The sequence below is a fragment of the Electrona antarctica genome, assembly GCF_951216825.1.
Source record: "Electrona antarctica genome assembly, chromosome: 18".
NCBI classification, from domain to species: Eukaryota; Metazoa; Chordata; class Actinopteri; order Myctophiformes; family Myctophidae; genus Electrona; species Electrona antarctica.
The window spans coordinates 24,937,506-25,081,684 of NC_136799.1; the positions used below are offsets into that span (position 1 = coordinate 24,937,506).

General features: G+C 42.5%; 9 protein-coding genes across 13 annotated transcripts in view; 4 read left to right on the top strand and 5 right to left on the bottom strand.

Annotated features, from left to right (window-relative positions):
* Positions 1-3,523: 3,523 nt before the first annotated feature.
* On the bottom strand, positions 3,524-15,552 carry map1sb (microtubule-associated protein 1Sb; the record flags this gene model as incomplete). Its single annotated transcript, XM_079527464.1, has 10 exons — positions 3,524-5,335; positions 5,811-6,028; positions 6,527-6,683; positions 7,875-10,420; positions 11,302-11,388; positions 11,612-12,122; positions 12,451-12,588; positions 12,978-13,060; positions 14,610-14,705; positions 15,390-15,552. 10 exons carry the CDS (start codon positions 15,550-15,552, stop codon positions 5,180-5,182), a joined length of 4,155 nt encoding a protein of 1,384 aa, XP_079383590.1. The 3' UTR covers positions 3,524-5,179.
* Positions 15,553-16,344: 792 nt separating this feature from the next.
* Positions 16,345-17,831, bottom strand: LOC306941731 (cocaine- and amphetamine-regulated transcript protein-like; the record flags this gene model as incomplete). Its single annotated transcript, XM_079527366.1, has 3 exons — positions 16,345-16,452; positions 17,508-17,588; positions 17,691-17,831. 3 exons carry the CDS (start codon positions 17,829-17,831, stop codon positions 16,345-16,347), a joined length of 330 nt encoding a protein of 109 aa, XP_079383492.1.
* Positions 17,832-19,627: 1,796 nt separating this feature from the next.
* On the top strand, positions 19,628-25,723 carry yju2 (YJU2 splicing factor homolog). Its single transcript, XM_079528177.1, has 8 exons — positions 19,628-19,783; positions 20,052-20,152; positions 20,693-20,837; positions 21,457-21,591; positions 22,702-22,883; positions 23,435-23,585; positions 23,823-23,988; positions 25,101-25,723. Exons 1-8 carry the CDS (start codon positions 19,760-19,762, stop codon positions 25,208-25,210), a joined length of 1,014 nt encoding a protein of 337 aa, XP_079384303.1. The 5' UTR covers positions 19,628-19,759; the 3' UTR covers positions 25,211-25,723.
* Positions 25,724-26,444: 721 nt separating this feature from the next.
* On the top strand, positions 26,445-35,588 carry shda (Src homology 2 domain containing transforming protein D, a). 3 transcript variants are annotated; one of them, XM_079528100.1, is made up of 8 exons: positions 26,445-26,654; positions 27,650-27,884; positions 28,027-28,128; positions 29,452-29,608; positions 30,018-30,275; positions 31,052-31,232; positions 32,792-32,911; positions 33,783-35,588. In XM_079528100.1, exons 2-8 carry the CDS (start codon positions 27,654-27,656, stop codon positions 33,967-33,969), a joined length of 1,236 nt encoding a protein of 411 aa, XP_079384226.1. In that variant the 5' UTR covers positions 26,445-26,654; positions 27,650-27,653; the 3' UTR covers positions 33,970-35,588. The 3 variants fall into 3 exon arrangements, with proteins under 3 accessions (XP_079384226.1, XP_079384228.1, XP_079384227.1); XM_079528102.1 differs by lacking the exon at positions 26,445-26,654 and adding an exon at positions 27,484-27,535; XM_079528101.1 differs by lacking the exon at positions 26,445-26,654 and having other exon boundaries at positions 27,554-27,884.
* A 10,493-nt stretch (positions 35,589-46,081) lies between these two features.
* LOC306941826 (interleukin-6 receptor subunit beta) lies at positions 46,082-65,084 on the top strand (the record flags this gene model as incomplete). Its single annotated transcript, XM_079527465.1, has 14 exons — positions 46,082-46,132; positions 47,800-47,953; positions 49,894-50,111; positions 50,744-50,904; positions 51,881-52,046; positions 52,664-52,746; positions 54,509-54,743; positions 55,031-55,219; positions 56,777-56,881; positions 58,764-58,910; positions 59,350-59,478; positions 60,168-60,264; positions 64,122-64,203; positions 64,578-65,084. Coding segments are annotated over exons 1-14 (2,319 nt in total), but the record flags the coding sequence as incomplete, so codon positions are not given.
* LOC306942624 (eukaryotic translation initiation factor 3 subunit D-like) lies at positions 61,508-63,109 on the bottom strand (the record flags this gene model as incomplete). Its single annotated transcript, XM_079528632.1, has 1 exon — positions 61,508-63,109. The coding sequence occupies one exon, from the start codon at positions 63,107-63,109 to the stop codon at positions 61,508-61,510; it is 1,602 nt and encodes a 533-aa protein (XP_079384758.1).
* A 2,969-nt stretch (positions 65,085-68,053) lies between the features above and the next one.
* On the top strand, positions 68,054-86,086 carry LOC306942260 (phospholipid phosphatase 2-like). Its single transcript, XM_079528062.1, has 6 exons — positions 68,054-68,413; positions 81,157-81,308; positions 81,701-81,963; positions 82,710-82,767; positions 83,171-83,347; positions 84,629-86,086. The coding sequence occupies exons 1-6, from the start codon at positions 68,353-68,355 to the stop codon at positions 84,770-84,772; spliced, it is 855 nt and encodes a 284-aa protein (XP_079384188.1). The 5' UTR covers positions 68,054-68,352; the 3' UTR covers positions 84,773-86,086.
* A 31,297-nt stretch (positions 86,087-117,383) lies between these two features.
* On the bottom strand, positions 117,384-124,887 carry LOC306942035 (TLE family member 5-like). The gene is made up of 7 exons (XM_079527712.1): positions 124,546-124,887; positions 122,016-122,113; positions 121,614-121,677; positions 120,508-120,552; positions 120,044-120,106; positions 119,068-119,142; positions 117,384-118,809 (listed from the first exon to the last, which is right to left on the bottom strand). Exons 1-7 carry the CDS (start codon positions 124,570-124,572, stop codon positions 118,570-118,572), a joined length of 612 nt encoding a protein of 203 aa, XP_079383838.1. The 5' UTR covers positions 124,573-124,887; the 3' UTR covers positions 117,384-118,569.
* A 5,456-nt stretch (positions 124,888-130,343) lies between these two features.
* gna11b (guanine nucleotide binding protein (G protein), alpha 11b (Gq class)) overlaps positions 130,344-144,179 on the bottom strand; it is a 29,081-nt gene continuing 15,245 nt past the window's right edge. The window contains exons 2-8 of one of the 3 annotated variants that reach the window (XM_079528488.1): positions 143,897-144,081; positions 141,502-141,656; positions 138,805-138,933; positions 137,521-137,649; positions 134,259-134,388; positions 133,534-133,687; positions 130,344-132,478 (exon numbers count right to left, since the gene is read on the bottom strand). In XM_079528488.1, coding sequence (XP_079384614.1) covers positions 132,288-132,478; positions 133,534-133,687; positions 134,259-134,388; positions 137,521-137,649; positions 138,805-138,933; positions 141,502-141,656; positions 143,897-144,081 — 1,073 coding nt within the window. In that variant the 3' untranslated portion in view covers positions 130,344-132,287. The remainder of the gene's footprint in view (positions 132,479-133,533; positions 133,688-134,258; positions 134,389-137,520; positions 137,650-138,804; positions 138,934-141,501; positions 141,657-143,896; positions 144,082-144,179) is intronic. The other 2 variants (XM_079528489.1, XM_079528490.1) reach the window with 2 other exon arrangements.

A 144,179-nucleotide genomic window follows, 5' to 3' on the forward strand; every position in this document is an offset into this window, starting at 1 on the left:
TTATTAGGCCGATAAAAAGTAATTATCATTTGACAGTCACAATTGAATCACATGATGGGCCACTAATTTGTCAATTTTTGATTGATTGATTGAAAAATGTATTAACAGTTTGCAGAATTACAGTACATTTCAAGCACAAACTCAATACAAAGGCTGTTAACTGTGAGTGGACGACCCAATTAAGCATTACACTTGTTTCCAATAGGGTCCACAATGTTCAATTCATCAAAAACATTTAGAGACGTACAAATAGACACTTCTATATAGACAAAGGACAGAACAGGAATTCATCATAAAGGAGGTAAAAAGGGAAAAGAAACATATACAGTGAGGGAAAAAAAGGGGTGGGCGGCGGGGGGGATTCACGTTCAGCTCCGTTCATTTGTTTGTTTTCCTTGGAGGAGCTGCGTTGGGTCCCCAAGTCGGCTCCGTGGCCGTACCTTGAGTTGGCTGTGTGGCCGTGACCAAAATCACATTTCATGCGATGGACCTCTGCCTTTCAACTGATTTAAATGTGGCTACATGGCTACACCTATATCTCTGGAAAGAATCCATCTCTTATTTTAACATACTGTAACAGTCATAGCTCCTGTTCGCAGATGACTCGGCACTGCTGGTCTCGGACAGGAACAAACTGCAGGTTGAAAAGGCCCTCAGCTCTGAACTCGGTAGAATCTGCACCTGAATCCATTCTCTTTGGATCTAATAGTAATCTCAGCAAGGCAAATGGCTTCTTGGTTAGAGTGGGTGACAATGTTATTGTTACACGTAAAGATGAAATTACCTACCTAGGTTCCATCCTGGAGGCTAATCTTTCCGGTGATAAAATGGCCACCAACGTAATCAAAAAGGTCAACAAAAGAACAAGATTCCTTTACAGGATCTCCTCACTGGTCAACAAAAACACCTTGAAGACCTTAACAGGAGCCCTCGTACAAGGTTTCTTTGACTATGCATGCACCTCCTGGTACCACAGCACCTCAAAGGCCCTTAAAACTAGGCTCCAGACATCCCAAAACAAACTGGTCAGGCTCCTACTTGGCCTCACCCCTCTTTTCCCTTTTTGTCTCCACCAGGCCGAAGGCATGGGGAGAGAGTATGTTTTGCACTCCGTCCGTGTGTGTGTGCGTCCGTCCGTCCTTCCTTCCTAACTTCCGTCCGTCTGTTACCAGCTAATCTCCGGCACATTGTTTATATTAGTCGCACAGATTTCATCCAAATCTCATGCAAATCGATATACATGATCTCTGTAGTCATGTGATCAAGACGAGTCTGTTTGATTTCTCAGATTCTACACTGATTGGCTATAGGATTGCTTTCCAAAGTCTTCAAGAGTGGCCCGTTTTGTACAAAATGCTGCACATGTCCTGCTCATCCAGAATTCTATCCTCAGAGATGCTATGAGTGATCTGGCTCTGCATTTCCTCAACAAAATTAAGAAAATTGTTGCAAAAAACAAACAAACATGTTTATATCACTCCTAAACATTTTGCCAAACATCACACACACTCCTATCCTCCTGGTGGAGACCTATGCCCGGAAGGGCACTTTTTACCTCTATGATGAATTCCTGTTCTGTTCTTTGACTATATAGAAGTGTTTATTTGTACGTCTCTAAATGTTTTGATGAATTGAACATGGTGGACCCTCTTGTAAACAAGTGTAATGCTTAATTGGGTCCACTCACAGTTAACAGTCTTTGTATTGAGTTTGTGCTTGAAATGTACTGTAATTCTGCAAACTGTTAATAAATATTTCACACACACACGCAAACCAGTAGCCTATATTGGTGATGGACAATCTTTATTGTTAACATTTACACCACCCCCTGTTACAGGCTACTTACAGAAGACAATATACAAATTGAAAGCTGTTTTCAATCGTCTCAATATACTTTTTTGCACTGTATAGTGAAATCATTATTAAAGGTAGTGTGAGTGATCATTTTTTTGTTACATTTTTCTTGTTTAAAGCATAACGCTCCATGTTATGATAATAATAATAATCATTGTTTGTTTAGTAACAGGAGTCTCCCCATCTCTCCAGCTGTTTATTAAACAGAGAATTTATTTGCAGGTGGGTTGCCAATTTCATCCAATCAGGAGAGTGTAGCCAAAGAAATCAGCTTACATTTTATCCAATTCCAAATTTATGTCCTAATTTCTTTGTGATAACTTCAAATTTTACTTGTTTAACCTTTTGTAGTTCACTCTCCTGATTGGATAGAATTATTATCCCAACCTGAAAATGTATTTACTGTTTATTAAAGACCTTGAGAGATGGGGAGACACGTGGCTGAGCCTGTTACTGAACAAACACTATAGTAATGATTACTATCAGAATATAGTACTAGGCCTATTTAATAAAAATAATCACTTATTGCACCTTTAATTTACCTCTGAAGAGTGTACAAATGGACTAACTAAAATCTAAATAAGTGAAAGTGTACACATGGAACCAAATGGACTGATAGGGGTCCATTTGGTTCCCTTTTGTACACTTTTACTGATTTAGATTTTACTGCGCATCACATGCTTCCTTCTGCCCTCATGAATATCATGAATGAAGCAACATATTTTACATGCATGACACATACTGTACTCGGTTACAATTTACTACTATTCACTACTGGAGGGCACAAAGCAATCCCTGTCCATGATTACTGATGCACCGCAGCTTTTACAGGATTTTTAACAGACACAACTCAGAAGTATTATTTATTTGTATACCTTATTTAATGAGGGTAAAATACTCATTAGGGTGATCGTGATTTGAGGCAACAGCAGCCAGAATCTGAATCAGTTGTATTCTTTGGGTTTATTTAATGCACTCAATACATATTTCGAGGGTTAACAAAAATGTGCTGCTTTCCAAGTAAGGCTTGGAAGTTAGTAATAACTATTCATAATGAACCCATTCTGAGTATTCCTTTCATGCCAACAACCTTTTTATGTGGGTAGGTTTGTTTTGTATATCATATTTTGGAATGAATCTCCTTCTGTCATTTGCACCAACAGCCATGTCCATTTGTCTGTAGTGTCTCGTGCTCTGATGAAGGTGAGGAAACGACCAAAATTCATTTTCAGAACTGAGCATGAGTGGATGAGTCATGAGTCAACTATCCCTTTAAAAGGCAGTAATATTATGGATAGTTACAGACTTCAGTGGTTCTCTCTCTCTCTCTCAAACACACACACACACACACACACACACACACACACACACACTCCTCTGAACAAGGCAGGAGTTTGTGCAGGGTTGCTATACAAATAAATATATTACAAAAACAAACAATCGACACGGCTGGGAAAGTTACCGGTATAGGCTACTTTCGAAAATGTAATCCATTACAGATGTGATTATTGTAATTTATTTAGTATCTCATACACTTGATCTAAACTTAAGTAAAGTTAATTTTATCTGTCTCCAAATTATATAAATTAGAACAGGATGTTAAACAAAGACTTTATTCTTCAATTTAATGTTTTATTTTCTTATAGGTTTTTTTGTACCAATAGTTTTCTATTATTAACAATGAAATACAATAAAATGATATAAAATGATGCCCATGGACCATGTGTATAATATCATATTCTAGTAAGTCAAGTAAGTAGGGTATTCTTGAATCATTTGAAAATTGGCTACTAAATTAAAAGAGCTGTAACAGATCACAGTTATATTCTTGCCAAAATCATATTAATGATTAATAGTAATAGTAATTGAATTAATAGTAATAATGTTTAATGTAAACTGAGGTCGTTCCAAGATATTTGATTGATTAAACATTGCACATTCAGATTCAACATTGCACATTCAGATTCTGATAATCACGTAGACACAAAAAATTGACTGTTACTACTGTATATTCCTTATCCTTAACCACTTAAACCCCAAAGTGTCCCTCAGGCCTAGTCTACACTAGTAACCTTTCTGTTTTCACTCTATGAATAACTTAAATAAAAATAGCAGATCGACAAGCTCTTTTCTGTGATTTTTGAAGTTTTCGCCAGAATATGGATGCTGGGGTTTAAGTGGTTAAGTGTGTCTCTCAGTTTACTTAACAAAGTCCTCACGGTTATTAATCAAACAACTGAAGACCAGAGACCATGGCACAGACCTTTGCTATCACGATTCTGTCACATTGTACAATATTCAATGAAAATCACACATATAGTACACTGTAAACTCCTCAGTGTTTAATTTATCCATTTGTAACTCAGAGACCAAGGGTTCCACCGGTTGGTTCCCAATGGGAACCGGTTCAGTTCTTTTTGGTTCTTAGTCCATGAGCCAGAGCTCCAAAATTGGTGGGAAAAACTAGACCTATATTAAATTGTTTATAGGATCAATACAAGTAAATTAATACATGATAACCCTTCCACAGTAGTAGCTTTTTCATATTTTTTTTAAAAAATCATTGTCTTTGTGTAAGAACTCAATTGGGGAAGTTTCATGGTGATAACAATCTAATATAGGTATGGTTTTGCCCACTCAATTCATAATTAATGTTCCAATTTTGGAGCTCTGGCTCATGGACTAAGAACCAAAAAGAACTGAACCGGTTCCCATTGGGAACCAACCGGTGGAAAAGGGGCCAGAGTGTACAGACGTAACCATTACATTTGTACACTAACGAGTTAAGGATTTTACTGTGTAGTATGTCTGTGTGACGTGTGTAGTACATTAAGTATCCCCGTCCTCATGCGTCCATTGTGTTCTCCTCTCCCGCTTTGCACGGGGTCACGGGTCAACTATTTCATGCAATAATCCTCACTGGGATGTGTATTCATTGTCCTTGTCTGACTATCAGCCCCGACTGGAGGAAAGGAAAAGGATAGAGTGCACATGTTTCAGGTATTCAGCACTGTGTTCTAATGTGCATGCACACCATAAAATCCTTACTGTTTATTTCACGCTGAAAGCCTACAAATGGACCCTTTCACAGTTAAATTAATGCTCAGGATTTTAGTATGCACTCTCTTAAACTTACGCTTTTTTCATCACCCGCACCCACCCTACCATCTCTCTCTCTTGCTCAGCTGCTTGCTCATTCTTTCTTTCTTATTCACGCACGCAGACACACACACGCGCACGCATGCACGTGCGTGCGCACAGCCGCACACACACCCTAGTGTTCTACTTCCACCTGCACCCCTTTCCTCCATCTCGCTATCTTAACTCAGAACTCTATTTTGCAAGCAGGGAAGGTCTCGTCCTGCATGGCCACAGTGCTGTTAGAGCCCAGGACCGTGATGCTGAGCTCCCTCTGCTTGTCCAGGGTCTGCTGGTACCACCCCTGCATCGACGGCGACTCAAACGTAGGGATCACCGTCACCTACAGAGATGAAGTGAAGGATTGATGAGTTTCTTTTGTACTTTACCCATTCAGTGTAAAGTGTATCAGTAGTAATTCCTCACGTTATTAGCCACTTTGAGAAAATATAGGCCTATCTTATATATGCTTATTTTGACCACTAGGGAAAAAAAGTAGGCATCTGGCATTAATGTCGCATAATAACTCTCCACTGTGTTTTATCCCAAATGGGCTGCCGTAGTTTGGGATTTACCATTAAATCCACCACGCATGTGCAGAGCTGTGGTGGGCTCACCTGTTTCACCTGTACCACTCGTTCTTGCATATAATAACATCAGATTAAGGTAAGAAAGCGGCGTGTCCGGAATTCTCTTTTAACACTAAAGGTAAGTAAAATGCCAAGACAGCAGGCACAGTCGAATACATTCATCCGATTCGTAAATCAGAGAATGTACAAATATATTTATTTTGTTATAAGATCATTGTATCTTTCCACCTGAACAGAGTCGGACCATGATGACTTCCCATCCAGAAGTGCATCCAGTGTATGTCTCATAAGCTCTTCTCTCTCTGGGCCCTCTCCGCTGATGATGTAACAGGAGGAGCGAACGTGTCTAAAGAACTCCACATCAACGGTGGAGGATGAAACTCCAGAGGGTATGTAGGCCAGGTCCACATACACACTGCTCTCACCCACCAAACTGGACTTGGAGACTGGCAGCAGAGAAAGAAGAAGACGTTGTTCACAAGACAATGTCTTATCACATTATAACAAAACACTAATATAATGCTGCTATTAACGGCAACCATTTTCATATTATGTTATATACAGTAAAATCCTCAGTTAATTCGAACCTAAGTCCGTTTGGTTTTGTTTATACACTCAGAATTATAGGCTAACGAAAACATATAAGTTAACACTGAGGATTTTACTGTGTGTGTGTATGCTTTCTTTCTTTCTTTCTTTCTTTCTTTCTTTCTTTCTTTCTTTCTAACTTAATTTGAATGTTTATATGGTCCGCTGTGGTGTTACATACTACTGTAAGCTCATATACACTTTGACTAGACTACCGGTAGTCATGATGTCATGAAGATCAAAATGTATTTTATTTCATCTAATCTCTAATCTAATTTCTCACAAACAATAATTTAGAGCATATGTAAGCATACTGTATACATTCTCAGATGCTACATCTGACAAACCTCACTTACTGGGGCTAGGTGGAGGCTTGTTTGATGTTGTCCGGGGACTGGAGGGGGGTGTACGATTGGCAGAGTTGTTATCCCTGCCTCCCTTCATGGTTCCACTTTGCCCCACAGTACGCTTTTTCCCTGCACCTGAGCCTAGTTTCTGGGAAGCCTCAAAAACCTGGTAGAGATACGTTAGATGATGTTGATTTACATGTTATTTAGGCCTAATGCTGTTTCTGGAGATCATGGTGAACCCAAAATGTGGGTCCCAAAACACCTTAGTATTAGTAGGTCAGATCAGTATTAGCAAAGATGGTCTATTTATGAAGATGGGCCAACTTCATTGGAGCCACTAATAGGCGAAATGGTACACAAAGCCTACAAATGGTCTCCTAAATATAGTAGGCGTGGTTTGCTTCTCCCCCACCCCCTCTGCCCTCTCCCAGGCTGACAACAACACTGACAACGTCATGTGGATGAGCATTGAGAGCATTATATGGCAAATGTCAAAATCAGCCCCCATCAACTAAGAGTCTAAGACAATTTTGAAAAATGATATTATTAAGCATTGGAACACACAATATGGGGCCAGAGCCTTTGACTTGTTTTTCTTTTTCACTTGCAAATAAATTATTGGTAGTTGCTGGTTGCTTTTTTTCGATTTATTCTCAATGTGTTTTTAAATAACAGGTGTACAACCTCACAATGTGTCGCTGTGGGCTTGTAGATCAGCTATTTTCATTTGTGCTTGTTTTCATAGACCTGGCCACTTGTTTCTCTTTGCAAAACATGCAACACAGCAAGAGAAAGAGGAACTTATGGAGTGTAAGCACACCTAAGATTCCATGCGCGGACAAAAGAAGCTGTCTGCCGGCGTCTCTTCCGGGTTTTTAGACAGCTGGTGGATGGAAATGAAGCTCCACCCACGCGGCAGATTGCCGTGTCGGCCAGATTCCCGGAAAAGCTTGCACCAGTGGCATTCTGCCGCGTGGGTGGAGCTTCATTTCCATCCACCAGCTGTCAAAAAACCCGGAAGAGACCCCGGCAGACAGCTTATTTTGACCGCGCATGGAAGTTCAGGTGTGCCCAGGCTGAGTCACACAAACGAAAAGACTTATGGGTTACAGTAAAAAGGTGGATAGATCCTATTTATAGAATCCTATTTCTTGATTTAAATGTTATATTGACCAATCAATCTGGTAAGATCAAATGCAAATCTCATTCCATTGATACCAGATTTGAACCAGGGTTCATCCACTGTGTTGCAGTTACAATGATCTCTCCCCATTGGGAGAAGACATAAAACTTACAGATTGTTGCTTTAATCTCTCATTCTCACATTAACCACTGTGTTGTAAGTTTAACTCACCCCTGGTTGTTTTTTCCCTCTCATGCCAGCAGTTTTCACTCCCTTCCCATGAGTCTCATGGTCAGACTGGGGGGCGGGCATGCAGGAGTCAGGGACGGGGGGCAGAGGAGGACCATCCCTGAGGGGAGCTGGAGGTGGGTCTGTGGGAAGAGACTGGTGGGAAGGGTTGTCATGGAGGGAGTTGGTGGGCTCGCTACACGAATCATCCTCGTCTGAATCCAACACAACATCTGCTGTGGTGGAAGGGCAGTCCTCTGTACAGAGGGGGGCAATGGATTCACTTGCTGATGTGTCCCTGTGGTTGTTGTTGTTGTTGCCGGGCTGGTGCTGACCCAACGCTCTGGAGGAGTCACTGGTGCCTGAACCCGAGTCGGGAGGCTTGAAATGTTTGAACTCGCAGGGTGAGACCAGGCACAGGTCCACGTCGTGGCCCGCCACCGATTCAAAATTAAGGGTGCTGGGACCGGGCGGACGCGACATCTCTGAGCCCTGCCCCAGAGATCTCGGGGGCTTCTTCAACGGTAAAGACATACCCACTCGGAAGTCTGACTCCACAAAATGGCTGCCATTGGATTGGGAGAGGTGAGTGCTATCATCCCCTTCTCTCTGGCTCATGGTGGTTGGGCCCTGCTCAAAAGACATGGACAGGGACTCATCCACTTCTGTGGACTGAGGGGAGCTTACCTCAGCTACCATGGAGTGAGTAGTGGTAGTCGTAGTGAGAGAGGCAGAGGGATCCAGGGCCCCTTCTTTAAACGAGCCCAGAGAGAGGAAACTCAAATGCTTCTCTTTTGGATTTGACGCAACATGGCCTTCTGAATTACTTCTGGATTCAGACGGCTGTCCCTCACTCTGCCCGCAGGATGGTTCAGTCCCAGATTGGTCTTGGTTACCAATCTGGGACTGTAGCCTGTTGAAAGTATCCCTGTTGCACCACACATCAGCTGGAGACAGACAGTAGGGCGTGTGGCCTGCACTGTTGGGTCTCGAATCAGAAGAGACTGGCTCTACAGTCTCCTCATCTGGGCTGACAGCGGCCTGGTTCTCTGGAGAGGACCGAGAGGGAGGGCTGTTTCTCAAAGCCCCGTCCAGGAGTGTGTATTCAGTTGGGGTCAAGTCTAGTTGGACAGAATGCTCACTTCTTGGCATCTGGTTCAGAGGAGATGGAAAGCCTACCACTTTGGAGGGCTTGTGGCCTGTTTCAAGCTGGTCTCCAGTTGCACTTCCAGCATCTGTCACTAAGCCTCTATCAAATGTGTCTCTAGTCCCACATCTGTTGCCTTCACATTCATTCTCACCATTCTCTCCTTGCATTATTTTAGGTCCATCTCCCAATATCTCTGGAACTGCAGTTTCTGTCTCCTTGCCCTCAGTGCTTCCACCATTTCCTAATTCTCTGCTTTTGTCCTCTCTTTTGTCTAATTCCTGCTGTGACTCTTCTCTTTCAGTGTCCTCCCTCAGCCTGAGGAAGTCAGACGTCATATCCTCAGGCGTAGACATTTTGGAGCCACAGGGGTTCTCTTTTTCCTTGCGCAGCTGCTCATCAGCCCCTTCTTGATCCAACTTTTCTGATGTGGTTCCCGTGTCGGGTTTCACAGAGTGGTGCATTGGTTTGGTATTCACACTGGCCTTCTTGGCATCTAAATTGGTATCGGTCTTGATCTCCTTTCCTGATGGTTTGCCTGTTTTCTTCCCCCCTATTTTAGAGTCATTTTTAGCTTCCTTTTTGGGCTTGGCTTTGTTTTCATTCTTTGGTTTGGAAGGCAAAATATCCTTTTTTGCTTGTTCTTTTCTCTTGCTTGTCTCATCTCTCTTCCCAGTCCGTTCTTCTTTTTTCCCATCCTTCCCACCTTTCTTCATTGTATTCTTGTCAGACACTGATGCTTTCTGCTTCCCAAATCCCTCTTTCATTTTGGTCTTATCAACATCTCTCTTCCCCTCCTCTCTCAAGCCATTTCCATTCACCACTTTTCCTTTCTCCTTTACCAGATACTCCTTCCCCTCATCTTTATCCTCTTTCTCCTTCCCTGCTCTGGAGGCTGTTTCCTTCCCCAGTAACCTCCCACTATCCTGACTCTCCGTTCTAGCCTGTTTGTGTTCCAGCAGCTTCTCCATGTCCCCTGTGGTTACTGTGGGCTTCTGGAGAAAGGCCAGTCCCCTCAGCTTCTCCAGCCCCTCCAGGAGCTTCTCCTGTGGTGTGACACCGGGGAACAGCATCCGGACAACCTTCTCCTGGGGGCAGGCTGGGTGCCACACCAGCAGGGCAGACACCGACGCCAGAGCAGTGAGAGGTAAGCTTTGGGACGGCGATGTCGAGGAAGTGGTGTTGGGCCAGTTCTGCATGAGTGCTTGATACTCCTTGCTGTTTTGGCTTGGGTTCAGGATGTACAGCTCCAGCTGCCCCACTCCCATCTTCTGGAACAGGGTAAGTGGTTCAATGGTGAGCCCCTTTGGCCGAAACATTGGTTGTGGTGTGATTTCTAACTTCTTTAACAGGTTTAATGTCAGGGTAGCCTGGTCTCTGCTCTTCAGGACATTGTCTGTACCTGGCGAAACATTATTATTTACAATTACACACACACACACACACACACACACACACACACACACACACACACACACACACACACACACACACACACACACACTATTGTTATCATCATTACTGGGCTATTTCCATTCATTAATGTTATTGGGTCAATATTACATTAACTATTACATAATTAAAAATGTACCGTGGCAATGCTGATGAAGCAAAAACCACTCACTTTTCTCCTACCATATGGTTGACTAAAAAGGAGTATATTATGTCAGTTATTATAAAAATACAAATCACACCTGTGTGAAGTGAGGGGCGCTATCATACATAAATATAATGGTAATTGGTGCATTTATATAGCACCTTTATCCAAGGCGCTTTACATAGATTGTGCATTACATTCACCCATTCACACACACACATTCATACACCGATTGCGGCGGAAGCCATGCAAGGTACCAACCAGCACATCAGGAGTAATTTAGGGTTCAGTGTCTTGCCCAAGGACACTTCGACATGTAGACAGGAGGAGCCGGGATTCGAACCGCCGACCCACGGATCATTGGACGACCTGCTCTACCTCTAGCCACCGTCACCCTACATACATCATCTCATCCCGGCCAATAACAATTTGCGTCCTCACTTTTGTCTTCAATGTCTGTGTTTACGCAATGTTTGGGTTTACACAAACACTCAAAGCTGGCCATTCATTATCAATGGCATTCAATGTTTGTGTTAGGACAATGTTTGTATTTACACAAACCCTCAAAGCTGGACATAGGAGTATCCAAAAACACAATTTAGTCATAGCCATCGTCAGCAGTGGTGATGCAATTACTTTTAGCTTAATCACCGGCGATATACTATAGTAGGTTTTGTATTACTCACAATGCTGCTGTTCCACCTGCAGACTGATGGGGGCATTGAAGAACACAACTCCAAGCTCTGGAGAGATCAGCCTTTTGGACAAATCGTCTGTGTGTGTGTGTGTGTGTGAGAGAGAGAGAGAGAGAGAGAGAGAGAGAGAGAGAGAGAGAGAGAGAGAGAGAGAGAGAGAGAGAGAGAGACAGACAGACAACAGGTGAGAAGAGGGAGAAGGAGGACGTGAGGAATTAGAAGAGGAAGAAAGACGAACAGGAAGTCCTTTGTGTGCCATAATTCCATAACTACTCATCACCATTATCATTATCATCTTTACCTTTAACATCTGAGTCTATCTCCAGCTCAGCCACCTTCCTCTCCAGGAAAGCATTGACACCAGGGAGATTCTCCGTCCCGATGTGGGTCAGCAGAATTGCATCGACCCGGTCCAGGTGACGCACCAGCTTCCAGAAACAGGCCTGGTAGTCCGACCCACCATCCAGCAGAACTGTGAACCCATTAACGGCGAAGAAGGCACAGTCTCCGCGACCGGCAGGGAAGACGTAGCAGCAAGGTCGGGAGAGCTTTAGGAAGCCCACGGTGCCTGGTGGTGGGAGAAGGTCAAAGGGAGACACAGAGGACAGGGAGCCAGAGACCAGGGAGGTGAACTCCTCCAAGGCATCCATGGCAGGCAGCATCTCTGGAGGGTTGATGTGAAGGTTCAGGGGCCCCCAGGAGGGCTGGTTGCCCGGGAGGGTCTCCCTCCACTGGCCGATGTTAGGACAGCTCAGAGTCAGATGGAGCTTGGAGGAGGGGATTGAGGAGATGGCGTTCCCTAGATCTTTGAACTAATGGGGGGGGGGGGAAGAGAGATCTTAGTGATTCACTGAAAGTGACCCTTGTTTGGCACAGAATTTGATTTTCCTTTAAACTGGGAAAAGATGTTCATGGTTCTGTTTACAAATTAGCTGATGCTAAACTGATTTACAATCATGAAAATGTAATAAGCCTACATTTACTTTGCAATAATATGGTATAATTTAGCTGACGGTGCAAGCCATTTGTCCCACACCCTGGACAATATAACAAATATGTATCCCTATAATAATCAGAACTTCTATGCAAAGAAAAAATAAAATTAATAGGGAGATTAAAAAAGATAATACACTATCTTACATGCTCTGTGATTATTTGTTTCAGTTGGTGAGATGAGAATAGTCCCCTGTGTAACAATAGGTCTCCGCTCTCCTCCACAATCTGGCCAGCCAAGAGCAACAACTTGTGACCAGACTCACTGGCTAACAGACTGCCCACCTACAAGGTAGAGAAGAAACAAAGTAAGATAGACAATAAGAAAGAAACCAAATGAAAGAGGTGGTCATGATACAGTTGCAAGTTATATTGTGAACATAGCTTTAAAACAGTGAGACCTTTTCAGCTTGGAACATGAATGAGATCTTTTTAGGTCTCATCCCAGGACAAAGGCTCTTTAAATAATGATTATTTTTTGTTTTAATCCCTGCTAGCGACAGCATAATGCTCTGCATGGCAACTTTGGTCAGTCATGCGATTCAAACCACATTGGTCACATGAGGTGTAAAGAGCAGCACAGCCTCTAGGGGCCACTAGTCTTGTTTACTTAGAAATGCACCAGTTATGCAGCACATCTGCCCTACCCATGCAGAACTCCAGGCTTCCCTCACCTCTGACAGGACCTGTTCCTCAGATGGACTGATCAGCACCTGAGTGTCCAACACTTTGTTACTGTGACGCAAACACCTATGCCCTGAGGAGGCAGAGGAGAAACAGTGACAACAGAGGAAGGGATAAAACAGACATCTTAGAGATACAGAGAGATACCATGGCATGGAGGGAAGAATAGACAAAACAAACAAAAACCTGCTGAAACATTAAGCCAGTAAAGGAAAATGGAAAAGAAATGTATAGGGAGGTAAATAGGTGAGTAGACAGACAGAGACAGACAGACAGGCAGACTGCCAGTAAGGCAATGAGATGGCAGAACTAGGGCCATTGATTAACGCTCTGACCAAAAAAGAGGAAGGAAGGGGAACAGCTGACTCACTGTCAGTGTCTGAGGTTTAGATGCCAACTTTACTGGATCTGTGGAAAGAAACTCAATCTGAGGGGAGCTGAGCTGGATTAATGTCCGAAAAGCCTAAAATCTAGTCAAAACCCCAAAACAATCAGAAATTGACAAAAACATCTCTCTCTCTCTCTCTCTCTCTCTCTCTCTCTATCTCTCTCTCTCTCTCTCTCTCTCTCTCTCTCTCTCTCTCTCTCTCTCTCTCTCTATCTGTCTGTCTCTTAGCAACAACATTTAACACTGGTAAAACATGGCTCACATCTATAGACCAGCTTGCATGGTCTCGCCCTCTTTCTGGCTCTGCCTCACACTCCAAAATGAAACCAAACTCTTTAATTTTGTTTCCCACTTGTCCTGGCTGAACTTCACTTAGTGGCTATATAAAGATAACAAACAATACATTACAACGTGATCACTTTCAGTAAGAAGGAATTATTCTGAATACAGATACATACACATGCCCTTATTGCAATGCTCTATCAAAGAAGACATACAGTATATAGTGAGTATAGTGTACCTATTCGCCAATATGCATTGGTCAGCAGCCCGGTTGCTATGTGGTTAGGGCGTTTGGCTACACACGAAAACACACTTTCACAAAGATGACAGAGTGTGGGCTTGCACTGTATGGTCTCTATTGTCCACTGTGCAGACGGTCCACCCATATTAAACAATATACTGAATACTTCCCCCCTTTCCTTCCTTCCTCCTTTCCTTCCTTGTGCACCCTAAAGATTGACCCTGACAGGTTACCATGGAGATGTGACGTTACTTAAGCACTTAAAGGAGTAGTTCACCCAAAAGATTACTTATTTTCTAGCAATTTCACACCCCATGAAGCCTTGAATTCAAGGAGATTGTTTTGTTTTTGTCGCATTCCTATGCCAATAATGATGAGCGGGTCATCTGTCAGGAGGAGACTCCACCAGTCATCAAATTATTGGCTTATATAGGAATGCAACAAAAATAAATCTCCATTAATTCAAGGCTTCATTGGGTGTGTAATTGATTGAATGTAATATTTAACTACTTGCCCTCTAGACTTACTAAACTGGACCTGAGTTGACTCTGCACAGCTTTTTTATTTTATTATTTATGTCAACACCAAATCTAAAAGTTCACACATAGCTGGTAGCTATTTTTGGCTGATGTTCCGCCCACAATATGGATGCTGGGGTTCAAGTGCTCTGTGAGGGTGAGTTTGAGCAAAAACACCAGTCCACACACATACCTGCACCCTTGAACGCGACAATGTGATGAGAGAGGAATTCCTGGAGGTACAGGTTCAAATTGCAAGATATCAGGTCCACATCCCATGACCGTATGCCTACAAACATAGGGGAGGTATATTATCACTCTCCATCTCCGTGTTGTGTACATGCATGGCCAACATATTTAGGTTTACACATGAAACCACATGTATAAGTGCACACGTACACAGTACACACACATACTCTGTGTAAGGACAGCACACACACACACACACACACACACACACACACACACACACACACACACCCTGAGCTATAGGGTAAAAGATGCAGACTCCCATCATTAACATCATTAACAGATAACCTGTAAGCCCTCTCTAACTATATAGGCCACTCTATATGGAAAAATACAATACTTTGATGCAACATTGCCTATATGATATACTGTCATAATCTACCCTGCAACATTGCTTGTTAACGATTGTTAACGCCTATTGCATGGCAAAATAACATGGTTTGCTCTAGGCTATAAATGGATAGAGAAGACAACCCACAGGATAGCGACTGTGATTACTAAATGCCCAAAGGAATGGGTGATGCTGATGATGGAGCACCTCCAGTTGACGCAGCCCTGTCGCTGGGTGAATTAAATCATTACACTGTCGTGAGGTCAGTTTAGCATCCTCCACTGCAATTTATATGGCGAGAATGTGGGGTTAATACGCTGGTCCTAGATCTGTTATTCAAAGGCAGAATTCATGAATAATAAAACGGACCCTCAATTTATAAAATAAAAATACCTCGTTCAATGTCCTTGCTGATATGTCCAGCCTGGCCCGAATGACTGATACGTCCGATGATGATAAGTAAAGAATATTTATGGTCGCAGAGCTCGAGGTTTGCGACCGCGGCACGTCTTGGCTCCTCCTGTAATTCCCTCTCCAGTACCCGACTGGACGCCATATTGCTAACTTGTGCTTGCATGATGTCATTGAAACACGCATTACAGTGCCTTTTATTGTAGAGAAGCGACAGCTACTGTGCAGTGGAATTAAAGGGAACTGTACCGTTATGGCGAAAGGCTTGTGGAACTGTTGAACTATTGATATACAGTTAATATATATAGCTTCCACTGCCTTGCAGTAACATGTTATATTGTCAGCAAAGACGCCTGGTTAATAAGGGTATATAGGACACCTTGACACAGGTCTACATTTCTCAATGGAAGAGTATAAGCTATATAGTCCCCATCAACCACTGCCATATGCCACCTGATACCATACCACAAAATGTTTAACCAATCTGTATGTTCATTGTAGGCCTAGTTCCAGATTGCAGCAGTGATGTCTGCAATGTGGATGCTATAAAATGTTGGAATCAAATATTCATATGGTTCATAAGGCTGTTTTTCCCCTTTGCGCATCATCACACACCCACATGCACGTACACGTGCGTGCATGTGCATAATGCTGCACTAAGCTGTAGGACTACATAATGTAAAAACAAAATCCGCACACATTTAGAAAAAACAATGCGTCATTTATTCATATAGCATATTTCACATTTCACTCTTTTATTATTGTCAAAAAAAGAACAAGGAAAAAGGGAAATCAGCACGAGAAGACAATTAAGCAAATATTGATGCACACATTTATGTCCCGCCTTGCTCTCACAAACATTTGAGAACATAGAAGTTGCAGGCCGTGCCGACAATTAAGCAAATCTTGATGCACACATTTATGTCCCGCCTTGCTCTCACAAACATTTGAGAACATAGAAGTTGCAGGCCGTGCCGCGCGGGCATCCGCACAGTGTGCCAATGCGCGCTCCTTTACGCACGGCGCACTGCTCTCCAGCGTCACACTGAAATGATCAATACAAATTGAATTAGTAACACAGCGCCAGTGGCGGAAAGTAAGTGGCCTACACGTATACAGGCGACTCAGGTACTATACACCTAAGAGTTTTTACTGGAGTATTTAATTTTCATGCAATAGGCCTACTTACGCCACTGCATCTCAGAGGCAAATAATGTACTTTTACTAAAACAGCCTAAAAGTTGCAAATAATTATTATTTGCAAATATTATACTTACTAGTTAATTTGCAGATTTTGGTTATTATTGCAGTAACCAGTTCAGCCCTAGACTATTTGAAAATAGCTTACACGCTCACAATTCGTTGCGATGCGTTGAACTTTTTTAAAGTGTGAAATGGGACATTCTGCAAAATGAGTAGGCTACTATTACTTTTGGTATAGCCTATATTTTGATGCCAATATACTTTTACTCAAGTACATTTTGAACATTGAACTTTAACACTTTGTATAGGGTATTGGTACTTTTTAAGTAAAACAATTTAGTAGTCTATAGCCTACTTTTGCCATCACTACACAGCGCCTCGCATCCACGTAGTCAATAAATATTAATAACATGCTTTGTGCCTTTGTCAATAACGCTGGAACCAAAAACAAAGGGGAATAAGACCGTTTGTACCAAAAGTAAATGACTGCAAAAAGGCAGGAATAGAATGGGCTTACCATAACCGTAAGACACCCAACATTACATCCACGCTATCAGATAGTCTCTGTTGTTGTTTTTTGTTTGTTTAGTTGGTTGTTTGAGTGTTTTTTACGCCTATAAAAGGCATATAGACTACTTAGTTTTTTTTAAGGCTCCCAATATCGTCTTTAGCAATCATGCCTGAAATGTAGGCTACTCTGAAATAAGTGCCTCGGTTTGTATAGTTAACAGATTCTTATTCATGAAACGTGATTTAATAGGCGATTCTGAACGAACATCCTGCATGCTATAAACACAATAGCCTATTCATGAAATATGGGGATGATATTATTTTCAGTATAATATTTCATTTGATTTTCATAAATAGGAAGGAGCATGTTCAGAAAAGTCCTCTCACCGAAGGAAGCCAGCCTAACTTTTTCTCTGATGGCATCTCTTTGCTCCTCAGCTTCTGCAGAACTTCTTGTAAAGCTTCAATCTGCATAGAAAAATACAAAAGAGAAATTTCTAAAATGTATAAAATGCTGTACGATTAAAAATAAAGTTCTGTTTTGAGACTTCTCTCTCCTCTAAAACTTACTAGATCTTTCTCTTCGGGAGATCTTTCTTTCATCGGGAAACCATCCAAGGATCGAGTCTCGAAGGATGAATCTTCTCCATGAACGACCCACAAATACGCACAACAGGTGGCAGCAAGAAGAAGCGCTCTGGCGCTGACCATGGTGCTGAATTCAGAGTTTCGGGAAGCGAGCGAAGAGCAGAAGGTTGGAAGTGTCCGTAACATTTTGGAAGAACTCTTCCACTTTATAGGCGCTGTTGACATCACAGAACTCCTGAAATATTCATGGCAAGTTTGACACGAGTGACTCTCAACACCTTTGATCGAAACGAAACGTGTTGACCCAACCTAATGAAATAAAGATTGCAAGTGGATTTAAGTGTCACGAACAAGAATTATTGTTGACTCAAGCCAGCAAGCATCCCAGTTTAAAGTACGAGCTGAATTTCAAACACGACAAAAGACGAGCCCTCGATATATGTTTCATCAATATAGCTGCGCTGTGCAGACCCACAGGAAGTTCCGAAGATGTGAAATATGTGAAAGCACGTCCAAGTTTAAGGCAGCACTGCACAATTAAGGTTCAAGTTATAGATCTTGTGAATAGAAATGTTCAAATTGTTTTTAAATATAAATTTAAGGCATCAAAAGTGTTGCCCCTGTTTCGTCAATCTGGTCTGCCGACTATTTTATCGATTCTGACATTTTCAGAATCGATAAAATACATCTACGAGAGTTTAAATCTTAAGCTAGTCTGCCGTCGGTGTGTGTGTGCATAACCATGCATATGCAGTGATGGAAGAAGTACTCACAATTGTCACAAGTAAAAGACTGGTATTAAAAGACGTATTAGCATAAAGATAGAGCCTACTGAAAGTACCAAAAGTAAAATGACTCATTATGACCCATTTCACAAGTTTTATAATAATACCCGATTTACAACCTCACAACAACCCGTACAGTAAAGCCATGCGTTGTGAGCTTTAGATCGGCTATTTTCAAATAGCCAAATAATTGGGCTGAAGTGGTTAATGTATGTTTGGCTACTTTCCACTATGTGTGCACATATCTGTCACCTTTGTTCAATAAATCAGACGCCTAGTTAACCCGCACACTGACACCAATCTCTAATCACGAGCCAATTTCCTCCTGTATAAATAACCCCAAATGCCCCCATGGGCAGGGTGTGTGTGTGTGTGTGTGTGTGTGTGTGTGTGTGTGTGTGTGTGTGTGTGTGTGTGTGTGTGTGTGTGTGTGTGTGTGTGTAATTGCAGGTTGTTGAAAACTATATGATCTCATTATAGTGCAGATAGATATGGTGCTGAAAGGTATAGGGCAGGCCTATAGGCCTACACACAGTATAGCATGAATTAGATAGATTAGGAATAGGAACTAGCAGAATGTTAGTTTAGTTTATTTCCATTCTGAATAATATTACAATGCAGTCTTTCACCAAAACCATCACATCATGATACACATGTGATATTTTACATTTTACGTTTTATATGCTTTTTTGTATGTTATGTATGTTTTTTGGCCTACATTTACACACAGCATTGCGGTGTGTAAACGTAGGCCTATATATGTCAAACAGCAAACACGCATGGTGCAGAATCAACTGTCACGTCGCAGCTTTACAGCTGTAACACAGTGTATGTGTAAAATTCAAATAAACAAATTATAGTAACATCTTTATATGGTATGAGGTGTGAGGAAAACAGTGCCTGTCGACCACATTAGTCGTCACATAATAAGTATGACATTGGTCTAATCCACTTTTCCTATTGTAGACTTGGATCTGGATGGATTGCTTTGATTGGATTGCTTTGACTTTAGTGAGTGGCCTGTTCCACCATGTCCATGTGTTCCACAGCCTGCATGGTGATGCGTGGTTAGTTCCTGTAGAGGGCAGTATCGAACTCTAGGTGCTTTAACTTGACGGAAGTTAAAGAAGCGACAACCGGAGGTTCACTCACTGTGAGAGGCTTTGTTTATTCATGTATGCTGGTGGTCTCTATGGTCTCTGCTGCTGATAACTTTGATACGTGTTAATTTCCCTCGATAGGTTTGGTTTTCTACCCTGATCAACAATGTCTGAAAGAAAAGTCTTGAATGTGAGTAACGCATGCGACATGTTAATTAACAATGGTTTAGAACAAGGGTTTATCCGCAGCAGCTTGTTAGCTAAACGTTCTCACCGCGCATAACGTCCCAGAAACAGATTCTGTGGCAAAGGTTCAGTTTTCTCAAAACCAATTAATCGGCATTGCATGACATCACATATCGCTCTTGACGTTGCTAAGCAAAATGTAGGATAGATTTAAAAGTAGCAACATTATGTAATTAGATTTGAGTAATTCATAAGTGTTTTGTCCTCCACAGAAATACTACCCACCAGATTTTGATCCAGCCAAAATCCCAAAGCTGAAACTTCCCAAAGACCGTCAATATGTGGTCAGATTGATGGCTCCGTTCAATATGAGGTATATCTAGTTAATGTTGTCATTTATTTTGTCAAGTATTGTTTGTCTCGTGTTGAGTGGTGCTCTGTTTGTGTTTGTGTGTCAAGGGATTACATTAATTTCGCTCCTACGCCACTATTCCACATACTGTTTGATTGATTGATTGAAGAATTTATTAACAGTTTGCAGAATTACAGTACATTTCAAGCACAAACTCAATACAAAGGCTGTTAACTGTGAGTGGACGACCCAATTAAGCATTACACTTGTTTCCAATAGGGTCCACCATGTTCAAATCATCAAAACATTTAGAGACGTACAAATAGACACTTCTATAGACAGAACAGGAATTCATCATAAATAATAATAATAATAATAATAATAATAATGTGAAATAAAAATTTCAATCAATCAGTCTAATAGAGCACAGTTTTGAAGACCTTGCTACACTAGCATCTCGCTGCTTTTACATAAGTCGTGACAAATACATTCTCTTGTTCTCTAGAAGAGAGTTCTCACATTTTCAACTAACCTTCTTAATGCTTCTCTGACTGGTTGCAGGTGTAAAACATGCGGAGAGTACATCTACAAGGGGAAGAAATTCAATGCCCGTAAGGAGACTGTTCAAAATGAGCTGTACATGGGTCTGCCCATCTTTCGCTTCTACATCAAGTGTACTCGTTGTCTGGCTGAAATTACCTTCAAGGTGAGGGTTTCAATTAACCTTTTTATTTATTTTTTATCAGTCCACAAGTTTATTTTCAGGGTTAGATGAAGTTGTTAAAACATAAGCCAGAATATACTAAGCATTGCATGTTAATTACAGTGCCATTGCTATGTAATGCTACATAATAATGGTACATAACATTTCACAATAGAGACAGTATAATAATAATAATACACTTTATTTATAAAGCGCTTTTCAAAACAGAGTTACAAAGTGCTTTCCAATACAGTATACATTTGTGGAAATAGTTTAGTAGTCTCTTTCCATAAGTGTTTGTTTTGTTGCCTGTAAACTATGTAAGTAGTAAGTAAGTGACTTTAAGTACCCTAGTGCTATACATAATGTTATTATTACTGTATGTAACTGTATTTTAAAAGAAAAGGAAATAGTACGGTGACATTGATATAAAATGGTCCACCAAAAAAAGGCTCTAAGGGTTAAACACTTCAACCCCAGCATTCCTGTTCTGGAGGGAACATTCGCCAAAAATAGCTGAGCTTGTATATTGTCTATTTTTGGCGAAGAGATTTGGTTAAATGGTAAAAAGCGGTATAAGTCAGGTCTGTTTTAATACGAATTGGTTGTCCCCCTTTTATAGACGGATCCAGAAAACACAGACTATGCCATGGAGCATGGTGCCACAAGGAACTTCCAGGCTGAAAAACTGCTTGAGGAAGAGGTGAAGAGAGTTCAGACGGAGAGAGAAGAGGAGGAACTGAACAACCCCATGAAGGTTGGTGTAAAGACAGTTTTGGTCATGTTTGCTGTTATTCCAAAATTGTGTCACACCTGAATATCAATTTATGTCCATAATGCCTTTATGCAGGGCTCAAAGTGTTCCGTCCCCGGGACGGATTTCCATCTTGAGGACTTCATATGGGCCATTTATGAGATCAGTGCGGATCTGCAAAATAAATAAATAAGGGGAGTGGGGGGGTGTATGTAGCCATGGCCACGGTGTGAATGACATGAAGTCATCAAAACGCAGCATATACTTGTTACTAGTCAAGTGATCTCCAAAATACCAAGCATCCATTCCCACTCAAATACTTTTTACATTGATCAGCTGCTCAGAATGCACCACGCGCCTGGATGTAACCTGACACGGCAACACAGAAAGGGTTTGCCTCGGCTATAGGTCTACTTTGTTGGGTGCCGGTGTCGTGCGCAGATCTGCAGCTCACAGCGTTTCACGAATGCTATGCGCTGTGAGCTTGTATATCTGCTATTTACTGCACGCTACACCAGTGTGCAACTAATCGTCTGTTGTGCTCGATTCGGTTTCCCCCTGCCATTCTGACTTAAAAGTAGCATTTCATTTCATGAAATAAAGAAACTTTATACAAGAGAGTGCGGATATTCCCTTTTTTCCATTGATCTTTAAGAATCTGCACCCATCAGCTACAGAGACTATTAACTTGACTCCCTGAGTAGAGCGCGCCTTCACCTAACAACGCTTTACTTGTTCTCACAAAAATATAACACAATGAAGAAGCATAATGAAAGGCGCAAGAAGCATCACTTTTAAGTTTAAAAGCATTGATGCAATTGTAGAGGATTCCAGATTAGCCTGAATGAATGTAAGAGGATCACTCAGCAGGTTGGTATTCAAACATACAGTAATTCATTCAGATTCTTAATTTAAGTAACTCTAAAGACGCATTTTAAAGAAGGAAAAATAATAATCTCCCATGATCATTATGTCATTCAACATGGTTTCCCAACATAAAAGGAAAAATAACCTCAATGGGTTGGAAGAACAGGGTCTTGTTGGGATTCTCCCAATGGTGGCACCCCAAGAAGGAGGATTTGATGCTATTTGTGAATGTGATCCTTTAACCAGGTGTTGGAGAACCGGACTCGGGATTCTAAGATGGAGATGGAGGTTCTGGAGAACCTTCAGGAGCTGAAGGAGTTAAACCAGAGACAGGCTACGGTGGACTTCGAGGGGATGATTGACAAGTACAGAATGATAGAGGAGAGAGAGATTCAACGGCAACAAGAAGAGGATGAGAGAGAGACAAAGTTAGTTGAACATCTGATATACATATTCAGGCCACCAATGGCGTGTAGATTTCCACTTTTGCTAGTAAATTACAGAGTCTATTCAGCCACTTTCCATTCATAGCACGAGATGCATGTTGGCCACACTGGGGGTGTTTTCTTGGACCCCTCCTTTTTCCTCTACACTAAATCTGTTAGCCGGCCTTCCATTTTCGCCAAATGTTAGCTTATTATGACATGCCCAGAATGTAACTACTGTATCACATCTGTACTTGGGAGGTGGTTGACAATGCACCTAAAGTTATTTGAAGCAGAGGGCACTGGATTGGGCGCCAGATGCGCCTCCATATTTATTGCAGTTCAGACATTGTTTCAAATCACGAGAGAGAGACAAATATACAACTTTAACTGTCAAATTAATCTAATATAAGTTGTTCATTAGACTATTTTATAGAATTAAACATGGAATGACCAGCAAGCCATTGGTTTCAATATGATATACTTGCACAGACATGCAATGTACCCCTTTTGAGCCGGCTGATCTAATCATTAAAATCGCGTGTTTCTTACAGAGAGATGTTGGATCGGGCTCTAGTGAAGAGACTGAGGGATTCAGACTCTGATTCAGACCTGGATGAAAAGAGTAATGATGTACAACCAAACAGATCCAGTACGGACAGACCTACAGACTTTCTCACCACTGACAAAACTACAGACGCACAGGTATAGCCCCTGATACTGCATAAAGTCGTGTATGTACTCGCATTCAGTTCTATCTTGGCACATGGGTGTGGTTGTTTACCTCATAGAACAGGTGATGACTGCCAGAATTTGAGTGGCGACAATGTTAATTGCCCTTATGCTGTACCCATGATCTGCTATTTTTTGTATCAATACTATTTGATCTAGGACTGCAGCTATGTAAAAGAATAATGTGTATGTCTTGTTGTTTATATACAGAGCTCTGTGGCCATAGGAGTAAAAAAGTTCAAGGTAGAGAGTTGGGAGAAGAGTGTGGGCACACTAGGAGGTGGAGGAGGCCTTGGATCTCTGGTGGTGAAGAAGAAAGCAGCTGTCAGTAAACCTGGTTCAATGGCGCCCCCTGCTGCCCCCAGTTCAAACACAGGTGACATATAAGGCCATATCGCTGCCTTACCCCTAACCTTTACGACTAGAATTTCAGGCCACTATACGGCCCACACATCGTACCGCCGATCCGACCAAGAGATCTCTGTATCTGTCAGTCCTTGTCCCTTTTATAGCCATATATGGAAATTGTTGATGTCATTAGTATATGCCCATATATTGGTTACACGCTTGTACGGTTAAACAACACATATAATTGGGAACAGTTCCCAATTATATGGGCCGTATGTTTAGTGATCTCAAACATACAGCCCGTGGGCCGGAACCAGCCCACGAACCAGCCCACGAGCCAGCCCACAGCAGTTTATTCTCTCATAGCAAGTGGCTTCTAGGCTACAAGTATAATACCAATAATGAAAGTCAATAATGTAAGTAGCTATTCTTAATGATAAATATAATTTGTGTGATATACTGTGGTGTAGCTGTAGCAGTGACTGGGACAACAGGAAGAAAAACGATGCCAAGTGACAGCTGTGTACGTAAACATGCGGGAGCATACTTGCAGTCCCGACTGGTTGCACTGCTCTGGCCCTCATAAAGTCACATTTCGTCCAATGCGGCCCCCACCCCAAAATTAGTTCGACATCCCTGCACAGTATATGGTTATGGTCATAGTGATATGAGCGTGACAGTCTGCCAGTCCTCCCGAGGCTCCCGTAAGCCAATTATTATAATATAAGATTTTGAAACTCATTGAGAAAAGAAAGAAAAAAAGTTAAAGCTTGCCGAACTACAAGCTCACGATCATATCGCTGTTGATCGGCTATTTTCACTATTTTAAAATGTTTTTCAAAATAGTTAAAATAAATGTCTTAAAAGTTTGCATAAGGGGGTAACGCAAGATGGGTCCCTGGCCCCTGAGTACCTACAGTGTGTTCTTGTCACTTCATAGGTGCTAGTTTAATTTGCTTGGGGCTATTTGGAGATTCATATGATGTATTTACAGAATACATTTCTTAAGCTACTTTCTTAAGCTAATGTTAATATCTAATGGGAATTTACTTTTTTTATTTTCTTTGTCTGTCATTGTTTCAATTCTCTTATGGCCATTAAACCAGATTTATTTTTTGTCTTTGTAATTTTATTTTACAGGTTCTAAAGTGGTGACAGCTGGTGCTACTCAACCAGTCAACGTTCAGAATGGGTCATCTCTCAGCCTCTTGGGTGCATATTCAGACAGTGATAGCAATGACAGTGATTAAGATATAAAGGATGGATTGAGACAATGGGCTATAAAGTTTGTCTTGTCATGATGTAGATTTAAAAAAATATATATATACACATCTCTGATAAATCTGAGCAGCTCTCTCAAATGGCAGAGAGCTGCACACAGAACCTGCAAGGTGGACTGATCCCAATCTATGTTCTGCCAGTGTCTTTGAGCAAGACAGTAAAGTAAACTGCTGTTTACTGTAAACTTTTCATTGTCATTGAGTGTCAATTAAATGTGGTGCATATTGCATAGCGTTAGTCCGACCTCCCAATAATCCGTCATTACTAACCCTAAGCCACGGGTAACTGGCCATGTTTGTCAGACTAACGTGATGTCGGACTAACGCGTGCCCCCCAATTAAATGTCTAATATGTAAATGGTGTGATGTAAACTCCTGGACCTGTAGTTGAAAAATGGCAAATAAGTTTGTAAGAAGAAAAAGAAAATTGGCTTTTGCTTCCTTAACTATTATTCTTCAATTAAAATTGTATTTTTACTCATTCTTTGATCTTTGTCTGCCTTGAACTGTATTCAGACTTTTAGGAAGCCTATTGTTTTTTTTAGGGGCGCTAGCCCCTCCTATATAAAGCTTTTAGTGTAGGTTTTCGTCCTACAAACATTAAATTCCCATTGACAATGAATAGAGAATTTTACGTCAGTGTATGAGCTAATCGGCTTAGTGTGTATTTTTGTCTTACACAAACATTAAATTCCCATTGACAATGAATAGAGAATTTTACATAGTGTCTGAGCTAATCGGCTTAGTGTCTATTTTGTCCTAGACAAACATTAAATTCCCATTGACAATGAATGGAGAATTTTATGCCAAGTGTCTGAGCAAATAGACATGTCAGATTGATGTACAATGATAAGAGCGCCCCTCACTTCACACAGGTGTGATTACATGCAATAAAAAAAGGTGCTTCGCATATCATTGCTTGGTAGGACATTTCTGTACATAAAGGACACTTTTATGTAAGGCCCAACAGCATTTAGGACAACACAATGGGCCCCTATGGGCCCTAATGACTGGTAACTGTTGGTATTAAGTGCTTTGGCTACAAATAATGTCAATGCAGCCTACGTGTTCTCTGTTAAATGGTCTATATAGTCTCAATATTGCATGTGCTATAATATTGCTGGAAAGCCTGGTGACGCGAGGTTATAATATTACAAGTACAATCTTTATTATAAATATTAACAGGCTATTGCTGGCCGACTGTGTCACTCCCCTTTAAATGCCAGTCAACACTGTTGTGTCGGAGAACAGCCTGGGTTAGCATTAGCTAACAGTAGCTTTAGATTACCGACCTGCCTTGAGCAGGCGGCGTTGAATAGGAAAAGTATGTTTCATATTTAGCTCGGATCAAATAAAACGCTGGATGTTGATAACACAAATATAACTGGTACGGGGTACCGACAGGGCAAGGAGGGTGAGCGAAAAATACCTATCAAACTACAACGTTAGCTACCATGTTAGCTACCTAGCCAACCTTAGACGGAACTGTTGGCTAATTACCGACTAATATTATTAATAGCGTACATTGATATTACTATTAACTATTGGTATTAAGTTGCAAGCAAATATGCATAACAAATGATGGGTTGAAACTTGTGCTATATGCTAACATGGATAATAACTTATTAAAGTCACTGATCAAGTCATTGCTAGTAGGCAGTAGTGATACTAGTAGTGATGTTTTTGTTTTTCCGCCAAATGGCATTATGAAAGCTCTTTGCTTTGCTTTAGCTCTGGTCCATAGCCTTAAGGACTTTTAAGTGGCTATGGACCAGAGCTAGCTTTGCCTATTGATTGCATAGGGCTGAATGGAAAGTATAAGTTGATAAGAAGTGGCTGACACTGGATACTTATAATTTGCGTCATTTGTATGGCATGAATGATGTGTATGTTTTTATACTTCCAATTTCCATCTCTTTCCTCCAGAGCTTTGATTGATCGATTGAATAGTTTATTAGACAGAAATGCAAACAAAAAAAGTACTGTTAAACACTTAGTCCAAAAGGGACTAAGCACCAAAAGAAAGTCCTTGCGGTCTTGTTTCCATTCAGCCCTATGCAATCAATTCATAGACATGACATGAGAAATAACAAAGTTCAATATCATTACAGGAAAAAATTCAATATCATCATCATCACAGGAACAAATACAGGGTGGGAGAAAAGGGGGGGGGGGGGGGGGGGGGGGGGTGTGATCACCTGATTAAGGGAGAAGTGATCATTTCCTAACCTGACTCCGCCAGCTGCCGCAATCTGGCGGAGTCAGGTTAATCATTTCCTCCAATCAATCAAAACAGTGAGTTTGTCGGTTTCTGTAGGATTGAGCTGCTTAATTTCCATCCTCTCCGTCTCTGTCATCATCATTAATATCGTCATACAAATCCTGTGCAATCTGTTTTCTTCACATTAGATCCATGGCAAAGTGGTTGAAGGGCTACTTAAACCTTGGCAGCCGCCGCGATCCTCCACAGCCCCCGAGGCCAGATTACACAGAGAGTGAGTTTCTGAAGGCTTACAGAGCTCAGAAGGAATTGGATTTTGAGGACCCCTACCAGACGTCTGACAAACATAAAGGCAGCTACAACTCTTGTAGTGCCACAGTGAGCCTGCCCTCTTTCGGTTCAGTTCTGCCTAATGGTGTGGAGGTATGAATATGTATGTTTTCAAAGCAATGTTCATTCATGTATTCAGTGTTATTCTGCACTGTAGATCCTGAGAGTAGAAGTCTCCAGAGAGGATGATTTGATTTGTGAACGCGTTTCCGCTCACTAATATGTCATGTTCTAGGTGAAAATAGTGTCACCCAAACATAGACTCATCAAAGTGGACTCCCAGGAGTTTGGTCGCTGTCAGGTCCCTCTCAGCCCTGTGACTGTTCAAGAGGAACCTGTAAGTATGATGCTCTTCTGCTTTACTTTCCGCTGCATGTTTCTACTGCACTCCATACTTCATATTTTCTCTTGAACTTTCTTCCAGAACTTTCTTCCACATGCCCATGCCAGCACACACTTAGGGCGGAATCACACTATGAGTATGGTCCCGGGTGCGCACTCGGGACCACTTGGCAGATGTTGTGGTAGTGTGAATGCTGTGTACTGTTCTCGGGAGCGGATCACCCAACCGTTCCCGGGACCGCATGGGGAGGTACTAGTCTGGAGTCCGATTGATGTGTACTTAGATACGGATTGCTGCAATGTGAAAGCCATCCGTACTAAAAGAAGGAGGTGGACTATAATCAATTAATCATATATAATTTATCTATCTTTATGACACATTAGTTTACATGGGTTATACCTTCTGGTAGTCCTACTTGAATGTTGACAAGGAATGATAATCCGCTAGTGTTTGAGTGGCGCGAGCCGATATAAAAAACACATGCACTTCTGCAAGGATAAAAATACCAGGGATTAGTCAGTGACATCACTGTTAACATACCAATGGTACGTACATGATGTCACCGTCATGCATACTAGTCTCTCGAGACAGACTGGAAAAGAGGGCGTTATTCTTCTTTTATTTGCCGATGGGTTTTCAGATTGCTGTCATACAGACAAGAGTTGACGTTTCAAAGACCATCAGCGCACACTGCTTTGGTTGTGTATTGTTATGTTATTATAACTCAAGACAAAGTCAGGAACACAGTCAAACTTTATTATTTGCACTAAACTCTGACAAGTGACTCAGGGGGGATTCAAACGGAGTCCGATTTGATTCAAACTGTTCCCGGATACGGGTACCTGGTCCCCGCTGGCCATGATTCACATTGGCCTGGATTCTTCCGTATCCGAGTACACTTCAATCGGTCCCAAGACTACTTGTGGTCCCGGGAACGGTTGGGTGATCCACTCCCGGGAACGGTACGCAGCATTCACACTAACACATCTGCCAAGCCTCCAAGTGGTCCCGAATGCGCAACTGGAACCATAGTGTGAATCCCCCCTCAAAGCCCCATAGTCCACAGCGCCCCTCTGATGCACATAAGTACCATTTCAGTTGAATGAAGTGGATTTAGGTGTGGTCGAATTGATCATGGCCAGCGGGGACCAGGCAATCGTATCCGGGAACAGTTCGAATCAAACTGACTCTGTGTGAATCCGCCCCTATTGTCCTGGCTCATCAACTTGGCACAATTAAGTCTGTCACATTGCCCTACTTAGTTTGCTTCCTGCCCATCCTGTTTGTCTCTCTCTCTTTCTCTGTCTCTCTCTCTAGGTGGTTCCGTCTGCCCCAGCAGTAGGGGACACAGACTACTCTGACCCATTTGACGCCCGTCCAGATCCAAGGATCAGGCCCGACTGGGAGCACAAATCTGCGCCACCGGACTGCTGCAGCTATATGGAGCCATTTGAGGCCCAGAGGATCATCTCTGGTCAGTTAGCTCATAATTTATGGTTAAACTGTATACTTTGATTAACACACATTAACTATGCTGATATGGGAAGTATTGACACATTTTGAACAAGTCTTAAAGTATTGGAAAAATGCATGCATGTACTGTCCTTTTATAAGACCCAACAAAATGGCTGTATGTGTGTTGGTACGGTCAGAAGCTGTGAGGCTGTCGGACTGGCTCAGCCATGCATGGCTGCTTTGTACTTTGAAATGAAACCATCCTCTGGAAAGATATCTCTGCCTGCTTCTGCTTCAGAACTTTCTTCTCAGTTTTAGCCTAAGTATTTTGAGTCTTTGTGTGGTAGAGAGAACACACTTCTCTCCCTAGTTAATTAACTTCACGTGCATAAAGTAAGTGGTTTTAGCTTTGTATATTTCATGTGCAGAGCTCCAGCATAGCCCAATGAACAACAGGCCAGGGATTGGAGATGGTGGCCAGCTGTATGACAACCCCTATGAGGAGCGGACTCGTCACTACCACCTAGCCTCTCCAGCATCACACCTACAGCCCCAGGGGCTCGAGGTTGGGTTTGGTCAGGGAGAAGGCAGGGAAAGCAGGCTACCGCAGGATGACGAGAGGCCAGCCGATGAATACGACCAACCCTGGGAGTGGAAGAAAGACAATATCTCTAAAGCACTAGCAGGTAAAATACTATGCAAAATATTGGGATTGCTATTGCCATTTGGGCAAATGAGGCATAGACCTTCTCTACACCAGTCGACATGCACTATCCAGCCTGTATCAGGGCTTGTGATATGTGGGTTGGCATCAGAACAAAGTGCTTTCACACAGTGCTTTCCTAATATCTACAAATGTTTATATCTTATATGGTTTGATTTTTTGGGGGAAACAGGCAAACGGTTATGAAGCACAGTCAAGAACAGATTATGTTTGGCATTGGTCCTTTTGAGAAGTGTTTTTCAGTGTAAAATCCATAGTTCATAAGACAAATTCATATTCTCTAAATAAACTATGTGGTCGATCATCCACAAAACGACTGCATGATCCTTTTAAGTGGATGTCAGCTCAGGGTCCACTTAGGGATGTACAATTATCCAAAAATGATTCATTTATATATTTATTTTTTTCAGATTGAGTAATTGATAAAAATAACATGGTTCTGGTCTGTGATGTTTGGAGATATCTTTGTGTGCTGAAAATAACGAGCATGCCTCGTTATACGTTGGTAGACCTGATCCAAGCAGGCTGTGCACACCGTTGTCTTAGTTGGCACCAAAATTGCAGATGAGACACAAATGTCCGCCTGTCCTCAAACACAGAAACATGGCGTGTCCCCAAAGTACCACACTGACAGGGAAAAACACGCCAATCTGTCTTTGGACTCCTCCCACAAACACATTTTTATTTCCTCCATTGGATTTAGTTATGTTCCTAACCCTAATTGTCTTTGTTTGACAGTTCAGTTTGAAGGAGCAGAGAGGGAGCGTGCACGAGCCCAAACAGATCAGACCAGGCATCACAGAACCAGCCCTACATCCACCACAGTCACGGGAGGGTCGGCCACACTCCGTATGATTGGTGATACTCCTCCAGTCCTAGGGGAGAGAGTGGACCCAACTCTGCCACTGGAGAGACAAGTGTAAGTGTTGTAGCGACTACTTCTTCCCATGATCGAACCAAATAAAAGTAGTGCTATGAGGCTGAGCTGTTGGCAGGAACTGTGTGACGCGTTTCAAACAAACAGCAGGAGCTCATCAATTAGGGTAGGAAGTGGAACATCAAAACCAAGCGTGGGGAAAAACAAAACAAAATATAGAATCAACAACAAAATGTATATTTTGACTCCTACAGTAAGTCTTAAAAGCCAGTGTGCACTGTGGTGTGGTGGCACCACCCCCGGGTCTCAACCAGTAAATGCAACTGACTACATGATCCACCGTTCCTGGCTACATTAAGCTCAACTGGCTGAATATCAAACTAAATTGGGCTAAAATAAAGTGATTCTTTTTGGTATTCAGACAGAAATCTGTCTCTGTGACACATCTAGGGGGCCACCATCTCATTCAAAGATTTTCCTAGAAGCTTTGTCATTGTTCAATTTGCCTGTCTACTTCCTGATTGGTTAGTAATTTCGACCGGGTTTTTTTTCCGACCAATGACAAAGCTTCTAGGAACATCTTTGAATGCAGATTGTGGTCCCTAGATGTGTCACAGAGACACTGGCTGTCTGAATACCAAAAAAAATCATCATTAAAATGTTGACATTGCTTTCTACACAAATCAAATATTCTAGAGACTATTTGGATGGCATGGCTTTTTAGATGGTGAGTGTAGCCCATTAAAATAAAGACAGTTAGGTACAGGTACTGTATGCATGTTAGGTAGCAGCTGATATGAGATTAGGAAATAACATTAATACGCCACTGAGATTAGGAAATAACCTTAATACGCCGCCACTGTGATCCAAAGGTACTATTTGGCAATATTGTACACGCATCTTCATTTCCGATGTGATAGGCCTAAATGACGTGTCCTGATGGAGCTGTTGTGATTCATCAGTTATTGCAAGGCAGTTGAGGGAACATAAAAAGATCATTTATTTGGAGATTGAACCAAATTGCTTCTGTAGCAGTGCTCATCGAAAAAAGATCATAATCTAGATTCAGGTGCAATCTCATTTTGTAAAGAATCGTGCAGCGCTAATACAATCTCAGACTTGTATAGCACTCTACCCAAAGACACTTTACATGGGGGGGCAAAACTAGTTGGCTGTCAAATAAATTTTAGTTCCTCTTATGGTTTTGCTACAAGAGAGACTTTAAGAGGTTTAAGTCAAGCTTTGATGTTGTCTGTTTAAAGCCACAGTAGTTGGCTTGAATGTAGTAATGTTCAGCAACTACAGACTAAAGACTAAATATTTTCATGGAAAAAATGAGAATTGCATCTTTGCACCATTTAATATATACTAGTCTTCATCCAAAGTATTGGTTTTAATGTATCTCAGTCATGTTTCACTTGGGTAAGTTCAAACCCAAACCAAAGAGGAACAAGGAATTTTGATTCAACACTGGACTCCATTCCAAGTTATTGTCTATCCTGTCATTGAACCTGCTCGCTCATTGGAAGACGCTCTGAAGAAGACCACCAGTTTAATGGCTGCAGGTTAAAATGGTGTGGGCCTTCATGTGCATTCTGTAGGTGGTACCACGGTGCTCTGAGCCGGGCAGAGGCTGAGAGTCTGCTGACGCTCTGTAAGGAGAGCTCCTACCTGGTGAGGAACAGCCAGACCTGCCGCAATGACTACTCGCTCTCCCTCAGGTACAGTTTCTGTTACGCCACTCTTTGCCGTGTGTGTGTGTGTGTGTGTGTGTGGTGTGTGTGGTGTGTGGTGTGTGTGTGCGTGTGTGTGGTGTGTGTGCGAGCGACAGAGTTATTTAATGAAACTCAAGATTATAACGTCCTGTCTCGCTCTAGCGCTATCACAAACATGTCGCCCTGTGTAGCCTGGCAGCTATTCCTGTGTGTGTGGCGTGCCGTGCACGCAGAGAGAGAGAGAGAGAGAGAGATGCGCCCTGTGTGGGTCTCGCGCTTGTATCACGGCATTCTGCACGTGCATGTCAAATTAATTGGAATAAAAAAACAAATGATGTAGCCGCTGCCTATATGTATCGGGTCTGGATCGCATCTTGGTGAACTCTTGCAGTGTGTGATCCCTGGTCGGCGATCAATCGTTTAGTGTGAAAGCCACAAAGATATAATGACAGCCGATTTAAAAAATAAAAAAGACTCCTGCAGTGTGAAATGCACAACGATCTGATGACTCGCCGACAACTTTAAAACTCCTACAGTGTGTAGGGGGCCATAAATGACAACTAAAAAACATGGTGAAGCAGCTTTTCTGCAAATATATTTAACGTAGAGTGAAAACAGCAAAAGACATCACTAGCATAGAGCCCTGAGGGACTCTGCACAACCATATAGGGTTCAAGTGGTTAAACATTTAGAGACAGGACTTTGTGTTTCAGTCGGTCTTTATTGTGTTAATGTGTTTTATTTAATTATTTACTGAAGCACCGCTCGCTCGCTCTCTCTCTCTCTCTCTCTCTCTCTCTCCTCCCCCCCCCCCCCCCCCCCCCCCCCCTCTCTCTCTCTCTCTCTCTCTCTCTCTCTCTCTCTCTCTCTCTCTCAGGAGCTGTAAAGGCTTCATGCACATGAAGTTCAGTCGGACTGAGGATGGGTGCTACGTCCTTGGGGAGAACAGCCCTCCTTTCTCCACCATCCCTGAGGTCATCCACTACTACACCACCCACAAGCTGCCTATCAGAGGAGCTGAGCACATGTCTCTACTATACCCAGTCATAGTGCAGACGCTCTGACACACAACAGTTACTCCTGGTGCTACTGAATTATGAGTTTCATTCTGAAAAAATGCCAGAATGGCTAGTGCCCCCCCCCCCCCCCCCCCCCCACACACACACACACACACACAATGTACAATACAATAGTTTTTATGACAATTATTCTCAGATTGTAACACCAATTGTTCTAATTGCAACTCCACATTGAAAAACGTTCTTTGTATACAGATGACAACCTACAGCTACAGTCGTTTTTAAGTTCACGTTTATGTTTAAAATTGTGGTTGAATCTAGCTGCTAATTGCTGGCAACTGTGTTGTAAAAGCAATAATATGTTCGAGGCTGTGATATATTGTATTACGTATATCGTGGCTACTGGCATTTAAGGCACTCTGCTTCCCACTGCCAACAACATCCGTAGCTGTGATATAAACATGATACACAGTACCACGACTCGTGTATTATTGGTTTAGTAAGCATTACAAAACCAGAACCATAACGGTGGTCTGGCCAACCCAAACTCCAACTTCCTTGAGACGGGTAATCCAACACACAATTTTGCGCCATTTTCTTTGTCAACATTATTGACATCTAATAATCACTGCGTTTTTTGCATTTTAAGCGTGGATTGATTTGAAAAGTCTAGCCAAAAATAGTGCCTGCTTGCCTGGAGAAAAGCTTATGAACAAATGAAATGTGCGTACAATATGGACAAAGCTGTGAGTATAGACAATAACATGAGTTTAGACCGGTATGGTCCTTTTTTATATATTTCAAATGACGAATGCCTCATTTTGGAATGAAACTCTACATGTCATACTACAAGATGCCAACTATCCCTTTGCTCATTCGCCTTTCCTAATCATACAGCTTAATTTGTCGTGTACCGTACATGAGAACAGAATGTTGTGGTGCCACCCTTTTCCTGTTTACCATATCCCAATTGACTACACTGGCAGCTCAGCAAAGAGTGCTCAACACCTCATGGACTTATGCCTGTGAACTTGTATTGTCACTGAATCCCATGCATCTTATTACCATTGGACCCTGAACATTGGTGATGATCACGATTGGTTGGATCAATATTTTTATGTCTAGTCTTTTTTTCTCTCAAGCAACAGTATGTATAAGAAGGCTTAGCCCTACTTTGAGACTGGTTTGGTTTCTAGAGTCAAATGGAAATATCTATTCTCTAAAGATTGTTCTTGAGTATTTTACTGCCAAGTTAGATTAACTGCACTGCCGCGTCACCTGAGTATTTGTTCTGTTGCGAACCCAGCACTACATTACAACCCAGCATTCTATTTGCCTGTGGGTATCTGAGCCTGTTTAAGAAAGGCCTGTGAATGTGATATGATGCTGTAGCCACTTGTCCTGTAAGGTTTCCCCACTCAATTATTGTTGTGTGTGAACTCCACAGCAGTAACGGGTAATCATAAGACAAAGGCACATGAGTTAGTTAGCTTAGCACGGCAACAGTCTCCCGCAATACTAGTGTAGAGAATAACTACAGTATTATATTAAAAGCTTGTCGCTTTATGATAATGAGTATTACAGAAGCTTTGGTAGATTCTTTACTGTGTTTTATACCGTTTTAATTGTCTGTTGGAAATAAAGTGTTGTATTTGTTTTTAAAATGGGTGTTTCCATGTTTGTGAATAAGAGACGTATCTGTACAAACGTCAAACGCTTTTTCGAACGCTGTGGTTTATGAGATGTATGGTACAATTTATTTGGTTTTATAAGGTTCTCAACCAGTGCCTTTTCCAGATCAGATGAACCTAACAAATTGTCCCATCTGCTTTTAGTAAAACCTTCTCTTGACATTACCTTAAATTATTAGTGTTTTAAAGCTGAAGCTTTAAAGCTGCAATCCAGACCAATATGTATGATAGAGCAGTGGTTCCCAAACTTTTCATCTCAAGACTCAAAAAAGAAATGTTTGCCCGTGACCCAAACTAGTGAAAATAGCAGATCTACAAGCGCACAACACGTCGCTTTGTGCCATGAGCTTATATATCGTATCAGCTATTTTCATTACTTCAATTAAAATAGGTTTTTCTTTATTTTATGTAATTTCTTATTCTTTTAAAAAAAGATAATTTGAAATGTGTGTGTATACTATATATATGTATGTGTGTGTGTATATATATATATTTTGTTATGCAGGAAAAGAAAATGGGTCCGTGAGTCGTGACCCACTGTCCCGACCGACCCACTGTGGAAATGGTGTGATAGAGTATGTTAATGCAAATATCACCAGCATCTGCAGTGGTTGGAGGTGGTCTCCCGACACTTTGAGAAATGAAGACCCTGGTGTTGGGTAGGAGTGGAGACAGGACACTGCTTCACTGCCTAAATCCAGCTTCTAAACGCAGTATATTCCCTGACCAAGCTCTTCCATCTTAGAATATTGTTTACTAGAACATTTGCTGCTGTTTACACCGATGGTCATTTTATATCATTCAGCCAGAGAGTAGAAGGAATATCAAACATGTTTCAGCTTCTGAGATCATTATGAATTGTACTCTGTGTGTTACTTGATACCATAGCAACCGGCAGGTGTCGGGTCAGAGAGCTCGGGCTGCTGCAGCGACAGGTAGGCAACGTTATACAGAATCATTCTTTGGTTTTAAAGTTTGCTAAAACTATTGGCAGCAGCCGTAATGTGTACATTTACATTACTTTCTTTAATGTTTTGCAAACTATTGTAATGCACATCAAACTGAAAGAAGTCCTACGTTTACTGTAGCTGCCAGTGCCAGTAGAGTGTAGTATAGCTACATACTTTGATGATTATGCCTTCCGAATCATGCTGGATGGAATTCTACTGTTGTGCTGTGCATTGTGCAGTAAATTAATTCTGTGGAACTAATAACACAAACTTGTGCTATAACACAGAAAACCCACAGATGGTCTGAGATGACACACTTGACCACAGTCTGAGATCAAAGATAACTATTTTGGACCAAGCTCGTCACACAGACAATTTAAAGTAGGTTATACTGCTATAAGTTGTACGTAATTGATTATTTACCTACGCAAATCATATTGGGTTTTTATCAGTGCTGAACACAAATGGATATTTCAAATTTGTTGTATCCGTATCGTGACATAGGCTATTAATGATTTCACTGTAGTAAGTCTGTAAAATCCTGTATTATTTTAACTCCAATGGTAAAAAATGTACCCAAATGGATATCCATTTCATGTCCACTTTTACACAATACATTGTCTGGGGAAAGCCATGCAATAACGAACCATTAAATGATTCTCTGTCCCCTCAGCTCCAGTATCCATGGCAACTCGGATAGAACAGCTTGCGCAGCCAAAGCCCGACCTGCTCAGATATCCAGATCGGTATGTCTGTCTCTCTCCTCTGTTTATCTGTCACTCGGTGTCTCTCTCTACCTCTCTCTATGTTTTGTCCCCTTTTTTAATCAATAATTAGTTCCCCATGTATAATAACTAATTAGTTCCTGCCTATTCCAGTCGTTCTGTGTACTGGCTGGATGCGCTGGCAAAAGAGAGGACTGACTCCACAACCATATTTGGTAAGTCTGTCTTTGTGCCTACATACACCATACACACACAGACACACACACACACACACTTCTATAATTGATTAATTGTATTGCTTGCAGAATTAACACCCCGATGGTCTCAGCTGTGTAGAGGCATAAAACAACATGGGGATATTGAACAAATCAGGTTAATATTTAATATGCATCCATACATTAATTCTTCTTCCTTTCAGTAGTCCAACTTTCAGAGTCAGCAATGAATTACTTACTCTTATTTATCTTTCTCATCACCACTTCCTCTCCTACCCTGCTCTCTATTTATCTTTTCATCTTTTATGTAATCTTTTTATATTTTGCTTACCGCCATCTGACACATACCATTTTCCACACTTTATCTCTTCTACTCATTTTCATTCTCATCTTGCTCTTCTCCTGGCTCTTATGCTCTCTACGACTTCCGTCTTTCTACCCTTCTCCTTTGCTCTTCAGGGTCTCCCCTATATGGGTGGTGAGTGAGTGGGCCCTGAAGGCACAGCCCTCTGATCGTTTGTGTTCACTGGCTCAGCCTCGCCACCCTGTTGCTGGCTGGCAACCCAACCGACCACTGGCGGCCCCTGTGAGTTAAGCTGATCACGTTACCAGGCCAATGTAGGGTGTATGCATTCTGGTCTGCATAAACCAATGATCCCCTCAAGGCCGTCCTTAATAACAGAATCCGTCCTAAAGACCCTTTACACATGATGATGGTGTGGTTTAAATCCTTAGAAAAAATGTCTCAGTTATGCAAGGATGTGTAAATTCTGTAAGCCTTTATTCATGCAGTCTGTTTGGTTGCAGGTGGGACGAGCCGTACTAAATGCAGTGGCCACTCCACGGATCTGCCAGCTGGCCCAGCCCAAGACAAAACTAAGTCTGGAAGGCACCATCCATGAGTCAAGGACTGTATCAGCATCCCACAGGCTTGCTAAAGCATCCTCACGTATAGAACTCCTTGCTAGTAAGATATTTACTGTCCATAACCAGAATTAAAATTAAGTAGCTCAGGGATTTACCTCCAATCCAACCCTTGATTGTCAAGCAGGGAGGCATTGGGTACGATTTGTTTATAGAGTTTTGTATGATGATGATGATTAAACCCGACCAGTCTCAGGAAGGAAACTTACCACATGGGCACTGAGCTCTTAAGAGTGATAACTATAATGATAATGATCTGATGTGATGTGATGTGATTTGTCAGAGCCTCCAAATGGATATTGATGACCTGTACTGCTGTATGTTGTGCAGAGAAAAGGAAACCAGAAGGGAATGGGTGTTCACACAGGGTGGATTAGTAATAGTGTCTTTGAACATACTAGACCTGTACATGTCCGTCGGCCACCGGCCTACAGTACTTGGGAACGATGCAACTTGGGAACCTAATAATACCTGTTGTCATAGCACCCATTTTGACTATCTGTCTGTGTCCCACATGGCTATACGACTATACGATACCAGGCACTGCACTCCCTGCGGGGGTGTGGAACGCGTGTGTCGAATTTGAAGTCGGAGGGGCAAACGGTTCTCGAGTTACGTGCATTACAACCGTACACACATGCACACAGAGACGTGGCGCATTTACAGTAGGATTTTGTATCAGCTAGAAAGTGTACTTATTGAAACAAACAGCATATCTCTTGCCTCACCACTCTCCTTGCATCAGTCGTGCTGAATGCTGCACAACAGCAGCTACATTTAAGTTTACTTATTCTTCCTATGCATGTGATTTCGACCTGAGTGTGACGCAGAAGAACAAACTGCACACCATGTCATCCTGTAATACCAGATTTATCGGGATCCCAAAGGGATTTATGGCCTGCTGTCTGTGTGGATAATAATACAGTGATGTGGCTGCTGGAGGTGTGCCCAGAAATAGTTTTTCCTATCGTTCTGAAAGTGATCATAATTGAAACCATTAGTGGTGCTCGCTTTCCCTAACTAGTACAGACGCTCACTCACTTTCAGTTTGCCTTCTACATGGTAACTTTGTTTTTCTTTTCTCTCTCTCTTTCCAGCCCCTAAGCACAGCCACCCTAAGTATGTAGGTGAGCGCCCAGCAAGCTGGCCTGTCCTCAGGGCAGTGAGAGAGACGGTGGCAAGTGAAAGAGTCAAGGAGCTGTCCCATCCCAAGGAGAGAAAAGCTCTGTTTGAGGGCTACAACCGTTACATCATTAGCCGGGCTGCCCTATCGGCCAGCCCTTCATCTCGGCTACACCAGCTCTGTTTGCCCCTGCCCCGCAAGTGCAGGACCAGATAAACTCTGGTGTCTACTCTCTATGGAAAGAGTGTGTTTTGGGGCGTCCGGGTGGAGGATCCCACCTCTCATATTTGCCATCGACAATGAAAGGAGAAATTAGGTCAAATGTCCACACCCCTCTGTTAACATTGTATATTTCCATCATCCATGTGTATATTTGTGCATATTTTAACATCTGCGATAATCATGCGTGAGCCAACACCAACTCGGGATTCCTGAATCGCTGTCCTCCACACCATCCTGTCTTAATTTCAGGTCTGCAGTGTTGTTCGCAGTACTACAGTACGTAGGTGGTACGCCGCTTTCCATTCTGGCTTTGCATCCAGGAATTTGTTGTAGCCCTCTGTAATCAAACTGCAGCCCAGCTGCACAAGTTTAGTCAACAACTTATCTACACATCGTACTGTACGTTAATAAAACAATATAAAAGTTATATAGTTTAGTATAAAGTTGTACTGCTCAAACAGGAATATGATGTATGTATAGCCTCTTCCAACCCTTACTTGACAGTGGGCCTCAGCCCTCATACCACTTCTCAAACGGTTCTGTTTACACTTCTATTTTCGGGGCATTAAGGCGCAATATGCAAGGCGAGGTCGCGTGCACGCATACGCCAAGGGTGACGGCAGACTGCTGGGCAAGTGCTAGCGCTTTGGCATGGAGGCTCAGATCAACATATGGAATGTCAGAACAGGTCAGCTCTATATATGGAGATCTAAGGGAGGCAGCCGGGCAGGGTTTGATGAGGGCCCAGGTGAGGCTGGGCCTTAATTTTCAGGCCTGTTGAGAACTCTAGTATTAGTATTAGTACTGCACTAATGACTTTGGGGCGGACCCGTCTAGAGTTTGAATGGACAGGTATCAGTCAAAAGGAGACATCGACAAGAGGAAGGACGGGTGGGGAACGATCAACATATATAGCAGAACAGGTCAGCTCCATATATGGAGATCTAGACTAGTACATGTAAGGGTTTGAGATCAGATGTAGAATTGCTGGCCGGCTCCATGCATGCAGATCTAGGTTATGATCAAGTCTTCTCCATGTATGTCTATCCAGGGTTTGATTGACAATGAAAGGGGAATTCAGGTCAAATGTCCGCTAAATCTGGTCCCCACACGTCTCAAGATTTGCCATTGACAATGAACGGAGAAATCCTACTATAAATGCGCCACGTCTCTGCGTGCGTGTGTGTACGGTTGTAATGCACGTAACTCGAGAAACTTTTCACAGTCAGTTTGCACTCTTCAGGCACAGGCAGACAGACATATACAGAGATCTCCGTATGGGCACAAAAGGGACACAGACAGATAGTTAAAATGGGTGCTATGACAAGTTGACGAGTATTAGGTTCCCAAGTTGCATCGTTCTCAAGTAGGCCGGTGGCCGACGGGCACGTACAGGTCTAGTTAAGCCAAATGTCCGCAATTAAACATCAAAACATACGCCAAGGACATTGAAAGGAAAATGTACATCATATGTAAACGAGCAAATAATCTAACCAATCACAGGCAACAGGCATTCTGATTTGCCAGTATGAGATTATGTGCGATGATAAGAGCACTCCTCACTTCACACGTTGATCACCTAATATCAAACAATGCATGCCCACACAAACGTTCCTGACCTGGTTGATCTTACCCTTCCCAGGGTCTGTTCTAACCTGCCCCATCTGGCGGAGTCAGGTTAGGTCTGTTCACCCGTAGGCACAATATGATCTAACAATGATATGAGTGCATATGAGGCCACAATCAATCAAACTCTCTGAATCTTATACCAAATGTGTGCCAGTTGAACAGTCTACTGTTCCATTATGGTGTATATCACACAACAGATATCCTGTTCCACCATTCTCCTCTCCCTCCCTCCGGGAGGGGTGCTAGTTCCTCCTATATGTCCAGCTTTTAGTGTGTGTGCAAACATTGATAATGAATGGCCAGTTTTGAGTGTTTGTGTAAACACAAACATTGCGTAAACACAAAGATTGAAGAAGGACACAAATACTCATTGGCTGGAATGAGATGTATAATGTATGATAAGAGTGCCCCTCACTTCACACAGGTGGGATTTATTTTAATTAGTTTGAAATAAATGGCCTCAATCAAGCTTGTATCATTGGCTAGTATTATTGCTTTGAGACCCTCTTCATTTGTCTTAATTGTTTTGTTTATTGCTGCTACAGGGCCTGTGAGGCAAGTGAGTAACAACAGATGATGAACATAAAAAAGAAACTAAATCTTTAGCTTAAAAAGGCTGAATCTGACTACATTTGTGGACAGAAGTAATTATTACTGTAATTACTGGTGGCTGAAGATTGGCATGAACAGACATGGCAACTTAATATGTTAAGAAATGATTTATTCTAGGTCTCACATTAAAAGTGGCTCCTACAAAACTAGCTCCATCAACAATGGTTTCAATAACCATGCGAACATGCAAAAGCACAATTAATTCAAGTGAATGCACTGAGGCATGTTGGGAAGTCCTTTTCAGGTACATTGGCACTTAAGCCTTACTGGAGGGGCTTAACCATAGATCGGGCTTAACTGTCCACAGTGTCCCTCAGTCACACCTGACCAAAATCATGATGAGGCAGGACTTGCTGATACTCAAGGTTCCTTTTGCTCAGACAGAGCTAGGCAATTAAGGCAGCATTCTCTGTCCGTGCGTCTATCTGCTTGGAATGAGTTCCACCTCCATCTTTGGGTCAATTCAGGACAATGCTTTGCAATATTTTGCTCAGGATTGTAACTGCTTTAATTTTAGTTTTGAGTATTTTTTTTCTCCTTTTTTTCTGTCTTCTAATTCATGTGTTGATGTTGCTGTGTGTAAACGTCATTCCTGTTGATTATTGTGTTGTGGTATCTCGGCCACATTGAACATGAGGGACTGCACCTCAACTGTACTCCGAGCTGAAATAATAACTAATGATGATACACCTCAGGTCTGATTTTATTATCAGGCACAATCTTTATTTCATCTTTTTAACAGAAATGTCTTCAAATTTGCTTAGATTAAGATAACAGTACAGTTGTTATGTAGTCAACCCCTCCCAACTAAAATGTTATGAGTGAAGTTAAGAGAGGAGGCGGTGTTACCATTTCTCTAATAAATGCATATGTTGAATATGTGACTCCTGTGTTTTGATTTCCTTCTCTCGAGCTGTGTACCACCACCGTCAATCCACCCACAAGGCAATTCTAATATGGCACATTTAAACGAGGCAATTTAAAGTGCTGTACAGTGTGTACATAAAAGACAGGAAACCCACCCAGGATGTCGTCAACCACACGCTGCAGAGGGCCTTCCACCTGATATGGTTGTAGTGGAGCATGTGACATCCGAGCCGCGTAGGACCATTCTCAGTAGTGCAGCAGTTGCACTTGTGGACATGTCCTCATGTTCTGTCTGAAATGTGTTCTGTAGAACTGAGCCCACTGTTGTCATAGCGTCTTTTTAGACCTCAAATTTGCCTGGCCCCACCGAGCCATAGACCAGCTGGAGTACTTCAGCATAAACAGAGGGGCACAGAGATGTTGTACATCATTTCCCCACCTCAGGTGCCTGCCAGCTGCGGTACTGCGAAGGCCTTTGATTAGATTAGACTAGACTTAATTTCCCACATGGAGATTTGTTTAGATCAAAATAAAGTAAAGTAAAAATCTCTTTAGCAGCAATGGGCGATGTGCAGAATAGGGGAAGCATAATGTAGAATCACAATTTATTGAATGTGCAGAAAGTATAATACTGTAGGGTGTACATGTATACATATGTACATTTGTGCGAATAACATTAAAGAACTGCTCTGTAGTATTTGTTTTATTAGTAGGCCTATTGATATTTTTGTCACAGTCCCAGCAGGTTTTCCTGGTTTGTCTTTGTCTTGTCAGTGTCTGTGCTCTGTGCTCTGTGTGGGCGTAGGTTTTGCTCCAGTTTAATACCACTTGGCTCACCTCACCTGTACCCAGTCTCCTGCCTGCCATCAACTCATCACCCAATTTGATTTTCTATCGCCATTTCACCAGATCATTGAACAACCACGGTGGTAGTAGACGCTTCTAGCCAGTATACTCTTTGTAGTGATTGTTCCCTGTGAATGTCAGTTTTCCTAGTGATTTTGTTTTTGCATGTTTGATTTTTGCCTGTACTCATTGTATTCTCATCCACCTCAGATCTCATCTGCCTGCCTGCTCTGCCTTCCCTCCTCATTCCAAGTTTGTGTGAATAAACAACACGCTTGAAACTTTAAGAACTTTGTCTGTGTCTGCACTTTGGTCCGCCAGTTCTTGGTATTGTGACAAATGTATTCTTATCCTTGTTCAGGGCTTTGAGACAGCTGTAGCCCTTGCTGCTGTGGAGATCCAGCAAGCTGAACCAGCTGGAACTCGTGATGTGGTCGAGCTCATCATCAATATGGGACAGCGGGTCTTTGTGTGTAACAGTGTTCAGCTGCCGATAGTCCACACAGAACCACCAACTACTGAAGTTGATTTGGAATTGGAATTCTACTCAAGTCCATACTACAAAAAAGTGGACCTCACACCATATCACTCCAGTTCTTAGATCTTTACATTGGCTCCCTGTCTGTCAAATAATTTATTTCAAAATACTTTGGTTGATTTAATATACGGCCAGACCTCATTAACCCTGTACACCCAAGACACTGCCCCCGCTGCCACCCTTAGATATCCATATATGGAGCTGACCTGTTCTGACATTCCATACGTTGATCTGACCTCACCTCATCAAACCCTGTACACTCAAGACACGCTCAATATATGGCCAGTACAGAATTCATTCCATATGTTGATCTGACCCCCCCATCCCAAAGCACCAGCGCTCGCCCAGCAGTCTGCCGTCATCGTGTGCTCGCCCTAAAGCTTCTCCAGGGCGTATGTTTTAGGACATGCTTAATGGTCATGTCCTGTTATTCACATTCACAAATAAAAAGCAAAGCACTATTTTATTATACCTAAATAACAGCACAGTTAACATAACTGGGAAGTCCTTGACACATTGACACACCCCTTGACACTACATTACCAAGCTGTAGGGGTGTTCCTGCTAATCCAGTTGATAGTGACACCACGGTCAATGACAGACGCACGTGTTGATCAACACATTCTCATCTCACTCCCACTTCCCAACTCCCAACTCCAAGCGGGAACAGAAATAAGAAGACATACTGCTGGTAAGTGCGTCGACACAGCTTAAATATTATTGACGTACCGCCGGTACGGTACCGGTAGTTTTAAAAGCTAAATCTTAATCTGATAAAGGCATACTAACCTGATCATGGTAGGCTATCGCCGATTTACAACCCAGATGTTTATTTTCTTACAGAACGATGTTCTAGAATTCTCACAGAGCCTGGCTGACTACATGTTTATTTTAATTGAGATTATTTAGCTATTACGCTTGAACGTTGTGTTTTAATTGGCGAAAGTAGTCTAACTTTATTGTCCCAATGTGACGAGAGTTGAGCTCAGCATATTGGCTGCCGTGCCGAGTTAGACTACTGTTTTAATTGTGAATTTAGTGATCGATCGGGATGGATGATGGATCAATTCTACCTTACAACATTACAGACGAGTGTTACAGCTTCTACGTGGAAATCCAGAATGGACGATGGATGGGTGACATGGGTCCGTATTTTAGGTATTTCTTTACTAAGTAGCCTACAACTAGCAACACACGAATACAGGATACTGAGGGTATTCAAGTAAAGACCATCAATTGATTGTTATAGTTTGCAACACTGGGTGCAAGCAAGTAGCCACCATGATAGCAGACAGCAAATGGTCCATCATCATTTGTGAGGTTTCTGGGACAGGCCTAATTATACTTATTTTTATTTTATTTTATTTTATGTTTTCTGACATCTGGAACAAACTGCAGGTGTGCTAAAACTCTCAGTTCTTTAAAAAGTCTGTAAACAAACGTGTGGAAACTACACGTTTGTTTACAGACTTTTTGATGTCTATGGATAATTTGATCTATATCTATATTCTATATGTGGATTTACACAATATAAAATAAAGTGTCCAGTTGAACATAGGCCTACTATGTCTTTGTCAACCTGTGGATATTATTTGCAACAATATAATATATTTCGAATAGTCTAATGATGTAACTTATCGTAATGAATTTACCAAGATGTGTTGTTTTGATATTATTTCAAAAATATAATGCAATGTTTTTGTGTGTGTGTGTGTGTGTGTGTGTGTGTGTGTGTGTGTGTGTGTGTGTGTGTGTGTGTGTGTGTGTTTAAATAGGCTAATATAATCTAGGTTGTTCAGTGGTGACCTCTGACCTCTGTCATGTTGTGGGCCTGGTTGTTGCTAATGGGGACTTGTCTTTCCTCAGGTTGGTAACTCAACCTCATCCTTTTCCTTCCATTCAATTTAATTTAGTACAAATACTTAATGTCTGTCTAAGTGCAATATTGAGATAGGGGAAGAGAGAGAGACGTGATTGAGTGTGTGCTGTTTGTTCGAACCTCTGGCACAGAAAATCGGCCCTGGCATTTGTGGTCTTCACCGGCCCAAAGACGGCTCAAAGACGCTACTATGCCTTTTTTATTGAAAAAAATAACTGCACAGCCCTTCTGGCATTTGCCAGAATTGCCAGACTGTCCAATCCAGGCCTGGCAGAAAGTCTCTAACCGGAAGTAAAGGCAGTACATGAGGGCTGTTATGCACATGTTGCTCTGCCTACTAGGATTTACTGTGTGTAGCCTTATACTTCATTTACTTCTTCTTTAGCCCAAACCACATCAGTTGCAACTCCTTGCAACAAAACCGTTTTTAAGGTCAACCCCGCCAATGCAACTTCTTGCAACTGGTGTGTTTTGGGCTTTAGACATGTTTTTTAACTGTATTTGGACGGATGTTCTGCCAACTTATTTTCCAATATAGCTTTTTTTCTGCTAAAGTATTTTTTTGCTTCTTTAAAGAATTATTCCTTATTTCTTCACATCCTAAACCAGGGGTCCTCAACTAGAAATGCTGAAGGTCTACAAATAATCTTTGAATAAGACCATGGTCCAGTCTCATGCGCACGCAAATAAAATTGCGGGTCGCGGGCCATGTGGGCCCCAAGGGGTGGGGCTGCTCCCCTCGCCCCCCACCCCTAGAAACAACTATGCCTGTTTAGTACAGTCAAACCAAGCTATACAAACCGGGTCCCATCCCAACCAACCAATACTGGGGTGGCAGAGTATGAAAATATATTTTTTCACTTTGACAAATATTCATTATTCACCTCCAAAAATGTTGTTCATTCAACTGAATGTGTGAATGTGTAATTGCTAGTGAGCCAGTCAGCGCAACATTGTCATCATGACATGCCGGCCCAATGGGCCCAATATAATACACAGGCACACACACAATCAGTCCGTCCACATTCAGAGCGTTAATTGCATTTCTTGGCATTGAACAGATAATTCAACTCGCGGTTGCGGTGACTTTTTTTCTTCTCTTTATTCTTTTTTTGTAATGTTTTTTTGTGGCTTTCGCCTTTATTTTATATTTTTTATGGAGGGACAGACAGTAGGCTGACAGGAAATGGGGAGAGAGATGGGGGAGTGACATGCAATAAAGGCCGTCGGGATCGGGAGTCGAACCCGCGGCACACTGCCAGACTGGATTACCAGCCAAGGGCCTTTTCTCTTTATTCTATCATTTCTCCAGGGTCCGCAGAGAGGTGTGCCGCGGTCCGGTCGTGGACCGCGGTCCGCCTGTTGAGGACCACTGTCCTAAACTATCCTATCTGCCCAATTTGAAATATTTTAGTCAAATACCACCCGGATTTAAATACTGTAGTATATCAGTGGGAACATAATTGTGTCTTACTTTTTCCTTATTTATTTTGACTATAATTGGCTGCTAATATTACAGTATCTTCCACAAAACACTCACGCATTGTGTAAAATATCAAATTGTGAAAGCTACCAGCTATATTGTGGAAAGCTGAGGTACAAAGGTTTCCATGGTCTCTTAACTCCAAACTGTCTCCCTGTCTGAACCCTCCAGCCCTCACAACCCTCACCAGCCCACACCACACCTCTGCCCCACGCTTGTTAAACTGTACATTCATGGAGGGAGCCAACATCACCTGTCGCTGGGAGCCTGGAGACCCCCGACCCTCATCTGCAATAAACTACACCCTATACATACAGAAGATGAGGTGAGACCAAACTCCTCTTCGTTTTAAATGTTATATAATATATTAATATTATATACAATTCTACAATCTCAATCTGTAATTTCCTTGATTTGGTAAATGAGTATTAAACACTTAGGTATAATGTTGGTAGCTCACCTTAGAGTTAAGGATCCTGCTCGTGTCTGGATAACAATAAAATTGTCAGTGTTCATTTGGGTGTACAAATGAAACCGAATGAAGCTGATGGATTCTTACAGGTCCATTTGGTCAGAGTGCAGGTCAACTTTTCCTCCAGGAATTCCAGTATAGCACAGGCGTGTGCTTCGGTGAACTGAAGTATTAACATCAACAACAGCATATTGGTTGTTGTCAGTCTGTAGGTGATGAAAAATGAAATGCATTATACCAGCACAACGCCTTTTGTAATAAGGGTCACCGACAAAGTAATCTATAGCTAAATCCCAGCAAGTCCCACATATACACAACAGCAGACCATTATTTAAGCTCAAACACAAACCTCCACAGTGTACTTGAACGACCAAAGATTCAGACAGTAGGCAGATGGTTTACTGTTGCCACACACAGGATCTAGGCCTGTGCCTGACTAACATTAAAGGCATAGACCACCCAATAATCTAGATTTGTCAAATAGTCTAATGATCAAACAACATCATCTCATTCAACATCCCAAATTGTAGATCCTTTACCAAATGATGGTGCCAGAACGAATGGATAAGAAGATAGGACTCAGTCTGTAGGCTTGAAAGTTAAGAAAGAGTTAATCCTATGTCTTCTATTATACTATTATTACAGGCCTATATACTATACAAACCACCCATATGTTCTGGTAATGTTACTCATATACCAATCTGGGAACCAATTGGCAAAACAACTACTCATATACTGGCAAGCCTACTGTCTGTGCCTGGAAGTTACTATTGCTATTTAGGCATTTAGCATCACACTCTCTTATCCAGAGCATCTTAAAAAGTGCAAGGTCGGAGGATGTGCCGTGAACCCTCGTAAACCAAACACGATGATCTGAATTGATGTTACACAGCAGTATATTCTAGTCTGCTCACCAGAGCTCACACCAGGATCAAGCCAAAGCTTGCCAAACTGTTAATTCAGCCTCTTATGTATTTTGCTAATCATCTACATATTTTATTTATGTTTGCTTGTTGATTGCCTACTTGTTTGTTTGTTTGTTTGCTTGCTTGTTTGTTTGTTTGTTTGTTTGTTTGTTTGTTTGTTTGTTTATGGGGGGGATGCTCGCATGCATGCGGGATGCGTGTGCCCGTGCACGTGCGTGTGTATGTTTTCACCTTATCATTCATTTGTCATTTCCATTAGTCTTTTATTTGTTGAAATCGGCTGGTATATTCCTCTTTAGTGGTTTTGGAACATAATGTTGGTTTTATATTGTGTAATGAATAAGTTGTGACCCGGTCCATGTTCCCTGTGTTCTTGGTGTTTAATGAGCACATCTGCAATGTGGGCCTTAAATATTTTTTACCAGAGCATTGTTTTCAAATTGTGGCAAATCTAATGTAATAAAGTGCATTTACTGTCTGGGATGGAGAAAGTGTTCTCTTTTTAAATCTGTTTAGGAAATGCCTTCAATCTATAAAACAATCTTATGTGAGGTTTAGATCATTTCCTTTACAAGGCTTTTTGGCAAGAAGTAGTTGCTTTCTGATTTATTTTGATGAAAATAAACGTGTCTTACATAATATGTCTAACATTGCTGTGTGCGACACCTCTTGTAGCTCTGTTGTCCAAGCATTCATTGTGTGTGTGTGTGTGTGTGTGTGTGTGTGTGTGTGTGTGTGTGCGTGCGTGCGTGCGTGCGTGCGTGCGTGCGTGCGTGCGTGCGTGCGTGCGTGCGTGCGTGCGTGCGTGTGTGCGTGCTTGCGTGCTTGCGTGCGTGCGTGCGTGCGTGCGTGCGTGCGATGAGTTAGGCCTCCCTGGTGCAACAGAAGCAGCTCTGGTGAGGTGGTGAGGAACTGCTCCTCTATGGTGCCATTGCGGGTCCCAATAATCTGCACCACATCAGGCACCGAATGCACTGTGGAATTCAAAAACGGTGTTTCGTTCACGTTCTGCATCAACGTCACAGCACACACTGCCAATGGCCTGGTACCATCAACCCAACGCTGTCAGTCTGGCAGAAAAGAAGGTGTGTGTGTGTGTGTGTGTGTGTGTGTGTGTGTGTGTGTGTGTGTGTGTGTGTGTGTGTGTGTGTGTGTGTGTGTGTGTGTGTGTGTGTGTGTGTGTGTGTGTGTGTGTGTGTGTGTGTGTGTGTGTGTGTGTGTGTGTGTGTGTGTGTGTGTGTGTGTGTGTGTGTGTGTGTGTGTGTGTGTGCGTGCGTCTCTGTATCTGAATGCTTTGTTTTTGTGGCTCACCTTCTCTCTCTTTCTGTCTTGTGCCCTTTCACTCCCTCCCTCTTTTGCATTCTCTTTCCATCATCTGTTTCTCTTTGTTCAAACTTCTTCCTCCCTCCATAATTCTCTCTCTGACAAACACACACACACACACACACACACACACACACACACACACACACACACACACACACACACACACACACACACACACACACACACACACACACACACACACACACACACACACACACACACACACAACACACATCCACACACACACACACACACACACACACACACACACACACACACACACACACACACACACACACACACACACACACACACACACACACACACACACACACACACTCTCTCTCTCTCTCTCTCTCTCTCTCTCTCTCTCTCTCTCTCTCTCTCTCAGTGATGTTGGTCCCAGTGGTACTGAGGTCAGTGCAGCAGGTTGGAGGAAGTCCTCAGTGTCTGCAGTTAACCTGGGAGATTCCTACGCCCTATGCTTTGTCTGAAGAAGAGATTAGAGATGGGAAACTTATTTCACAGATCGAGTATTCTGCACAGGGGCAGGTCAGATACCAGTCATACCACATGCCTCTTCACATTCCTTAACATGTAAAAACATACACAGAACCTCACATTCCTATACAGAACTCACTGTTTGGCAGCAGGGCACAACAATCGTGACGCAGACAACGCAATTGCGTAGGGGCAGAGGCATTTTGGGAGCCTGCGGTGACCAGCCTGCATGGGGGCCTACTGACGTCTTGTTACGCCGCTGAGCGGCAGGCTCAAGAGCTCTTGGAACCGGAAGGTCCACTGCACCGAATAGGATGGGTCAAATGCAGAGAATGAATATCGTCATGGTGATCAATATAAACTAGAAAATATTGTTCCTGAATAAACAATGTGGGCTCGAGTAGCTCTCTACTCGATGTTGACCCACATGGCGTCACAACCCCCCTCCCTCTATCTTCCTATTGGTTGTAGATAGTTTTAACATGTTTTTGTTTTTTGAGTGGTGCAACCACTCCAAGGAACAGCAATGTCCGTGTCAACCGTGTGTTCAACCGTGTGTTCATGTTTGTGTGTGTTTGTGTGTGACTATGAGCACCAGTACCAATGAGTACCAAAAGTGGCGCTGTTGTGCCAGAAACAGAGAGAGAGAGACAGTGCTGCACTGTTGCCTGCTAATGAGAGAGAGAGAGGGGGGGGGGGGATTGCACCACTCAGTTCACACGGGTGTGATTTTTTTATATTCTTTTGGCTTTTTCTGCCTTTATTGATAGGTTGAAAGTAATCTGACAGGAAATGGGGAGAGAGATGGATCAGCAGCCTAGGTGCCCAGACGGTTGAGCTAACCGTCCAGGCCAAGTTTTAACATGTTTCATTTCGTAATAATGTAGCTATTGTTGATTTTATTTCTGAGCAAGATTGCAAATGTGGGTCCTCAGCCCTCAACGTGTTTCTGTGGGCTTTTAATAAATGAAGGTTACTAAATGATTAACTGAATCCTTCCTCTTCTTGTATCCACTGTACGTTGCAGCCTAACGCCCAGATCAGTAATGTGACAGTAAATGACAGCAGCTTTGTGGCTTGTGGCTTCAAACCTGACACCACTTATACCATCAGACTCCGCCACCGCTACCTCAGTGAAGCCACCCCCTGGAGCCAGTGGAGTAACCCCTACCATGGCAGGACAGGAGAAGCCGGTGAGTCCAGTAGGAAAACAATAAATAAAATAAAAATGTGACAGTGTTCAACAGTAGAAGGACAGTGCCCTATACAAGGGTTTCCAAACTTCAGGCTGCAACCCCCCAAAATAATCATATGTGAACTTGGGACCCCCCACCCCTGACAAGCACTCGTAATTGTAGGCATTATACCTTTAGTTTCAGTAGTTGATTCCACAGATAAATATTTTGAAAATAGCCAGACTATAAATATTTGAGCTTGTAGATTGGCAATTTTCACAATGCTCTTTCTTGTGTAATATTTGACAATTTGGTTTTAAAACAGTGCTAAAAGTCATAATTGTAACTTTAGAAATGTGCAGATACCTTGTATACACTTATACTGCATGGTTCTTTCAAACGCGCAGTTATTAAACACACCTATAATTCATTTTCAGTGAGACCTGTGTTTTTTTTCTGTACGTGCGGAGAAGTTGAGGGGCAACAACGCAAGCGTATTTACGTGGGCGCGGTACCGGGAAATTATAATTATAGAGCATATTGCCAAGAAGTGGCAGAACTCTCTATGTGTTTCATAGATACACTGTTAGTTCCATGTGTAACAGGGTTTTCATCTCTCTGTCTATGTGTATCAGCTCCAGCCGTAGCACCACAACTCTGGAATCAGATAAATGAAACAGACGGAAATGGATGGAGACACGTCGTTCTACTTTGGAAGGTAGTTTGTGTGTGTGTTTAGTGTAAATGACTATGGCTGGGTTTCCCAAACAAATGTTGTGTCGCAGGTAGCTTGAAAAGGAGTGCAGCGCATGCGCACATGCCCTCTAGGCCGCACACAGAAGCCAGTGTGCTGCCTAATTGGCTGCATGGCAGCCAATCAGGCACTATGTCCTTTTTTGGGAAATACGACATTATAGACATAAACAACCTAGACTAGGCAACCCTATCAGGCTTTTGAATGACACTTCCAGACCACAACAGAGTTGTGTCCGTCTCTGCCTGCTTTCTACTAACGCATCGAGTAACACACAGGCTGACAGGCAGCCCATGCAGAGGCATGCAGGCAGCGCGCGCCATGGGATGGTTATATTAGGCTACATAAACGCTGCTGCCGCCTATCACAAGGCTTTTTATTTACACCATAAAAACATCGTAATTAAATTCATATTTTTCATCTCTGCATCATCTAGAACTTCAGCCAACTTGACATATATTTTTTATTTATTTCTTAAGATCATCTGATCACCCTGTGACAGCCCATTTAGGAACATTTGGCTAATATAACTCAATGCGTCATCTTCATTTTGCTGCTGTTTCGACCGCCGCCAAAAGAACAGATCTACAAGCTGTCGACAGTCATGGCGAAGTGTATTAATGGGTTAATTATTTTTTTGGAAAGGAGCGCTACATTACGCAAGCATGAACCACCCGAAGCTTTGTTTCATTTCGAAATCCATATATATGACTCACCACTCTCCCTCTCTTCTCCTCTCTCCCCCTCTCTCTCTCTCTCTCCCTCTCTCTCTCCGCACGCACTGTTCTATTGGGCATGGAGGCCCAGCGCCTCTGAGTGCATCTGAGCGCAGACAGGCAGCAGCGCAAAACTGCAGTGTTTTTATGTGCTTCCTTAAGCAATTGATTAATGTACTCGTCCTCATATCATGTATATATATATATATATATATATATAGGGGACAGCCCCCCATTCCGAAGTTTCTTATTGTTATTTTATTTTTTTAAGAGTGAAGAGAGCCTACTGTCAGCTGTCCAGCAGTCCAAATATTATTAAATACATTTTCAGAGGTGAAGTGATGTCGGCATGGTAAATGTAGGCCTATATGAAAACACTACTGTCCCATTATGCAAGTGAATTAAATAGAATAACATTCGATTGTGGGTTAATAAATATAGGCATATACAAGGACGTTAAATGGGAGGCTATTGTGCAGTCAAAGTTACCAATACAAGCTAGTTAATTCAGCATCCTTTTATTGACCGGTCAGGCCGGCCTGGTAGGCCTCACTTCATTTCAGTGCCTTTTAAGGAAAGTTGCGTGGCACATCTATGTTGAATATCTATGTTCACAGTGAAAGGAAAGACTGCCCCTAAGAACCACACTCGCTACGCATGGTCCGTTTGGGAAACTCAGCCTATGATTAGTGCATGATTAGTGTTTAATGATTTTTTCATGCTAACTGAGTTTAAAAACATACGTAATATACATTTATTTTTAATCATCTACATCTACACTGTTGTGTATGATCTGTGGTAGTCTGTGGTATACACTTTTCTGGGACCAGAAATATGACAAAACAGACAGACAAAGAGTTAACAAAAGGGTTAAAGACTGTGTCCGTAAACATTGAAAGCTTGTGTTCTTAAAGCTTGTTGCAATATTGTTAAAGTTCTTGTGTCATAGCAGTCACCAAGGCCTCATTTTCATCATATTTGTTTTTGCGGTTTGTGTTTGCATCATACAGCCCTTGGATCCCTCTCTGGCCAATGGTTTTGTGCACTCCTACAATGTGAGGTGTCAGACAAGCAGTTCTTCTCGCGTACTGAGCGATCATGGAAGTTGTAGTGTTTTGCACCATAACAGCACATCCTGTAGTTTGCCTCTCCCTCCTGAAAGGTGCAAATGCTTTCTGACCGCCTCCAACTCAGCTGGGACCTCCCCGGAAGCCCATATATGGCTACCTGGCTCGACTGAGACAGGTAACGGCAGGAAATTACTGAAGCACCCGTTAATATTGTTTTTTGCACAATGTTATTGTCTTGGTAATTGTTCTTATCTTATCTCTTAATGTTCTCACATCTTGAGCAAAATCAATACATCTGTCCTACATACTGACGTTGCTTCTGAAAAGCAAAGCAAAAAAAAATTAATGTCACCTGGAAAATATGATGCCTATTTTTTGTGCTTAGTTCTACATTCTACATTCTACATTATGAATGTGAATTATCCACACCTGGTCGTTCTATGTTTTCCCCTTTCGGTTCAGAATTCCCACCCATTAGCCAAATCACTGTCAGCTCATTGGATGACAACAGACTGTATGTGCGATGGACAGCTCCAGATGACCAGGCAGTGACTGGCTTTGTAGTGGAATGGTCTGCTGTTACAGAGCAAAACAAGAGTAGTCTACAGTGGGAACGGCTGAATGGTTCCTGCAGCCGATTGATCATCACAGGTAAGTAAGCCAAAAAGTCTTTGTACATCCCTAACATATATTTATCCATCCATCTTCAACCGATTATCCGTAGTCGGGTCGCGGGGGCAACAGCTCCACCAGAGTGTTCCAGACTTCCCTCTCCAGAGCAACATTAGTGACTTCCTCCTGGGGGATCCTGAGACGTTCCAAGGCCAGTGAGTCGATGTGTTTCCTCCAACTGTGCCTTGGTCTGCCCCGGGGTCTCCTCCCAGTGGGACGTGCCTCATATATATATCAACATATATTTTATAAATGACTAAAATGTGCAATATTGAATTCACCCCTTGATGCCCACTTAAAGGTATAGGGTAAGTTATATTTGGTTGTTAAAATAAGTATTCAAAATATGTAGGCTATATTCTGATAGGCTTCATCAGAATATGCTTGTTCAGTAACAGGATACGACTCTTCAGTTCTTTAGTAAACAGAAATTGCATTGTCTGGTGAGGATACCAATTTTATCCAATCACGAGCGAGAACTCGCACATGATACAGATTAAACAAGTGAAATTGGAAGTGATGACACAAAGAAATGAGGAGACGAAAATTGGAACACTATAAAATTGAAGCTGATAAATGGGTTATCTCTCCCAATTGGCTGAAAAGTTGCAACCCCCTTGAAAATTTATTTTATGTTTATTAAAGAGATGGGGAGACCCCTGTTCATCATCATTTCATAATTTTTTCGACCGCTGTCGAGATCGTGGATTTCACAATGCCACGCCAGACATCCCGGTCCTTAATTACCATCCCCAGTTCCTGCTTACTGACGCATGTGTCCCTAGCGATGACATCAGGGTACGACAGTTTTCTACCTCTGGTCTGCTTTGAGGCAGGACTCCAGAGAAGAAGGGAAGATATAACCTCATTGTCAGCTCTGTAGCAGTGGCCGGCAAACTGCGTTCTTCTGAATTGGACTAGTGAAGAAACACAGGGAAGGTTGCCGTATATTAGATCAGTCGATGGGTGGCTCTTCCAAGACAGATTTTGCGCTCTCATTAGAAGGCGGGTGTAAGTACCATCCAACCGTTTCTCTTGTTTCTTTGAAAGTGTCCATGTCTCGGAGCCATAGAGTAGAATCGGCTCAACGGTCGTCCTAAATATTTTTACTTTTAACATCTTACTAAGCTGGGTCTTACTAAGACCCCTGTTACTGAACATAGACTCTAGCAATGATTACTATCACTATCAGCTTATACTGCTTTAACCTTTAAAGGATATGGATATTTTTCCGAACTAATATAATTAATTGAACATGGGAGCGCATTCCCAATCAGCAGTAGATCAGGAACGCGCCTCTGTGTTAAATTACGCACAAGTTATTAAAACCCAGATTTTCTTTGCTCTTAACACATTTCTTGCAACGCTGATCAAATGCTATTTTTTCATTGCCTTAGTGACTAAATAAGACTGTGTGATAAACAAATTATCATCACTCATGCATTCATCCTAGCCCTCAGTAATCTAAATAGCATATATCCAAAAGTACAGAGTAAGTACACAATTGACAGATATGTTTACTGTGTGTCGTTTCAGAGGGAGTAGAACCACTTGTTCGCTATGCTGTGACTGTCAAGGCGTTGCACGGTGAACAAGGAGCAGGGTTGGGCAGGATACATCATGTTTACACACGTGAAGGAGGTACACCATTCTTATTTGTATCACGAGGCGCTTTTTTTTTCAATTACTTTGATGCGTTGTTATGATAACAGCACTCAGAAGAATGGCTGTGAAAAGAGGGGGAGGCTTTCTTTCTTTTTAAGGAGAGGGAGTCAGACCAATGGAATGTGCTCACACATTAAAATCTTCCGGGGGTCCATATACAGTGATATTTACAGTCTCTTTATGATTCACATATTCTTCAGGAACAATTTGCTGTGTAATATAAATATAGTCAAACACATCTGTCACATCTGCTTTTTGTGTACATTAACTTGAGTAACTCAGTAAACCCTCATTTGTTTTGGTTGTCTGAAGGTAATATATGGAATGTAATTTTTAATGAGACATTTAATGAACATTTAAATGCATGGTATTAAGACAATGCAACATGAAAGGACCTTTCTGTCATGGACTCTTTCTTCTTTTCTACTTTCTCCCTTTCGTCGTCTTCTTGCTCTTCTTCCTCTTCTTTCTTCCCTCTTCTTGTTCTTCATCAGCATCACCATGATCAAGTCAGGCAGACTAGACAATTCTTAAGCAACACGCTGCCCTCTGCTGGTCAGTGGTCCTTGAGGGGGTTCCAGGTGATCCCCAGCTAAATGATGGAGAGTTGGTAACCAAATGGACCCATATAGATCTTTACAGGCACACACCATGTACCTGTATCTTTCATTAGCCATAAAAAAAACCCTGGAAATTCTTCCAGGGGGCACAAGGGGGGGCCGCAGGCCGCCTATTGGGGAACCCTGCTCTAGGCCAGTGTTTCCCAACCTTTTTTGTCCCAGGGCACACTTTTCATAGCCTAAAAATCTCAGGGCACACCTAGATATACGGTGTATAGGCATACATACATATGTGTATGTATGTGTATATAATATATACAGTATATATATATATATATATATATATATATATATATTCATATATTCATCATTCAATATTTTGAACTACAGTTCATGGTTCCAAAAAATGAACTATTTTAGTTCTTTTTCGTTCTTTCTTTTTTGAATTATTATTATTATTATTATTACCACAGTACAGCCCATAGCCATATAGAACCTCAGACTTTATTGAATAAAACAACTTTGGGGGATTTAATAATAAATAAATAATTCCTTTAAAATATGCAATGTGAAATGCCACCTAATTCTTAATCCTTTTCCTTGTCTTTATTATGGGCCAACTTGTGAAAGCTGCATGCTTTTATTGTGAAGGGTCTCAGTTCTCACAGCCTGCATATTTCCACGTGCTGAAAATAGCTGATCGACAAGCTCACAACGCGTTGCGTCCGCAACGCGTTGCAAGCTTGTAAATCAGCCATTTTCAGCATGGAACACGTGTATGACGAAGAATAAATCAGGCATCACTGCACTTCTGTGGCGGGAGGGAGATATATTGTGTTGGCCGAACGAGGCCAACACATGTCCAATGTATGGACACTTGGACAGCTATTTTTCGTGGCACATTATGTTTAATCACAACAACGTCACGTTTACTTTACCTCCTCAGTGTTTGGGTCGGGACATGTAGGACTGTATGTGTCTGCTGTCTACGTGCATATGCGCGAAATGTAGCGTCTTCTGGGTGCATCTCTTTTGCATTAACATTTCAATGGCCGAGGGTCGTTAGAGTCTATTGTTCCGTCGTTATCGCACGTCTAATGGTTAGACGTGTGACAACAACAACGACGCAACAATAGGAAGCCTGCAGCCCAGTAGCTATAATATTGCTTTCGGGGGAGGGTTAGTGTTATTTTCGGTCAAATCAGGCGGCACACCTGGACACATCAAACGGCACAGTAAAGTGCCGCGGCACACAGGTTGGGAAACACTGCTCTAGGCAATTGTTTCTGTATTTGCAGTGCCCTCTGCTGGTCCCAAAGTGACGGTGCAGGAGATATCTTCGAACAGGGTGGAGCTCAGCTGGAATTCCATACCTGTTGAGCAGCAACATGGTTTCATCCGAAACTACACACTCAGCTACACATACTCAGATGGACACACCAAGAGTAAGTCTCAGAAACATATGCACATGCGCACGCACGCACGCACGCACGCACGCACGCACGCACGCACGCACGCACGCACACACACACACACACACACACACGGGCAAGCCAAGAGTGAGTCTCAGAAACATACACACACGACACGTGTTTCCATTGAGAATGACTACAGTTGAGTGTGACAAAACTACACACGTGCATAATGCGTATACAGTGCATGATATATCACATCACATCACATGCACACACACCCACTCAACATTATTTGCCGTTTGTGTTGTCTTCCAGGAGTGTTCATAGCTGGTGATGTTCATCGGTACTGTGTTGTCTTCCAGGAGTGTTCATAGCTGGTGATGTTCATCGGTACTGTGTTGTCTTCCAGGAGTGTTCATAGCTGGTGATGTTCATCGGTACTCTCTAAGGAATCTGTGTTGTCTTCCAGGAGTGTTCATAGCTGGTGATGTTCATCGGTACTCTCTAAGGAATCTGTTACCTGGTGATTATACCATCTGCATGCAGGGGAACACTGAAGCTGGCTCTGGTGTAAAAGGACCACCCTCTGACTTTAAAGGTGTAGTGAAATGAAAAATAATATAATCTACAAGCACACAACACCTCGTGATGTGCTTGTAGATCTGCTAGTTTCACTGCTTTGTGCAGCACTCTTGAACTCTTGATAAAGTAGTAGGGCTTTAATTTACCAAACATATAACAACTAAAATGACACATATGCTTTCCAGGAAAGGCTTTCCAGGAAAGGTACAAAGTATAGGCGTTCCATGTCTAAATGGAAAGCAAAACACAAATAGATTACTGTACTGTAGGATAAATCTACTGTACATCATCCAAATATGAATGTTGCCCAGGGTTATCCAACCAAGCTGTCCCGAAGGTTGTTTACTGAGGCCTACAACTAATAACTGGGTGATGATTTCCTTATCTCATACCCATAGCCTTATTTTGTCACACAGTCAGTTAGAAAATAGCATTTGATCAATGTATCAAGGTTATAGCAATTGTTCAAGTGTGGGCATGTTAAAGAGTGGAGGAGTCTCATAGATTGCAAACATCCTAAATGTAATGCAACCTGTGGATCAAAATCAGGCATACATGTACAGTGCTCCATTCCTACGACCAAAACTTTGCAATGTATGTTGGACGTTTGCGAGTTACGGCCAGTGTACAGGACAGCTAAAATAATGGAATGCAACTTTAACTCAACTTTGAATGTATGTGTATGTGTGTCATGCATTTGTGTAGGGTCTGAGAATGCAGATGTACTGATGATCATGATCCTTCCAGTTATCATGACTTCAGTGGCGTTTGTGCTGATAGTGTGCCTGGCACGTAATGACATGTAAGATCACCAACACACACAAACACACGCGCACGTATGTGTACACACGCACACACACACACACGCGCGCACGCACGCGCGCACGCACGCACACACGCACGCACGCACGCACACACACACTTTGATTTGATTGATCATTCCATATCCCCTCACTTTAGGCCTTAACCATAATTGTTCTTTCCCTAACTCTAACCCTAACAGATACTAACACTAGGCTACAAAAATGTGACCTATGTCATGAATACACACATGCCTGCATACATACAATTATATTCACAAAAAGTTAAAATGTTCACTGTGTTTTATCACTATGTCTACACAAGAGCACGCACGAGCACACACTCACATGCATGACTGGGGGGCCTTTTGGATGACACTGACCACAGATCAATGATTAAATAGCCTTGATCTTAACCCAAACTAGAAATATTGTTCCTGAAGAAACAATGTGGGGGAAAAGCCAAAAGATTGTACTATAAATAGTACAAATGCAGTCAAGGTCCCCAAAAAAGGCCATAGCCACTTCCCCCTAATGTGCCCAATGTGCCCAGATGTGCTGACCTCATCACATTTGTGATGACAGCTATGGCCGTTTTTAGCCCAAGGACTATTTTTTGTGCAAACCTAATGCTTGCAATGGATTCAGAATCATGAATACCCCCTAGTTTGACTTTGACACGTTAAATGCTACTTAAAGAAATCTTAGAAATCTTTGCCTTAGGCTAATAGGATGTTAATGGTACCCAATTTGAACCACTGAATTTACCATGCTCCAAAATTTATAGAATTCACAATTTTAATGTTATTTGGATGACCCTAAGGATCATAAAAAACCTTGAATGATTACTATTGCAATTTATTTTGGGTCACGCCCCTTTTTAGCTTGGATTGACTGGCCCAGAGTCATCTAATAGAAGAGTTGTGATATTTGTGATATTGAGAGGGCAGAAAACAGTCCGGTCATGTGGTTCATGTACTCGCCCATAGACTCCAATGCATTCTATAAACTTCCGGTTGTCCCCATTCAATACTTCCGGTTGTCCCCATTCAATAGAAGTCAATGTAGAAGAGCCGCCATTGGACTGGCCCCATGAAGTGAACAGAGTTTGGCTGCAAATTTTTGGCGCGGTTTTGAAGGAGGGTAAGGAGTCGTCACACAATAACGTCACACTGTTGGTTTAGCATTCCACATTCTGCCGGCATAGCAGTAGAACAATTTGACACTTTGGTCAATCTACACACCTTAATTCTCCTCCTCTTCCTCCTCCTCCTCTTCGTCTTCCTCCTCCTCGTCTTCCTCATCAGAGCTGAAGGTGCCATCAGGCAGGCTGTACACACGGATCATTTGCTTGTTAGGATCTTTGAGGATGATGTACTTGCCTTCGTCCAGCTTGCGGCAGACATCTATGATGCAGCGGAGGATTCCCCAGGCGTTCTCCATGCTCAGGTTGATCTGAATGGCAAAATCATTGGGCTTGAACTGCTGGGTGCCCAGGATGATGTGGCGAGAAGAGTTCGTCACATGGCAGCGAGACACATATCCCAGCTTTAGGTAGTCAGATCTAGCCAGTATGGCACAGCAGGTCCAACGTGCCAGTTTGTAGCTGTTATTCTTCAGCTCGGTGGCTAGGACAGCTGTTCTCTGGGAGTCCAACTTCTGACGCCAGTCTATTCCATTACAGTGCCTAGAGTCCCACTCGTTCAGGGTCTTTATGTTAATAAAAGACACCTCACCGTTGGCTCCAGTCATCACACCGTCATGTTCACAGCGAACAACCAAGTCGATGTCCTCACCTAGCTTCCAGAAGCGGTACCTGTACGCAACAGAGGTCACATCACTCTTATCCATGTCTTCCTCCAGAAAAGGATTGGGGTTGGGAAACTTGTAATCCTCTCCTCCCATCCGCAAACACTGCTGGCTAAAGTTGTGGTTGATGTACGTGGCCTCCATAGCCAGGTTACGGGGAGAGTTGAAAGAATTGGCTTCATCTTGGGGAGGCTCATTAGCGGTCTCACTCACAGTTAACAAATCAAAGTCACAGTTGTCTCTCTTGTCGAAAAAGAGCTTGTTTCCCACTTTCTGCACAATGATATCCCAAGAGTTGACTGAGCGTGTGCCGCACATCAAAGTGGCCAAGATGGCATCAGTGGCAAACACATTACCCTGGGTTTTAGCCAGCTTGCGAATGACAGGATCATCTGAGGTAGTGACAGTATGGAAGTTCTCTCTCTTGATGCTTTTGAGTTGCCTTTCATCGCGAGTATTGATGCGATCAAAAGCCTTGTCATACTGCTTCAACATGCCGCAGCACTCAATGTCAATAGGATCAGAAACCTCCATGTATCTCATCTTATTCAGCCTCGGGAAGTCCATCTCTTCCTTCACCTCCCAGTCGCTCCTCACCTCGACAGAAGAGAATCTGGGCTTCAGCTGTGATTTCTGGAACCACTTCTGACGTTTCTGGTCCCACTTTGGCCTACGCTTGGCACTGTTGGGCGGGTTGGAATGAAGCAAGTTTCTACGGTCCTTGTTAGGCCACTTTCGATTGAGATAATGGCGGTGAGGGTAAGCAGTCTTCGGCGGCCTGGCAGTGACTACCAACTTGAAGCTCTTGTCTTCGTCATGATGAACGTAGCCATATAGACCACCATCCCCAAACTGAGAGGAATATTTATGTGTGTATCTCTTATCTTGATACGTTGCACCAGTCCAATCAGCCACCTTTCCCAAGCGGTCTCCTTTGCTGAAGGGCTGATAGGGCATGTCTTTGAACTTCTCTGGAACGGCACAAGGGCCCCATCCTGTTGGATTGTCCTGGATCACAATAACAGGGAACTTATCCATGATCTTTCAAGTTGATACTTTTCAGTTCTGCATGGTCCGGTTTTGAGCTGCCTTGACACCCAGGTCTATGATGTCACTATGATGTCATGGCTGTCAGGTCAGGTCAGGGTCAGTCAGGCCAGTCAGTCATGGCCCCAAAATTGGAGGTCCATGACATGAGACTGCGGCGGGCCTCCAAGTACTCTGAGCAGCATGAAGTACTCTGAGCGGCAATAGTAGGTATCCATGGCAACCATCAATTGACAATGACATGGATGCCATTAAGGGCCTTTTTAACAGCCGCCCCAAGATTTCTTGAAATCTGTTCAATACTATGCCAATACCCATTTGAAACAATCCCAGTTGGGGACGCAAGCCCCTCCGGTTATGCAATACCTGTTGTACCCTTTGTCCGCCTGTCTTTTTCTGTTTGTCACTTTTTATGCCCATAAGAGGATGTCACTATCCCATTCCTTGTACCAACGTTTTATAACTTGGGTTTTCAAAGTTAATTATCTAAAAACTACATTTCAAAGTAAAAAGTTCAGGCCTGTGTGTCCACAGTATGGTGATGTTTTTAAATTGTGAATGGAGTCTCCAGGTGAAAGTATGAAGAAGTTTTGTCATATCCACCCTCCATTGACTTCCATTATAATGTTTAAAGTAAATTCCCTCGATAACGACTAAACACTTAAATTACCCAAGAGAGAAACCGCACGATTCCACAGTAAGCTGAACATGTTAAAGTTGAATGGAGCTTCTAAGTGAAAGCATGTAAGACTAGTTAGGTGGCTATGGGCCCTATTATGCGTGTCTTAAGTACCAGGTCTTATTACTTAACTTAAGACCTGGAGGCGTGATCAATGCCATTTGGCTATTCTGAGTGGCCAAACAGCATTGACCACGCCTCCAGGTCTTAAGTTAGGTCATAAGACCTGGTACTTAAGACACGCAAAATAGGGCCCAAAGTGTTCTATTGACGATAATGGCTCTGCTAAATCAGCACCCCCACAACTAACTTATTACCTTGTAGGGTGAAACAGACGCTGTGTCAAGACATCCCCAACCCTTCTCACAGCAGCCTGGCTCACTGGACACCTAAGGCCCTCTTGGAGGTGACGTTTAACACCTGCTGGACTCTAACCACTAACCCCCACTGTTTTGTTCCCCCTGTGTCCACTAATCTCTACCCCCTCATTCCTGCATGCTCATAGGTTTTCATATAAACCTGCATGGCTTATGCTAAACTGTTAATACAGTTCATTGAGCCAATGGATTAATATATCTGCATTTATTAGTAGATTTTTTACAATGCTTGATCTATTGAATGATTTGTGTATCGATTGATCAAATGATTATGTTTGTGTGTGCATGTGTGTGTGCGTGTGCATGTGTGTGTGTGATTGTGCGTGCGTGCGTGCGTGCGTGCGTGTGTGTGTGTGTGTGTGTGAGTTGCATCTCACATCTTAGTTTTGCTCTTTCGCTTTAGAATTTGAGTGTTCTGCTGAAGGCAGAGACGCCCCACATCCAGCAAGTGGTTTTAGATGATGAAGCTGCTGATGAAGCTACACAGCAGAACTCAGGACCCGTTGAAGTCTTCAGCTATCATTCTGAGACTCTCCTTTCCCCCTGTGATTCCACCTACACCCAAGTCTTCACCTCAAGACTGCCCCAGACTATTTCTCAAGCTCTCCTGTCCTACTCTGACTGTCAGTATACCACTGTTGGCTTCCTTGACTCTGAGTTGCAGCTAGGTGGAGACAGTGAGCCACATGGGGATGAGCAGGGTGAACATGTCAGAGGATCAGCTTTACTTCTGTCTCAGGCAGACAAACTGGAGAACCCTCCCCTTACCCTGGCAGAGAAGAATGGCCTCATTCCTCTTCTTGCTCCGACCAGTCATGTCAAGCCTCCCCTTTCTCACTTGACCAACGTCTGTCACTCCTCTTCCCCACTGTCTCTATCAGGTGAAGAGAGTTCACCCCAATGCTATGACTCACCCCAATGCTGCTGTGACTCACCCCAATGCTGCTGTGACTCACCCCATTCTGCAAGTCACTTTAACCCATTCCCCATTTCCTGTTCCATACCTGTTCACCGATCAGAGCCTGAACCTGGTCGTCTCTGCCCTTTCCCTGCTTCTGTGCCGAACACTTTCTCTTCAGCTTTCTCCCCGTTTCCGCCACATGTCATGGCAGGCCTATTGTCCTACCCTTTCATTTCATTTTCTGAGGACTGTGATATGTACATCTCCACGGCCATTTAGTATTTGGTAGCCTACCGAAGATGTATGTTTCTTCTTGTCTGTGGTTTTGCTGCTATGCTTTCAGTGAGTCTTTATCAGTGAAGCAATATTGTGAGGCTGAAACTATTCAATATGTTGATTGAAATTATAATGCAGATTATTATGTTCTTTTAAAATGTAAATGAATCTTTTAAAGCTGTATATAAAGGATTACTATGAAAACCTGCATTTCATGTCAGTCCGTCATGCTCCATATATGGACGTCTCCATAATGAATCACGACACTGATGAAATGAAATGAAATGAAATGAAATGAAATGAAATGAAATGAAATCTATATTTACCCAGGGTATCTGGGCTAAGCTCAAGAACTTGTTTCCAGCCAGGCCCTGCTCATAGAACACATTTCATCGTAGTGGTTGATGCCTTGTTCAAGGGCATTTCAGCGGTGGTAATTTTAACGTGTCGGACGGCTGATTCGAACTGGGAACCTTCCGGTATCTAGACCGCGCCGCTATCCGTTCGGCCACCGCTGCTCATAAAACCCTGGATAGCCATACATGGAGAAGACCGGATCATCATAGATATGCATATATGGAATGGAGCTGGCCAGCAACTCTACATCTGACCTCACACACACCATGTTGATCTGACCTTATCAAGCCCTTAGATCTCCATATATGGAGCTGACCTGTTCTGACATGTTGATCCCTCCCCACCTGTCCTTCCTCTTCAATGTCTCCTTTTTGACTGATACTTGTCCATTCAAACTGTAGACTAAAGTCATTAGCGCAGCCGCACCTAGAGTTCTCAACTAAATTCTAACAAAATTAAGGCCCGGCCCTACCTGGGCCCTAACTGGGCTGGCCCGAGGCCCTGTCTGGCCTTACTAATTAGCACACATTTTACGCCCTAGCCGGCCCAAAAACGTCAATTAAAAAAGAAGAAAAAAAAGGTCCATATATCTGCATTCCCAGACCTGTTGTTTCAGCGCGACCTCAGGGCGTGTTACTGGTGTTGATATGTACATATAGCAAATGCAGCTCTATATGCGCACATTAAATTAGATGTAAGCAATGCAGCTGTTTTGAATGACTACTGTAATTTCATGATTTTCTTTGCCATGAATGCCAAGGAATGTAAAATGCCTGCTGACTAGACATTTTTCTTGTTTGTTAAAGTACGTGTGAGCATGTGTTTTGTTTTCAGCGAGTCTTCAGTGAATGTAATATTGTGCAACTGAAACTATTCAATATGTTGACAGTTGACGTGTTGTTGTTTTCAGATGAGAATTAAAATTCTGCATGTTGAAATGTAGATAAGAAGCATAATGCAGATATAACAGGCATGCATTACTGTATTTTATACATTATCATTTATACATTATTTGCTTTTTTTGTTTGTTTGATTGTTTTTCAGAATCAGAATCAACTTTGTTTTAACATCACAGTTTTACAAGTAAAAATAAGTGGGTGATATTCGTTTTTTGTGCATCTTGTCATTAGTAAAGGGTTTCAGATAATTTAGAAGCTTGTTTCACAAACGGGACAGCCGTTGAGTTTCTCTTAGCTTATTTACAGGCTGTTGCAGCCGTACAACCAAGGGATCAACAATCTACACTTGAACCCCACTTACCCCAGCATGTCTATTCTGGACACATTTGCAAAAAAATAAGATAAAGACGATCTACGAGATCAGATCACACATTGTAACGCGTTGTGAGATGGTAGATTGGCTATATTTGGCAAAGAGTTTTGGTGTACTATATTGGCTTTGGCGAAGAGTTTTGGATGAAAAAAGCGTGTAGTGTAGCGTGAGTGTAGTTGTAGCTCAAAGAGATGGCAGGGAGGGAGTGAGTAAAGTGGGGGTACAAGAGGAAGGCAAAGGCAGGATTATTTACCTGAAACCGGGAGAACCACAAAACCTTCCTCATGTGCTTGTTAAATTATTATCAGTGGAAGCTGCAGTCTCGTAGTCTTATGCATTAAACACACATGTCATAAGGGCTTAATTTATATTTTTAGATGATATATATTTAGATGATAATGTGTCATCTTTCAAAACAGTCCATTAAAGTGGACTGTTTTGACTTTACTGATTGTAGGCCTATAGGCTACAATATTCAATGAAGGCTAGTCTAAATATTAGATTAATTGAAAATGGAGGACCCTGATGTAAACAAGTCTTAGTGCTTTTTCTGCTTTTATCCTTTAGCAGTTATTTTAACTCACCTATTCTGCTTTTCAATCAATCAATTCGCCATTGATTTTATTCAATCATAATTCTCTCTGCCAACACCCCCTCGACCCCCCCCCCCCCCCACACACACACACACACACACACACACAAAGGAACACAAAACCTCTGAATTTGACTGATGTCCTACTTCTACGAATATAGGCCTACAGAGTCAGACAGTTGCATATGTGTTTATGCAATTTGTCAATTTGTATTTAGCATTTTGTCAAAGATTGAAATCAATCAAACGATTGATTGTTGTGTTTGGCACATAGCCTACTACTTTATGTTGGAAAGCTTGGAAGTTGGAAGGAACCAGACTTTGTCATCCCTCATCCAATGAACTAATACCTCGCAGGAGACAACTCTTCTTCTTTTCGACTTGGTTTACCTAATCTCTGACAAGTAGTAGGAGGGATCTCTCTCTGGAAGCTTAAAGGATCTGTCAAACGTGGGTGGGGGAGAGTAAAATGTGCGGACACGGACAACACGCCACGGCCCATGTCTGAACCACCACCACATACCACCACCACATTTCTGTGCGTGAAGCAGGTCGCCGCTGCTGTGAGGGAAGCGCGTCCTCTACTGCTCACCTATAAGAATAGTAAACAGTAGGTAGACAACAGGTAGAGGAGTGGAGCCGGAAGAACGAGCAAATCGGGTTACTCTGACTTTTTATTTCTTTTCCACCTCGTTCAAATTTGGTTTGTTATGTAGGCGACTGCAGCTCCTTTTTTAATTGCGATTTATTTATGAAAGTGAAAACGGCAACACATGAACCATGACAGAGCAGGGAAAGAAGAATATGTTGATTGTAGTGGATGTCCTTTGTGTCCTCGTTGGTAAGTGAAGCCACCCTTTTCTCCTGCTATCATCAACATGGCTGAGATGTGATTTCATGCGTGTCATCTCGCTATTATCGCTTTACCAACATGCGTGATCATGCTTACAAATTATTAGACATTAGGATGCTATGTATTTTGTAAAGGCAACGTCAATCTAGGAAACTTACAAACTGCAAATTCCTTGTAGACAGACTATTTAGCCTACCGTATGGCAGTGCTGTTGCTTATTAGCTATACTAACTGTGGTTGCAACTTGCAAGCTTTCCAAAAGTGACTCAAGCCACCTCCTGCACCTGGCAATAATAGATAATGCTTGGGCTTTCCACGTGGAAAAGAACCACCGCTACTGCTTTGCTATGGGACCCACACATAATATATCATTCATATTATGATAGTTAAACGTGGCAGTGATTAGCCCTAGTAGTAACATATTGGCTCAATGTGGGTGTCAGTCAGCTGCGTTGCTCATGTCTTGTTAAAACAGGCCGTCTTTCCCAACAACCAAATCGAGTGAGTGACATGTGTTCACCCGTTCACACCCAGAGCTGTGGTAAGAATGTTATTGATCATCATTAGTAATGATTTGTGACTGAGTTATGCTTATGTCATCAAGGTGCAGAAGTGAAGAAGATACAGTTCAGCCAGATGACGCATCTTTTTTATTGAAAGTTATTTGGCAATATGAAAAAGCGTTCATCATACATTGCTAAAGTATTTTGTGAACAACTGAGTTGTATGAGGAACTTTACAGTAGCCTTAGCCTAAATTAAGTGCCTATCTCTGTCGGATCCTGTCTGGTCTTTGTGGCAGCGGTGGCCGAACGGATAGCGGCGCGGTCTAGATACCGGAAGGTTCCCAGTTCGAACCAGCCGTCCGACACGTTAAAATTACCACCGCTGAAATGCCCTTGAACAAGGCATCAACCACTACGATGAAATGTGTTCTATGAGCAGGGCCTGGCTGGAAACAAGTTCTTGAGCTTAGCCCAGATACCCTGGGTAAATATAGATTTCATTTCATTTCATTTCATTTCATTTCATATATCTGGCGGTTATGTATTTGGTCAAAGGAAGTCGTAGGCTACAGCAACTAGCAAGGTAGGATATAAACCAAAGTCCAGGCATTGTCCTCATGGCCTCTTTTGCATTGTTCTCGTGACCTCTTTTTGTGTGTGCGTGTGTCGTATTGTCATTACTGATCTGTTCTAACTTGCCCAGGAGTTGAAAAACTGCATGTTTAGGACTTGCTTTGGGATGGACAAAGTCTTTATGCATCTTGTACCTTCTATCCACACAATGTGAGTGATAGTAGAGGTGGTAAGGATTTAAAAAAATCACACCTGTGTGAAGTGAGGGGCGCTCTTATCATCATACATCATCTCATTCTGGCCAAAATAGCCGATTTGCTCTTCTACATATGAAGTAGAGTTCAGGACAAAAAAGCAAATGAACAAGTGCAAATTAAGTGCAAATTATTAGCCTATCTATCTATCACATTTTTTGAAGTGAGCAGCTATTATTTGGCATTTAGTGTGCTTAGTTATAATTAATGCAGGTTGGTATAACATAACATTCTCACCAACTTGAATTGTGAGAAAGACAGATTCTATACAGTAGCCTACCTGTGTTTAGAAAACTGTGGAAGGTCTCCCAGAAAGGAGGTACCATTTTTCTGTGTGCGTCTGGTGTGCATGCACATCAGTTGTGGAGCCATCTGGTGAGTGACAGGGAGGAATGATAATGGATACCCTTTCCTTTTAACCTCTACCGTAACTGTGTGTGGGCACGCATGCACATGTTTGCATTCGTCCACTTCCGCACATACAAATAGTTCATGTGGACATGAATACCCAAAGTCCCAATCTCTGTGGGATCCAGGGTGAAATTATTGAAACGTATCCTCTGTATTTGTCTGTTCATTCAGTCTTGTTTACCTAAAAAATAAAAAAATCGATTGAGCTAATTTACAATGAGAATATACTGTACACATCACATAAAACCATAAGAGCTGAGCAATACTGACATTTATGAGCAGTGGGCGCTGTGTAGACACTGAGCAGTGCCTAGTAGTATTGTTTTATTAGTAGTATTTACATTATTACTTTTATATTAATGTTATATTGTCAATAAAATCATTTTTTTTTTGCCAATATCCTCATGGCTTTGAGAATCGCTGGTATAATGCTGTATGTCCCTAACACGAAAGCCTTTCAGTGTAGTATGTATGGTAAACCCGCCTGGGTCATAATTTGTCTCAATATCCCTAGCACATATCTTAATAAAAGAAAAAAGCCATAACGGCGGGGTAAATCAAGATGATTATGACCCAATCAACGTTCCGTAAGCAGGAAACTGGAGCACATGACTCAAGGAAACCCATGTGAAGAAACTCCACACAGAAAATTGTTTTATGAACTAAAGATTTAAGTTCCCAAAAATGTTTTTGTAATTGGTTTTAATTTGATCCCCTCAGTCATATTGTGATGTCACTTCTTGTTTGATTGGTACATATAACTATGACTAGAGAAAATAAAACGTGAGTCAGACATTGTACAGGATTACACACGTCCCGTCATTTCAGTTAACTTTTTTATGTTTTTGTTACTTTTTTCTTTTCACCTATAATAACACGCCGGAATTGGGGTGTGTGTGTGTGTGTGTGTGTGTGTGTGTGTGTGTGTGTGTGTGTGTGTGTGTGTGTGTGTGTGTGTGTGTGTGTGTGTGTGTGTGTGTGTGTGTGTGTGTGTGTGTGTGTGTGTGTGTGTGTGTGTGTGTGTGTGTGTGTGTGTGTGTGTGTGTGTGTGTGTGTGTGTGTGTGTGTGTGTGTGTGTGTGTGTGTGTGTGTGTGTGTGTGTGTGTGTTGTTTTCTGGGTTTCCTCACTGTGGCAGCAGATTGATATGGATGGAATGTGCTGAGCTTCCAAATTGTAACTGATCTCTGGAGCATACTCATTCTTTTATTCCAATCCCCTCCCTCCCTATGACACTGTCATTCTCTTTTGTCTTTTTTTTTGCTGTACTCTTGTCCCCCACTGCTCTGCCCTTTATGTAACTCTGTCCCCATATAATACTATTTTCTCTATCAGTGTACGTCTACACTCTATTTCGTGTGGCCGAAGAAAATCCGGGTTATTTTGGCTTAATTTTGGGGTACCCAGCCTCCCAAAAGAGAGAGACAGACTCGGACAGTCTCTGTGCTTGGCAGGCAACACAGCAGGCACTGTCTGCAGTGCAGACAGCAGACCAGAAGCTCTCAATGTTTTAACCACCAGTAAGACACCCTGAGGACAAGAAGCGAGGGCAAGGTCGGGTGCACACATCCACCTGGGTGAGCGCTGGCGCTTTGGCATGGGGGGTCAGATCAACATATGGAATGAATTCTGTACTGGCCATATATGGAGCGTGTCTTGGTTGTACAGGGCTTAATGAGGTCAGATCAACATATGGAATGTCAACAGGTCAGCTCCATATATGGAGATCTAAGGGTGGCAGCGGGGGCAGTGTCTTGAGTTTACAGGGTTTGATGAGGGCCCAGGTAGGGTAACTCTAGTTTTCGCTGGCTGCCGGGGACAGGCAGCTGCACTAATAACTTTGGGGCGGGCCCGTCTAGAGCTTGAATAGACAGGTATTGGTCTAGGGAGACATCGAAGAGGAAGGATAGATGGGGAAGGATCAACATATGAAATGTCAGAACAGGTCAGCTCCATATATGGAGATCTAAGGGTTTGACGTCGGAGGTAGAGTTGCTGGCCAATATTGATGACATCAGCGATCTCCATATATGGACATTCCCATGTATGGGCTTAATATTGATGACATCAGGGATCTCCATCCCTGATGATGTCACAAGGCATGACCATATATGGTGTGGGGTGACGGACGGATGGACTGACTGACGGAAAATGTATGTTTTCATAGTAAATGCGACCTGCAGTCGCATTAATACTAAATATACAATGACTAAACACAAATCTCACTTGACTTGGATTGCAATACTTTACCCTGCTCTCTATCCATCTCTCTCTCATTCATCATCACCCGCGATGTGAATATATTTATGTCACTGCCATCTCGCTTCCTAGCTGCAGTGCTGACTCACCTTTTCTCTCATTCTTCCCACAAACCGTCTCCTTTGGCCAGGTGTCTGTTTCTCACACTTCATATATTTTTTCTCTGACATTATTTCTCTCGTCTCTTTTCTCACTCTTCTCCACACTCTCCTCCTCTCACTCGCCTGTCATCTTTGTTATCAATGCAGGCAACAATGTTTACACACACAGACGCACACTCACGCACGTTTTCACAATTGTACATAACGTTTAGACTTTTGTTACAAAGGACGGACGCATATACGCACGCAGAAACATGTTTACACCCTTGCTCATAAAGTAGTTTATAGACTTTTGACACAAAGGAAGGACGCGTTGCAGGCAGGCACACACACACACCATATGCAGGGCAGACCAACGCTAGCCTCAGAAAGACCAACGCAAACAAACACAATGTGCTCTGTTCAAGTCTCTGTGATTCCCATAGGGCTGGTCTTGCCTTATAGGGTAATTAACTGTTTCCACTTGTTTACCGAGTTCAACCGTTGGCCTTTACCCGTGTGTTATGACACATTAAAGAGCTGCAATCTCTCAGACAACAGCTGTTGCTGCTTTTTGTTTCGGGCTTGCTAAATTCATCTGTATCCATTCCTTTTCCATCTTTTAGTTTGACGATGACACCGTTTCAGTTGACGATGATCACATGGCAGCCATTTTGTGCTTATGCCATATTCTGTGGGGTGGGGCTTATGACACAAGAGCATGGTCCAGAGTCAATGGCTCCAAAGTCATTTACATCAGTGGCGTTTCCAGGAATTACATTTTGGGCAGGCAAGATGTTTTAATTCCCCCCCCGTGCACAAACAGTTTTCAAAGAGATATACCTGCCAGACAGTAGGATACAAAGGCTGAAAGGCATGCATTTGCATTCCAATAGGTGATTGAAGGTCGCGCAACGGCCAATCCGCTGTCCACTAATAGTTCTCAGGTCTTGTTTTTGTCCTTGGTTTTGGCCAGGCAGAAATGGATTTGGACAGGTGTCAGGCGTCCGCCTGTCCTCTCCTTATTGTAGATACGCCACTGATTTACATCATCCTCACCCGAGTCAGATTTGCAAGTGTTAACAGGTCAATGTCATTTTTAAGGCAGATACAGAATATGTACGTATTGAGGCTGATATGATGACCCAGTTTATATTCTCTCTCTCTCGCTCTCTCTCAAAGGCTCTGATATCCATAATTATTGAAGTGAACTCTAACTGGCCTAAAAGGCATCTTCTGTACACATACCTTCCATTCTAGGCAGGCATGCATTATTTTTTATCCTATCCCTATGTTATATTTTAAGCGTTTTAATCACTCTTATTGATTACAGTAAGAGTAGTGAAGAATCTGAAAATCAACAACCTTATCAACTGGGTAACTTAAAAGCCCATTTTGGTCCATTTTACACTCAGACGTAACCATTTGAAAAGTATTTTTTAATTATTTAAATATTTGCCTGTAATGACATGGAAATGGAAACGGGTGTGCCAGCTAAAAGCGGTTAAACCAACACAAGTAAATACGAAAGCTGTGAGCTTGTAGATCGGCTATTTTCACTATATTTGAAATAGGGCTTATAATATATTTGAACATTTGGGTCTCAAGAGACTAGAAATGTTATTTAGTGGAGTAAAATATTTCTCTTTGAAACTCATGAGCTTGCAAACTAAAAATAAAAGTACAATACTCATGTAAATTTAGTTACAGTCCACCACTGCTTGTGATTTTACTGTGTAAAAAGCCTGCTGATTTACTGCATCCAGCCACGTCATGTGAATCACAGCAGCAACAACATGAGATTATGCCTTTGCGATGTCTCAACACTTGTATATACTGTTGTTGCACCACAGCTGGCCGGGGACACCAAGTCAAGGGACGTGGGGACACAATGAGGTATCAATGTCACCAGCTGCTCCACTTTGTCCCAGGGGACTGTTATTTATGTGCTATTTGTAACATTTTGCTGACATGTTTGAGATGCTGCTCTCCAACTCTTTTATTGACAAAATGTGTGCAGAAGTGTACATGCAGTCACGTCACACACACGCACGCACGCACGCACGCACACAGGCCATTTCTGCCAAGTATGTGTCAGTGTGAAGTGGGAAGTGTTGTTGACTTGCTCCCTTACATTCCTGTGTGAAAAGAGATGGAGGGAGTGAGAGATATATAGAGAGAGAAAAGTACCATTTGCTCAACAACTACAACTATGGTGTTTGAGGCAGTACAGCTTACATAATTCTGTCAGGGGACAATAGGGAGCATCATTCTCTTGAGTCTTAACCATTTAGATCTGAGGACAATTTCTGTTATCTCCCCTTTTTCACTTATTCGTGGCTTTCAAGTCTTATTGGAGTTCACTTCATGGAAAAGAAATACCCAAGGAATGCAGAATTACACTGTTCTTTTTCCTTTCTCCACAGAGTGGCCAGGAAAAAGAAAAAGAAACGTTCACATAAAAAATGGGCTATCTTCCAACCAAGCTGCTAAACCTTGATCAAATGGTGTTCACTTGGAAATGAGAAACCAATGGTTTTAGAAATCTTTAGAATTTGTGACTTATGATTTGACTGAGGGGCTGCCATTGTGCAGCATCCAGCTTGTCACCAGAGAAAACCTAATATTCACCAAAACCAGAGCAGAACTCCCACCACGGGACTTGGGCAATCAATTAATACAGTTGCAACCACAACCACTATATTAATGGCAAGTATTTCATACAACTTAAGTTAAAAAATTGTGAACTATCCCTTTAAAATGAAGTTTGAGGAACCACCTGGCTGCATGTTGAGCCCTTGATCAAGACGATCAAGACCCACTGGTATGGCAGTGGCTCAGGAGGTCTCTGAATTGGAAGGTTCAATCCCTGACTCCTCCTGGCTGTGTGTCGAAGTGTCCATGAAAAAGACATCAGCTCCTGATGAGTAGGTTGGTGCCTTCCACGGTTTCCAAGTTTACCATCGGCGTGTGGCTAAATATGAAATATATTGTAAAACGCTTTGGAGAAAGGCGCTATATGCAGTCCGTTTACTGTATAAATAGTCTTTTTCCCAAAGGGTCTCAGCCTTGGCGATGGGTGGCTGTGATCAGAGAGGGTCACAGTCATTTGCTGTTGTTTCCGTCTCTTGGATGTGGCAGCTTTATGACTGTGGTGATTTGGGCCAACACATGTCTTATCTCAAACACTTCAGGAACTGTTCCACTTCCTGTCAAGTCGGAGGTCATGGGGAAGTTGTACTTTTGTCCTATCCCAAATTCCACTTGTTTATTTTCTCATGGACTCTCATCGGACCCAATGCTGCTGCCACTGCCAGACACGATTGTGAAAGTGTAAAATAATAAGTTCTCCGCTTCCTTTATCTGTTCTCTGGCCATCCTGTCTTTTTTGTTTCCAGTGAGTGAGAGTGTGTGTGCGTGCGCCTCTACAAGTGTTCCATCTGAGAGAATGCTGGTTATCTGTGAGGAGCTCTATCGTTACTTGTGTTCATTTTCTTTGATCTGTCTCCTGGCATTTCTCCATCTCTACCAGCTCAGCCCAGTCTCTGGGGTGGGGGGGGGCTGGTGGATTATAAAAACATACCATGCACTCTGGAATAATACAGCCCATAAAAACAGGCTGCTCCACTAAGATAATGGGAACTACCATATCTATGGGCTCTGCCCCCAGAGCCCCCAGAGAGTACACCAAAAGAGATGGCACTGGAGCGTGGACACTATGAAAGTGGAATTGACTTCCGTGCAGGTCCTGCTGTGGAATCACGCGCGCACACACACACTGTACATGGTAATGGTGTGCGTGGCAGCGTGCGTATGCGTTTGTCCATGCACGGACGTGTGTTATTCATGCACATCTGTGTATGTGTGTACCGTGTCAAAGCGTCAAGGCCTGCCTCGGTCCGCCCACATCCCTACCACCAGGGACCTGTGTCAAACAAGCCATCTCTTATCTAAATGTTATCCTTGCACCCTGCAGAACAAACACTAATTGGTCCAACTTGAAAGAAGAGCCCAGTGCATGCTTGACCTGCTGGGAGGGAGACCGTGGCTGAACACAGTGACCAGAGACATGGGCTGGTTGACCTGCTGGGAGGGAGACCGTGGCTGAACACAGTGACCAGAGACATGGGCTGGTTGACCTGCTGGGATGGAGACCGTGGCTGAACACAGTGACCAGAGACATGGGCTGGTTGACCTGCTGGGAGGGAGACCGTGGCTGAACACAGTGACCAGAGACATGGGCTGGTTGACCTGCTGGGAGGGAGACCGTGGCTGAACACAGTGACCAGAGACATGGGCTGGTTGACCTGCTGGGAGGGAGACCGTGGCTGAACACAGTGACCAGAGACATGGGCTGGTTGACCTGCTGGGAGGGAGACCGTGGCTGAACACAGTGACCAGGCAGAGACATGGGCTGGTTGACCTGCTGGGAGGGAGACCGTGGCTGAACACAGTGACCAGAGACATGGGCTGGTTGACCTGCTGGGAGGGAGACCGTGGCTGAACACAGTGACCAGAGACATGGGCTGGTTGACCTGCTGGGAGGGAGACCGTGGCTGAACACAGTGACCAGAGACATGGGCTGGTTGACCTGCTGGGAGGGAGACTGTGGCTGAACACAGTGACCAGAGACATGGGCTGGTTGACCTGCTGGGAGGGAGACCGTGGCTGAACACAGTGACCAGAGACATGGGCTGGTTGACCTGCTGGGAGGGAGACCGTGGCTGAACACAGTGACCAGAGACATGGGCTGGTTGACCTGCTGGGAGGGAGACCGTGGCTGAACACAGTGACCAGAGACATGGTAGGGAGACCGTGGGTGAACACAGTGACCAGAGACATGGGCTGGTTGACCTGCTGGGAGGAAGACCGTGGCTGAACACAGTGACCAGAGACATGGGCTGGTTGACCTGCTGGGAGGGAGACCGTGGCTGAACACAGTGACCAGGCAGAGACATGGGCTGGTTGACCTGCTGGGAGGGAGACCGTGGCTGAACACAGTGACCAGAGACATGGGCTGGTTGACCTGCTGGGAGGGAGACCGTGGCTGAACACAGTGACCAGAGACATGGGCTGGCTGGGAGGGAGACCGTGGCTGAACACAGTGACCAGGCAGAGACATGGGCTGGTTGACCTGCTGGGAGGGAGACCGTGGCTGAACACAGTGACCAGAGACATGGGCTGGTTGACCTGCTGGGAGGGAGACCGTGGCTGAACACAATGACCAGAGACATGGGCTGGTTGACCTGCTGGGAGGGAGACTGTGGCTGAACACAGTGACCAGAGACATGGGCTGGTTGACCTGCTGGGAGGGAGACTGTGGCTGAACACAGTGACCAGAGACATGGGCTGGTTGACCTGCTGGGAGGGAGACCGTGGCTGAACACAGTGACCAGAGACATGGGCTGGTTGACCTGCTGGGAGGGAGACCGTGGCTGAACACAGTGACCAGAGACATGGGCTGGTTGACCTGCTGGGAGGGAGACCGTGGCTGAACACAGTGACCAGAGACATGGGCTGGTTTCACATTGGTTGTGCATTTTCGGTTTGTGATGCCAATTTTATCCAAGCAGCAGAGCGAACTCATAACGGATACAGAATAAAGAAGGGAATCAAACAAATAAACTAGGAAAAGTGCTCCTCGGAGCACAGGTCTCCGCCAGTCAGGCAAGTTATTGGGCCAGCAATGTTCGGAATTCACAAACCAGGATGGAATATGAAAAATCACACCCGTGTGACGTGAGGGGCGCTCTTATCATCATATGTCATCATACATGATCTCATTGTGGCCAATCACAATTTGCGTCCTCGTCTTCAATGTTTGTTTACACAAACACACTGAACTGGCCAAAACATTATCAATGGCATTTCATGTTTATGTAGGACAAAGTTTGTGTTTACACGCACACTAAAAGCTGGACATAGGATGGGCTAGTGCCCCTCAAAAACAGGCCGGATCTGTCTTGATTACTGGACTATAGAGATGTGTACCGATTGACAACATTTGTGGGAGTAAAGTTTTGCAGGAGATTAGCTGACAGAATGACGGAAGGACAGACGTACAGGATGCAAAACATAGTCTTTGCCAAGCCTGTCGGCCTGGTGGAGACGATGAGCAGACAAAGTTGGACCAGTGTAACCCTATACATTTAAGCTGATACATGTGTACTCTCTTGATGGACTGAAATTGTCTTATTTTCACAGTATACACTATAACACAACACTATAAATCACTTTAACAATATAGAGCTTTAACATTTTAGCCAAAACATAACGCGTAATGCCCTGACTGACACAAAGCCCAAATGACACGCGTGCCACTTATGCACATCAAGTTATGCCACTTTAAATATCTACATGATGGCATTTTTATTGATGTTGTTGCCATTTTTATTGATGCTATGGAACATCATCTAATATATTTACTTTCGGCCGCACATTGCCATTAAATAAGACTTGGTCTAGCAGGGGTCCTGTCTGAGACTATCTTTTTTTTTAATTTCCTTCTAATGAATGAAACATTGGAGAAATGAAATAGTTTTTCATTGCTCTGGGCCGTCTGGAAGGCCTTTGGGCCTCCGTGAGAAACGCAACTCTATGTTAGGCCTCCTATTATGGGTGAGAACTATATCCTGTGTAATCCCTAGAGAAAAGCATCTGTGTGTTCAGTGATTTGCTTGCGGTTGAAACTCGAAACCACAATTTAGTATTGGCAGGATTTCTGCCTCTTCCACTTTTTAATGTCAGTGGAGAGGACTAACACTGAGCCACGGCCAGAGGGAGGAGGGGAAGTGGGGAGGCATAATGGTTCAACAATGAGCTCAGACTTAATGGGACTGTGCGTGGTCACAGCAGGTGGCATGTCTCTTTGAGGAAGGAAACAATCTGAGAGTTTCACTGTGGCAAATCCACGACTCACAATCTGACCGAAAAATACACATCTCACACTCCAATGTCAAGCTCATTAACTGACAGCAGTACCGCAAATAGTTCTTAAAAACAGGAAAGCAATTTAAAGGCTTCAGTGTAGAAAGTTCCTGACATCAAGCTAGTAGAGCTAGGCTATTGTCCTGTTCAGATTTAAGAGACAGTTTTATGTTCGTCTGGTGCCACTGTGCCAGTCTGGACCTAAGCTTTTGTCTGGGCTCCCTCTGCGCCACTCACTCATGCTAATCGGAGAACTAGGGTTATGCAAGTATTCTAAAGTTATCCTCTTTCCCTGCCTGACCCTCCCACCCGCCCTCTCCCTATCCTCCTCTATTTGTCTTTCTCCTCACAAACATGTGAAGAAGATGGGGGTGGAGGAATTAGAAATAACAGAACCTCTTCCGTGAGAGATCAGTTTGAGGGAATTTCACATGATGACACTATAAATATATCCGAACCCTTACAGCTTGTATATGTGTGTGTATGTGTGTGTGTGTGTGTGTGTATGTATATATATATATATATATATATATATATATATATATATATATATATATATATGATACATGTGTGGTTGGTGGGACATGCATGCACACTGTATGTGTACATTGAGAAGAAAAAGAGAGCTCATTCAGCTAATTTTGTAATGTGTGTCTGTCTACACTACATTATTTGTGTGTGCATGGATGGACACCTTTACATTGAGGGCTGTACATCCGTCCGGTCAAGTTGTTGGCTCCCAGGCCCTTGACTCTGTAAATGCTGCTCCAAGGTCATAGGTCAAGGCTGTTCTGCCCAGCAGTGTATCCATGGTGACAGGAGCTTCCTCTTTGGGGGGGGGGGGGTTCTAGAGGCCAACCCTCTCTGTGGTGTTGGGTGCAATAAGACCTTCTGCTCCGTTGACCAATAGATTTGTCAGTGTCTCTGGCTGTTTCCTGAGCCCCTATGTCGTGGTAAAGTGGCACATGTCGTGACATGTGTGACTGCTCTGAGTCTGAACACCTTCCTAAGGGGCGATAGAACTGTTGCCCTGACTAGTACTGCCACTGTAGCTACCCACACTAGCCTTACTCCAATTTATCTGAGAAAGGGCCTAATAAAAGTGTTCATATTGTGCATCTTGTGCAGACAGTGTGCGGGTCTCTGCACTTGTGCATTTTTCTGAATACATTAATTTGAGCCCTGCCTACGCACCCGTCTCAGAGCCTATCAGGTTTGCATAAGACTTTGCTGCCTATTACAATGATAACAAACATCAATTCATCATTAGTGGCAGACTAGTGCTAGCTGGTGCGCTCGGCCGATAACTACACAGCAGTGCCTTTTAGTTTCACACAGGCGTTCACAGAACATCCTACTGCTGCAGAGATCCCCACTTATAATTATTATTGTTCCTTATGTGGGTGTGCCAGTAATATTCTGCTGACACTGGGCCAGTTTGACTAATGCATGACAGACAGACTTATCTAACTAGCAAATTAATGTTGGAGAAGCACATTCGATTACATCGTGCTCGCAGAACAAGAAATACATTATTGTTATTGGGTTGACCCATTTCATGAGGACATCTTTTAGTCCTTTAGCCAGCTGTACCGATTTCTGCTGCTGCGTGTCTGCGTTTACTTTAAGGTAAATCTAACAGACTCATTGTGTGTCAATGTGGAGTCTGTGTGGTGGCTGAGTTGAACCGCTGATGTTCTGTTCTTCTCCCTCCCTCTCTCCAGCGGGCCTGCCGTCAGTCATCCTCACTGTGATGTTCAGCCCCTACCAGAGGGGAATCTACTGTGATGACAAAAGCATCAGCTACCCATACAAGAGGGACACCATCTCCCATGCGGCAATGGCAGCGGTCACCATTAGCTGTTCCATACTCATTGTGAGTACCAACACCATAGAATAGTGTAATGATGAACCCGTAGTTACTGTGTACTCAGCCTAGCGTCGTCATTTACATTATAAAGCGTTTGTATTTGTACTGTGTGTAGCTCTTAGTCGGAAGAATGTGATGTGAACAGGTGTTCTGAAGTAAGTTATGAAGTAATTATTAGTCATTGGAATTGGAAAAATTGCCTCTAAAATAAACCTACTGTAATAGACCGTAAACATTGCTTCTAATGGTTAGAACCTTATTCTGACAAGAGACAAATTATTTAGGGAAATTATGTTGTGCTGAGTGTTGGGAAATGGAGGATTGCAACAATGGCATCTGTTATCACCACTCCTATGTGCATTTTTGGTGCTTACTGTATGGCCTCCAATTCACTCCAGATCACATCGGGAGAGGCATACCTAGTGTACACCAAGCGACTTCGCTCCAACTCCAAGTTCAACCGGTACCTCGCAGCGCTCTACAAGGTAGTGGGCACCTTCCTGTTTGGAGCCGCCATTAGCCAGTCGCTGACTGACATGGCTAAGTTCACCATTGGCCGGCCCCGCCCAAACTTCCTCGCTGTGTGTGCTCCAAGCGTTTGCAATGGATACACGCTGCACATCAACTGCACCGGCAACCTCCGCAATGTTACTGAGTCCAGGTATGACTTCATCACTCCATTGATTCAGAAGCAGAAACGACAGCATTAACAGCACTTTAGAGTTTTAGCTGGATTTTATAACAATAATAACTAGAAAAAGGCCACAGGTCTCCGCCATGTCCGGTAGGTATTGTAGGCCAGCAGTGTTGATGGAATATGTAATATCGGACAGATCCGTCTTGATTATATGACTCTAGAGATAATGTGTAGATTTGTGTGATGTTAGGACAAAATCTGTAGGAGTAATATAAAAAAGTGTTTTGCAAAAATAGGCCTGCTGGTGGCGCTATAATAAACCGAGAGGTTCTGCTCTGGCATTGAGGGAGTGTGTGTGTGTGTGTGTGTACAGTTTTTATCGGGGCCAACGATGCCGGAGATTAGCTGCTCACGGACGGACACACACACACACACACACACACACACACACACACACACACACACACACACACACACACACACACACACACACACACACACGGATGGACGGACAGGGTGCTATGTGTGTGGCGGGAGGGTGGGTGTGGGGTTAGGTATGGTGATGTAAAAGTGAGTCAAATGGTCTTAAAATGTATATTAAAATACTAAATGACTAGTGTACATGCTGTGACAAGAAATAGTGTGTAACTTTACTCAAGCAAGTACAATGTTATTCAAGTACTGTATAAATGAAGAGCATGGAGAAACTGATCTGTACGTGTACTGTTACTGTAGATAATGTGTGGTCTCATCTCTACCTTCCTTCCTAGGTTATCATTTTACTCTGGTCACTCCTCATTTGGGATGTACTGCATGCTCTTTCTGTCAGTAAGTGTCACATAATTTTAAAACACATTTTGCTCTTATGGATATTATTCAGTGATATCAGCTCTACGCTCTAGTGACAATGAGCTCTACGCCATGTTTCCTGTCCTAATAATAGTCGTGTCTAATAAATAAATGCCCTTTTATGTTTGTTTGTACTTAGTTTTAACCACTTGAACCCTAGCATCTCTATTCTAATGCAAGCATTTGGGGAGAATAGCATATCTACAACATTGCATCGCATTGCGAGGTTGTAGGTTGGCTATTTTCAGCGATGTAAGAGGGGAAAAGAGCTGGCCTAGTATAAAGCCCTAAGGGACCCCAGTCAATTACGGTTTAGGTGGTAAAATCACTGATTTGTATCGTGCCGTATTCAAAACATGGGTGCATGTTTGTGTATGTCTAGCTGTATGTACAGGCGCGCATGCAGGGCAAATGGACACGGCTGGTCAGACCCACCATCCAATTCTTCCTGATGGCATTTGCTGTGTATGTTGCATACACACGTGTGTCTGACTACAAACACCACTGGAGCGATGTGCTGGTGGGAATGCTCCAAGGAGCCCTCATCGCTGCGCTCACTGTGAGTATAGGGTTGTAAATATACTGTATTTACCCAAAGGGGTTTTAGAGTCATTTATTTCAAATGAATTTAGATCAAATATTGTAACTTGTAAAGGCATTTTATTGTGCTTTTAGCCAAAAATGGTTATTGGAGTTATCTAAAACTATACTTAAAACGAGTTAAACAAGTAAAAAAACTGAAAACAAAATGTACTGCTAACTGAAACTATTATGATATGTACATAAAAAACTAAAAACTAAAATGGCATACAAATAGTGTTTGTGAATGTTTGTCAACACAACAAGCATGAGGAGGAAACAAAATTCATGCCTCGGGTGGTCCGCGATCCTCCCACGATAGGATTGCTTATCCGTAAGCTAACTTCAGTTAAGGCCCAGGGTAATTTTTGCCCCTTGAATAAGGCTCCTCACTGAAACGGACTGAAACAATGCTGGCAGTCAATGTGTTAAGATGTCTACAACTCTACATGCCTGTGGTGTATTACACAATACTTATTCTGAACTTGTTAAATCTTGCCCCTGACACATAACCGCCATAGTATAATAAAAATCGAATAGTGAAACTAATAAAAACTAGAATGTGCTCCTCAGAACACAACCCAGGCTGGGTTGCCTACCCAGGGCTGTGTCAGTCATGGCCATGGGATATAGCCATCAGGACATGAGTTTATACGACAGAAAATTGTGAGCCCCCCCCCTACAGCTATGGAGGTTATTTGATTTTTCATTTTATTTATCAAATCCTTTCGAATTGTTTTGAATTGATAAAGTTGTGATTTTCATTACATTTATTTTTAAATATTTTGATTTAATATACAATTTAGGCATTTAGCAGACGCTCTTAATCCAGAGCAATTTACATTAAGCAAGAACAAAAAGGCATGGCAATATATCATATACATACAAAAGTAGTTATCATGAATCATACGTTAAGCTAAGAACGTAACAGTGGAATATCTATATAATGAAACTATGCATACATGTATACTAGTGCTAAATACTACATAGAATGCTATATCGAAGTTAATTATATATATATATATATATATATATATATATATATATATATATATATATATAATGTATGATGGGTCCCGATCCACTGGAAACATTGGTTTAGACTGAGGACCCTCAATGTGATTCAAATTAGATTCTTTAGAAGTCTTAAATTGGTCCACCCGAACCGAAAATACCTGGCCCTATACCTCCATGGGATCAAGCACCATGACATGTGTCACTGCTATGGTGTTGTTACTCCTCTCCTGTCCTCTCCTCTCAGGTCCGTTATGTCTCAGACTTCTTTAAGCAGCGGCCCCTTCACTGTACACGAGAAGACCCGGCCGAGAATGAACACCTGGAGCGTAAACCCACCCCACAGGCCCCTGACTCACAACAAGGAAACCACTACAACTACAATGCATGAACACATTACTACAACTAAGAACAGCCATATGACAACGCACCGACTATGTGCACCACTAAATCTACGATAACTTGTAGATGCATAAAGACAATAACCATTAGCCTTCAATCGTGACATACTCCATCCCTGAAGATAGCCTCAGAACAGTTTTACAGGTAACAAGGCTCAAATAATCAAGGCTATACCTGTGTCTCACACGGAAAATTGCAGATCTACAAGCTCACAACTTGTCGTGCTGAGATATAGATGTAGAACAGTTATTTTTTGTGTGAGACAGCAACACACAGCCAAGTATAAATCAGGAGTCAGAGTGTGTGTGCACACGAAACGTCTCCATGAATGTTGTGGTAATGTCCAATGTGTGTGTTGAGTATATTGTGTATACCTGTAGCATTTATATAAGTTGAGTATGTTCAATATTTGACAGTGTGCAACCTTTATAATCTTTTTAATCTTTTTTAACTCCGTGTTGTCTTTATATACAAATAGTTTTAAGCTACTTGATAGTCATTTTACAATATAAACATGTCAAACTATGAGTAAACTGCCAAAGACTGCCACCACTTTTCCTACTTGGTCTGTGTCTCATAGGAGGGATGTGGGCAGTTCAGAAACCCGTCCACCAGTGACATCGTTTTTTAGAATATTTTAAAAAATATATATATTTATATTTTTATTATCATGAGAACGAAGGCTTCCATTTTCGCATTGCAACTTTTCAGGAATAGAAAGCCTACAGTATATTAGCTTGGATTCCCCATCGATGAGGTCACTGGTGCAGCCCTCCTATGAGACACAGACTGAGTAGAAAGACATTGTGCTATTTTATCATGATCATTATCATTAGTGAGGACAATTTATATGAAGATAGGTTGAAAAGTGGTGAAGTCGTCCTTTAAACATCCATTTAGTTACATGTGTACCCTCTGAGATAAATTAACACTGATGATCTTTAAGGTATATTAACTTTCTGCAGATTTCAAAACGATCTCTGTCCTTGAACAGAGCAACTAAATCATGGTATTAATTCCCCAATTTGTTGCCACATATACCTATAGGTTCGTTTCAGCAGTAGATGGTGGTCAGATAAGCAGTTATTTTATGAGCATAGTGTCTACACTGGAAAACAGATTGTATTTAACCTATCTACTATCCTGGTCACTTTTTTATCTTCTGTGCCTTGTCTGCATTTTACCTTGCCTGTGTTGTTGTGATGGACTGCTGAAATGGTCACATGTGTGCCATTATGTACCTGTACAGTACTAACATTTTCTATTTTATTATAACTATCTAATAAACTATTTTTTAAGTATGCATTACCACTACTTTGTTTTGAAATTACTGTTTACTTTATACTAAGCTTTTAGCTTGTGGCCGCGTCCTCACTGTGTGGAACTCACTCCCAACTCACATCAGAGCTGTCCCAATCCTCACCACGTTTAAAGCTACACACCTTCCCGGGGACTGCCCGTAAATCAGACCTCCTGTTAGTCCGACCTGTGCTGCGGGTTACAAATCACCCGTGCTGTGTGTTACAAATCACCCGTGCTGCGGGCTACTGTGAGGTTAGGTTTCTGGTTGAAGGACTTCAGTGTTTTGTACCATACTATTGTATACGTACAGAACAAAGAATGTTTGCTTTCGCCATCTTTGTTGAAGAAGAGTCTGGGCAATTAAGATTTAGTCTAGAAACACTAAAAGTTTCTAAATCTTATATTTAGATTTAGTCTGGCTTAATCTAGTCACCTGGGGTGAGGTTACTGGAGGTCAATGCTTAAAGTGTGATTGCCTTTGAGGGGATTAAGTCCACCCATCAGGCCCATTAGTGTCAACATCAGACCATCAGATCCTGGTCTGATTTTGAATCTAAATGGCTTTGTGTTTATGCTATTGTCCGACCTGTGCTGCGGGTTACAAATCACCCGTGCTGTGGGTTACAAATCACCCGTGCTGCAGGTTACTGTGAGGTTAGGGTTATGTTAGGGTTTGGGTTAGTGTTAGTTCGGAACTAGTTTTCTTAATAAAGTTGTTTTTATTTTGTTTCTGTAAAGCAACTTTGAGTACCTAGAAAAGCGGTATATAAATAGTAGTCTTATTATTATGGATGGCTGGATCATGAACAACATGATGAACCAAAGGGTGTACACTGTACAGCCTTATAACCAACAAAAACTCCACTCCTTTCTCTGTATATGAATATTTTGTGTACGATCCACATTGCAAAAGCGTGTGTGTGTGTGTGTGTGTGTGTGTGTGTGTGTGTGTGTGTGTGTGTGTGTGTGTGTGTGTGTGTGTGTGTGTGTGTGTGTGTGTGTGTGTGTGTGTGTGTGTGTGTGTGTGTGTGTGTGTGTGTGTGTGTGTGTGTGTGTGTGTGTGTGTGTGTGTGTGTGTGTGTGTGTGTGCGCCGTATTGAGTGAGAGAGAGGGCGAGTGAGAGAGAGAAGGGAAGGGAAAGGAGAGGAGATAGCACTTGTTTTGGTATTTGTGGGTAAGCACGCAAACGGTTTCATTTTTATTTGTGTTCACTCAACAACCCTTGGACCCTGTGTTCTGTTGAAAATGTGCTCAACAAATACAGACATTGTTCATGCCTGGGCATGTTTTGGGAGTTGTGGGATTCCTCAGTGCCAGAGTAGAGATGAGACTGCCTCCTAGATCTTAGAAGAAAATAACAACTTGCTCTTCAGTCTTCAGATATCACTAAGCTGCAAACTGCTTACCTACAACATACTGTACACTGCCACCTTTTGCGTGGCAACCTTTGCTATTTTACCAGGCAAATGTTCATTTTGTATCTTATTTGATGTGATCTTTAATTCTTAATAATAGAATATGATTTTCCCAAAATTGCCAGGTCTATGGGGTTAACTTTATAATTGTATGTACTAATGTAACCCTGGAAAAACCTGGGTCGACTGTGCAGGAAGGGACACTAAAGCCAAACATCTTAACCGCTAGCCTAAAGGGAAATTCTAAATTGACCGGTGGAGATATACAGTAGTGGAAACCAGACAAATCTGCCATTGCAAAAAAGAAAAAACGCTCAGTTGTGATTGGATTTCACTCCCTCTGAAGTAGTGAGGGACCAATCGGGGTCCAGTATGAAAATATGGGTCAGCTGTAGTATGATCACGGTAATTTCTGACTAATTCTCAAATCTCACTTTATCATAGAAGTGACTAATCTAATTCATTACTCTATTAGTCTATTATTGAAGTGAAGGTTTGGCTTCTCAAATGTTGAGTCACTTGGATAATGTAATGTTTTCCCTTAATTTGATGCACTAGAGCGGTGCCCATGGCCACTGGCCTACTTGGAACGATGCAAGTTGCCCAAATATGGAGTATATGCCGATGTCAGAACATCATTGTGAAGTCAGAACAGGCCAGCTCCCCTATGGAGATGTCCAGAGCCCGGGAAAAGGCTTTTGTGCTAGTTATGGACCACCGGCGATCCGACAGACTTGACACCGGGCACTGCACTCCCTGTAGTGGTGTGAAACGCGTGTGTCAAATGAAGTCGCCGGGGCGAACGGTTCCAAAGTTATGTGGATTACAGACGTACGTACACACGTACGTAGACTACGTACACAGAGACGTGGTGCATTTATATTAGGACTAGAGTGGTGCCCATTGGCCACTGCCCTACTTGGAAAGATGCAAGTTGGAAATGCATGCCCCACCCAGTTATTATGTCTGTGTCTAAAACAGATACTGTGAAGAAATCACCATTTACTCCTCAGTTTTTGCAGAGCATGAATGTTTTAATCTGAATGCCACATTAAGAAATTAGGAAGAAATTGGCCCTCCCTTGTGACAAGGAGAGACCAACATTGGTTTTTATATTGTCTATAAAGTTCTAATTGGGAGTTCACCTTCTTATTTAAACTCTCTTTTATAATGGAAAATGATTTCTTAAGATTATTTGATGCTTGAGACCATACATGCCTCCATTACATCTGGAAAATCTGCTTTCAAGTGCTCTGCCCCACACACTTGGAACACCTTACAGACTTCACTAAAGTACAGCTCTCTTCCTTCTCTAGGTCGCTTTCAATTGGATATATCAACGTTGGTAAATCTCACCTGTTTTAATTGATGTTGATTCACTATGTAATGAAATGTTCTTTTATTACCGGTAATTTATTTTATGCATCTATGTTTAGTTTTTCCTTTGTCCCCCCCCCCCAATGTACATTGTACATTTACTACATTATTGATGTGTTGTTGTTGTAATCTCGGCACCGCTGAAAAAGAGGGTCCCAGCCCTCAGTGTGTTCTCCGATAACTAAATAAAGGTTGAAATGAAATGAAAACATCTAATCAATCAAAATATGGTACTTTCAAAACAGAAATGTCAATCTTCAATACTTGGGTGGAACTGGGAATCCCTTTGCCTTCATCACTGCCTCGATACGCCGTGGCATTCCTCGGGAGTTATGGAAGCCCAGGTTTCCTTGATGCTTCCTATCAGCTCTTCTTTGTTTTTGGGTCTGGTGCCCCTCATTTTCCTCTTGACAATACCCCATAGATTCTCAATAGGGTTTAGGTCCGGCGAGTTGGCTAGCCAGTCAAGCACTGTGATGACATGGGCATCAAACCAGGTTGTGGTGCTTCTGGCGGTATGGGCAGGGGCCAGGTCCTGTATCTCCATACAGATCCTCAGCAGAAGGAATCATGAAGTCCTCTAAAACATTCTGGTAGACTTAGATTGAAGAAGGCAGAGTTTACCAACACTGGACATTGCACCCCAAATCATGACTGACTCTGCTTTCTTAAATCCAAGGTCACCGCAACAGTTTTGACAGATTTTGGTGTGACTCAATAACTGGTTCAAAAGCCTCAATGAAAAACTAAAACGGCCATCATCAAACTAATGAAAGTAACACTTTAAATCAAATTCAGGATAATTAAAATTCCTCATCAACGTTGGAGGAGATGAAAACAGCGGTCCAAGTACAGTTGCAAATCTGGTCTATTTTACTATTATAGAATAGAGTTTAAGTTAGAATATCAAAAGCACAATGTAGAAATACAGTAGGCCTATACTATACATCTAATCTCTAAAAGGTTAAGTATTTCCTTCTCAGCTGAATGTTCCATGTATCTGTGGCTCTAGAGGTATGCCAGGGGGTTTATGAACTAAAGGTTTATGGTTCAAGTCTCCTAAAGAACATTTTCAAATTACTAGTCCTACATACTTTCACCTAGAAACCCCATTCAACCCTATTTAGGTTCATCTTACGGTAGACATGTTTGCCTGAAAAGGAATCTTTGAAATGTTTCATAGTTTTAGAAATATAGTGCTTTCAAATTTGAGACATTTACAATGGGGCTCAATTTTTCACCTAGAAACTTTCACCTAGAAACTCCATTCACACTTTTTTTTATGGAAATTGGAAATACTCAAGTAAAGTACAAATACCTCAAAATTGTAAAAAAGTACATTACTTAAGTAAAAGTACTTAGTTACTTTCCACCACTGCATACATCCATGCAGCTGACCTCCCCATTGGTGGATGTGATCCTGGCAGCCAGCCAGAAATTCATAATGGGGCTCAATGGCAGCTATTGGCACGTCAAAAAATCACTTTCACCTAGAAACTCCATTCACACTTTTTATAATTCAGCGTACTGTGGAAACACATGCTGGAACTTTTTACTTTGAAATGTTTTGTAGTTTCTGAGTAATTTTCGTCTTTTTTTTAAATCCTCAAAAATGATGAAAAACGGCATGCTATAGTATGCCGTTCGAGACCATGGGCTATAGCCCATGGTCTCGGAGTGATTTCCGTCTTTTTTCAAATCCTTTTCAAAAAACGGCATGCTATAGTATGCAGTCCGAGGCCATGGGCTATAGCCCATGGTCTCTGAGTGATTTTCATGTTTTTTTCAAATCCTCAAAAATGATGAAAAATGGCATGCTATAGTATGCCGTCTGAGGCCATGGGCTGAACTTGAACCCACGACCTCTGGCTCACATAGACAGCAGCTTATCACAGAGTGCCACCATGCTCTCTGAGAATCTCCTCAGCTTTCCATCTCTTTCCAGTGTTCTTCTGGATGTTATTCTCCAAAACACGCTGCAGAGTGAAAGTAGGAGGAACTCAGCTGGATTTGAACTCACAACCTCTGGCTCACATGGACGTCATCTTAACAAGGGTGCCACTGAGCTCTCAGTGATTTTAGGTTGTAAGTTGTTCTTCTTGGTGTGACTTTTCAAATGGGGCCTTGGGATCATGTACAGAGCATTTGAATGGTGCTGTGCATCAAAGGTGTCTTTAGTGCTTTTAAGTGTTATCGTGGATGTTAATCAGATAATACAGAGGAGAAACCATGACAGGACACAGACAGCCTGGTAGTGCAATGTGTTAAGTGGCTGTCCACATGATCCAGATGTTGTGGGTTCAAATCCCACTCTGGTCTTTACTCTGATACTTTACTTTGAAGAAAGAAGAAGATAAAAGCGCCTGGAACTCTCACTCAGTCAGGCTATAAGGTATGATGGTGCAGTTGGTAAAGAAAAGGACCTTGAAGTCACACTTTCTATAATTCAACTTACTGTGGGCACACATGCTGGAACCTTTTACTTTGAAATGTTTTGTAGTTTCTGAGTTATTTAACTTAACCCCCAATGCATTCTCAATGGCAATAGCACAAACTTTGGCATGCTACTTATGTCCATCTGAATTCTAAAAGATGGGTTAAGTATTACGTACTCAGTTGTGTCTTTCAAACCTGTGTGGCTCGAGAGGTAAATCTGGGGTCTATTTTTTGTTCTTAGTTGTTCTATTTATAGTGACTCATAGGAATAGACTATGTGACAACCAGGTATAGTCTGGTGACCACCCGAGAGATGGTTGAGAGCCGGAATGTAGACGGCACCCGGGAGCAGTATGGGTTGGTGCCTCACACTGTCTTCCGTGAGGAGGAGGCCCAACAGCCCACGGTAAGGCTTTTAGGAGGGCCATTCAACCACAAGCGGAGTCTGCAGCACCACTGTTCCCCTGCTGGTGGAGCCTGCGGAACCATTGCGGAATCCGCAATGGATCCTCAAGAATCTGCCACTCCTGAATTAAGTGTCTGCATGGTGCTGCTCACAGGTCCTGGCTGCACCTGGTGAGAGCAGGAGTGGACCTGGTGAGATGTAGGAGGGGCCCGGACAGGCCCAGTAGGAGGGGCCCAGACAGAGCCTAGTCCTTCCATGCGCCGGACCTCCCAGTATCGGCAGAGTAGTTCGGGAGCGGTGGACGGTGTGGCCCTGGTCTTTCCCTAATGGGACTGATCGTGGGTAGCTACTGGTACGTGAGTCGGGACTTGATCACCTGAGTGAGGGGTATGATGTTGCGAGACCCGAAACCCCGATGACCTTGGGATACATCACTGAGGATACGTCCCAGGTGCATCCATGCAATGTTTTTTGTTCCTTTGCTCCTGAAGGATATTTTCACTGTCCATCTAAATTGTAAATGGTGCGTTAAGTATTGGTGGGGTTGTAGCCTACAGTATATGGTCGTTCTCCTGCATGCATCTAACATGCTAGTGTGGCTCAATAGATAAATCCAAGTTTCATAAACTGAAGGTTCCTAGTTCAAAACTAATACAACTAGGAAAAATCTTGAAAATGTGTGCAAATCTTTGAATATATAGATTTTTTTAAAGGGAACATGCTAGCCCAGAAGTAGGAGAGTAATTTCCAAAATGGCATATGTGAGAGCATAATTACTTCCATTTCATGCATTTATTGCAAACACCAATCAAGAAATACAAAATAGCTGTTAAGTGAATAATTTGGGCTAACAATTATATGGCATTATATATGTAACCATGGCAGAGTAAGAACAGCTCAGTAAATTCGACTATGCCACCTTGGGAGTTTTACTTAAGAGAAGACCTAAAAGTACTAAGGTAACCACACCAGTTCCCATGTATGAAGAGAGGGAGCAGAGATGTGCTTCTCAAGATGAAAAGTGCATTTATTTTAAACCAGACGCTATTAAAGCGTCTGCAGCCGAAGGCACAGACCAAATGGAATTCTGTCAAAAGAAGCAGTTTATTAATCTGAATCACATTTAAGAAATCACACCTGTGTGAAATGAGTGGTGCAACTCCGTGTGGAAGTTCCAGACCCACAGGACCACGGCCAGGGTGCCTACCTATAGGTAGGTAAATAGGTCATCTAATGATAGGACTCTCATCACAGATATTTCATGTTCAAATCCCAGTCCTCTCATACACTTATGCTTTTCAAGTAACTTTACCTAACTGAAGGCAAAAATACAAAAGAACACTTCAACTAGAAAAAGTGCCCTTCTGGACACAGGTCTCCACCAGGAGGATAGGACTGTGTGAGATGTTTGGCAAAATGTTGAGGAGTAATATAAACATGTTATTTTGTTTTAGTTTTTTGCAACAATTTTCTTCATTTTGTTGAGGAAATGCAGCATTGTATGGCAATTGGATGATTTGAGGCATTCTGTTCCAAAAATGTGTTTTGCAAAAATCAACCTGTTGGTGGCGCTATAACAGGCCGATGTGAAAAGGGTGGGATATATTCCTCAGCCTAGTAAGAAAATGTGTGAAAGATTTCACGTAAATTGCATGCTGCGTTCATGATTTGAGGCTTTTGTTCAAAACGGGGCAATCTTGCAAACTGTGAAAGCCAATTATAGCCAATTAGGATGGAATATGAAATATCGGACAGATCCGACTTGAGCACATGACCATAGAGATACTGTGTAACGATTTGTGAGAGGCCTCCTGGTGAGAGGCAGATGCGGAAAATGCAGGTCAAAGGTTTGTCCTTGGCCTCTAGGGAGTGTGCATGCAACGTTTCACGCAGATCGGTGCAGTTTTAGGTAAAAAATGTGAAAAGCTGCCTCATGGTGGCGCTATAACAGGCCGTTCTGAAAAATGTGGGGCAGAGGTTCATCGTTGGCATCCAGGGAGTGTGTGTGCAAAGTTTGGCATCGACCGGGTTAACGGTGCCGGAGATTAGCTGTACACAGACGGACGGAAGGACAGACGGACACACACACACACACACACACACACGGACGGAGTGCAAAACATACTCTCTCCCCATGCCTTCGGCCTGGTGGAGACAATGAGTGGCCAAATACACTATATATGTTTTATGGCCCTATATTTCTACAAAATACAAAACCTGTGATGTGCAGTCATTTCGGGGATAAACAAGGAATTGAAGGGTCAATAAAGTTGTTTTAAAGATGTACTGGGCATGTTCAAATCATATACTTTACATTTATTATTCCAACCATTTTCCAAAGCATAGACGTTTTGGGGATGGTAATTTAACATTGAGGTGCCCACTGGCACTGGACCTGCATCCGTCACTGAGTGTGGCTGATGATGGGTTCCTTCCATCACCTCCAGACTACTCCAGAGAGTGGAATTTGTCACATCCAGACAGCTGAGGGGAATGTGACGCCATGCCTCCTCCTTTTCACCTTTCTCTGCTTCTGACCTCCCCATGGCTGGATGGATGTCCTCCAGGCTCCTGCTCAGCTCATCAGCAGGACAACACGTGACACGAATACATTTTCTTCCAGTTCGTCGTCAGATCGTCTTGGTACAGAGCGCCCCCTGGTGACTGTAATAATGTCTATGTTGACGACACCAGTTGGATTTAATCGCAGGGATCAAATAATGAATGAATGCATTTCCTTTGTAGGGCCGCCCTATACTACAGCTCACTCGCTGTGTAAAGTGGCTAGTGTTCAGAGGGCAGCTAGATGTTTCTGTCGTTGGTGTTGTTAGGCATTTTAGATAACAACATTTAACATTAACAGTGGTCTACCGTCTCAAGTCTTGAAGTGTGAGAGATCCTCCTTGGTTATTCTACTCAGTGATAGAAAAAACAATGTAGCTACGGTAGAATGAAACACTGTGGTTCAAAGTGTAACCTCGGCTGGGAGGCGAACCCCCGGACCTTGTGGCAGCGGTGGCCGAACGGATAGCGGCGCGGTCTAGATACCGGAAGGTTCCCAGTTCGAACCAGCCGTCCGACACGTTAAAATTACCACCGCTGAAATGCCCTTGAACAAGGCATCAACCACTACGATGAAATGTGTTCTATGAGCAGGGCCTGGCTGGAAACAAGTTCTTGAGCTTAGCCCAGATACCCTGGGTAAATATAGATTTCATTTCATTTCATTTCACCTCATATCAACAAGGCGCATACGTTACCAGTGGACTAAAGAGCCGGACCTGATGAAGAACTAAACCTAAAGTCACCAAGCACAGACAAAGACATTTGTCACGTTTTAAGCTATTTTAATATAAATTTATTTACATTTTACTTCTTTACTAAAGACATTTAGTTATAATTATTAATTCCATCGCTTATTGTATCAAATAAATCCACTAAAGACTAGGCCTAGTTGTAATGTAATGTAAAGTAATTCCATCTGTTAAATCCATTAAAGATATAGCTGTAAGTAACTTATTCATTCTATCACTGAGGAAATCTCCGGCGTGAGCGGACGTCCATACGCCGTTACTACGCGGTCCAAGAGAGAGACGGCGTATCAACGTCGTGCGCACGGCGTGTCGGCGTAGTTCATTTTCAGCTCACTTTCAACTGTCTGAAATCACAAAAAAAAACTGTTTTTGGACAAAAACAGTCCGACGGCGTGAGCGGACGTTGATACGCCGTTGATACGCCGTCCAGAGAGAGACGGCGTATCAATGTCGTATGGGTGGCGTGTCGGCGTAATTCATTACTTAATTTTGAACTGGACAATGTCGGGGCATTTCACTTTCGAACTCTTTTAGCTTTGATTGCTTCTTTTATTTTCGTGTTCTGCACACAAAAGTGCCCAAACCCCCATGGGTTTATAAGACACATTTACATTTAATTATATTCAATTCAATATTTGGCCTATATATTGAATTGTATATTGAATTAGAGTGAGCTGACTGCTGAGTGAGTGTTGGGCGTGTTTCAGTCAGACTTGGAAAAGTGATATTAACTTCTTTGTGCAATGTTATATAGGCAATATTTCAAAGTTCTCCAGAATTGAAGTTGAACTATGAAATGTGGGATTTGAACAAAATTTGTTCAAATCCCACATTTCGTAGTTCAACTTCAACATGGAACCTCTGTGTTGAGAGTCTGATCATCAGACCAGTAGACCATCTCTCAGAATTGTTGAAGCGTTCTTTTGTATTTTAGCCATTGTGACGCACACAAAATGTATGGTCATTGTGAAGATGTTGTTTTTGTGAAAATAATGTTGCTATATGAGCAAGAATGGACAATGCATATTTATATCTATATATAATAGAGACTGAACTGGCGCGAAGCCCCGCCCCCCCCAGCTATTCATGTCAGTGGAAGTTGCTCAGTGGCGTTTTGAAGCACCCGGAAGACTGCCGGAAGTCCCTCCCCGGACCTCAATTTTGAGGTCCTGAGTGACGTAGGGCAACCGAGCGCTCAACGTTAAAGCCCAGCTGCACGGGGTTTCCCGGTCATGAATCCACGGGTCCGCCTGTAGTCCCTCCTCCTACCACTAGGACCCAGAGCTTCAACGTTGAATAGCCTCACTGCCCCCTTGGATAGGCCTCACTTTCCTAGTGTTGCCACCACTAGGGGGCAGTGTGGCGACTCGCTTCGTTCTCAGAGGCACTTGTTGAATGGACTGAACCACTTCCTCATTCATCATCAACGAGTGTGTGTTCTGGTCCTGTTGATTGAGCTGAGCAGGAGCCAGTTTCTAGGTCCTGCTCAGCTCAATCAACAGGACCAGAACACACACTCGTTACTTTTCTTCTTTCTTCGTCGTCAGATCGTCTTGGTACTACAGACTACTACAGAGCGCCCCCTTGTGACTGTAGATAAACGTGTTCTTCTTCTATGATGTTGGATTTCAGGGATCAAATAATAAAGTTTACCTAACTGAAGGCTAAAATACAAAGGAACGCTTCAACAATTCTGAGAGATGCGCCTACTGGTCTGATGATCAGGCTCTCAACACAGATGTTCCATGTTCAAGTTCCAGATCTCCTAGTTCAATTCTGGAGAACTTTGAAATATATATATTTCTAGTAAAGGGCATGACTCCGTTGAGCCAAGTATAAATTCAACATTGCACAAAGAAGTTAATATCACTTTTCTCTCTGCACAATTAGCCGCATGCCAAACACTCACTCAGCAGTCTCAGCTGACTCAGCTCACTCTAAGACTCTTCAATGTCTTATGATTATGAATATAATGAAATGTAAATGTATCTTATAAACCCATGGGGGTTGGGCACTTTGTGTGCAGAACACGAAAATAAAAGAATCAATCAAAAATCAATCAATCAATCAATCAAATAATCAATCATAGCAAAAAGAGTTGAAAGTGAACAGCGCCAACGTTGTCCAGTTGAAAATGAACTACGCCGACACGCCACCCATACGACGTTGATACGCCGTCTCTCTCTGGACGGCGTATCAACGGCGTATCAACGTCCGCTCACGCCGTCGGACTGTTTTTGTCCAAAAACTGTTTTTTTTTAGTTGAAAGTGAGCTGAAAATGAACTACGCCAACACGCCGTGCGCACAACGTTGATACGCCGTCTCTCTCTTGGACCGCGTAGTAACGGCGTATGGACGTCCGCTCACGCCGGAGATTTCCTCAGTGATAGAATGAATAAGTTACAGCTATATCTTTAATGGATTTAACAGATGGAATGAATTATTACAACTAGGCCTAGTCTTTAGTGGATTTATTTGATACAATTAAGCGATGGAATTAATAATTATAACTAAATGTCTTTAGTAAAGAAGTGAAATGTAAATAAACATTTATATTAAAATAGCTTAAAACGTGACAAATGTCTTTGTCTGTGCTTGGTGACTTTAGGTTTGGTTCTTCATCAGGTCTGGCTCTTTAGTCCACTGGTAACGTATGCGCCTTGTTGATACGAGGTCCGGGGTTCGCCTCCCAACCGAGGTTACACTTTGAACCACAGTGTTTCATTCTACCGTAGCTACATTGGTTTTTCTATCACTGAGTGGAATCAAACCAAGGAGGATCTCTCACACTTAAAGACTTGAGACGGTAGACCACTGTTAATGAACTCAATTAGAACTTTTAATGATTTGTGAGTTCAAGGTTTAAAGTTAAAGTTAAATGTTGTTATCTAAAATGCCTAACAACACCAACGACAGAAACATCTAGCTGCCCTCTGAACACTAGCCACTTTACACAGCAAGTGAGCTGTAGTATAGGGCGGCCCTACATAGGAAATGCATTAATTCATTATTTGATCCCTGCGATTAAATCCAACTGGTGTCATCATCATAGACAGTATTACAGTCACCAGGGGGCGCTCTAGACTGTACCAAGACGATCTAACGACGAACTGGAAGAAAATGTATTCGTGTCACGTGTGGTCCTGCTGATGAGCTGAGCAGGAGCCTGGAGGACATCCATCCAGCCATGGGGAGGTCAGAAGCAGAGAAAGGTGAAAAGGAGGAGGCATGGCGTCACATTCCCCTCAGCTGTCTGGATGTATGTGACAATCCACTCTCTGGAGTCTGGAGGTGATGGAAGGAACCCATCATCAGCCACACTCAGCGACGGATACAGGTCCAGTGCCAGTGGGCACCTCAATGTTAAATTACCATCCCCAAAACGTAAGTCTATGCTTTGGAAAATGGTTGGAATAATAAATGTAAAGTATATGATTTGAACATGCCCAGTACATCTTTAAAACAACTTTATTGACCCTTCAATTCCTTGTTTATCCCCGAAATGACTGCACATCACAGGTTTTGTATTTTGTAGAAATATAGGGCCATAAAACATATATAGTGTATTTGGCCACTCATTTATCAAATAAATCAGGTGCCCACTCAAAAAATGACTTTCACCTAGAAACTCCATTCACACTTTTTATAATTCAGCTTACTGTGGAGACACGTGCTGGAAGTTATTACTTTGAAATGTTTTGTAGTTTCTGAGTTATTTTCGCCTTTTTTCAAATCCTCAAAAATGATGAAAACCAGCGTGCTATATGATTTTCGGCTTTTTTTCAAATCGGCATGCTATATGATTTTCGGCTTTTTTTTAAATCCTCAAAAAGACTGAAAAACGGTATGCTATAGTATGCTGTTTAGCAGTGATTTTTGTCTTTTTTTCAAATCCTCAAAAATGATGAAAAACGGCATGCTATAGTATGCCGTTTCGGTCAGGGGACCTTAGTATAATTGCCTTATTTGAATCTGAATCCAACATATAAAAAACATATTTGTGATTTTTGTTCGTTTAATTTGATTCCAGCAAACAGAAATTTGCTAGTCTTTCCTTTTTTTGTTCAGAATTGAAAAATGAGAAAACGCTAAACGAAAAATCACAAAAACTGGTCAAGGGACCTTAGTATAAGTATGTTTGTTCAATTTAATCCAGCAAAAAGAAAATTGCTATTTTTTTCCTTTTTTTGTTCAGGATTGAAAAATGGGAAAACACTAACCGAAAAATCACAAAAATGGTGGTGCCTTAGTATAATTCTTTTTGAGTCCAGCAAACAGAAATTTGCTATTTTTTTCCTTTTTTTTGTTCAGATTTGAAAAATGTGAAAACTCGAAGCCAAAACCCAGCTTTTAAAAGCTGCCTCAAAGTTGAGTTTTCAGGAGAAAGAAAGCACGCAAAAAAGCTGTTCATTCCAAGCTTCCAAACGAAAAAGCTGGTATACATAGAGATAACATGGGAGCACGAAGCAAGAAGCTGCTTGATTATGCCTTTGGTTTTTTTGCACTACTGATTGTTACCTGTTTCCTTTCTTGTCAGTTAAAATTATCATTCATCATCACTTCCATCTTGTCCATCACCTAACCCTAACCCTAACCCTAGTTGTCTGGTACCAGATTGGTTACCATATGGTACCAGAACAAAAACAACAAAAAAGCAGTTGAATTGTCTGGAACCAGTGGCGCAGTGTCTTAGGACACTGCCACATGATCGGGAGATGGTGAGTTCAAACCCCACTCAAGTCTTTACTTTCAAGACCGATTTCAGAAGAAGAAAACCAACAAAAAAGCAGTGTGAATTGTCTGGAACCAGTGGTGCAGTGTGTTAGAACGCTCCCACATGATCGGGAGATGGTGAGTTCAAATCCCACTCAAGTCCTTACTTTCAAGACCGATTTCAGAAGAAAACCAACAAAAAAGCAGTTGAATTGTCTGGAACCAGTGGCGCAGTGTTTTAGGACACTGCCACATGATCGGGAGATGGGGAGTTCAAACCCCACTCAAGTCTTTACATTCAAGACCGATTTCAGAAGAAGAAAACCAACAAAAAAGCACCGTGAATTGTCTGGAACCAGTGGCGCAGTGTGTTAGGACGCTGCCACATGATCGGGAGATGGTGAGTTCAAACCCCACTCAAGTCTTTACTTTCAAGACCGATTTCAGAAGAAGAAAACCAACAAAAAAGCAGTTGAGTTGTCTGGAACCTGTGGTGCAGTGTGTTAGGACGCTGCCACATGATCGGGAGATGGTGAGTTCAAACCCCACTGAAGTCTTTACTTTCAAGACCGATTTCAGAAGAAGAAAACCAACAAAAAAGCAGTGTGAATTGTCTGGAACCAGTGGTGCAGTGTGTTAGAACGCTCCCACATGATCGGGAGATGGTGAGTTCAAATCCCACTCAAGTCCTTACTTTCAAGACCGATTTCAGAAGAAAACCAACAAAAAAGCAGTTGAATTGTCTGGAACCAGTGGCGCAGTGTTTTCGGACACTGCCACATGATCGGGAGATGGTGAGTTCAAACCCCACTCAAGTCTTTATTTTCAAGACCGATTTCAGAAGAAGAAAACCAACAAAAAAGCACCGTGAATTGTCTGGAACCAGTGGCGCAGTGTGTTAGGACGCTGCCACATGATCGGGAGATGGTGAGTTCAAACCCCACTCAAGTCTTTACTTTCAAGACCGATTTCAGAAGAAGAAAACCAACAAAAAAGCAGTTGATTTGTCTGGAACCAGTGGTGCAGTGTGTTAGGATGCTGACACATGATAGGGAGATGGTGAGTTCAAACCCCACTCAAGTCTTTACTTTCAAGACCGATTTCAGAAGAAGAAAACCAACAAAAAAGCAGTTGAATTGTCTGGAACCAGTGGCGCAGTGTGTTAAGACACTGCCACATGATCGGGAGATGGTGAGTTCAAACCCCACTCAAGTTTTTACCTTCAAGACCGATTTCAGAAGAAGAAAACCAACGACCTATCAACCAACACATTCAAAGGCATATCAATCCCATTAATCCATTTTCTTATCAAGTTGAAGGCATCCCGCATTTTGTTGAGGGTGGGTTGGGTGTTTCTTGGTTTCTCATCAAATCCATGTTAAATCACACAATTACCCCCCAACGGACACTAGCCCTAACCCTAACCCTAACCCTAACCCTAACCCTAACCCTAACCCTAACCCTAACCCTAGTTGTCTGTTACCAGATTGGTTACCATATGGTACCAGAACAAAACAAACAAGAAAGCAGTGTGAATTGTCTGGAACCAGTGGCGCAGTGTGTTAGAACGCTGCCACATGACCTGGAGATGGTGAGTTCAAACCCCACTCAAGTCTTTACTTTCAAGACCGATTTCAGAAGAAGAAAACCAACAAAAAAGCAGTTGAAATGTCTGGAACCAGTGGCGCAGTGTGTTAGGACGCTGCCACATGATCGGGAGATGGTGAGTCAAGACCGATTTCAGAAGAAGAAAACCAACAAAAAAGCAGTGTGAATTGTCTGGAACCAGTGGCGCAGTGTGATAGAACGCTCCCACATGATCGAGAGATGGTGAGTTCAAACCCCACTCAAGTCTTTACTTTCAAGACCGATTTCAGAAGAAGAAAACCAACAAAAAAGCAGTGTGAATTGTCTGGACCCAGTGGCACAGTGTGTTATGACACTGCCACAAGATCGGGAGATGGTGAGTTCAAACCCCACTCAAGTCTTTACTTTCAAGACCGATTTCAGAAGAAGAAAACCAACAAAAAAGCAGTGTGAATTGTCTGGACCCAGTGGCACAGTGTGTTAGGACGCTGCCACAAGATCGGGAGATGGTGAGTTCAAACCCCACTCAAGTCTTTACTTTCAAGACCGATTTCAGAAGAAGAAAACCAACAAAAAAGCAGTGTGAATTGTCTGGACCCAGTGGCTCAGTGTGTTAGGACGCTGCCACATGATCAGGAGATGGTGGGTTCAAACCCCACTCAAGTTAAAACAAAAAAATAAAGTTCCAGGGTGCAATCCCACCCCAGTATTTACTGTGACACTTTGCTTTCCACACCGACATCAAGTAGCACAGAAAAGCTGTGTTGTAGTAACCATCAGTTAGCTCAGTGTGAAGAGAGGCTGTCCTTGGGAGCCACAGGTCCAGGGTTCAAATCCCACATTAGTCATAATTGTGACACTTTGCTTTGCACACTGATTTCCAGAAGGACAACTTTAAAGCAGCCCAGAAATTCACCATGATTGTGTGCCGGTAAGTGGCCCAGCGGATAAGTCAGATGATATCCGTAGTATACCTAGTAGAAGTGTGCCGGTTCAAACCCGACATACTCCTAGTAGGCAGTGATGGTTCAAATCACTGACACCTAGAGTAGGAGTGGCCCAGTGGATAAATCAGATGATATGCGTAGAATACCTAGTAGAAGTATGCCGGCCGACATACTCCTAGTAGGATGGTGCTAGTTCAAATCACCAACACCTACAGTAAGTAGGAGTGTGTGCAGTTAAGTGGCCTGGTCAGATAATATCCATAGAATACCTAGTAGAAGTCTGCCGGTTCAAACCCGACATAGGATGGTGCTGGTTCAAATCACCATCACCTAGTAGGTAGGACCGTGTGCCGTTAATTGGCCCGGTGGATAAATCAGATAATATCCGTAGAATACCTTGTGGGATGGTGCTGGTTCAAATCACCATCACCTAGAGTAGGTAGGACTGTGTGCCGTTAATTGGCCCGGTGGATAAATCAGATAATATCCGTAAAATACCTAGTGGGATGGTGCTGGTTCAAATCACCATCACCTAGAGTAGGTATAGGGCCGTGTGCCGGTAATTGGCCCGGTGGATAAATCAGATAATAGCTGTAGAATACCTAGTAGGATGGTACTGGTTCAAATCACCATCACCTAGAGTAGGTAGGTGGTCAGGTAAGAGTATGTAGGGGCAGAGTAGGTTGAGGTGTAGATAGGGGGAGATTAGGCGAGGGTTGGTCAGTTAGGGGGAGGAGTAGGTGAGGGGGGTAAGGTAGGGGGAGATTAGGCGAGGGGGGGGGCAGGCGACGTGGAGAGTAGGCGAGGGGGGGGCCAGGCAGGGGAAGAGTAGGTGAGGGGGTGGCAGGCAGGGGGATAGTAGGCGAGGGGGGCCAGGCAGGGGTAGAGTAGGAGAGGGGGGAGGCCAGGCAGGGGGAGAGTAGGCGAGGGGGAGGCCAGGCAGGGGCAGAGTAGGCGAGGGAGGCGGGGAGAGTAGGAGAGAAGGGAGGCCAGGCAGGGGGAGAGTAGGAGAGAATGGAGGCCAGGCAGGGGGAGAGTGGGAGAGGAGGGAGGCCAGGCAGGGGGAGAGTAGGAGAGGAGGGAGGCCAGGCAGGGGGAGAGTAAGAGAGGAGGGAGGCCAGGCAGGGGGAGAGTAGGAGAGGGGAAGGCCAGGCAGAGGAAGAGTAGGCGAGGGGGGCCAGGCAGGGGGAGAGTAAGAGAGGAGGGAGGCCAGGCAGGGGGAGAGTAAGAGAGGAGGGAGGCCAGGCAGGGGGAGGCCAGGCAGGGGGAGAGTAGGCAAGGGGGAGGCCAGGCAGGGGTAGAGTAGGAGAGGGGGGAGGCCAGGCAGGGGGAGAGTGGGGGAGGCCAGGCAGGGGGAGAGTGGGGGAGGGAGGCGGGGAGAGTAGGAGAGAAGGGAGGCCAGGCAGGGGGAGAGTAGGAGAGGAGGGAGGCCAGGCAGAGGAAGAGTAGGCGAGGGGGGCCAGTGGTCTTCCTGACCTTTTTTTAAATAATTAGTAAATAAGTTATTTTATTATCTTTTTTTTTTTTTTTCTAAAATTATTTTAACAAAAAGAATGGGAAGAGACCCACTGCCTACTCTCCCCTTGCCTGGCCTCCCTCCTCTCCTACTCTCCCCCTGCCTGGCCCCCCTCACCTACTCTACCCCTGCCTGGCCTCCCTCCTCTCCTACTCTACCCCTGCCTGGCAGGCCTCCCTCCTCTCCTACTCTCCCCTGGCCTCCCTCCTCTCCTACGGCCTCCCTCCTCTCCTACTCTCCCCTGGCCTCCCTCCTCTCCTACTCTCCCCCTGCCTGGCCTCCCCCCTCTCCCACTGCCTGGCCTCCCCCCTCGCCTACTCTCCCCCTGCCTGGCCTCTCCCCTCTCCTACTCTCCCCCTGCCTGGCCTCTCCCCTCTCCTACTCTCCCCCTGCCTGGCCTCTCCCCTCTCCTACTCTCCCCCTGCCTGGCCTCCCTCCTCTCCTACTCTCCCCCTGCCTGGCCCCCCTCACCTACTCTCCCCCTGCCTGGCCCCCCTCACCTACTCTCCCCCTGACTGCCACCCCCTCCCCTACTCCTCCACCTAACTGACCAACCCTCACCTACTCTCCCCCTATCTACACCTCAACCTACTCTGCCCCTACATACTCTTACCTGACCCCCTACCTACTCTAGGTGATGGTGATTTGAACCAGCACCATCCTACTAGGTATTCTACGGATATTATGTGATTTATCCACCGGGCCAATTAACGGCACACGGTCCTACCTACACTAGGTGATGGTGATTTGAACCAGCACCATCCCACTAGGTATTCTACGGATATTATCTGATTTAACCACCGGGCCAATTAACGGCACACGGTCCTACCTACTCTAGGTGATGGTGATTTGAACCAGCACCATCCCACTAGGTATTCTACAGATATTATCTGATTTAACCACCGGGCCAATTAACGGCACACGGTCCTACCTACTCTAGGTGATGGTGATTTGAACCAGCACCATCCTATGTTGGGTTTGAACCGGCAGACTTCTACTAGGTATTCTATGGATATTATCTGGTGATTTGAACTAGCACCATCCTAGTAGGAGTATGTCGGCCGGCATACTTCTACTAGGTATTCTACGGATATCATCTGATTTATCCACAGGGCCACTCCTACTCTAGGTGTCAGTGATTTGAACCATCACCGCCTACTAGGAGTATGTCGGGTTTGAACCGGCACACTTCTACTAGGTATACTACGGATATCATCTGACTTATCCGCTGGGCCACTTACCGGCACACAATCATGGTGAATTTCTGGGCTGCTTTAAAGTTGTCCTTCAGGAAATCAGTGTGCAAAGCAAAGTGTCACAGTTATGCCTAATGTGGGATTTGAACCCTGGACCTGTGGCTCCCAAGGACAGCCTCTCATCACACTGAGCTAACTGATGGTTACTATAACACAGCTTTTCTGTGCTACTTGATGTTAGTGTGGAAAGCAAAGTGTCACAGTAAAGACTGGGGTGGGATTGCACCCTGGACCTTTAGGCAGCGTCCTAACACACTGCGCCACTGGTTCCAGACAATTCAACTGCTTTTTTGTTGGTTTTCTTCTTCTGAAATCGGTCTTGAAAGTAAAGACTTGCGTGGGGTTTGAACTCACCATCTCCCGATCATGTGGCAGCGTCCTAACACACTGCACCACTGGTTCCAGACAATTCAACTGCTTTTTTGTTGGTTTTCTTCTTCTGAAATCGGTCTTGAAAGTAAAGACTTGAGTGGGGTTTGAACTCACCATCTACGGATCATGTGGCAGTGTCATAACACACTGCGCCACTGGTTCCAGACAATTCAACTGCTTTTTTGTTGGTTTTCTTCTTCTGAAATCGGTCTTGAAAGTAAAGACTTGAGTGGGGTTTGAACTCACCATCTCCGGATCATGTGGCAGCGTCCTAACACACTGCGCCACTGGTTCCAGAGAATTCTCACCGCTTTTGTTTTGGTTTTCTTCTTCTGGAATCGGTCTTGAAAGTAAAGACTTGAGTGGGGTTTGAACTCACCATCTCGCGATCATGTGGCAGCGTTCTAACACACTGCGCCACTGGTTCCAGACAATTCACACTGCTTTCTTGTTTGTTTTGTTCTGGTACTATATGGTAACCAATCTGGTACCAGACAACTAGGGTTAGGGTTAGGGTTAGGGTTAGGGTTAGGGTTAGGGTTAGGGTTAGGGTTATGGCTAGTGTCCGTTGGGGGGTAATTGGGTGATTTAACATGGAGTTGATGAGAAACCGTGAAACACCCAACCCACCCTCAACAAAATCCGGGATGCCTTCAACTTGATAAGAAAACGGATTAATGGGATTGATATGCCTTTGAATGTGTTGGTTGATAGGTCGTTGGTTTTCTTCTTCTGAAATCGGTCTGGAAAGTAAAGACTTGAGTGGGGTTTGAACTCACCATCTCCCGATCATGTGGCAGTGTCCTAACACACTGCGCCACTGGTTCCAGACAATTCAACTGCTTTTTTGTTGGTTTTCTTCTTCTGAAATCGGTCTTGAAAGTAAAGACTCGAGTGGGATTTGAACTCACCATCTCCCGATCATGTGGGAGCGTTCTAACACACTGCTCCACTGGTTCAAGATAATACACACTGCTTTTGTGTTGCTTTTCTTCTTCTGAAATCGGTCTTGAAAGTAAAGACTTGAGTGGGGTTTGAACTCACCATCTCCCGATCATGTGGCAGCGTTCTAACACACTGCGCCACTGGTTCCAGAGAATACTCACAGCTTTTGTTTGGTTTTCTTCTTCTGGAATCGGTCTTGAAAGTAAAGACTTGAGTGGGGTTTGAACTCACCATCTCGCGATCATGTGGCAGCGTTCTAACACACTGCCCCACTGGTTCCAGACAATTCACACTGCTTTCTTGTTTGTTTTGTTCTGGTACTATATGGTAACCAATCTGGTACCAGACAACTAGGGTTAGGGTTAGGGTTAGGGTTATGGCTAGTGTCCGTTGGGGGGTAATTGGGTGATTTAACATGGAGTTGATGAGAAACCGTGAAACACCCAACCCACCCTCAACAAAATCCAGGATGCCTTCAACTTGATAAGAAAACGGATTAATGGGATTGATATGCCTTTGAATGTGTTGGTTGATAGGTCGTTGGTTTTCTTCTTCTGAAATCGGTCTTGAAAGTAAAGACTTGAGTGGGGTTTGAACTCACCATCTCCCGATCATGTGGCAGCGTCCTAACACACTGTGCCACTGGTTCCAGACAACTCAAGTGCTTTTGTGTTGCTTTTCTTCTTCTGAAATCGGTCTTGAAAGTAAAGACTTGAGTGGGGTTTGAACTCACCATCTCCCGATCATGTGGCAGTGTCCTAACACACTGCGCCACTGGTTCCAGACAATTCAACTGCTTTTTTGTTGGTTTTCTTCTTCTGAAATCGGTCTTGAATGTAAAGACTCGAGTGGGATTTGAACTCACCATCTCCCGATCATGTGGGAGCTTTCTAACACACTGCTCCACTGGTTCAAGATAATACAAACTGCTTTTGTGTTGCTTTTCTTCTTCTGAAATCGGTCTTGAAAGTAAAGACTTGAGTGGGGTTTGAACTCACCATCTCCCGATCATGTGGCAGCGTTCTAACACACTGTGCCACTGGTTCCAGACAATTCACACAGCTTTTGTTTTGGTTTTCTTCTTCTGGAATCGGTCTTGAAAGTAAAGACATGAGTGGGGTTTGAACTCACCATCTCCCGATCATGTGGCAGCGTTCAGTGGCGCAGTGACACACTGCGCCACTGGTTCCAGACAATTCACACTGCTTTCTTGTTTGTTTTGTTCTGGTACTATATGGTAACCAATCTGGTACCAGACAACTAGGGTTAGGGTTAGGGTTAGGGTTATGGCTAGTGTCCGTTGGGGGGTAATTGGGTGATTTAACATGGAGTTGATGAGAAACCGTGAAACACCCAACCCACCCTCAACAAAATCCGGGATGCCTTCAACTTGATAAGAAAACGGATTAATGGGATTGATATGCCTTTGAATGTGTTGGTTGATAGGTCGTTGGTTTTCTTCTTCTGAAATCGGTCTTGAAAGTAAAGACTTGAGTGGGGTTTGAACTCACCATCTCCCGATCATGTGGCAGTGTCCTAACACACTGCGCCACTGGTTCCAGACAATTCAACTGCTTTTTTGTTGGTTTTCTTCTTCTGAAATCGGTGTTGAAAGTATAGACTCGAGTGGGATTTGAACTCACCATCTCCCGATCATGTGGGAGCGTTCTAACACACTGCTCCACTGGTTCAAGATAATACACAATGCTTTTGTGTTGCTTTTCTTCTTCTGAAATCGGTCTTGAAAGTAAAGACTTGAGTGGGGTTTGAACTCACCATCTCCCGATCATGTGGCAGCGTTCTAACACACTGCGCCACTGGTTCCAGACAATTCACACCGCTTTTGTTTTGGTTTTCTTCTTCTGGAATCGGTCTTGAAAGTAAAGACTTGAGTGGGGTTTGAACTCACCATCTCCCGATCATGTGGCAGCGTTCTAACACACTGCGCCACTGGTTCCAGAAAATTCACACTGCTTTTGTTTTGGTTTTCTTCTTCTGAAATCGGTCTTGAAAGTAAAGACAAGTGGGGTTTGAACTCACCATCTCCCGATCATGTGGCAGCGTTCTAACACACTGTGCTACTGGTTCCAGACAATTCACACTGCTTTTTTGTTTGTTTTGTTCTGGTACCATATAGTGAACCAATCTGGTACCAGACAACTAGGGTTAGGGTTAGGGTTAGTGTTAGGTGATGGACAAGATGGAAGTGATGATGAATGATCATTTTAACTGACAAGAAAGGAAACGGGTAACAATCAGTAGTGCAAAAAAACCAAAGGCATAATCAGACTTAAGCCGCGTTAACACCAAGGAAGCTAGAAGCAGCTTCTTGCTTCGTGCTCCCATGTTATCTCTATGTATACCAGCTTTTTCGTTTTGAAGCTTGGAATGAACAGCTTTTTTTGCGTGCTTTTTTTCTCCTGAAAACTCAACTTTGACGCAGCTTTTAAAAGCTGGGTTTTGGCTTCGAGTTTTCACATTTTACAAATCTGAACAAAAAAAAGGAAAAAAATTGCAAATTTCTGTTTGCTGGACTCAAACAGAATTATACTAAGGCACCACCATTTTTGTGATTTTTCGTTTAGTTTTTTCCCATTTTTCAATTCTGAACAAAAAAAGGAAAAAAATAGCAATTTTCTTTTTGCTGGATTAAATTGAACAAACATACTTATACTAAGGTCCCTTGACCAGTTTTTGTGATTTTTCGTTTAGCGTTTTCCCATTTTTCAATTCTGAACAAAAAAAGGAAAAACTAGCAAATTAAACGAACAAAAATCACAAATATGTTTTTTATATGTTGGATTTAGATTCATCCATCCATCCATCCATCTTCAACCGCTTATCCGTAGTCGGGTCGCGGGGGCAACAGCTCCACCAGAGTGCTCCAGACTTCCCTCTCCACAGCAACATTAGTGACTTCCTCCTGGGGGATTCCGAGACGTTCCAAGGCCAGTGAGTCGATGTATTTCCTCCAACTGCGCCTTGGTCTGCCCCGGGGTCTCCTCCCAGTGGGACGTGCGTCGAGGACCTCCCTAGGGAGGCGCCCGCGAGGCATCCTAACCAGATGCCCGAACCACCTCAGCTGACTCCTTTCCAGGCGAAGGAGCAGCGGTTCTACTCCGAGTCTCTCTCGTGTGACTGAACTTCTCACCCTATCTCTAAGGGAGATGCCAGCCACCCGTCGAAGAAAACTCATTTCGGCCGCTTGTATTCGCGACCTTATTCTTTCGGTCATGACCCACACTTCATGACCATAGGTGAGAGTAGGAACGAAGATTGCTCGGTAGACAGAGAGCTTTGCCTTCTGGCTCAACTCTCTTTTCGTCACAACAGTGCGATACAGCGACTGCAATACCGCCCCTGCCGCTCCGATTCTCCGGCTGATCTCCTTCTCCGTCCTCCCCTCACTCGTGAACAAGACCCCGAGAGATTCAGATTCAAATAAGGCAATTATACTAAGGTCCCCTGACCCGTTTCGCAGTGATTTTTGTCTTTTTTTCAAATCCTCAAAAATGATGAAAAACGGTATGCTATAGTATGCCGTTTCGCAGTGATTTTCGTCTTTTTTTCAAATCCTCAAAAATGATGAAAAACGGCATGCTATAGTATGCCGTTTCGCAGTGATTTTCGGCTTTTTTTCAAATCCTCGAAAATGATGAAAAACGGCATACTATAGCATGCCGTTTTTCATCATTTTTGAGGATTTAAAAAAAAGACGAAAATCACTCCGTGACCATGGGCTCAGAGTGATTTTCCCATGGCCTCGGACGGCATACTATGGCATGCCGTTTTTCATCATTTTTGAGGATTAGAAAAAAGACGAAAATCACTCCGAGATCATGGGCTATAGCCCATGGCATTTTGAAAAGCGTGACGAAAAAGCGTTATGTCTTCTGAAACCATTAACTATAGCATGTCATTTTTTCATGATTTTCATTTTGATAAAGTTTTATCCTATAGTTTTATTAGAGTTTTATCCTATAGTTTTATTAGAGTTTTATCCTATAGTTTTATTAGAGTTTTATCCTATAGTTTTATTAGAGTTTTATTAGAGTTTATTACAGTTTTATCCTATAGTTTTATTAGAGTTTTATCCTATAGTTTTATTAGAGTTTTATTAAGAGTTTTATTAGAGTTTATTACAGTTTTATCCTATAGTTTTATTAGAGTTTTATTAGAGTTTTATTATACCATAACTGTGGTATGTTACAGAGAACATGGTGGCTCCCTCTATTAAGACACTGTGTAAATCATCCTCAGGTTGTGGGTTCAAATCCAGACATGGCTGTTTTATCTGAATTCTGAATCATAGATGGGGGTCTGTGGCCAAATACCTACCTAATATATATTGTTGTGAATGATTCATGTCCAAACGAGCTCATATAAGTTTAAAATGTTTATATAGTTATTCAGTGCACAAAATATCACAATACAATTTCCAATAAATATATATATGTAATAAATATGTGCAAAAAATCGAAGAATCAAACAGTGAGCAAACCAATTGTGAATGAACCAAATGTATCAATAAAGTGCGAGTGCGGTCAACAAAAAGTATCGCTCCCAGCTCACCCTGCCTCCAGGTTCAAGCATCCTAAGAGTGAGCTGGTAGACACCTGTATTTGTGACCTGTCTGGTGGCCACCCACAGAGGCGCTCCCACCAATAATGGAGCGTCAATGCGGTGCCCACACCCATCACCAACTAAGTGAGAATAACCATAGGCTAAGCACTCTTTGGCTCCTACATATATCATTTGGGACTTTTGGGTGTCCTTGACATTAAGATGTTTGAGAATCACTGTATTAATAATAAGAAGCAGCTGAATGGGTAGTTGGGTGTCCTTGACATTAAGATGTTTGAGAATCACTGTATTAATAATAAGAAGCAGCTGAATGGGTATGGCTGCCTGGCAAGCTGAAGGTCCTGTGATAAAATCTGGGTCCTGGCAATGTGTCAAGGGCCTAACTGCTCTTCCTTGGGGAGCGAAGTGAAGCGGAGGAACTGAGTTTTCCCTGTGGTATTAAAGCAGCACTACTTTTGGGATAAAAGTACAGAATTCAAAATGTACTTGAGTAAAGGTACAAAAGTATTGGATTCAAAATGTACTTGAAGTATCAAAAGTAGAAAGTAATTCTGCAATTCAAAACTGGCCCCGTAATATCTGAATCCCCCACCCACCCCTTTTCCCCCTCACTGTATATGTTTTTTTCCCTCCTTACCTCCTTTATGATGATTTCCGGTTTTTGGCTATATAGAAGTGTTTATTTGTACGTCTCTGTTATGATGAATTGAACATGGTGGACCCTATTGTAAACAAGTGTAAATATAAACATGTTTGCCTTTGATGGCAATTGGATGATTTGAGGCATTTCTTCCAAAAATGTGTTTTGCAAAAATCAACCTGTTGGTGGCGCTATAACAGGCCAATGTGAAAAGGGTGGGATATATTCCTCAGCCTAGTAAGAAAATGTGTGAAAGATTTCACGTAAATTGCATGCTGCGTTCATGATTTGAGGCTTTTGTTCAAAATGGGGCAATCTTGCAAACTGTGAAAGCCAATTATAGCCAATTAGGATGGAATATGAAATATCGGACAGATCCGACTTGAGCACATGACCATAGAGATACTGTGTAACGATTTGTGAGATTTTTGGACAGAATCTGGAGGAGTAATATCAAAAAATGTGTAAGTATGTAGGACTAGTAGCATGCCAAAGTTTGTGCTATTGCCATTGAGAATGCATTGGGCGTTTAAGTTAAATAACTCAGAAACTACAAAACATTTCAACGTAAAAGGTTCCAGCATGTGTCTCCACAGTAAGCTGAATTATAAAAAGTGTGAATGGAGTTTCTAGGTGAAAGTGTTTTTTTGACGTGCCATAACCTGCCATTGAGCCCCATTATACATTTATCAAATTTGAAAGCACTATATTTCTAAAACTATGAAACATTTCAAAGATTCATTTTCAGGCAAACATGTCCACCATGCATAAGATGAACCTAAATAGGTTTGAATGGAGTTTCTAGGTGTAAGTATCTAGGACTAGTAGCATGCCAAAGTTTGTGCTATTGCCATTGAGAATGCATTGGGCGTTTAAGTTAAATAACTCAGAAACTACAAAACATTTCAAAGTAAAAAGTTCCAGCATGTGTCTCCACAGTACGCTGAATTATAAAAAGTGTGAATGGAGTTTCTAGGTGAAAGTGATTTTTTGACATGCCATAACCTGCCATTGAGCCCCATTATACATTTCTCAAATTTGAAAGCACTGTATTTCTAAAACTATGAAACATTTCAAAGATCCATTTTCAGGCAAACATGTCCACCATAAGATGAACCTAAATAGGTTTGAAAGGGGTTTCTAGGTGTAAGTATGTAGGACAGCATGCCAAAGTTTGTGCTATTGCCATTGAGAATGCATTGGGCGTTTAAGTTAAAAAACTCAGAAACTACAAAACATTTCAAAGTAAAAAGTTCCAGCATGTGTCTCCACAGTAAGCTGAATTATAAAAAGTGTGAATGGAGTTTCTAGGTGAAAGTGATTTTTTGACGTGCCATAACCTGCCATTGAGCCCCATTATACATTTCTCAAATTTGAAAGCACTATTTTTCTAAAACTATGAAACATTTCAAAGATTCATTTTCAGGAAAACATGTCCACCATAAGATGAACCTAAATAGGTTTGAATGGGGTTTCTAGGTGTAAGTATGTAGGACTAGTAGCATGCCAAAGTTTGTGCTATTGCCATTGAGAATGCATTGGGCGTTTAAGTTAAATAACTCAGAAACTACAAAACATTTCAAAGTAAAAAGTTCCAGCATGTGTCACCACAGTAAGCTGAATTATAAAAAGTGCGAATGGAGTTTCTAGGTGAAAGTGATTTTTTGATGTGCCATAACCTGCCATTGACTCCCATTGTACATTTCTCAAATTTGAAAGCACTATTTTTCTAAAACTATGAAACATTTCAAAGATTCATTTTCAGGAAAACATGTCCACCATAAGATGAATCTAAATAGATTTGAATGGGGTTTCTAGGTGTAAGTATGTAGGACTAGTAGCATGCCAAAGTTTGTGCTATTGCCATTGAGAATGCATTGGGTGTTTAAGTTAAATAACTCAGAAACTACAAAACCCACCCAGGGCCAGCCAGCCACACACATAGCTCCGTAAGGGAGTAAAGGTAAAACCACAACAACATATTCAGTACACTTGCCGAACACAGCCAGTAAAAGCAGCCACAGTCAGACTATAGGGGATAATAGAGAGAGATGGTTAGTAGGGTGAGGTTTAAAACAACTAAACCAAAAGAGCCAGTGAAACAACACTGCAAAACCAGCACTGCAGGATCACACTACAGACAGACTGTAGACAACAGCATGCAGTGGATAGAAGAGGCCCAAGAGCCATGCAGTCGCCTCCAACCTGCTTCACACAAGAAATAACAATTAAAAACAAATCGCAAAGTTATCGCAATGAAACTAAATACAGCAAAAGCAGAAATGGAGTTATGCCTATAAAACAAAACAGTTAGCCCCCCACAATGTGCTAAAGCAACAAGCAGTTTTTTTCCTTGCTCAGCCAGTGCATACAAAGAAAGGCCAAAGCAGGTAGAAGTAAATGGGCACCAGGCTTGTGGATATGGGCTAATCAGTGACTATACTTACACTTATACACTAGCTCTGGTACAGAGCTAGTGCAGAATTAGCATTAGGGCTATGGACCAGAGCTATACTTACACCTGCGTAATTGGGGACGTGGACTGGACACCCTGGCCTACGTGTCCCTATTTTGTTTTGTTTTTTCACATTATTTATTTAGGGAAGATCATATTGGGATGCACAGTTTCACTGCAATTGGACACTATTCATGATTTGCGGTGTTTTGTTCTAAACCTGTGGTTTTCAACCAGTGGTCTAGGGACCACCATAGTCTGACCAGTGGTCCTTGAGGTGATTCCAGGTGGTCCACAGCTAAATGATGGAGAGTTGGCAACTAAATGGGGTTACCCTTATTAGATCTTTAACTCTTGAGAGTGTAAAATGAAAATTATGCTCTGAAGAGTTACATTATTGTTAACCATCTGCATTACTTAATTTACAAGAAGTTTACACAATTAGAGAATGTAGAAGAATTGTTATTTAACTTATTTTGATCAACATTTGCCTGTTTATCTCTCCTAATGGTACCACATCAATATAGCACGGACTTTTACAAAAATAACAAAATATTCTAAGTTTCATCTGGACTGGTGTCAGTGTGTGAAGTACAGGCGTAGATGTACAATTTACAATTTAGGCATTTAGCAGACGCTCTTAATCCAGAGCGATTTACATTAAGCAAGAACAAAAACATGGGAATACATCACATATGTAAAATGCATTTATCAAGAAACATGCGTAAGCTAAGAACGTAACTAGAACATATCTATATAATGACGTAGAGGCAACTCTTTGTAATATTGTGCATACAGTCTCATATCATAGTTCTTGTCTAGCTTTTTGACAATAACAGGCCACTCTGGTCTGTGCTCACACACAGTGGTAAACATTTTGGCTGCCTGCTACAAATTAACACCATGAAAAACACTGCTTGTATGATCAATTTATTCTTAGAAATTCTGACAGATGTTATGGATTTTTTTAAACTAAAACCCAATGGTTAGAATAGATTCAGCACCACCAAAATACCCTTATTAGAATTGTATCTTTCCAGGTTTTCACACAGACCCCAACTTTGATTGGCACAAGTTATGTTTGAAGTAATTGAGACGTGTTAGTAGTAGACACCTATGAACATATGAAGAAAGCTATTGGTAAGCATTTATTTTGTAGATGGCAAAAACAGTTCCCTTTATTTTTAAAATATATATTTTGCTCACTGTGTACAAGTTATTGGGTTATGGACATCCAGGCCACTGAATAGTCATGGTGTACCATATACAGCCAAAGCTTTACTTCCACACAATACACCACTGAAAAAGAGAAACAGTATTTTCCACCAGGTCTTTTATTTGTAAGGCACCAAGAGACGCTTCCTTACTGCTGAATGGTTCATTCTTATTCTCTTTGAGTACACATTTTAGTTGTTTTTTTTGCCACTGTCTTTTATCTTTTTCCAAACGAGGCTGTGGTGTAATTTCCATAAACATACATTATAAACAAGTTCATGTTTGAAGTTTCGCACACAAAAAATAGTTTAAAAAAATGACAAATGACATTTACAAAGCGCCAAAAAAAAGGTTGTTACCACTTCTTTGTTACAGACAGAAAGGGGCGGGGAGGGGGCGGGGTGTCAATATAGTGCCTTTCTTACAATAGGCAAGTAATGCACACACAACATCAAAGTTTTCCATGACACTTGCCATACATACATACACACATTAAAAAGCAGCCTTGAAACATACAAAAATGCTTTAAAAAAATTATATGTATATTGATATATTCATATGTATATAAATTGGCCCTTCACAAAAAAAGAGGAAAAAGGTAAAACATACCATTCATGTGTCAGAGTTTTGTCAAGTTAGATAAAGAGAAAAGCTTCAGCACGTACAGTAGAGTGCATCTCAATTACCCAACAAAGCTCTTCTTTCTCCGACTTTTCAATTCATACTAATACTCCTACTTCTGGCAGACCTTTTTTTTTTTTTTAGATCAAATAGTCAGGAATTGCTCCAAAACCAAACTTAACAAAGTTAAGACAAAGTGAGGAACAACAAATAAACCAAAACACCCAGCACTCAACATGCACTAATAAAGCCTTATAGCCTAAACATGTTCCTTCTCAATGACACAATTATAAGTCACCATTTCATTTTGTTGAGCCTGGCTACGGTTTCCAAGAAAAGTATCATTCGACAGCTAGCACAGAAGGAAAGAAAGCCAGAAGAACTGGTGAGTATTGAGACACAGCCTAAGTGCTTTTTTAAGTTAATGGAGGAACTCTCATCTCACAATCCAACATGACACACTCATTAGACATACAGGTGGGTTGCTAATGCTCTGTAGAGCACCCAAATTACAGTGGAATATACTGAGCAACTATCAGCCTGACAATCACTAACACACAGTCGACAAAGACAGACAGAATGCATTGGATGCATGAAGGTTAAACACTCATAATGGAACAGGCATACATGCACCTTACTTTTAGGTACTACAGCTTTTGGTTATGACAGTATAACAGGACCAAGTGGTTTAGTGGATGAAAAGCATGTTACTGCCATCTGCTGCTCACAAGCTGGATGCCATTTACAAAACAAAAAAACTGAACTAGAAAAAATGTTTTTTCTTTTTTTAATTTGCCCATTGCAATTTCAAAACCAACTATAATCATAAAAAGAGAAAACTAAATTTCATCTATAGAATTAACACCTCCGATAATTACAGTAACCGATTTTCTTTTCTGGTACAGTACTGTGTATGTCACAAATCTACGTATCTTCTTGCACCAACTGGCAACAAGATACTGTATATATATATATTTTGTCATTAATCATGTTATTTGGATTAAGTCATACAGTAAGTTATATAGTATATATGGGTGCAAGAACCTTTCATGAATGAAGCCTGCCTTAATTGAGGAACCCATGTGTTTGCCCTTGCTTATAGAGCTTTAGCAAGTCACCTATGGAACCTGTATTTCATCAAAACCAGGGGACAGTGAGAGGAAGGAACTTCCCTTGACACAAACAAGTTAAAACAATGATAGGAAAGACAGGCTGATCGATAGTACGAACAAAAGTACTATAACTTACAGGAATAGAGTACTCAGAAAAAATAAATCAAGAAAGGAAAAAAATAACATGGCCGTCCATCTTTTATATCCATCTCTATTTTTAAGACAGGTCCTATTCAAGTTTATCTTGATCAGTTACACTGGAAAGGTACAGGGTAAGGGCAGGAGTAGGGGATTGGAAAGGTACAGGGTAAGGGCAGGAGTAGGGGATTGGGAAAATACAAATGGTGCCTTTTTCCCACCATTACATTCATTCCAGCATGCACACAAACATTTCCAATGTTTAATTAGCCTGTTGTTAAATTCAAGGAATAAGAAAAAAGTAATTACATTTCCAAAATGTTTAACAATTACATTTGAGGACCACATTATATTGGGTGGGCAACTCTCTTAAATCAAACACAAATTAACAGAAATGCACCTTGGAATACTATGCTTTTTTTCCTTGCTATGGTATCACAATGGGGAATTAAAAAAAAGGTTTCCCCACTGACATAGGATTGAGGTACATCATAGTTGAACTGAAGTTAGATTGGGATATGAATAAAAATCAACACTAGAGGGCAAACTTTAGTCTAAATGGATTTGAGGGATTTGTTTACAGCATGTCCCATTTCATACAGTTACAAAATTAATTTGAGATATTGAGAGAAAGGAGTTGATGGAGCTAGTATACTTACTATACTATACTACTAAACAAAGATGGAGAAAGTGGGGAAAAGAGATACGAGTTGAATTGCATGGGCTAATACTCCTCATTGCATTTAGCCACCAGCAAGTACCACTGGTACAGGAGGAGAGGCCAGACAAAAGACACTGGACCAAAAAAAAGTAATAATAATCATATACAAACTGATTTTATATATTGATTATTGGTACAAAAAACCCAAAACAAAATCAAGTGCGGGGCTTGTGAATAAAGCGCAAGGAACATGTGATTTCACTTCAAGAGGCAGGACCATGCTGAGAGAAACTGCTGCTGACATTCAACCTTAAAGCTCACGCCTCACTCTAAATTTCAGTCAAGCCTAACAACAGTGGCTCACACTAAAATAAGCATCTATTTTAAGTCTAGAAGCCTGAACTGAGTCTATTACCTCTACATAATTATGATGGAAACCAACCCCCCACCCTCACTCTCGTTCTCGCAGTCATTCATCATCCGAGCACCTGAACTGGTCCTCCACTTTCACACCTGCCAAACCCCACTTCAAGGAACAATTTACCCTAGATCATTTCAACACCCAGTGCAACTTGATGTCATCATGATTACTTTCCACCCTTAACACACCCACCCCAGACACACACACACACACACACACACACACACACCACACCCCTCTACAGAGAGCAAACCATGACTTGTATCCATCACAACTTAAGCTAACATCCCCACCTCTCCTTCTCTGCTCGTCTCACCACCCACATCCCTCCCTCCCAGTCGTTCAGTTTGGACTAATCTGACTTCTCCCCGTCCTCTTCTCTCTGCTCCCTTTCTGCCGCTTCTCTGGCCTTGTCCTCCTTAGCCAGTTGGGCCTGGGCATGGGAGTGGTTGGCCAGGATGGAAGAGAGGGAGAGCAGGCCGGAGCTGGAGGACACTGCGGGCATGCTGGGAGGGGTGAAACCCAGGGGCAACGATGTCATGGGTAGAGCCAGGCCCTGGAGCTGGGACAGCTGGTGCACCTGTAGCTGTTGCTGAAAAAAAAAAGAGATGCACACATGTGAGCACACATGGATACATATAAACATGTTATGTATGTTTATGGTGTAAATGTCAAATGTAAATGTAATATTTAACAATACATCAAATGATAACAGACCTTCAAATGACCATATAGTGGTCTTGCATGCTCAATGTAATTGTGCCTTGCCATGTTACAATTGCATTTTAAAGATCAGATAGGTTTGGTAACATTTTAAAAACATTGGCCAAAATGTAAACCACCACCTTACCCGTATGATGGAATTCATCTCAGGGGGTGTGACTTGTTTGGCTCTCTCTATGGCACCCAAAACCTGCTGTTGATGCTAGAACACAAGAACACACCATACAATGAAACACACTCACACACTGCTGTGAAATAATCTCAAAGTCAAAGATGTTATGTTGTATTGTGTGCAATGTCTTCGGCAAGATAGGCGATACATCACATTACTGTATTGTTGCGACCATAGGTCGGCGGGTCGCATTTACTATGAAAACCTGAATTTCCGTGTGTCACTTCACACCTAAATACCTCGTGACATCATGCATCATCTCCAGATATGGAGCTGACCTGTTCTGACATTACATATGTTGATCCGTCTCCACCCATCCTTCCTCTTCGATGTCCCCCTTTTGACATCCCTGTCCATTCAAACTCTAGACGGGCCCGCCCCAAAGTTATTAGAGCAGCTGCGCCTGGCAGCCGGCGAAAACTAGAGTTCTCAACAGGCCCGAAACTTAAGGCCCGGCCTTACCTGGGCCCTCATCAAACCCTGTACACTCAAGACACGCTTCATATATGGCCAGACCTCATGAAACCATGAAAACTCAAGACACTGCCCCCGCTGCCACCCTTAGATCTCCATATATGGAGCTGACCTGTTCTGACATTCCTTATGCTGATCTGACCTCATCAAACCTTGTACACTCAAGACACGCTCCATATATGGACAGTACAGAATTCATTCCGTATGTTGATCTGACCCCCCATGCCAAAGTGCCAGCACTCGCCCAGCAGTATGCCGTCACCCAGGTGGATGCGTGCACGCCGCCCTCAGGGAATCTTACTGGTATAAGTGTATATACAGTTGCAGGTGGTCTGCATCACATGTCAAAGTGTCCTTGAACAACACTAAACGTCTACCTTCTCACTCACTGTTATTTGCTGTAGATAACAGTGACAGCTATATTAATAAATTACAAAAATGACTAAAATAAATGTACCTCCTGTGATAGGTAGGGGAGCACCTGGGCACAGATCCCATTCAGTCTCTTCACTATTTCTGCCTGCAAAACGGACAGAACAACATGTTAAGAACAGTAGACTACAATTTGATGATCAAATGGTATTTTCCTTATGAATAAATAAGGTGATTGTTGTGTGTATTTGTATCTACCCATGGTATCCAACTTGATAACTTTGGGCAATCACAAATGCCTAGATTATTTTGATCAATGTTTCAACCATTATAGATCTTGGTGCAAGACAATTCATTTTTTTTATTCCCACCTAAATATACAAATTGTGCTAGTTTCTTTGGTGACTCAATGAGTGTCTATGTGATCGCCCAACCCAACTTACACTGAATGACAGAGACATTAGTGTACATCTTGAAAGGAACAGATGGCAAGACCAATTAAAAAGACAACATGACTACATGAGAGAAGAAACAGTAATTATAGTTTACCTGTTTGTGCATTTCAATGTTCAGCCCATAGGACATCTCATAATACTAGAGTAAGCGCAGGGAGAAAAAGACAAAAGTCACATATTCATTTAGCAGTGGTGGAATACCACAGCAAGACAATTGCCACTACTGCTAAAACACAAACCTTGTTTTCCAACATGTTAATACTTTGAATTAGCACTTCTATCATTCACAGGTATGAAAATGAGATCAGTGTTTGCGTGGTACACAATCAAATCCTTAGTGTTAATTTAGCCCAACTCCGAAGAGAGTACAAAGAGAAAAACTAAATCCAAGTGAGGGGCTCTAGCCATCATATTTTGTGTTTGTAGCACGGAATATGATGAGTTGATTGGCTGATGTATGATAAGAGCGCCCCTCACTTCACACAAGTGTGATTTTTGAGGAGCACTAGCCCCTCCTATAGAGGTTTAATGTTTGTCTTTAGTTCAATGTTTGTTTTGTAAACGCTATTGACAATGAAGGGAAAATTTATGTCATAATGTGCCTCATTACGTCATATTGTCTCTTTATTGTTAATGGCGTTTAATGTTTGTGTTGGCAGCGTTTGTTTTACATCACCATTACATCACCTAATCAACATGAGTTAGACTTTAATATATTAGCGTCCCTCACGTCACACGGGTGTGATTTTATTTTATTTCAACTTTATTTTAATACAGGTAATCTCATTGAGACCTGAGTTCTCATTCTCAAGTGAGACCTGGTTTGGACAGTAATAATCATATGAATCACGTGGAAATCAAGATCCACATACAGTAGTATGGTGTGGCTTACATGCGGACTTGTCATCTACGACAAATCTATGACGCATGACTCCAAATTTGGGCCAGGTTTCAGCCTGATCTGAGCCCTAAATCTTCCATTATAAGATTCAAGTTCAATATTTAAAATATAAAACACACTGTATGCCTACTGGCAGCATGCGCAAGAAATGTGGTGCTGATTAGTCCAGCAGTTAGCGAGATTAGCTCCAGATAGTAGTGCGCCCGCACGCACGCACGCACGCACGCACACACACAGTTTATCAATATTGTATGTAGCAAACAGATAAAACCAACAAAGTACGCTATAATATCACTCACCATGATGTAGTGACGTTGCATCTCAGACTTCTCACTGGCCAATTTATCACACTCCAACTTCAAACTGATTCCAAAGAAGACAAGCAAAACTTTACCTTTACGAATATCTTCATCTTGTGTGTAAGACTCATTTCTTGATACAACTTTGGACATGTTTATAAACTTAACACAGGATTACATATTGCTACATATAACTGACATGTCTTTTTGATGTGCTTAATCTTAGATTAATGGCATTAAAGGGTGATTTATACTTAGTTTTGTGCTAGTGTTGTGCAACCAAGTATAAATTCGGATAACAAAAACAGCATAGTTAATTTTATTCAAATAAAGATTTGTTTTTCTACATTTGTGTGAGCTTGCTTGCACGACACACCCACACAAGCCAGTAAATATAAATACCTGTGGTACTGTGCTTGGAGAAACTGGAACTCATCCTTGATGCGGTCACAGGAATCTGAGGTGGTGAACTTGAGGGGCTGACTGGACTGAGAAGATGCCTGGACAAGAATAGAAAAAAACAACAATTTGAATGTAATGTAATCACAGGCATGCCGATAGCCCGATACCTGGCTGTAACACGGATGAATAGAAGTTGAGCGCACCAATATATCAATCTTATTTGATTTTTTTTTCACAACATCGGTATAGGCAATTATGCAGCCAATGTGTCCCGATTTTTAACCACTTTCAGACTGCCATCCCTATTTTAGCCAGGACAAGCATGCCATTCTTAATGAAAATACTAAAAATACTTTAAAGTTGTGTAGGGACTGTAGGCCTACCCAAAATCGGGATTGGTTATTCAGACTCATAATTCTGGAATTGGTCGGGCTCTAAAAATAGGCATCACACGAGAATCTTGGTTCATAGAAGCTTTTCCCAGAGAACCCCCAGCATATGGTATTGGAACCATGATATGTGGATTATTGTGACTCATTGCTTTAATATATAGGCCTGGAACATGACTTGACCATCCCAACTGATTACCCACAAATAAAGCATAACTAAGAATAACTAACCTTGCATGGCACAGGCCTGAATAGGTATGAATGTTTTAGGTAATGCTATAGGCTGAAGATGAGGGCATGCGTGTATTTTGGTTTGTTTAGTAACAATAACAAGAGTGCAGACTAACTTTTTATGCACCAAAATTATGGAACACAATTCCTCAGGAAATCAGAGAGGCCAACTCCACCAACATTTTCAAACAAAAATTAAAAACACACCTCTTCAGATTAGCCTTCTCCACCCTACCGTAGCACTTTATTGAGGCTTCCCATCATATATTCTATTATTATTAATTATTATTTTTTCTTTAACAAATACCTTAAATGCTTGACTTTCTCATGCCTATTTGTATTCTCGATGTCTGACGTTATGCACATTCACTGTCTTGTCTTGTCTTGCATTATGTTTGATATAACCTATGACCTAACTGTAAAGCACTTGATGTATGTCCTGCCTGTGAAGCAACCCTGTATGAAAGGTGCTATATAAATAAAGCTTATTATTATTATTATTATTAACCCTTTGAGAGGATAGCAAAGATGTAGTAGAAACAGAGAGTGGGCAAAGGATACAGTATTGGAGAGCGAGATCTTCTAATGTAGAGACGGGGGCGTCAAAAGTACCTTAATCAATCAATACTAATCTAAACAACCAGAGTGTTCTTTAAGAGGCATTGCTTTTGTCTTGGCCAGTAGGAAATGACTGTCACTGCAAAACCATCCACAGGGCTCTTTCAAGAAATGCAGTGTTTACACAACGCTAGATTAAAGTGCTGCTGAACGTACAGTAGGTGAGAGGTATTTAGTGGATGGAATCAGCATGGTTCGGTAAAGAGATGAACGACACTCATAACTGCCAGACCAATGCAGTAATCCAGGGTTTAATCTGGTCTCCTAAACCTTATTACTCTCCAAACAAGTGGCACAAGGGCAGTGGGATTATGAGACTAGCGAGAAAGAGGTGCCGTGCTTCACACACAGTGGTCAAATCTCTGCTTCCTCAGTGTAAGCATAAAATGCAAAACTGCAATGCTGTGATATATACAAATGTCATGCTCTACAAAGCACAGTGCAAACTCCTGACTCAGAATACCATAAAACTCTGTTAGCCAGCCCCCTAAAATATTTTGAAACCAGATATCAGTGACATCACCACCAGCAGCAGCAGTGGACACCTAGCTCTAGTGGACACCGTAATATATACATACATTATGATATACAGTATTTTCTGTACCACATTAACAGGCGTCCTGGCAGTTGGATTCCTTCTCAAGTTATTATTGGGTGACAGTGACACAAATGCGTTCAAAGGAAATTCAGTCATAATAAACTGCAAACCTGTTCCATTCTCCCCCATTTTAATGAGGTTTGTGTGTGTGTTGGGGGGGGGGGGGGTTGATCTTTGTCTACAAGGTGGGGTGATTTCATGAAACCTGGATGCAATTAAATTGTCATTGTCTGAAACAAAACAAAAGTGTACACCAAAATCGCAAACGTTAACGTAGCATAATTTTAGCAGAAAAGATCAGCGATGCCACCTTCCTGTTTTCAGGGGCACGAATGCCCTTTGCCCCGATGCATTTATGACGCTGACCTAAGCTAACGTCGTTAACTATTGTTAGCAAACATGTTTGTTAACTGTAAATTGGATGGATGGATGGGTGGGGTGGGTTTACTCACAATTAACGTTAGCTGGCTGCCGTTACAGATAACATCCTATATTGGTTATTTATTTTTTTGCGTGTTCCGTGTCAACTACCAGCAAGCGAGCTGCCTGATGGCTAGATAGTAGATAGAACCGAGACGCTAGCCTGTGCTAAGTTGTGCTAACATTACTGTAGGAGAGAGACAGCTAACTCCGGGTCGCTAGAACTCGGTTTACTCGTCTACAACCTGGACCAAGTCAAAAGTGCTCGACTTACCGAGTGTCTTGATTGTGGAAACATCATGTCAACAATGGATTTCACCGTGTTTCCTTATTAGACTGCTCCGACAGACACGGGCACACTTTAAGCTAAGCTAACTGACTCTCGGCTTTCTTTTAAAATGACTGTAAAGGGAGGGAGCTGTGTTGTGTTTTCACTCTGTCATCGTTGAAATAGCGTCAGCTAAGTAACACCGCAGCAACAATGTAGTCTATCAATCTTTGCGGTGTAAAAAAAAAACGCTGTCCCCCGGAGATAACAAAGATTAAAGCGTCATCAAAGGGCCATCGGGTTATTTAGAAAACGCCTCTGGAGGGATCCTGGATGTTGACATATGAGCCCCTGACATTCCTCTGTCTTGAAAGAAGAGCAACTCTTCTACTAAATAAACCCGGCTGTCGAGAAACGGGCGCCCCCGTGCGGTGTAGGACAGACGACTCAGTACCCTACTTGTATATAATAACAATGACAGTGAGTGCACAGTGCACTCAACATTTGTGCACTCTCAAAGTTATGGGGGTACTTGATTATTAAAGCATTTGAGAACCACTGGACTAAGTCATTTAGGTTTATCCTCATTGATTTGTACCTACCCAGCCCCTAGACCTAGAATGCCTGTGATCATTTAATTAACTTCGTACATTTTCATGTATCATAGGCATAGAACGGTCGCTACTAGCCGCAATTTGCAACTCTAGAATTTTTTATAATGGGATGAATCTAGAGTTGCAATACCCTCCATTGACTCCCCACTCATCATTTTGCGTTTGCGATCTGCTTGTCTTAAACGACGTTAAACTCACCAACATTCCAGCTGTAGTCCAAGCTTGAATTATTCTCTTTCAATCTGCAAAGCTTGTTTTTCATAAAAATCCCCTGTAGACATGTTATGAGCTACTTTCTGTCAAGAAATTCTGTGCAAGTGATTCTTTTTCTAAGTGCTGGAGTTTGGAAGCGCTCGTCGTAAGTCACTGAACGTCCCTGCATGCATCTGTTTCGCATTTGCACATAATGCAGGAGGCAGCAGCGCGACCCCTTAATAAAAACGAGCGCTTCCAAACTCCAACATTTCTTCTTCTTGACAGAAAGTAGCTCATAACATGTCTACGGGGGATTTTTATGAAAAACAAGTTTTGCAGATTGAAAGAGAATAATTCAAGCTTGGACTACAGCTGCAATGTTGGTGAGTTTAACGTCGTTTAAGACAAGCAGATCGCAAACGCAAAATGATGAGTGGGGAGTCAATGGAGGGTATTGCAACTCTAGATTCATCCCATTATAAAAAAATCTAGAGTTGCAAATTGCGGCTAGGTCGCTACTGTCCCTGGTTGAATTCAATTGTGTGCGGCCTGAATGTGATAAATGCTCCGTTTGTACTCACCCATTAAATAATTCCAAAAACGTGGAGGGAAATATGGTCCTCTAGTTTTATATCCATGTGAAAGTTCTGGCACAAAACGTGGCAGGTGCCTTGCGATAGGTGCTGGGTAATTAATCACACCACCTGCCAATTGTGTGACCCAAACTTTTGTGTTTCCCTTGTCAATAATTGGTGATGACGTCTAAAATCAGTTCATCGATCATTCCAGTCCCCCCTCGCCCGGAGAGAAAGACGTCCGTGTGCATCTCTTGAAAAAGTGGAGATAATTTACTAAATACACGTTTTGTGCCAGAACTTTCACATGGATATAAAACTAGAGGACCATATTTCCCTCCACGTTTTTGGAATTATTTAATGGGTGAGTACAAACGGAGCATTTATCACATTCAGGCCGCACACAATTGAATTCAACCAGGGACAGTAGCGACCGTTCTATGCCTCTGATACATGAAAATTTACGAAGTTAATTAAATGATCACAGGCATTCTAGGTCTACCCAGCTCCATGCATATTTGACACAGGTGTGACAGGTAGGTTCTGACAGAGTAGAGAGGGCCTGACTGCTGACTGGACACCGTTACTGGGAGGAGGCAGTGGCACTGGCAGAGTGGACTGGATGGGCTTATAGCAGTGACTGTGACATCCAGAGGAAACAACAGGAGTCAGGAGAGTACATGTGGTGAAATTGTATTTGAATGATTTGGACACAAATGACAAGTCCTCCTGGTAGGTGGTCACCGTCGTCTCGATGGTAAGTGTAAGTAGATGTGTATCTGGACAAGCCTGCATCTTCTGGCAGTCTGTCCTTCTATGCCTCCTCCTATGACACTTGGAAACACCAGCAGTGTCCAGGCAGCACACCTTCCACATTGAACAGCTCTACCCTGGGATTATGTATGACTCCTCATTGTACACTCATTATTTCACATGGAGATTATGTCTCTCCCCCCACACACCCCCCCAGTCTGTGTGAGTCTTTCTGTCCGTCTGTGCGCATCTAATCTCAGACACTGCTGGTCTGCTGGACCAATAGATGTTACATTTTGCATGCATACTGGAAGTCAGATTGGGCTAAAACTTTGCCCAAATAGTACTATACCATCATAGAATGGCCACATGAAGTCTGTGATCCAAGATCAACATGGTAGCAATGCAGTTTTTAGATCCCGTCTTGTTTTTACAGCATATCTCTAGGAATAGGAGGCAGCACCATCTAGAAGAGTGTCCGTCTGTGACTCTGTGGTGTCATGTATGGAAACTATGGATCAATGTTTTATATAGCCACGGCCATGGAATGCATAAAGACTGCATGCTTCCATGTACTGGATTATTTGTCCATATTGTAAATATCGTGTAATATTTACACATGTGATGTAGGCTATATAGATTTGTTTCAATGTTCTTGTGATGTTTTGTTCTTGCTCAATCTCTGGTCATATGAAAATGTGCTCTATAGTTTGATTTGATATTGGTTACCAGAGGAAGCAGATGGACTAACCTTCTCAGACCACAGATCAACAAAGCAGCTAACAACTAAAACACAAACCATGAATCACACTTACACACCATCAGCAAGTATAGGAACAAATTTATTTCAATTTAAAACAGATACCTTGTCATTATGTTTCTCTCTTAGAAGGCGGCAATGATCATAAGTCATGTTCATGTTTGAATGAGGATCAGGCAACAGTGGTCGAAACAAATACATGAAACACATAAAAAAGAAATATGGCAAGAGTAATGTAAATCAATGTTCGATAATAACCAACCGATACAACCCTTTATGCAATTGCATCAATACATCCAAGCCCTCACTTCCAACACAAAATAAACAGCACATGCAATTATAATTACAGTTTCTTAAAAAACAAAACAAAAGAAAACAGGAAAAAAAAAACAGCAGATTATCTTTTAAATCTTTAATCTTAAATACAGAATAAAGTATTTTGTATATACTTAATCATCTATCTCTTGTTTAGTCTCTGGTGTGTGTGTGTGGTCTCTATTTTTTTATATATATTTATTTTAAAGGAGACTGCCTCAGGCGGCGGCCCTTTCTTTATCACCACCACAACGTTGGCACTTAAAAGAGAGCCTGGCTCTAGAGAGAGTGGGGTTGGCACACTCAGTATTATACATCATTTACATTTGGTATACATACAAAATAAAGAAAAAAACAACAACAGCATTTTATACATCACTACACGTTTGAGCATCAGGTTTCATTAGAGTAAAAAAAAAATCAAGTGGTCCTACAATACAATAGTGTTTCGGTAAAGTATTCTTATAATACAAAGGGAATAAAATTAAAAAGGTGACCCCCCCCCCCCCCCCAAAAAAGCATGAAGTTCTGAATATGCACTAATTCCATGTCAAAAAAACTACTGTGATTACACTAAATAATAGGGATACCTCAGAGTACCCACCGGAAGTTGTATCATACCCAATCATCCATTGATCAGATGGTATGCTAGGTACTGGTACCAACTGATCACATAGTATGCTAGGTATTGGTATAGGGCTAGCCAGGCCCCAAAACAGCCTTCATCTTTCAGTATAATTTCCTTCAGGACCATAAATTATAGGCAAACAAAATGGGTGAAAACAAATAGTCCAGTCTTTTCACTGGTCAGTGCTCAAAAGGAAAAGATGACAATGATGTCATTGAAGAATGAAAAGGGGATCAAGAAGTTTGATGTAGATTGCCTACACAGTAACAGCCAGTGTTAATTTAAATCAGAGTACAAATACAAATTTGTACAGTTAAATGAACACTCGGGATTTTACAGTGTAGCCTCTTTACAGCTCATACTTTAGTGTGACAGGAAAAAAGAAGTTATCAACACATTGTGCAACAGGGCTGTACCAAACCAATGAACCCAAATAATCAGCCAGTCAGCCCTTAACTATGTACCTTGGAATTGTAGTGCTGAGTGTGATTGATGGTGACTGGGAAACATGGTCATGTTTCTCAGTGTGTGCATCACCATTAAAAGTGAGTTGCAGTCCACACAAGGTACATTTTCACACTACTGTAAAAACAGTAAAATACCTGTGTATTTATGCTGGCACATGATTCTATTTTAATACTGACACACTGTAGAAACTCTCAAGACAGGTATCTCCTCCTAGCCGACTTCTTGTTCAGCATCAGACTAGTGTAAATTTTTAGCAGGACAACTGGCAGTCAAGTTCTGTTGGCCAACATCTATGACTCAAACACTGAGGTGAGGGTAGGTGGGTGTGGGGGGCAATACTTGTGGTGTTAGTGTCTCTTAGGGAAGTTAGCGTTTACATACTCCATGAGGTCAAGTTTATGCAACACCATGAAATCAATGCAATGATGGAAATAAGGAACACTGGAGGCTAGGGTGCATTAATGCAGATACTAGGTTGAGCTAGGTGAAAAAAGAGAAGAAAAAAAAAGTTTGTGTGTAATCTGTACACAACCTTACGGTTTAACAATAACATCCTGCCTAAAATTCTTAGCACTAAAGTAGTGTCCATCTATTAAAAAAAAAGCAGCAGTGGATGACTTGGTGTCTCTGTTGTGGTCCTGCACTCCACTCCCACTGCCTGCCTGATGTAACTGTGATAGCCCTTAATGACAATGAAGGATACATCGCCTGTAGAAACGGTCAAAGACCTAAAAGGGTATCTGCACGTCACTGGCACTATGAAAGCAAGCTTGAAAATAAAACTAAAACTGCAAATTAATTAAAAAAAGACAGAACACACGCAGCAAGCATGAATCATGTAGACTTCAATTACTGATAAAAATTCCACTTATTTTTTGTATGATACATTTTCTATGTATGCATTACAGCGCTGCGTCTATAAACCAAGAGGAAAGACAAATCTTTTCTTCTTTTTTAAACATCCAACAAAACCAATGTGAGGGCCACTAAAGAAACCATGTGGTATTATCATAGACGGAGGTGTAATGGCAAGTACAACTGGAAATGTCTTAAGAGAAATATAGAAAGTAGAGATAAAAGTCCATACTATACCAGACGTCTTTTTTTTTTTGTTTCTTTTGTCTTTTACAGCAGTTTAGACTCAAGTAGGCTCCCCCCATGAGATAAGGAGCACTTTAACATGACAGAGTCAAAGCAGTGAAATTATCAACACCTTCAAACCTGGTCCATAAATTACATAAATTAAAAAAAAAACACATAATCAATCTTTTTTTTAAATCATCTCGTCACCGTATTGTGAAAGGAAAACAAACAAACAAAAATCTTACCAGCCCTAGTTAGTGTTACTGTGGAGCTGTTGCAGTTGTTAAGGGTCTTAAAAAAAAGAAAGGTTCTTGTCGGATGGAACCTTTTTTCTCCAACTATTGCTCCGGATCTAAAGCCCCCCCACCCCCCACCCACTCAGCACAGCTCTGTGTGTAGTACTCTATCAATCAAGTGAACAAAATCCATAATCACAGTATCAATACTACCGTAAATTCATAAGAAAACAAAAAGAAAACCAAACAGTACACTACTGAAAGTCGTCGATTTGTGTTTGCCAAAGATGGTGTACCACAGAGCCTTTTGTACAGGAGCATTTCTGTGTATATGTATTTACAAACATAAATATACACAAATAATAACGTTTGCAGACCTTAAGAGTGTCTGAAAGAAAGGTCATAGTTCACCTCCTCTCATCACTCAACAGCAAGCAAATCATTTTTAAATTTTTTATAAACAAAGTGACTATACAGTTTTTTTTTAAAAAAAGAAGAAAAAGTAAACAGAAGCACGTCCCGTGTTGATATAATGGATGTCACCATGATGTCACTGTCAGGGTGTGCGTCTGATTGGACGGCAGAGTGAAAGGGGCATGACATCATCAGTGTTGTGCTGCCTATGTTGTCAGAATGTAGTTTTACTTAAAACTGACAGTTCTGATTGGTCAGTCAAGCCATTTTGCCCAGGCTATTAGTTCGAACGGGCCCCCTATTCATACTTATAATGGGCTGCCACACACTGATGATATCAGGTCCTGTGATACCCTCCGCACCCACCTATGGTAATCAGAGCAGAGCATTTGTCAAATGGCAAGTGTCATCTGCTCCTAGGGTAGTGTAGTGTATGGTGTGTGAGTGCACATGTATCAGTGGAACCAGGTGGTGTGAGTGTCATACGGAAGGTTACAGATAGTCTGTGATTTCATACAGAAAACATCTGGAGGAGGGAAGCAATGTGATTAAGTGTAAAATAATAAAATAAATCCACAGAATTCTGTAAAGGATACTTAAGTCAAGTAAATTTATGGTTACTTGTTTTTAGACATTTTCTGTAGTTTATATATTTTTTTGTGTATTTTTAAAGATTTTGGCTTTTTCTTACCCTTTGTTATTATCAACTGTCAAATTTGCCATTATTTGTTAAATAGAAGTAGACATAGCAACAAGTTACTATCATTAAAAATGTTTAAAAAATCTCAGCAATGAACAGAGATTTCAATTTCCTCTCTCTCTCGTGCTTTTTGTCTTCTTGTGTATTACATATGCATTTACTTTACAATATATATTTAATTTTTTTCTCCTTTTTTGCGATTGCGACGCTCACGTTGGAGGGTACATTCATAGATGCAAGATGGAGACAGAATCCTTTGCCCCGCCACCTAACTTCCTGAGTGCAACATCACATCCTGTCTGTGTCACGCTGCCCCCACCCCTCAACTTCACGCCCCATTATTAATTCTATTATGTAATGTACTGCATCTCAGGTCCATATGTTGTTTTCTTAAAGGAGATACAGCGCTGAATTCCTTAAATACCGTCATGAGGTCATGAAAAGGAGACAAATCTCAGGATACCGTCTCACACCACCATGGTTCAACTCCAGAGGGCCAGGGGCTTAAATCCACAATTAACCAATACATAGCTCCTTACTCGTCCTTGTTGCCCCAGACACATGCACATACATAGACGCACCCGTGCACACGCACGCACACACACACACACACACACACACCCCAAAAATCCCCTCAAGTCACTATATAGCCTGTGGGACACAGCCCGTGTGCCAGGTCAGTGTGCCAGAGCCAGCTGCTGGCCAAATTTGACACATGGACCAGCTTTGGGTGGAACCAGGACTCTGACACAATAAGCTGCCGAGAGTAGGAGGAAGAGGGCGAGCTTTGGTGACAGACAGGAGGATGTATGCAGGCGGGAGAAAGAGAGGGGGTGGGGGGCTTCTGTGAATCCACTGTACTAGATGAAAAAGGAAGGGTTCTTTTGGTGTGTATGTATGCGGCCATCATATGCCATGTGATGCGTGTGTTACCGAGCGCACCCTCTGTAAAAGAGGTGTGTTGTTTGTGCAATGAGGGGGCAGAGGTGTGCGTCGTGTGTGATCCCTCAAACCAGGTTGTATTCTTTGAGGTTGAGCTGTAGGATGGTGTCTTTGACAGCTGCAAACACAAAGCGGATGTTCTCAGTGTCCGTGGCACACGTGAAGTGGGAGTAGATGATCTTGTCGCTGTCTGGGTTTAAGTCCACAAACATCTTCAGGATGAACTCCCGTGCCGCCTGGGCATCTCGCTGCGGACCTGAGATATAGAGAGAATGAAACAGAACTGCAATCAGTGGTGTCCTGCACATCAGCTTTTGCCCTGGGCTGCACTGTAGAAGAACGGATAAACAAGATGTGTTACATACACAATCACACATGACACCATAAAAAAGAGACCACAGAAATCAGTCATGCTCCAAGAAACTACTGTCATTTACTCCACACCAAAGGAAGTGACCCACAGTGGTGCTCGTGTGGCACAGTGGTAAAGTATCTTTCCACAACCCTTTGAATCCACCACGGCGCATACGACTTTGTTGCAACTCTATACGAATATGGTCTGTGTTATTGCACATACTCCTACGGGCTGGGGCGGCACCTGTCAGCAAGGAGTGTTGGGCGGGAGGAGAGTGACATGAAGTGAGAGATGTTTTTCAACTTAACTGAAACTCATTTACTGCCAGTGTTTCTCTAGAACAGTCTTCAGCCACTGCTAGTGTGTTTGAGCGTTTTTACTAATCTTTCAAGACCCACAGAATATTTTGTTCTATGACGATGTAAACACCACATTTCTGGAAAAAAGGCTAGAGATTCATTGGGGGAAAATGTGTCACCATGATGTTCTGTTCAGGGTGCAGACATATATCCGACATACCAAAAGTCTGACATACGCTGCAGGTTAAAAATCACTCGCGTTGTGGGTTATAATCACCCGTTGCTCCCGACATGCGTTGCCAGTTACAAATCGCTCATGCTGCAGGTTAAAAATCATCTGTGGCATCCAGGTACGGTTAGGGTTAGTATTTGGGTAGGGTGTCGGACTAATGACTGTCGGACTCTTGGTTATGTCGGAACAAATGCCTGCACCTGTTCCGTTCTTGGCAGTACTTATTGGCAGTTGAATATACGTGATTTAAAAAAATCCAAGCCGGTTTAGTCTAATATTATAGGATTTATAAAAATGACTCTGCTTTCTGTTCCCAGACGCTTTGGGTGAAAACAACCTACACACACACACACACACACACACACACACACACACACACACACACACACACACACACACACACACACACCCACACACCCCCTCACCATCAAACTCAGGGAAGTAGTCAACCAAGTGAGAGTATGCAATCTTCTCCTCCAGCAGGTCTTTCTTGTTGAGGAAGAGGATGACAGAGGAGTTCTGGAACCATGGGTAGGTAATGATGGTCCTGAACAAGGCCTTACTCTCCTCCATACGATTCTGGAAGGGGCACAGAGTGAAGAAGTTAGAATAAAGCAGAGAGCTTGTTTTGTGGTATAAATCATGGATGCGTGCATGTACAATGTCTGCATGTGTGTTTAATTGGCTCCGTTTGAATCCCTCATTACTGATGTATTTTCAAACGCTCACAAAAGAATGGGGGTAATGCTGCATCTAATATGGATCACATATATGGCAAGGGAAATGTTAAGGGAAAAAATATGACTTTTCCTTTTGGTTCTATGCAACCCTGGTCACACGTTGCCATTTAATGTGAGACCTCGTGCCTACCAATACATCTGTGGTGACATCTAAAATCAATGTAGAGACTAAAACTGGTTGGGAACAATTCAGAGATAAAAAAAGAAACTTCATCACTGAAGAAACAAACACGACTTTGTGTGACTTTGTTCCTTCATATTATATTTCAAAGCAGTGGGTATAGGTCTAGGACAGCAGGATTAGTCCAACGTTCTAGCCTCCACTTAAAATTATGTATTGGTAGGCGGAGATCTCTGGCTATGCAAGACTAATGCGACCGTAGAATATGGAGTAGAATGTGTTTACGAACCTCGTTGTCAGACTCCACCAGTACTTGGTCGTACTCACTGAGTGCCACCAGGAACATGATGGAGGTGACATTCTCGAAGCAATGGATCCACTTCCTCCTCTCTGACCTCTGACCCCCAACATCCACCATCCTGAAGAGAGGGAGGACGATGTACGAAAGAACAAGTGGAACATCCCAGGAAGACAAACATTGTTATTAACATGTAATTTAAATCAGTGGTTCTCAAACCTTTTCATGTCAAGGACCCCCGGCCCAAATTGACACCAATTAGCCCGCGGACCTCCATTTGAAAGGATATGCCAGGGACCTCCATAAGAGAAGATGTTTACGGCTCTAGCAGTGATTCTCAACGATTTTAATTTCATTGACCCCCAGTTTGACCTGCATTAGGCTACCCCCATTTAATGGCATTTCTCACTCTGGGACACCAATTTATATTGGAAAATCAATGTTAATTTAACTATGAGAGTGTACAAACGGAACCAAATGGACCCATTAGGGTCCATTTGGTTCAATTTGTACACTCTCAGAGTTACAGACCTATAAGGGTCCATTTGGTTCCAAACTATCATTTAGCTGAGGACCCCCTGGAACTCCCTCAATGGCCCCTGGGGGTCCGTGGACCTCACTTTGAGAACCACTGTCATACGACACATTCAACAGAATCAGAAAGACAATGTGGTCCTGGACAGTCTTGGCTTTCTCATTACGGTTTTGAATCCATCAGTGCAGAGACTTGTTTAAAATGTAGCTTTGCTTTCAATCCAGCAATCTTGACTAGACTTGATCTGATGATAACGTATCAATTCTTAAATGTTATCAGAACATGACTCTGAATCTGGGGCCGAGACTAGCATAATTTTTACCCATCACGTGGGGGGAAAAGTAGGCCTGAAGTAGCTTAAGAGAGCATACTCAATTCTTGCCATTTAAGTGGACGATGAAGACCTGATGGATTCAACACCTAAAGTAAAGTTAGAGCAGTGCCAAAACAAATTCATTCTCCAAACATGGTCATTCCACAAATGTAATGTGAAAAGTGACACACTGGAACAGTTTGTTGAACTCTTGCCTTTTCAGTGGCAACGGGTATGTCCAAAGACAGGCAAGAGACACAAACGGGTTACATGTAACTGGTGCAAGTGAGTAAGCTGTGCCTGTCACCATCCATCCACAAAGATAAGTTTCCTTTTTAAGAGAGATCCACAGTAGGATAAATTGAAAGGGTGCTACATGCCAGTTTGAGAATTCATATAAAGTCCAGGAGAATCCAATCAATATTTACATAAATACCACAGCTCCCTACATAAGATAACAACCCAGCTATGACTCTATATTGGTGATAATCTGCTGACAGTAAAGGTTTCAAAAAGTATTCTCAGCATTTTCCAGCAGTGTTTCCAAGACATTGTGGGTCGCGGACTCGCGAGTAATAGCCCTTTCATTTTTCTTTCTACAAAATGGTTAAAAAATAAAACTTTTAAAAGAAATTCATAAAAAATTAAAAAAAATAAAGTCTTTGTGTAGTGTCGAATGTATCTTTAAGGTCACAAGCTAAAAGGTTTCCGAACAGAATATCCTGGTAGCCTTTCATCACTACTGTGTTCATACGAAGTGGGCAAGTGGCCCAAGATTTCACACCTGCTGTCAGCAAATTTTTTTTCCAGATTACTGCTTTTAGAGAGACTATGGATACTTAGAAATATATCACGGTTCAAGACTACAGGGAACATACTGTATAGGAATTCTTAAACTGAGTGGTGCTCTCTTTTAACCTCCCAATATGACATGAGGGCTTCAAATTGTACATTGGATGCTAGATCAGTCCAGGCAGTAACTTATACTTGATTCAAACCAACCGATAGGGGAAGAGAGGAGGATCATAAAGCATTTGTTTCTCTACCAGCCATTTTCCTGGTGCAAGTGTATGATAAAGCATTGAACTAGAGCAGTCGTGAAGCCATTAAAACCCGTGTGGAGGAGACAAATAGTCAGAGAGAGAAGGAGTGGGGGCAAGGATGAAGGACGAAAGGATAAACAGCATACCGGTAGATGGAGAGGGGGACAAGAAAAGAAGACGGGGGGAATACGAACAGCAGAAAGTACAGGAGAGGAAAACCGTCAGTAGAAAAGAAAACACGGGAAAGAAGATGTGAAAAGGAAAGGATTAGGATTACAGAGGGCACCTCCTCTAGTGAAGGGATCCTCTGATGGTAGAATGATGCGGTCCCATGTCATCTGGCCACTACGAGCTGAGAAATATCAATCTCACAAATAAACAGGACTTCAAAAAGAGGACGCACTTGCACCCGATGTGTCGAAATATATGGCACGCAACCTTTCACTTGCGTAAATGCATTCCAACAATAGCCTTTCAGCCTGTTCATTCTTGGCAATGAGAGAACGGTCATCTTTCGCTTGTATGGGAATTTAGGTCCCAGTTTCATTAAGCGGTCATCTGTGACAACTGATTCAGTAAAATCCTTGAAAACCCTGCTTTTCTATTCAAGCGCGCGTGCGTCGCATGTCCTCACATGGCCTCTGACCTCATAAACCTTGCGTACAGTACAGTATTTTGCCCATTACAAGATGTGCACGTGAAAGCCTCTGGTATGGGTGCAAGATGGGCCTCTCATCGAGCAGCACAGATCTGATCCACTAATGTTGCTTTGCAAGAGCGCCCCCTGGCAATGGCCCAGTCCACTGCAGTCCACAGAGACCCGGGGCCAATCAGGGCCCTGCAGGACCTGCTGCCCAAAATAACACACCACCACGGAGAGGACGACCTCGTTTCCTCTGCCAGCCAGAGAGGAAAGGAGGAGAGGAGGAAAGGAGGAGGTGGTTGAGAGAGGAGAGGAGCGAGGTGACCTATTTACAAAGACTGGGCTCCAAAATGTAGGACTTTGGGCTCACAAGTGTGTGTGTGTGTGTGTGTGTGTGTGTGTGTGTGTGTGTGTGTGTGTGTGTGGTAGTCGTGGTTGTAGGCTATAAAACTGTGATAGCCAAAGTGTGTTGTTTTTCTGCGAATGTGTGGTGAGGAGGGAGCGGAGAGGAAGAAGAGTGGGTTCTGGCTAGAGACAAGCTCAAGGCATAACTAAATTTATGGGGAGACACAATGTTCATAAAGTATGCATATAATTTGGGGCGAAGACAGACACATTCAATGAGTTATGGGTCAAAGACTTCAATGAGCAACCTAGGGATGACTTATTAACACAGAGGAACTGAAAATGTCTCAGGCCGATAGAGGCGTCTTTTCTACCTGAAAATGATGCTCTGCAAGTCGAAGGGGTACTCTATGATTCCAGTGGTTGGGATGCGCACCCTGAGCACATCCTGTTGGGTGGGAAGATAGTTGGAATCTGAGATACGATCCAGATCGGTAAGATAACTACAGGCAGTCCAGTTGAGGAAAAGAGAGAGAGAGAGAGAGACAGATAGGAAGAGAAAAAAAAAGACAGAAACAACAATTATATAAAGCGTGACAGGCAGTTACCACAACCCCCATGCCATTCCAGGAAGCGTGGATCAGTCCTGTGGAAGAAGCTTCAGTGAGAACACCATATATCGGAATTCGGAAACACAAGGGTGTTATTGTCACTGGTCCACCAACTCATCACATCCCTGAATCCTTCACATCTACTCTCCAAGATTTGTGTTTAGCCTGTAGCTATAACAGCTATATCTACACATAAAAGATCATCTAAACATCAAATCATCAATGGTAGTTTCAACATGACTTGGTCACAAAATCATTCCAAATGGTTGGTAATGAGAAAATCTTTCAATTTGCAAACACTATCTAGGACTTGGCTGTGAGAGTGCACGTCCCAGAGAGAGTGCTTTATGAGGTCTTGTGTGTCTGAAGCAGACAGAGAATGTGAGATGGTGCATCAGTGACAGTAGTTGAGCTGGTCAATGCAGCAGAAACAGAAACCACCTGGGATGAGATAAAGAGGATTTATAAACAGATTATGTCAAAGATTCCAGGAAGGATATTATTACATATTTACAGGAAGATAAGTCATTTTACTAAATCCAAACTGTTTTTAACTCGTCAGCCTTTCAGTGCATTTCTCTTAGTATATGGCACTCCCATTACTTCCGGGAGAATCTCTGACATATCTGTCCAATGCGTCTCCATGTGGTGCTCCAGTCACGCTCCAGTGCTGAGCGCCCAGCTTCGGTCTCTATCGTGCCACCCAGAAATTCTGCAAAAGTCTGGCCGCAAACCACTGAACTGCAGTCAGGTTAACTTACACGTTCAACTGATTCGAGGGGGGGGGGGTCCCCTATAGCAAATTAACTTGAAATCTAAGGTAAGGCCTGGTTACATATTTTCAACCAGCACTTCTTATGATGCAACCAACACGGCAATACTTCAATTCAACCGAAACCCCCCCCTGCCAATAGCCCCGGGGCGAGGCAGTCCTCCTACCAACTACTAGTAAGCCTGTTATATAACTCCTGATAGCCATCAGTGGTTTGGGCCAGCCTCAAGCTGCTGCTGTGGGGCTGTGGTCCTCCTGGTACCATGGGAAGGTACCTGAAGATGCAGTTCTCCAAGTCAAAGGGGTACTCTATGATGCCCGTGGTGGGAACACGGACCCTCAGCACGTCCTGCTGGGTGGGAACGTACCCCTCCGCAGTCACACGGTCAATATCGCTAAGGTAACTGGAGAACACACATGCACAATGCAGGGTAACATTGAGATTGATGAGAGTAGGCTATATATTTTCTCACGCTCTGGAGACTTGCATGCAGACACAATTACATACTGTAGTCACTCTTAGACATATATAACAATGACATAAAAGGCACACACACACACACACACTGCTGGGAGTGGAGCAATTCAAAATGTCCCTGGGCATTTAGCCTGGACCAGCACATTGTATGTACTAGGAAGCAACCGAGTCCCAACCTGAGTGTGAAGGCATTTGTGAATAATTCTCCTCATTTGTTTTAACTTGCCTATACTCCTGGATGGGGTGTGGGGGGGGTTAACATAAGGACAAATCAGAGACGGTCCTGGTGATAATTATTATTGTTGCAAAGTAAGTTAACCCCCACACATAAGCAGACAAATAAAATAAACCAACATCATTTGCAAATGCTACTGGACACAGGTCTGAGCAGTAAGGCCATGCACTTTTTGATCCTGGTACTAATCATATTAAGGAGCTGCTGGCACCGAAACCTGGCCCTATCTGGCTCTATTTCTATGAGCCGATTTGTTACACTTTCCCTGCTCCCTGAGAGATGCACATTTCTCAGGATGAGGGTACATAATACCTTCAGGTACATCTGGATCTACCTAATGTATGTTTATGAAAGGTTTATGATAATCATAGTGCCATAGTGATTTACTCTGTGTCAGCTAAATTAGTTTCTGGCATGATTTTGTGTATCATGTCCAGTGTATTAATGTGCCACACTTAACTAAGATACAGTCACTTCCATCAAAGAGTGGTACATTAGCTAAATCTGATTGCCATGTCCATGTGGACACTACATTGGAAAAGTCTAATAGAAAGTTTATGACAACTGTATGCCGCAGCTAAGTCAGAGGCAAGACAGAGTCACTGTTCTGCTTTCAATTAGCTATGAGTGTTAAATGGGTGAGAGAGCATGCACTCTGCATGCACTCAAGCTCCGCCTCTCTCTCTCCATTTATTCTCCCATCGGCTCAGCTCTCAGGGGCCCCGGCGTCACATTGCACTGATAACTCCAATGGATATTTGACTTGTCAGTACAACGTAAGTCATCAGTGCAAGTCAAACACCAGCCACAAGTTTCATCACATTCGTATGCATTTAGTGGATGTTCTTATCAGAGTAGTTGTAAGAGAGAGCCAGGAGGCCTTCACTACTATCATGCTGAAAAGAAACTTTGCTGTGTGACATATTGTGGGGATAAAACCTGTAACCTTTTGGTTACAGGAGAACCCATCTAACCCACTACACTAGCTTTTTGAGTACTCTACCAGACAACCACTTAGGTAGGTAACAACAAGAAAATCCCGTCACAGCATGGTACTGTTGTCACCCGTGAAACCGAACATACGATACTGTTCACATCCCCATATGTATGGAAGCATCACCACCAACCCCAACTATTGAAATTAGGGATATGAAAATAGTCATGCTCATCGCGACTAAAAATCATTTTTTTGGAATGGCTTGTTCAAAAACGTTATAAACGTTGTCGTTTTTCAAATGGGAGAGGTACCTGTGTCTGTGTGCTACTGCTAACTGACACTGTCGTCGGCACCGCTCGACACATCATGTCATGCTCGTGGTTTGAGAATAGATCCCACATGAGATCCCATCGTCCCAGGGTGTGGGGGTGGTATCTTAGCAACACTGAATGTGATGTCCAATTGCTCGTGTGCTCATGTCATGAGCCAATGGGCTGCAGCTCTGAGCCTCCCAGACCCCGGGTTGACAGCTCACACAGGCAGTAAACTCAGTCACACTCACAGGGCACAGGCACAGATAGGTCCGCACTGAGCGCTCTCTCGTTGGGAGGACTGACTGAGAGCAGGACAGAGTTGTCAAATAAATAGCGCCGTCATTCATATTTATTCCCCGACCCTAAAATACAGAACGTGCATCTCGTATCAGTTAATTACGGGTCTCTTGACAAGCTGCAGACAGTTGAGAGTTGGGACATAGCCGATAGCATATCATAGCCGATAGCATTGCTCCTTCAGTGTCATTTACAAAATAAAGTCTATTTTTTTATTATTGGGCTTTGATGCAAATTCTAAACATATGTTTGCAGCTGCAGAAGTTGTGTTGCTTAAAGGAATGCAGTTGCGTTCTCCTCAACTGCTGCACAGCAACAAACAAAAAATTTAAAAAAAAAAAAAAAAAAAGAGGAAAAACCGATCGACATGTTGATTTTCGGCCTCGATTTATCGCTTTGCCAAACAGTGAGTCGTTCACATCCCTATATGAAATCTGGTTCTCCTTGAGAACACTTCGGTCTCCTTGACATATATTACATTACATCCGCATGCACACCCAACTTCACTGGGACGATTCATATGCACACAGACGCACTCATGCACCTCCTGTCCCACGCACACAAACATTATGCATCACTCCTGTAGACAACTATCCACACTCTAAGACTGCATTTATTGGATGTTGAAACACTCACATACACACCATGCTTCAGTCTCCCTGCTGTAATACACACACAGAGACACACAGACAGACACACACACAGACATACTATTTGGTGGAGTCGGACAGCTGGTACTCCCTACGGCGGTCGTAGGCCTCCTGTATACCCGGGTCAGCCCACAGCGTCTTGACGGCTGTAATGTAGGGCTGGTCGAAGCCATTGATCTTCTCAATGTCCACCTCTTTCACCAGCATGGCATTAGACTGAGGACAATAGGGATGGAGAGGGAGCAAGTGAGGTAAAGAAGGAGAGACAGAAGAGTAAAGAAAGGACAGGGGAGAGGAATGAGTGAGATAGGGGGGAGAGATGGAGAAAGCGTGTTAACGGGGGTTTTATCCATTGTCTATTTTCAGTTACTTTTCAATGATGAGATAAAGTGTTTCCCTCTGCCGTTTTGATAGACAGAACGTTGAAGATGGCTAAACAGATGGATACATCACATTATTTATTAACCCATTCAGGCAATAAAACTGAGAAAACGGTCCTCAAGCATTCCTAATTCAGAAAAGCAGTGAGAGCCCGGAGGCAAACGCTGTAGTAGAACCCGACCGATGCCAGATCTTTGATTCCGATACAGGTTTTAGAGAGTCCTAGATCTAGGACTCAGAGAAAATAAATAACATGAATAATGTTGTGATAAATAAATGCAAAAGATTAAATCATATATATCATTCATCGCTGTCGGGCAAAAACCTTGTATCTCCATATTTCAACTTTTGTTTGTACGCATGTTTTTGTTTTGTTTTTCATAAATGAATGCCCCATTTCTTCATACAAGAGTATAGCACTAAAAGAGTGAAAATAGCAAATCTACAAGCTCCCAATAATATATATTTTTAAAAGGAATGGTTTTGGACATACTAACGTTTCCAACCGGCAAGATATAGCCTGTATCAGTATTGTAGTTTGAGCAGATTCGATTCCAATTGGCTACTATTGACACAGGCCTGATTAGACCACCTCACCTGGCAGGGATCTGTGCCTGTTGCGCACAACAGCTTTACAGGTGAACACAATTAAATGTAACTGTTTTGCATTTGCACACCCCAAAAAACAAACAATGTCAAACTGTCTGATTCTAGCTGCTATTTCAATCATTGTTGACAAACGAACAGAACATGGATGTTGTTTGCAAAAGTGGTCACAGCTTCGCTCTTCTGATAGCCTAAACTCTGAATTTATGAACCATTCTGAAATTGGCGATAGGGGTGGGCAATATGGAAAAATATAATACAATATTTTATCAAGCAGTATCACAATATCACAATATTTTTTCATGCGCTTAACAACCATCTACTAGATAACAAAAACTAAAAGTAAAAAGGAGTAATACACCATTTAGACCAAAATACGTAGTATTTTTGGCGAATTAAACTGTCTTCTACAGAAATATAAATTAACGCCTTGTCTGCCATCTGGTGGCGGGAGAAGGTAGTTAAACCCTGCCAGGACATATTCTCTATTTTTGGGTAGTTTCATTTCTGTTTTACTGGCATGGTGAGACCGCCATTGTAAAGATCGGCTAATATTAGCATTAGCTCACGCTGTTGTGACATGTCGGGACGGGAGCGATGCGGTACCAAATCACATCCGAACCTCGGCTGGATGGTCAAAACCACGGACAGCGCTCGTAGTTTCAGAGATATGAGGCATTGAAAATCCTACTTTGAACGGAGGTCTATGGGGGGCCGTGTGCAAAGATCCTGGTGCTCGGAGCCTCGGAGCGACGGAGGCGTTGCCTAGCAACCGGGCCAATGTTAAAAGCTGATTTTCAGCTAAACCGTTTCATATTTGGTGTAAAGCTTTACATATGAACATGTTCGTACTTAGCAGTAAAATAATTAAGGTATAGCACTGCAAATCATCGAATGTGCATTCACTGTATCACGATATATATATATATGCGATATCTCTGAAAAGGCATATCGTGGAGACATTGTAATGTCTTGACGATATTTATCTGTAATTGGCGAAGATCTATCATCATAAACCACTGAAAAGACCACATGACGGAGATCTCCATCTGTGTTGAAGCGTTGGATTAGACTTGACGGAGATCTCCGCCAACGGCAGGGAATGTGTATAAGATTTCTCTTAATTTGGGGATTTTACTGAATTTTGTCACATTTATTAACACATTCCGTGCTTTCCTCGAGATATCTCATGGAAAGTTAATAATTCCATCCGGGCCACGACCTCGCCTAGAGGGCTGGGCAGTAATGTGTTCATATATATTTTGTTGTTGATCTTGTTTGATTTTCACACATGTGCTGCCACTGACAATCAATGAGACAGCTGCTAAGAAATTCACTGTTATACCTGTACTGGTTAGTTCTAGTAAAATGGCAGGTCTGACGTTCTAAAAGACAAATGTACGACAAATGAATGATGATAAAAAACATTAGTAAGTGACACCGATGCCGAAGTCAAGCCAAGCTCTCACCCGGTTCTGTTCGTATTTATAGGGGATCTTGAGGGTCTCTGCGGCGCGGACCATGGACTGCATGGAAGTGAAAATGTTCTGGTAGACCAGCCGGATGAAGCCCCTCTTGTCCTCGTCTGTGTAGCCCGTTCCATGTATGATCCTCATCTGCTTGATGAACGTGCTCTTCCCGCTCTCTCCCGTACCTGAGGAGGACACACATTAAGAACATAAGAAAGAAGGCATGGAGTGTCAGAAAAGATAGATAGATAGATAGATAGATAGATAGATAGATAGATAGATA

Excerpts from the sequence above, each read along its gene's own strand:
- yju2 (XM_079528177.1), top strand. The coding sequence starts at position 19,760 with ATGTCTGAAAGAAAAGTCTTGAAT. Across the intron at positions 20,153-20,692 it reads ATGGCTCCGTTCAATATGAG|GTGTAAAACATGCGGAGAGT; the intron begins GTATATCTAGTT and ends GACTGGTTGCAG. Across the intron at positions 20,838-21,456 it reads TGGCTGAAATTACCTTCAAG|ACGGATCCAGAAAACACAGA; the intron begins GTGAGGGTTTCA and ends CCCCTTTTATAG.
- shda (XM_079528100.1), top strand. The coding sequence starts at position 27,654 with ATGGCAAAGTGGTTGAAGGGCTACTTAAACCTTGGCAGCCGCCGCGAT. Across the intron at positions 27,885-28,026 it reads TTCTGCCTAATGGTGTGGAG|GTGAAAATAGTGTCACCCAA; the intron begins GTATGAATATGT and ends GTCATGTTCTAG. Across the intron at positions 28,129-29,451 it reads TGACTGTTCAAGAGGAACCT|GTGGTTCCGTCTGCCCCAGC; the intron begins GTAAGTATGATG and ends CTCTCTCTCTAG.
- LOC306942260 (XM_079528062.1), top strand. The coding sequence starts at position 68,353 with ATGACAGAGCAGGGAAAGAAGAATATGTTGATTGTAGTGGATGTCCTT. Across the intron at positions 82,768-83,170 it reads ACTGCATGCTCTTTCTGTCA|CTGTATGTACAGGCGCGCAT; the intron begins GTAAGTGTCACA and ends GTGTATGTCTAG. Across the intron at positions 83,348-84,628 it reads CCCTCATCGCTGCGCTCACT|GTCCGTTATGTCTCAGACTT; the intron begins GTGAGTATAGGG and ends CTCTCCTCTCAG.
- LOC306942035 (XM_079527712.1), bottom strand. The coding sequence starts at position 124,572 with ATGATGTTTCCACAATCAAGACACTCG. Across the intron at positions 122,114-124,545 it reads TTCCACAATCAAGACACTCG|GCATCTTCTCAGTCCAGTCA; the intron begins GTAAGTCGAGCA and ends ATTCTTGTCCAG. Across the intron at positions 120,553-121,613 it reads TGCAACGTCACTACATCATG|TATTATGAGATGTCCTATGG; the intron begins GTGAGTGATATT and ends CGCTTACTCTAG.